The sequence below is a fragment of the Cervus elaphus genome, chromosome 9 (genome assembly GCF_910594005.1).
Source record: "Cervus elaphus chromosome 9, mCerEla1.1, whole genome shotgun sequence".
Classification (NCBI taxonomy): Eukaryota; Metazoa; Chordata; class Mammalia; order Artiodactyla; family Cervidae; genus Cervus; species Cervus elaphus.
Genome location: NC_057823.1, coordinates 32358286 through 32475659, shown reverse-complemented (window position 1 = coordinate 32475659; position 117374 = coordinate 32358286). Strand labels below are relative to the sequence as shown.

General features: G+C 37.8%; 1 protein-coding gene across 3 annotated transcripts; it reads right to left on the bottom strand.

Annotated features, from left to right (window-relative positions):
* Positions 1-27791: 27791 nt before the first annotated feature.
* Positions 27792-109557, bottom strand: CEP120 (centrosomal protein 120). 3 transcript variants are annotated; one of them, XM_043912246.1, is made up of 21 exons: positions 109402-109557; positions 109070-109148; positions 101595-101751; positions 99889-100003; positions 94841-94982; positions 73686-73834; positions 67143-67340; positions 65163-65390; positions 63981-64197; positions 62299-62476; positions 59093-59242; positions 58159-58341; positions 56297-56393; positions 56031-56183; positions 55191-55280; positions 50909-51001; positions 49507-49668; positions 45826-45948; positions 41447-41545; positions 32442-32587; positions 27792-29538 (listed from the first exon to the last, which is right to left on the bottom strand). In XM_043912246.1, the coding sequence occupies exons 2-21, from the start codon at positions 109116-109118 to the stop codon at positions 29304-29306; spliced, it is 2964 nt and encodes a 987-aa protein (XP_043768181.1). In that variant the 5' UTR covers positions 109119-109148; positions 109402-109557; the 3' UTR covers positions 27792-29303. The 3 variants fall into 3 exon arrangements, with proteins under 3 accessions (XP_043768181.1, XP_043768182.1, XP_043768183.1); XM_043912247.1 differs by having other exon boundaries at positions 109070-109151; positions 109402-109530; XM_043912248.1 differs by lacking the exons at positions 94841-94982; positions 99889-100003; positions 101595-101751; positions 109070-109148; positions 109402-109557 and adding an exon at positions 77835-78175.
* Positions 109558-117374: the final 7817 nt, after the last annotated feature.

Genomic DNA, 117374 nt, shown 5'->3' with positions numbered 1-117374 from the left:
GAAGAATAATTATTAGCTTTTTTGTGTGTTTTTGGTAGAATTCCACTGTGAACCTTTCTGGTCCCAGACTTCCTTTCCTGAGAGTTTTTTAATTACAAACTCATTCTCACTACTGCTGGTTGGTCTGTTCAGATTGTCTGTTTCTTCCTGATTCAATCTTTGAAGACTGTATGTTCCCAGAAGCTTATCCATTTCTTCTGTGTTACCCAATTTGTTGTCATATAACTATTTATAGTAGTCTCTTAAATTTTTTTGTATCTCTGTGATGGCACTTATAACTTTTCCTCTTCCATTTCTTATTTTGTGCATTTGGGTCTCCCTTTTTTTTCTTGATGATCCTAGCTAAAGGTTTACAAATTTTTTTGTTTAAAAAAGACAATCTCTTGATTTGTCTCATATTTTCTTTTTTGTTTCTTTTGAGGGGGGTCTCTGTTTTATTTATTTCCTCTCTGATCTTTATTATTTCCTTCCTTATGGTGAATTTTGGCTTTGTTTGTTCTTCCTTTTCTAATTATTTTAGAGAGTGGGTTAGGTTGTTTAATTGGTAATTTTCTTGTTTCTTGAGATAAGCATGTAACACTATATTTTGCTCTTTGAACAGCTTTTGCTGCATCCCATAGATTTTGGAAAGTTGTGTTATTTTAATTTTTCTTGAGGTATCTTCTGATCTCATTAATTTCTTTATGGACCCACTTTTTTTTAGTATATTGTTTGGTCTGTGCCTATTTGTGTTTTTCCCATTTTTCCTCTTTTCTTCTTTATCCAGCCACCTCTGTGGTCAAAAGAAGTGCTTGATATAATTTATATCCTCTTAAATTTATTGAGACATATTTTGTGATCTAGCATGTGATCTGTCCTGGAGAATGTTCCATGTGTTCTTGAGAACATGTATTATGCTGTTTGGGGCTGTAATATTCTATAGACATATATTAAATCTAACTGGCCCTATTGTGTCATTTAGGTCCTCTGTTGCCTTAGTGATTATCTATTTGAATGATCTATTCATTGATGTCAGTGGCATGTTAATGTCCCCTACTATTGTATTATTGTCAATTTCTCCCTTTTGTCTGTTAATATTTATTTTATATTTTTAGGTGCATATATATTAACAAGTGTTACATCTTCCTCTTGTGTTGATCCTTTTATCATTATATAATATCCTTCTTTGTCTTTTTTTATTGACTTTGTTTTAAAGTCTATTTTGTCTGGTATGAATTTGCCACCCTAGCTTTCTTATCATTTCTGTTTTCATGAAATATTTCTTTGCTCTTATTTTCATTCTGCATGTGTCTTTAGCTCAAAAGTGACTTTCTTGTAAGTAGCATATGGATATGTTTTGTGTTTTTGTTTTTTTCCCCAAATCCAGTCATCCCCCGTATGTCTTCTGATTGGAGCATTTATTAGTTTATTGCATTTAAAATGATTATTGATAGGTTTGTACTTATTGCGACTTTGTTACTTGTTTTGTGGTTTTGGTAGTCCTTTTGTTATTTTCTTCTTTCAGTTTCTTCTCTTGTGGTTTGATTATTTTCTTTAGTTGTATATTTATGTTTTCTAGTTTTTGTGTATTTTTGTATGTTTTTTATTTGTCGTGACAATGGGGTTCATATATGTTGACCTATAACTATATCTACTTGTTTTAAATTAGTAATCATGTAAGTTCAAACACGTTTTAAAAGATATACATTTTATATTTTTATGTCATATTTTATATCTTCATGTTTATCCCGTAACTGTTTGTTGCAGTTTTATTTGATTTTATAGTTTTTTTTTCTTTATACTAGCTTACTTCAGTGGTTGATCTACAGGCTTTACTATTTATTTGCCTTCACTGGTGGGATTTTTCCCTTCCTAAAAAGTTTTACTTCCTATTGTAACCTTTCTTTTTCACTTAGAGAAGACCCTTCACCATTTCTCTTAGGGTCTGTTTAGTATTGATACACTCTTAGTTTTTGCTTATCCAAGAAGTTCTTTATCTCTCCTTTAATTCTGGAGGATAATCTTGCTGGGTAGAATATCCTAGGTTCTAAGTTTTTCCCTTTCAGCACTTTAAATAGACCATGCCACTACCCTCCGGCCTTCAAATTTTCTGCAGAAAAATCAGCTGATAAACTTATGGGGGTTCCCTTGTATGTGACTCTTTGTTTTGCTATTGCTCCCTTTATTTATTTTTTTTCCCCTTTATTTATTTATTTATTTTTCCAGTGGGTTTTGTCATACATTGATATGAATCAGCCATAGATTTACACGTATTCCCCATCCCAATCCCCCCTCCCACCTCCCTCTCCACCCGATTCCTCTGGGTCTTCCCAGTGCACCAGGCCCGAGCACTTGTCTCATGCATCCCTTTAGAATTCTCTCTGTATTTTTTACCTTTGTCATTTTAACTGTGATATGTTTTGGTTTGGATCTTTTGGGATATCTTGTTTGAGACACTCCCTAGTTCCTGTATATCCTGAATATCTGTTTCCTTCTTCAGGTTTGGGAGGTTTTCAGACATAATTTCATCAAATACATTTTTGACCCCTTTTCTCTTCTCTTTCTGGGACCTCTATAATGCAAAATTTGGTATGTTTGTTGTTTTTCCATGGGTCCCTTAAACTGTCCTAGTATTTTAAGTTATTTTCTCTTTGCTGTCCTGATGAGAAAATTTCCAGTGTTCTATCTTCTTGATCACTTATGCATTCTTCTCTATCATGTAGTCTGTTTAATTCCTTCTAGCATGTTTTCATTTCAGTTATTGTATACTTTAGCTCTGATCAGTTCTTTTCATTTTCTAGTTCCTTGTTAAAGTCCTCACTATTTCATCTATTCTTTTCCCTAGTTAAGTAACCATTCTTATTACTAATGTTTTGAACTGTGTTATCTGGTAAATTATTTATCTGTTTCATTAGTTGTTTGTTTTCAGAGTATTTTTCCTTTCTTACTGAGTAGTGTATTTATTGTAATAATGTAATTTCCTCCTAAATGAAAACATTTTCATTATCAAAATGCAAAAACCTACACATATATGGAAGAGAAAAGTGACATTTGTTCTTTTTGTATTTCTTTTCACCATTAATGATTTGGTATGCTGTATCCTTCCCAACCTATTTCTGTGCACTTACCAAAATATGCAATTGTGTGCATTTATATTTATATATACTGAACATATATGCACACATATATAGTATACACATTATAGATATCATATTACACATTCTGTTCCATAAGCCAATTTCCCTTTTAATATATCATGCTTGTGTGCATGCTAACTCATTTCAGTGGTATCTGACTCTTTGCAGCCCTATGGACTGTAGCCTCCCAAGCTCCTCTGTCCTTGGGATTCTCCAGGCAAGAATACTAGAGTGGGTTTCCATGCCCTCATCCAGATGATCTTCCCAGTTCAAGGACTAAACTTGCATCTCTTACATCTCCTGCATTGGCATGTGGGTTCTTTACCACTAGTACCACTTGGGAAGCCTCTTAATATATCATAGATATATATTAATGGCCAGTTGCCCTCTCATGATGTATTACCAGTTTACATTACATAATTTTATTTTATATTGGAGTATAGCTGATTTACCATGTTGTATTTGCTTCTGCTGTGAAGTGACTTAGTTATACAGATATCAATTCTTTTTCCATATAAGTTATTACAGAGTATTGAGTAGAGTTCCCTGTGCTATACAGTTGATCTTAGTTGATTACCTATTTTATATATAGTAGTATGTATATTTTAATCCCAAACTTTTAATTTTTTAATTACTGTGTAAAAACTTTTTTGGTACTTTCATTTTATTATTTTAAATTTATTTTCTAATTGGAGGAAAATTGCTTTACAATGTTGTGTTGGTTTCTGCACAACAGCAATGTGAATCAGCCTTAATTATACATATATCCCCTTCCTCTTGAGCCTTCCTCATCCACCCCTGTAGGTCATCACAGAGCCCCAAGCTAAGTTCCCTGTGTTTTATAGCAACTTCCCACCAGCTTTCTATTTTAAGCATGGTAGTGTATATATGTGTTGATGCTACTTTCTCCATTCATCTCATTTCTCCTTCCCCTGGGTGTGCACAAGTCCATTCTCTACATCTGCATCTCCATTCCTTCTCTGTAAATAGGTTCATCAATACCATTTTTCTAGATTCCATACATATATGCATTAATATATGATATTTGTTTTCCTTTTCTGACTTACTTCACTCTATATAACAGGGTCTGTGCTCATCCACCTCACTAGAAGTGACTCAAATTTGTTTCTTTTTATGGCTGAGTAATATTCCATTGTGTATATGTACCATATATTCTTTATCCATTCATCTGTCAATAGACTTATACGTTGCTTCCATATCTTGGCTGTTGTAAATAGTGCTGCAATGAATATTGGGTTACATATGTGTTTTAGAATTGTGGTTTTCCCACTAATACACGTATACCCAAACTCCTTTTATTCCCCCCACACAGTACCCCTTTGGTAGTCAGAAGTTTATTTCTAAGTTTGTGAGTTTGTTTTTGTTTTCTAAATAAGTTCATTTGTGTAATTTTTTAGAGTCTACTTATAAGTGATACAATTTGTTTGTCTCTCTCTGAATCACTTCACTTAGTATGAGAATCTCTAGGTTCATCCAGGGTTGCTGCAAGTGGCATTATTTTGTTCTTTTTTATGGCTGAGTAGTATCCCACTGTATGTATAGACCACATCTTCTTTCTTCATTCTTGTGTTGGTGGATTTTAGGTTGCTTTAGTGTCATTGCTATTGTAAATAGTGCAGCAGTGAACACTGGGTTGCATGTATCTTTTTGAAGTATATTTTTTTTCTGGATATATGCCCAAGACTGGGATTGCTCTAGCTCTATTTTTAGTTTTTAAAGAAATCTCCATACTGTTCTCCATAGTGGCTGCACCAATTTACATTCCCATCAACACTGTAGGTGGGTTCCCTTTTGTCCATAACATCTCAATAATTTATTATTTGTAGATGTTGGCCATACTGACCAGTGTGAGGTGATACCTCATTGTAGTTCTGGTTTGCATTTCTCTAATAATTAGCAATATTGAGCACCTTTTCATGTGCTTTTTGGCCATCTGTATGTTGTCTTTGGAGAAGTGTCCATATAGATCTTCTGACCCCCTTTTTTTTATTGGTTTGTTTGTTCCTTTATATAGAACTGCATGAACTAGTTGTATATTTTAGACATTAATCCCTTTTAGATCACATAATTTGCAAATATTTTCTCTCATTCTGTAAATTGTCTTTTTGTTTATGGTTTTGTTTGCTGTGCAAAAGCTTTAAAGTTTAGTTGGGTCTCATTTGTTTATTTTTGTTTTTATTTTCGTTTCTCTAGGAGGTAGATCCAAAAAGATACTGCTGAGATTTAAATAAGTGTGTTTTTTCTATGATTTCCTCCAACAGTTTTATAGTATCTGGTCTTATATTTATGTCTTTAATCCATTTTGAGTTTATTTTTGTGTATCATATTAGAGACTGTTCTAATTTCTTTTTTCACATGTAGTTGTGCAGTTTGCCCAGCACAACTTACTGAAGACACTATCTCTTCTCCATTGTATATTCTTGCTGCTTTTGTCATAGATTAATTGACCTTAGGTGCATAGGTTTATTTCTGGACTTTCTGTCCTGTTTCATTGGTCTGTAAGTCTGTCGTTGTGCCAATATCATACTGTTTTGATTACTGAAGCTTTTTAATATAGTTTGAGATCAGGGAGCCTGATTCCTTCAGTTCCATTTTTCTTACAAAAGAGTACTTTGACTATTCAGGTCTTTTGTGTTTCCATACAAATTTTAAGTTTTTTAATTCTAGATCTGCAAAAAAATTAAAAAGGCATTGGTAATTTGATAGGGATTGAACTGAATCTATAGATTGCCTTGGGCAATATGGTCATTTTGACAATTTTGATTCTTCCATTCCAAGAACATTTTACATCTTTCCATCTGTGTTATCTCCAGTTTCTTTCATCAGCATCTTACAGTTTTTGAAATACAAGTCTTTTGCCTTCCTAGGTAGGTTTATTCCCAGGTGTTTTATTCTTTTTGATGTGATTCTAAATGAGATTGTTTCTTTAATTTCTCCTTCTGATTTTTTGTTATTAATGTATAGAAATGCAACAGATTTCTGTATTAATTTTGTGTCCTGCAACTTTACCAAACTCATTGATGAGCTCTAATAGTTTTCTGGTAGAATCTTTAAGATTTTCTACGTATAGGACCATTTCATCTGCAAACAGTGACAGTTTTACTTCTTCCTTTTGAATTTGGATCCTTTTATTTCCTTTTCTTCTCTGCCATGGCTAGGACTTCCAGAACTATGTTGAATAAGAGGAGTGAGAATGGACATACCTGTCTTGTTCCAGATCTTAGAGGAAATGCTTTCAGCTTTTCAATATTGAGTGTGATGTTAGCAGTGGGTTTGTCATATATGGCCTTTATTGTATTGAGACATGTTCTGTCTATGCCCACTTTCTGGAGAGCTTTTATCATAAATAAGTGTTAAATTTTATCAAAACCTTTTTCTGCATCTACTGACATTATCATATAGATATTTTATTTTTAAAAAATTAAAGTGTAGTTGATTTACGTTGGTGCATTAGTTTCTGCTCTACAGTAAAGTGACTCAGTTATACAAATAAGCACATTCTTTTTCATATTCTTTTCCATTATGGTTTATCACAGGGGATTAGCTATCATTATCCATACTAGACAGTAGAACCTTGTTTATCCATTCTATATATGCCAGTTTGCATCTGCAAATCCCAAACTTCCAGTGCATCCAGTCTATTCTCTATATCCATGACTCTGTTTCTGTTTGACAGGTTCATTGTCATATTTTAGACTCCACATATAAGTGATATCACATAGTATTTATCTTTCCCTTATGACTTACTTCAGTTAGTATGATAATCTCTAGTTACATCCATGTTGCTGCAAATGGCATTATTTCATTCTTATTTATGGCAAAGTAGTATTCCATTGTATATATGTACCACATCTTTATCCATTCAGCTGTCGATGAACGTTTAGATTGCATCCATGTCTTGATTACTGTAAACAGTGCTGCTATGAATGTTGATGTGCATATACTTTCAAAGTGTGGTTTTCTTCAGATATATGCCCAGGAGTGGGATTGCTGGATCATATGGTAGCTCTCTTTTTACTTTTCTGAAGAACCTCTATACTTTCTCTATGGTGGCTGTACCAATTTATTGTAACAACAGTGTAGAAGAGTTCTCTTTTTTTCATACCCTCTCCAGCATTTGTTGTTTGTAATGATGGCCATTCTGACTGTAGTGAGATGGTAACTCGTTGTAGTTTTGGTTTGCATTTCTCTAGTAATGAGTGATGTTGAGCATCTTTTCATGTGCCTGTTGGCCATCTGCATGTCTTCTTTGGAGAAACGTCTATTTGGTCTTTTGTCCATTTTTTGATTTGGTTGTTTGCTTCTTGGTTTTTGAGCCATATGAGCTGTTTGTAGATTTTGGAAATTGAGCCCTTGTTTGTCACATCTTCCACAAATATTTTCTCCTGTTTTGTAGGTTGTCTTTTCTTTTTGTTTATTGTTTCCTTTGCTATGCAAAAGCCTCTAAGTTTGACTAGGTCCTTTTTTTTTTTTTTTAATTTCTATTGCCTTGTGAGACTGACCTAAGGAAACATTGCCACAATTTATACCAGAGAATGTTTGCCTGTGTTCTTTTCTAGGAATTATATGGTGTCATGTCTTGCATTTAAGTCTTCAAGCATTTTGAGTTTATTTCTGTGTATGGTGAGAGGATTTAACTTCATTGATTTGTGTGTGGCTTTTTAACTTTCCCAACACTACACTTGCTGAAGGGACTCTCTTTTTTCCCTTGTATATTCTTGCCTTCTTTGTCAAAGATTAATCGATCATAGGTGTGTTTATTTCTGGGCTCTCTATTCTGTTCCATTGATCCATACATCCACGTGCCAATATCTTGCTGTTTTGTATTTACAGTAGGTTTTTAGTATTGTCTGAAGTCTGGAAGGGTTTACCTCCTGCTTTGTTCTTTTTCTTCAGGGTTTCTTTGGCAATTCTGGGTCTTTTATGGTTCTATATGAATTTTAGGATACTTTGTTTTAGTTCCATGAAAAATATCATAGGTAATTTGATAGGGATCATGTTAAATCTGTAAATTGCTTTAGGTAGCATGGTCATTTTAATAGTATTAATTATTCCAATCCAAAAGCATGGGATAGCTTTCCTTTTTTTTTTTTGAATTGTCTTCATTTTCCTTTATTAATGTTTTATAGTTCTCAGTGGCAAAGTCTTTTACCTCCTTGGTGAGATTCATTCCTAACTATTTTATTTTTGGGGTTGTGATTTTAAAAGTTATCATATTTTTACATTCCATTTCTGTTATTTCTTTGTTGATGTAAAGAAATGCAACTGACTTCTATATGTTAATCTTGTATCCTGCTACCTTGCTGAATTTATCAGTTATAGTAGTTTTTGTGTGGAGTATTTAGATTTTTCTATATATAGTATCATCTCATCTGCTTATGACAATTTTACCTCTTTCCTTCCAATTTGGATACATTTTATTTCCTTTTTTCATGTGATTGCTGTGGCTAGGACTTCCAATACTATGTTGAAAAGAAGTGGTAAGAGTGGGCATTCTTGTCCTGTTCTGGATTTAGTGGGAAAGCTTTCAGTTTTAACCATTGAGTATTATATTGACTGTGTATTTGTCATAAATAGCTTTTACTATTTTGTATATCTTCCTTCAGTACCCACTTTGGTAAGAGTTTTTATCACGAATGGATTTTGAATTTTTTCAAATGCTTTTCTGTATCTATTGAGATGATTATGTGTTTTTTGTCTTTTCTTTTTTAGATGTGGTGAACCACATTGGTTTACATATATTGAACCATCCTTTTGAACTAGGATGAATCCCACTTGGTTGCGGTATATGATCTTTTTGTGTTGTTGGATTGGTTTGGTGATATTTTGTTGAGAATTTTTGCACCTATATTCAAATATATTGGCCTGTAATTTTCTTTTTTTAGTGGTGTCTTTGTCTGGTTTTAGTATCAAAGTGAGGGTAGCTTCATAGAATGTCTTTGGGAGTGCTCCCTCCTCTTCAGTTTTTTGAAGGAGTATGAGAAAAGTTAGTATAAATTCTTTGCAAGTTCGGTAGAATTCACCTATGAAGCCATCTGGTCCTGTACTTTTGTATGTAGGGAGTTCTTAAATTACAGCTTCTATATCACTTCTAGTGATTAGTCATTTCAAATTATCTAATTTCTTCTTGATTCAGTTTTGTTGGGCTGTTTCTAGAATATTGTCCATTTCTCCTCAGTAGTCAAATTTGGGGGGTAAAATTGCTCATTGTATTCCCTTATGGTTTTTTGTATTTCTGCAGTATCAATTGTTATGTTTCCCTTTTCATTTCTTATTTTTGTTTATTTGGTTTCTCTCTCTTTTCTTCTCTGGGAGCCTGGCCAGAGGTTTGTCAATCTTGCTTATACTTTGAAAGAGCCAGCTCTTGGTTTTATTGATTTTTTTCTATTTTTTAAATCTCTATTTCCTGTCTGATCTTTATTATTTCCTTTTTCCTTCTGACTTAAATTTTGTTAGTTTATTTGAGATTTTTCTTGTTTTTTTGAGGAATACCTGTATTGCTATGAATTTTCTCTAAGAATTGCTTTTGCTGTATCCCATAGATTTTGTACAGTTATATTTTCATTGTCATCTATTTTTTAATTTCCTCTTTGATTTTATCATAGACCCATTGATTTCTTTGTAGCATGTCTTTTTTTTGTCTCCATGTAATTATTTTTCCTCATTTCTTTTTCTGTGGTTAATTTCTAGTTTCATGTCATTATGGTCAGAGAAAATGCTTGAGATGATTTCTATATTTTAAATTTGTTTACATTGTATTGTGCCCTCATATGTTGTTGGGGGCCTAGAGACCAAGGTGAATGTGTATTCTGGGTTGTTTTTTTGGGTTTTTTTTGGATATATCTTTAAAAATCTCAATTAAATCTAACTGTTCTATTGTATCATTCAGTGTCTCTGTTGGCTTATTGATTTCTCTGTCTGGAAGATCTGTCCATTGATGTGAGTGGGATGTTGAAGTCTTTTACTGTATTGCTATCAGTTTCTCCCTTTATATCTGTTAAAAAAAAAATGTGAAACATTTGATGAATTTCCATGCCATCCTTGTGCTACCAAAGTGGTCATATGGTTTTTACTCTTCAATTTGTTAGTTGTTTTTTTTTTTAAGTATTTATTTATTTGACTGTGTTGGGTCTTCATTGTGGCACATGGGCTTAGTTGCCCCACAACATGTGAGATCCCAGTTTTCCAATCAGGGATTGAACCTACATCCCCTACATTGCAAGGAGAATTCTTAATTACTGGATGACCAGGGAAGTCCTGATTTGCTAGTATTTTGTTGAGGATTTTTGTATCTATGTTTATCATGATGTTGGACTGTCTTTTGTGTGTGTGTGTGTGTGTAGTATCTTTGTCTGGTTTTTGGTTATCAGGGTTGTAGTGGCCATGAAGAATGAGTTAAAGAGTGTTCTTTCTTCAGCAATTTTTAAAAATAGTTTCAGAAGAATGTTTTAACTCCTCACTAAATATTTTATAGAATTCACCTTGAAGACATCTGGCCCTGGATTTTTGTTTACAAGGAGTGCTTTAATCACAGTTTCAATATCAGAGCTTGTGATTGGTCTATTTATACGTTCTATTTTGTCCTGATTCAGATTTGGGAGATTGTACCTCTCAAAGAATTTGTTTCTTCTAGGTTTTTTATTGGCATATAGTTGCCTGTAGTAGTCTCTTATGATTCTCTGAATTTCTGTGGTGTCCATTATAACTTCTCCCTTTTCATTTCTAATTGTGTTGATTTGAACCCTCTCCCTTTGTTTTTTACTGATGAGTTTATCTAAAAATCTAACAATTTTGTTTATCTTTTCAAACAACCAGGCTTTAGTTTTATTGATCTTTTCTATTGTTTTCTTAATTTCTATTTCATTTATTGCTGCTCTGAATCTTATGATTTCTTTTCTTCTACTAATTTTGGGTTTTGTTTGCTTTCTTTCTCTAGTTGCTTTAGGTATAAGGTAAGGTTGTTTATTTGGTATTTTTCTTGTTTCTTGAGGTAAGATTGTATTGCCATAAACTTCCCTCTTAGAACTGCTTTTGATGCATCTCATAGTTTTTGGAGCATTGTGTTTTCATTTTCATTTTTCTCTAAGTATTTTTTTAATCTCCTGTTTGATTTCTTCCTGTGATTCTTTGGTTGTTTAGTAACATATTGTTTAGCCTCCAGTGTTTGTGGTTTTTATAGTTGTTTTTTTTTTCCTTTTTCATATAGTTGATCTTATAGCTGATTTCTAATCTCATAGCATTGTGGCCAGAAAAGATGTTTGATATGATTTCAGTTTTTTCAATGTACTGAGATTTGCCTTATGGCACAGCATGTGTTCTGTCCTGGAGAATGTTACATGTACACTTAATAATGTGTATCCTGATGCTTTTGAATATAATGCTCTATAAATATCAGTTAAGCTTATCTTATCCAATGTGTCATTTAAGGCTTGTGTTTCCTTATTGATTTTCTGTCTGGATAACCTTGTTTGTTGGCATAAATGGGGTACTAAAATCCCCCAGTTTCATTGTGTTACTGTCAGTTTCCCCTTTTATGGCTATTAACATTTGCCTTGCATATTGAAGTACTTCTGTGTTGGGTGCATATATATTTATAATTGTCCTTCTTTGTCTTTTGTAACAGTCTTTATGTTTAAGTCTATTTTGTCTAATATGAGTCTTGCTACTCCAGCTGTCTTTTGATTTCCATTTGCATAGAATACCTTTTTCCATCCCCTCACTTTCAGTCTGTGTGTCCCTAGCTCTGAATGGGTCTCTTTTTGACAGCATATACACAGATATTGTTTTTGTATCCATTAAGCCAGTTTGTGTTTTTGGTTGGAGCATTTAATCTGTTTATGTTTAAGGAAATTTCTCCTACTGCCATTTTATTAATTGTTCTGGATTTGTTTTGTAGGTCTTTTTCCTTCTTTTTCTCTTGTGTTCTATTCTTTTTTGATGACTATTTTTAGTGTTGTGTTTGGGTTGCTTTTTCTTTTTTGTGTGTATATCTATTATGGATTTGTATTTATATCTATTGGTTTATGGTTATCATGAGGTAAATTTTGATATAGTAGGCTGTACATGTACAAGATCATCTTAAGTTGCTGGTCTTCATTTCCAACGCATTTCCAATATCTTGCATATGTACTGTTACTTGTTTTGATATTATATTTATGTTTGTTGTTACTGGTGAGCTTTTCCATTCATAATTTTCTTGTTTCTAGTTGTGGCCTTTTCTTTTCTGTCTAGAGAAGTTCCTTTAGGATTTCTTACAAAACTGGTATGGTAGTGCTGAATTCTTTTAGCTTTTTCTTATCTGTAAAGCCTTTGATTTCTCTGTCAAATCTGTATGAGAGCCGTACTGACTAGAAAATTCTTGTTTGTAGGTTTTTCCTTTTCATCACTTTAAATATATCATGCCGCTTTTGGCCTGAAGGGTTTCTGATGAAAAATCTGCTGATAACCTTATGGGAATTCCTTTGTATACTGTTTGTTGCTTTAATCTTGTTGCTTATAATATTTTCTCTTTGTCTTTAATTTTTGTCAGTTTGATTACTGTGTGTCTTGGTGCATTCCTCCTTGGATTTATCCTGCCTAGGATTCACTGCATTTCCTGGACTTGGGTGACTATTTCCTTTCCCATATTAGGGAAGTTTTCAGCTATTATCTCTTCAAATATTTTCTCACGTCTTTTCTCTCTCTCTGCTCTTCTGGGAACCCTATAATACAAATGTTGATGTGTTTGATATTGCCCCAGAGGTCTCTGAGACTCTTCATTTCTTTTCATTCTTTTTTTTCTTTATTCTGTTCTGTGGCATTGATTTCCACCATTCTTTTTTCCCACTCATCTATTCTACTGCTTCATTTATTCTCCTATTCCTTTGGGTGTATTTTTCATTTTCATTATTCTATTGTTCAACTGATTATTTTTTATATCATCTAGCTGTTTGTTAAGAATTTCTTGTATCTTCTCAGTCTGTGGCTCCATTCTTTTTCTGAGATCTTGGATCATCTTCACTATCATTACTCTGAATACCTAAAAAGGTCTCTGAATTCCGTTTTAAATAGATTGCTTGTCTCCATTTCACTTGTTATTCTGAGGTTTTATCTCATTCCTTCATCTGGAACATATTCCTCTGCTGTCTCATTTTGTGTAAGATGCTGTGTTTGTGGTCCCACAGGCTGCAGGATTTTAGTTCCTCCTGTTTTGGGTGTCTGTCCCCAGCTTGTTGTGGCTGCTTCTTTGTCTTTAGAAGTAGAATATCTCTCTTTGTAGGTTCCAGTCTTTTTTTTTTTTTTTTTTTGATGGTTGTGAAGCAAGTAGTTGTGATTTTGATGTTTCCTTGAAAGGAGGTGAACTCAGGTCCTTCTAGTCTGCCTTATTGTCCTCAGACCCTACAAAGCTTTTGTTTTTCTTTGCTCTGTCTAGTTTCACTTGTTCACAGGGTGCTTGGACAGAGTTGAGAGGCCTCTTACCTGCTGATTCAAGCACAATTCCTGGTGAGAAACAGATGTGTCACCTCGTGATATATGCAGAGGTTTTTTCCTTGTTCTTGCATTCGAAACAAATTCCTTTGTCTTCTCATTTTCCATGTTTCTTTATCTCTCTGAAGTTGGGTAAAGCCCAGCTGGTTGGGTAAAACCCATCCTGGTCTTGAAGGGTGTCTTTGCGTGGCTGTGTCCACCCACAGTCTGTGTGTGTATCTAGTGACTTTTGGTGGGAGACCATGAGTCATGTCTTCTCATGGGGTATGCTGGCAGCTGTCACTGAAGTGGGGAGCAGAGATGGCAGAGCTAGAGCCAGAGCCACATGTCAGCTGGGGTTTCTTCCATGTTCAGTGCTTGACACCACCCCAGTGGGGGTGGGTTCACTTCCCAAGATGCTAGAGAAGATGGCTTGAGGTTCAGATCCAAGCTGGTTCTGTTCTAAGGGTGTGCTCTGTATTGCCCCCAGCATTGATAGCTTCGCTCTAGACAGAAGCAGAGTTGGAGCAGGAGAGGCCAGATCAGGCACCCAGTTCAGGCCAGGACATGTAATGTGGTGGTCCCATATATCCAGTCAGAGTTTTGAACCGCTTCTGATCTGCTGCCCCCAAGAGTGCCAGCAAGGGCTGCCCTTGCCCCATTCAGATGTAGTACCAAGTATAAGCCAGCTCTGGCCCCCGTAACAGCACATTTCCCCTGGCAGCAGCAGCCTTCATTCTAGTGGGGTGCTCCCCCACAGAGCAAGAGGGGCCAAAGTGGGCCCTCATTATGGGTCAGGGTACATCGTTGGGTGGTCATGGGAAACTGGCCAAGTCCTGGGCAGTCTCAATCTGCTTACTCAGCCTCGTTTGGGGGAACAAGGAAACATGTATGTGAACTTCAAAAGTGGATTCCAAGTTTCTCATAGTGCCCCCCAGCCCCGCCAGTCCTATTGGTCCTCAAGCCAGCAACAGGACTCATCCTCCTGGTATGGGACCCAAAGTCTGGCATATCCAATATGTGGTTTGAACCACTTACTCCCTAGGAAGTATCTCCAGGCCTGTGTAATATCCCCCTTCTGTGTTCCCTCCCAGGGGTGCAGGTCCTGACATGATCACTTCTCTTTTATTCCTACCTGACACTCTTTGTGGATCTTTCTTTATATCCCTTATAATTTTTCTGCCAGTCTCCAGTTTGTTTTCAGTGAGAATTTCTCCACATGTAGATGTATTTTTGATGTGTTCACTGAGGGAGACAAGCTTAGCATCCTCCTACTTCATCATCTTGATCTCTCCAGCCATTATTTCTTTAAGCTTTCTGTCCCTTTCTCTCTTCACTTTTGGTACTCTCATAGTACAATTATTATTTTTCATAATGCGATCCCATAATTCACATAGGCTTTCTTTGCTTTTCATTCTTTCTTCTCCTCTGACTGGATAATACCAAATGACCTGTTCTCAAGTTCACAAATTCTTTCTTCTGCATGGTTAATTCTGTTGATGTACTTGCATTTTTTTTCCCATTCCATTCATTATAATCTTTAGCTCCAGCATGTTTGGTTCTATTTTACGATTTATCTCTCTGTTGATCTTCTTGCTTAGCTTATGTATTTTCATAATTTTATTGTCTATATGTAGTCTCTTATAGCTCATTGATCTTCCTTAAACCAATTATTTTGAATTTTCTATCAACTCATAGTTTTTATTTCTTTGGAGTTGATTACTGGAAAATTATTGTTTCTTTGGTCATGTCACTTTACGTTGATTTTTCACCTTTTCTTGTAGTCTTTTGTTGATGTCTCTGCATTTGATGGATCAGCCACCTCTTTCAGACTTTATGGACAGATTTTAGTGGGAAGAGGTTACCAGCAGGTGGTGTAAGCACAGTGGCTGTGTGGGATGTGGTCGTCCTTGGCTCCAGTTAGGCCCTGACAGTGCTTCTCCTTGCAGGTCCACCAGCCAAGGTCACTGTTCCCAAAGATTGCTGGGGTCTTCATTGGCCCAGGATTGTGGTTGTCTGAAGCAGTGGTGGGGTCTGATGGGGTCTTTGGCGGTAAAGGCTTCTGGGGAACTCTGATCTTTTCTCTTCTGCTGGGCATGTCATGGGAGAGGGTATCCCTTATGGATCCATGTCCAGCTCATGAGTGCCCTCGTGTTTAAGTTGACACTGGTGTCTGATACATAGGTACCATGGAACAGCTGAAAGTCGGGCTCTGGAGTGTGAATGGTCACAGAGCAACAGTGGATCCAGGGTTTGGGGCACTGGCTGCCACAGTGGTGGCTGCTCTGCTCTCTGAGATGTGCATACAAGGCCAGCAGCCGTGGTAGCTGGGATCTGGAAAGTAGGTGCATCTGTTGAGACAGGAACTGTGCTGATCTCTCAAGGAGTCATTTTTGTTCTTTATTCTCCAGTTTGGTTGCACTGTCTTGCTATAGGCTCTTATTGGAATTTTGAGTCCTACCAAGGCTGTTTTCATTCATGAATAACTACATACTTGTTATATGTTCTTGAGGCTGGGTATCTGCTACTCTATTATCTTCTTGTTTTCTGCTTTATTTCACTGGGTGTACCATACAGTGGTATTTGAACCTTCCATGCTGTATTGAACAGAGATAGTGAGAGGAGATGCTTTTTTGTCCTTGATCTTTTGGGAAAGCACTCACTCTTTTATCATTACGTGTGTTAGCCCTGGGCTTCCCAGGCGGCTTAGCAGTAAAGAATCCACCTGCAATTCAGGAGCCACAGGAGATGCAGGTTCAACGCCTGGGTCAGGAAGATCCCCTGGAGGAGGGCACGGTAACCCACTCCAGTATTCTTGCCTGGAGAATCCTGTGGACAGAGGACCTTGGCGGGCTACAGTCCATAGGATCCAAAGACTTGGACATGACTGAAGCAACTTTGCATGCATGCATGCATGTTAGCTCTAGGGTTTTATAGATGCCCTTTATCAGGTTGAAGAAGTTCCCTTATATGCTTGGTTTTCGAGTAGTGTTCATTAGGAATGGATGCTGGATTTTGACAAATGCTTTTTCTCATTTGACCACTACTCTCACTTGCACCCCAAAATGTCTATTGCCACATTCTATGGAAATACTTTGGACCCTAAGGATTTTAAGGCCACCTTAGATTCCAGCTGTGATTGCCTACATATTCACTCCCTTTGCAAGCTAATTTTTGGGAGCACAGGCTTATAAACATATTGCTTTATTTTTTCATTCTCCCCCTATACCTACCTCTGAAATTTTAACGTGACTAGTAGCTACTTTGATGTAAATTTTTTCTCTGGTTCAAACAAATTTGATGCTCCTTTTAATATCAAATTTAATGTTCAGATACTCATGTGAACTTTCAGGAAAAGTCTTGTGAGATAAAATAATTAACATGCTTGAGGAGAGCTTTTTTTAATAAAGCTGAGATTGGAAACTTCTATTCACTCTATGGTAACAGATTCTATCATAGAAATGATAGAACAATGAGTGTGGATAAAGGATGTTGTTGTTGTTGTTTAGTAGCTAAGTTGTGTCTACTCCTTGGGACCGCATGGACTATAGCCCACCAGACTCCTTTGTCCCTGGGAAATCCCAGGGAAGAATACTGGAGTGGATTGCCATTTCCTTCAGCAGAGATCTTCCCAACCCAGGGAATGACTTGCATCTTCTGCATTGGCAGGCAGATTCTTTACTGCTGAGCCACCAGAGAAGTGCAGATAAATGATGATGAGAAGGAAAATGCAGAAATGCTATCTTGGTCATTCTTTGCTGGTGATTCCATAAGGGGATTGGAGGCCCACTATCACCGATAGTTTTTACTGATCACCATGAAGAGTATAATATATGTCTTGTAACATGATAGGAAGAACAGTGTTGTTGTTCAGTTAAGTCATGTCCATTAAATCAGTGATGCTATCTAGCCATCTCATTCTTTGCCACCCCCTTCTCCTTTGCCTTCAATCTTTCCCAGCATCAGGATTGTTTCCAATGAGTTGGCTCTTGGCATTAAGTGACCCAAGTATTGGAGCTTCAGCATCAGTCTTTCCAATGAATATTCAGGGTTGATCTTGCTGTCCAAGAGACTCTCAGGAGTCTTCTCCAGCACCACAATTCAAAAGCATCAGTTCTTCAGAGCGCAGCCATTTTTATGGTCCAGCTCTCTCATCTGTACATGACTATTGGAAAAACCAGCTTTGACTACGCAGACCTTTGTTGGCAAAGTAATGTCTCTGCTTTTTAACACGCTGTCTAGGTTTGTCATAGCTTTTCTTCCAAGGAGCAGGTGTCTTTTAATTTCAGGGCTGCAGTCACCATCTGCAGTGATTTTGGAGCCCAAGAAAATAAAAACGTGTTACTGCTTCCACTTTTTCACCATCTATTTTCCATGAAGTGATGGGACCAGATGCCATGGTCTTCATTTTTTAAATGTTGAGTTTTAAGCCAACTTTTTCAATCTCCTCTTTGACCCTTATCAAGAGGCTCTTTAGTTCTTCTTCACTTTCTGCCATTAGAAAGGTATCCTCTGCGTATCTGAGGTTGTTGATATTTCTTCTGGCAATCTTGATTCCAGCTTGTGATTCATCCAGCCTGGTATTTCACATGATGTACTCTGCATATAAGTTAAATAAGCAGAGGGCAATATACAGCCTTGTCACACTCCTTCCCCAATTCTGAACCAATCAGTTGCTCTATGTAAGGTTCTAACTGTTCCTTCTTGACACACATACAGGTTTCTCAGGAGACAGATAAGGTGGGCTGGTACTCCCATCTCTTTAAGAGTTTTCCCCAGTTTGTTGTGCTCCACACAAAGGCTTTAGCATAATCAATGAAGCAGAAGTAGATGTTTGTCTGGAACTCCCCTGCTTCTCCATGATCCAAAGAATGTTGGCAATTTGATCTCTGGTTTCCTCTGACTTTTCTAAACCCAGAATGTACATCTGGAAGTTCTTGGTTCACATACTGCTGGAGTCTAGCTTGAAGGATTTTGAGCATAACCTTATTAGCATGTAAAATGAACACAATTGTGTGGTAGTTTGCACATTCCTTGGCATTGCCCTTCTTTGGAATTGGAATGAAAACTGATCTTTTCCAGTCCTGTGGCCACTGCTGACTTTTCCAAATTTGCTGACATTTTGAGTGCAGTACTTTAAATTTTTTTTAATATTTATTTTTAATTGATTGATTGTTTTACAATATTGGCTTGATTTCTGTCATGTATCAATTGAATTAACCATGGGTATACAAGTGCCCCCTCCCGCTTGAGACTCCATCCCACCACCTGCCCATTCCCAATCCTCTAGGTTATTACAGAGCCCCAGTTTGAGTTCCCTGAGTCATAGAGCAAATTCCCACAGGCTATCTATTTATATATGTTGGCGTATATGCATCCATGGTACTCTCTCCATTCATCTCACCTTCTCCCTCTTTTCCCCGACCCTTGTCCATAAGTCTGTTCTCTATGTTTGAGTCTCCACTGCTGCTCTGAAAACAGGTTCATCAGTACCATCCTTCTAGATTCCATATATATGTGTTAATATGCAATATTTGTTTTTCTCTTTCTGACTTACTTCACTCTGTATAATAAGCACTAGGTTTATCCACCTCATTAAAACGGACTCAAAATGTTCCTTTTTATGGCTGAGTAGTTTCCGTTGTATATATATACCACAGCTTCTTTATCCATTCATCTGACCTCTAGGTTCCTTCCATGTCCTAGCTGTTGTAAATAGTGCTGCAGTGAACATTGGGGTACATGTGTCTTATTCAATTTTGGTTTCCTCAGAGTATACGCCTAGAAGTGGTATTGCTGGGTCATCAACCTAGACAGCATATTAAAAAGCAGAGACATTACCTTGCCAACAAAGGTCTGTCTAGTCAAGGCTATGATTTTTCCAGTAGTCATGTATGGATGTGAGAGTTGGACTATAAAGAAAGCTGAGCGGTAAAGAATTGATGCTTTTGAACTGTGGTGTTGCAGAAGACTCTTGAGAGTCCCTTGGAGTGCAAGGAGATCCAACCAGTCCATCCTAAAGGAGATCAGTGCTGAATCTTCATTGGAAGGACTGATGCTGAAGCTGAAACTCCAATACTTTGGCCACCTCATGTGAAGAGTTGACTCATTGGAAAAGACCCTGATGCTGGTGAGGGTGAGAGATTGAAGGTGAGAGGAGAAAGGGAAGATAGAGGATGAAATGGTTGGATGGCATCACTGACTCAATGGACATGAGTCTGAGTAAACTCTGGGAGTTGGTGATGGACAGGTGTGCTGCAGTCCATGGGGTCACAAAGAGTTGGCCATGACTGAGCAACTGAACTGAACAGAACTGATGGTGGTTTTATTCCTAGTTTTTTAAAGTATCTCCATACTGTCTTCCATAGTGGCTGTATCAATTTACATTCCCACCAGCAGTGTAGGAGGGTTCCCTTTTCTGCATACCCTCTCCAGAATTTGTTGTTTGTGGATATTTTGATTATGGCCATTCTGTCTGGCATCTCACTGTAGTTTTGATTTTCAATTCTCTAATAATGAGTGATGTTGAGCATCTCTTCATGTGTTTATTAGCCATCTACATGTCTTCTTTGGAGAAATGTCTGTTTAGGTTTTTGCCCACTTTTTGATTGGGTTGTTCTTCTGGTATTGAGTTGTGTGATCACTGAGTGCAGCATTTTAACAGCATCATCTTTTAGGATTTTAAATAGCTCAGCTGGAATTCCATCACCTCCACTAGCATTATTTATAGAAATGCTAAGGCCCACTCAACCTCGCACTCCAGGATGTGTTGCCTATCCTTGCATGAAATGTTCCCTTTATCCCTAATTTTCTTAAAGAGATCTCTAGTCTTACCCATTCTATTGTTTTCCTGTTTCTTAGCACTGTTCATTGAAGAAGGCCTTCTTATCTCTCCTTCCTGTTCTCTGGAACTCTGCATTCAATTTCCCTTTCTCCCTTGCCTTTTGCTTCTTTCCTCAGCTATTTGTAAGGCCTCCTCAGACAACCACTTTGACGACTTGCATTTCTCTCTCTTGGAGATGGTTTTGGTCACTATTTCTTGTACAATGTTATGAATCACTGTTCATAGTTCTTTGGGTACTCTGTCTACCAGATTTAATCTCTTGAATTTATTTGTCACCTCCACTAAATAATTGTAACGGATTTGATTTAGGTCATACCTGAATGGCCTAGTGGTTTTCCCTACTCTATTTAAGCCTAAATTTTGCAATAAGCTCAAAATCTGAGCCACAGTCAGTTCCAGGTCTTGTTTTCACTGACTGTATAGAGCTTCTCCATCTTTGACTGCAAAGAACATAATCTGATTTTGGTATTGACTATGTGGAGATGTCCATGTATATTGACCATGTGGTGATGTCCATCCAACATCTCTTGCATTGGATATGGTGTTTGCTATGACCAGTGTGTTCTCTTGATAAATCTGTTAGCCTTCACCCTGCTTCATTGTGTACTCCAAGGCCAAACTTGCCTGTTACTCCAGGTATCTCTTGACTTCCTGCTTTTGCATTCTAGGCCCCTGTGATAAGGACATTTCATTGTTGTTGTTAGTTCTAGGAACTCTTGTAGGTCTTCACAGAACTGGCCAACTCCAACTTCTTTGGCGTCAGTGGTTGGCATACACTTGGATTCCTATGATGCTGAATGCCTCATTCTTGAGATTGTACCCAGGTTCTGCCCTTCAGATGCTTCGTTGACTATGAGGGCTACTCCATTTCTTCTAAGGGACTCTTGCCCATAGTAGTAGATATAATGGTCATCTGAATTAAATTCACCAATTTCCATCCATTTTAGTTCACTGATTCCTAAAATGTCAGTTCACTCTTGCCATCTCCTGCTTGACCATGGCTAATTTACCTTGATTCATGTACCTGACATTCCAGCTTCCTATGCAATATTGTTCTTTATAGCATCAGACTTTACTTTCAGCACCAGACAGATTGACAGCTAAGTGTTGTTCCTGCTTTGGCCCAGCCACTTCCTTCTTACTGGAGATGTTACTAATTGCCCTCCGTTCTTCCCCAGTGGCATACCGCACACTTTCTGATCTGGGGGCACCTATCTTCTGGTGTCACGTCACATCTTTTTGCGTTTTCATTACTGTCCATGGGGTTCTTTAGGCAAGAATACTGGAGTGGGTGCCACTTCTGTTCCCAGGGGACCATGTTTTGTCAGACCTCTTCACTATGACCCGTTCATCTTGTATGGCCTGCATGGCATGGCTCATAGCTTCATTGAGTTGTGCAAGAACAATAGGTATACTTCATATATAACCACAGGTTGACCATTGAACACGGACTTGAACTATATGGGCCCATGTATATAAATATGAACTGTAGAGCTGTGTGATCTGTGCTTAAATCTGCACATGCAGAACCACAGATAGGAGAGCCAACTGTAAAGTTACAGGTGGAGTTTCCACTGCCAGTGTTGGCACTCCTAACACATGCGTTGTTCAAGGGTCAACTGTTATGTAGAATTGTATATTACATAAAGCACTTGTATATAATATATGTATATATTATATAATTATAAATATATACAATTTTATATAAAAAATATATATAATCTTATATATATGTATATATTAAATTGTATAATTTTTTTTTTATTTCAGTGGGACAGGCAGATTATTCTCTCCTTTGGTAGACAGGCATGCCACTGGCAATTGCCAAATAAGTACACACATGGAAGGGAGCATTAAAGGCTATCTCGTATATGTTCCAAATTTTAAGTTTGGATTCATGCCAGAATATACTAGATTGACAGTTGGTTCTCATATGTATGTATACTGCTGGATTCGTAAATGCATTCAGATAGATCTGGAAGTAACACTGAGGTTCAAGTGATAAGGGGTAAAGAATAATCGAACCACTGAAACCACCTATTTTATAGACCTTGGATAGAAAAAGAAAAGGGAGACCAAAGGAAAATTGAGGTGTGAGCTCTTCTATCCACTCTTTCCTTTTCTTTCTTCCTTTTCTTTTCCAAGGAGTTTTATAAGGAATCTTTTAGAGGCAAATTTTGGGTGTCATTTGTTCCTGATAAACACACATTTATAGGGAGATAAGAAATAAGTGTGGACTGATAACAGGGAAAGAAGTGATAGGCCAAACATGGGCCGGCTATTTCATCTTTTATTGGTGAAAAAAATCTGTTGGCCTGAATCACTTCTGGACTATAAAACTTCCCTATTTGGTACCTTTATTTTCTTTGTGCAAATTTTACAAATTTTGGTTGGTTACCTAAATAAACTTCTACCAGAAACCAAGAATAGACCACTACTCTCATCTGCCAACAATGAAGCTAAGTCAGAAATTGAAAGTTCTTTCCTTGAGGCAACAACCAGGCCACTAAACCAGTCTGCTTTCCTGCGTAGCCCAGTTGGTAAAGCATCTGCCTGCAATGCGGGAGACCTGGGTTTAATTCCTGGGTCAGGAAGTTCCCCTGGAGAAGGAAATGGCAACCGACTCCAGTATTCTTGCCTGGAGAATCCCATAGACAGAGGAGCCTGGCAGGCTACAGTTCATGAGATTCCAAGAGTTGGACATGACTTAGCGCTATCTTTTTCTTTTTTCCTATCTCATCCAATCTAAATAGAATGACTCAAGATACTTGCTGAATATTAATGCCTCCAGTTCCTGATCTGACATCCCATCTTCAGGGCATCTTTGCACACAATCTGAACTGAACTCAAGTAACTCAATAATAGCCTTGCTTGAAATTCAGTATTTCTCTCCAGAAAACAGATGGAAATTTTAGTGACCAAATCTTTCTCAGTTTTTCAGACTACAGAAAGAAGTCAGTCATGAAGCCAGTTCTTTAATGCTTTTAGCCTTGCTCCATCTATTCATTAACATGAGAGTCAGCTAAAAAACTGAGCATACCTACTAGGCACAGACCCTCTCACTATCGGGTTGGCATTCACTAAAATTTACAATAATGTCAGAGTAGGATTCTTGTGGTAATATTTTATTTGTTCTGGCCAAGTTTTAATCTGCAATATTGAGGAAAATTCAGCACTTATCCAATGTGTCTGCAGGCTTTTGACTAGTTAACATGTTAATCGAGAAAAGGGTTATGCTGTCCAACTATTAGATAAGCTATTTGGAAAAGAAAAAATATTTGTCTATGAATTTGTGGATGAAATGTTTCCAAGAAGAAATTATAAATGGGCCCTATTTTAGTTCTCTCCTATTATGAATGACAGGTTTAACATTCCTAGAAACCCTAAGAATATAATGACTACATCTTTAAAAGCCTCTCGGGATTATTGTACATTAACGTATCAGAGTCAGTAAATTATTTATCTATAAATTAATCTTTCTAAACAGATTTCCACCCCTCTTCAATTTGAAAGCTAAACTTCTGAGTCTCTATTTCAGCAACTTTATATCTGAAGAGCCTACATCTGTAAAAACATTCCTAATGAAAACATGAAGACAACCCCCAGAGAAGCAAATAAAATGAGATTTAAGTATATAGCAGCCTTTCTACAGTTACATTCCTAACAATAGTGGATTCTAATTTGATGCCAAATAGAGGTTATATAACAAAATCAGTGACCACTCTAATTCTTTTGGTTTCAGTGAAAAATGTAGGTGCTTAAACAATTCTGTCTGTATTTACACATTTACACCAGAATGGAGGAGTTGCATCCCTGTCTGCCAAGTCGCACAAGCAGAGAATCCATTGGATAGGAAGAAGCATAATGACTATGCTCTAGGGCAGGTGACAAAAGAACTGCAGGCTGAACAGTCTGGGTTCCCAGGCCTCTGTCCCAGTTGCCAAAACCCAAATGTCAAAGATGGATTTTCATTTTGAAGTTATACCATGTTAAAAATTATCCACCCAGACTTTATTCAGCACTTACTCCCACACAAACCATTTTGTCAGTTAATAAGACAACCAACCAACAATCAGACTACCTCAAACAAAAAGATATTAAGCCCAATTTAAGAAACTAGTAATTCATTGTGAAAAATTACCACTCAAATTTATGTCCATGGTCTGGACTATCTGCTCAATTATATAACCAGTGTTGTCTTGATTTTGTCATTTTTCTTTCTTAAAAGGATAATAAGACCTTAATTTTATAATACATGAAGGCATCATAATTCCAAGTTTCAAGGATGCCCCAATTTTACCTTTAGAAGTTGGGATGAAAAAGTAGCCATTAATTTTCACAAATTTCAGATTTTGCTAACAAAGATACTATAAATATATAATGAAGTATCTGATGCATTCCTGGGAATGAGAAGATAAGTGTCTTTAACAATGGCTTACTGGGAGACTCATGTGCAAAAACCTCTTAGCATTTAAACACTGGGTAGGCAGGTTTGAAGCAAACATTTTTTAATTGTAGTAAATATATTAATGCATAAAATTTTAACAGTTATAAGTGTATAATTCAGTGGTATTACACAGCAATATATTCACAATGCCATGCAGTAATTTCTACAATCATCACCCTAAGCAGAAACTCTGTACCTACTCAACATGTAGCTCCCCCATTCCTGCACCCCACCCCTTAGGTAACCTCTGTTCTACCTTTTATCTGTGTAGTTGAAGCATCCTTTTAAAAAGCCAAACAATCCAACAAACAAATCCTTCAGTTTCAGCAGGGGCTGTACCTGTCATCGTTCATTTTTATGTCTATTTTGACTGGCAGACCATAAACGATTTGTTTCTTCACATGTTTCTTCATGAATGCAGCAACTCCTGAGTGCCTGCATGGGGCAGGCAAATGGCAGACAGACAGACCTAACCTCTGTCTTCATGGACCTTATATTCTAGTTAACCATACTTCTCCTTATTCACACTCTAGAAATCACATGGGAAAGTGTGCAATTTTTCTTTTGAATTTTTTTATTGGGATATACCCAATTAACAATATTATGACAGTTTCAGACAAACAGCAAAGGGACTCAGCCATACATGCACATGTATCCATTCTCCCCCAAACACCTCTCCCATCCAGGCTGACATATAACACTGAGCAGAGTTCCATGTACGATACAGGAGGCCCATTCTAAATACAGCAGTGTACACATGACCATCCCCAACTCCCTAACGACCCCTTCCCCCAGCAACCATAAGCTCACTTTCTGAGTTTGTTTTGTAAGTAAGTTCATTTGTGTCATTTCTTTTTAGATTCCACATATGTGGGGTGCCATATGGTATCTCTCCTTCTCTGACTGACTTCACTCAATAGATACTCTCTAGGTCCATCCATATTGCTCCAAATGGCATTTCATTCTTTTTAACGGAGGAGAAATATTCTATTGTACATATGTACCTATGTACTACATCTTCTTCATCCACGCCACTGTCAATGGGCCTGATGTTGCTTCCACGCCTTGGTTATTGTAAGCAGTGCTACAATGAACGTATGGGCGCATGTATCCTTTGGATCATGTTTTTTTTCTGGATATATGCCCAGGAATGGGACTGAAGGGTCATATGGTAGCTCTACCTTCAGTTTTTTAAGGAAGCTCCATGTTGTTCTCCACAGTGGCCGTGCTAATGTGGAAAGTGTGCAACTTCGATAGGATGTGAGTGGCATTTCACACGCCTTGTATCAGTGATGCATTTCCAGCACCGCAGGACTGCTCAGAGGTGGCGCAGCAGAGCGTTCTCTGCCTTTCACTGTTCCTGGTGACTGCTCCACTAAGGAACAGATAATAGCACAGCGGAGCTGTACTAACTGATTGATAAATGCTATACCCTTATTTGGGCCTTCTGCATCACTATTATTTAACAAATATATATATATATTACATTGAACAGAGCAACTCTATATATACACACAGAGTCCCTCCGCTGCTATATATACATATATATATAGCATTTTATCAGATGTTAAATAAGCAGATGCAGAAGGCCCAACTAAAGTTATTTATATATATATGTATGTATGTATAACATCACTGACTCAATGCACATGAGTTTGAGCAAACTCTGGGAGATGGTAAAGGACAGGGAAGCCTGGCGTGCTGTAGTTCATGGGGTTGCAAAGAGTCGGACATGTCTTAGTGACTGAACAACAATAAAAATGCTATATACCATAGAAATTGGGCACACGAAAAATATTTCGGGGTTCCAATTTTAGTATCAAATTTAGAATTTCATTTAAATGAAATATCCAGAATAGGCAAATCCAGAGAGACAGAAAGTAGATTAGTGGCTGCCAAGGGCTGGGGGAGGATGTAAAGGGGTAATGATTACTAATGAATACGCTGCTTCTTTGGGGGAAGATGTTAGATAGTAGTGACGACTGTGCAACCAGGTGAATATACTAAAAACCACTCAAGTGCATCAAAATGGTGAATCCTATGGTATGTGAATTCTATCAGTAAAAACGTCAGGTTAGGTATTCATTCAAGCCAGACATAAGGGTAGTGAGAAGCCAAATTTTAAAAGCCCAAACATAGCTACCAGAGGAGAGGACTCTTTTTTTATAGGCTGCAAGAACCAGGTCAGGTGGTCCATTCTGAGGTGGCTGAGGACAAGCAGTATGTACTGAGGTGATCTGAGGATTCAGGCTGGGAAGGAACTGGACAGAGCAGTACGTGGATGAGAAAGTCATCTGTCAGACTCACCTGCTGTACTCTCAAGCTATTCATGCAGTGCCTTTACACATCCTTAAATCCCACCCAAACCTCCACCGCTGCTGAAAGCAACAGGATCCCAGGCCTATATAGAAATCACTGGGTTATACCCGTAAAGGAACTCTTCCAACTTATACAGACATGGCACCACACGAACCTGGGAGATGTGATTCACTTCCCCTGCGGTATGGGCTGGCCTTAGGCATGGAAACTAGGCTTTCTTCATGAAAAGGAATCACAAACATTTTAAAGGTAAATTTTGTTTCACATGAAAGTATCTGATGAAAGGTCTGCTGTTACACATGGTACTGAGGAAACTTCTTCTTCACTCACCTACTCCTTTTCTCATTCATTTATCTGTCTACTGTGGTCACACTCAAATCCCAGGCACTGAGGACAAGCTAGTAGAGCAATCAGTATAAACACAGTAAACGTCACTGACAAATGAAATGTCTGTTGCTGAAGGACCACAAAAAGATGTTAAAATTTCAGACTCTCCCAATCAACTTTAGAACATATAAAGGTATCTGCAGTGTAAACATTTAAAAACCAAAAATACACAGTTACTTGATACAGGAAGTGACAAGCACTAGCCCAAAGATGTATATAATTATGATTTTTATTTGATAAAATACATAGCCAAAAGATTAGAGAAGGCAAACCACACATCCATTTTAGAACTGTCCCTTTTGTTTCTTTAAATCTAAGGCCCCCTCTAGTGTTTGAAAACATCACATGCAGCACACCAGGCAGTTGAAGGCACAGTCACGATATTTTACCCGAGACCTTCCCAAACGAAAATAATACTCTGTTCATGTGGCACAAAAATCAATGAGAGAAAATGTTCAGCCATAATTAATATTTCACATTCTTTCTATAATTCTCATATTCATTATTCTCTCATTCAGTAATTTCTGTATTTACTGTTGGGTTGTTTTTGGGTTAACACTTGGTAATAAGGGAAAAAAAGAAAATATAAAGCATGGAGGGACTTTAATTTCCCAAACAAGAAATACACCTCCTTGAAAATGACAGAAAATAGCCTATTCTGCTTTTGTGGAAGTTATCAGTAAATAGTATATACTTCCTAAAGTATACACTTAAATTTATTATATTTGGGAATAAGAAATTTTAAACTACATCTATTGTAAAGCTGACCTAATCTGTGAATTTGCTAATTAAACCTTTTCAGTACCTGGTAAAAGGAAGTGGAAAGTGTTGCTCTGAGGGCAAATGTTTGCTCTGAACAATCTTACATAAAGGAATCCTTAAACATTTATATTGACATGGCACTACATCGATACAATGACTTAGTCTCTTGTACTTTTGTAAAAGATTGATTAAAACTAGGGAAAATCAAAAATAGGTTTCCACTCTACTTTCTTAGCTGAAGCGTTTATGCGTCTGCTTTCATGTTTTATTACAGAGGGTTTATGTTAACAACTAGTATTACTATTACTGGACAATGAAATCTCTTTTCAACAAAAGAAAACAATGCAATCTTGAGCAGGACACTGACAGACTTATTAAGCCATTCATAGTCTTAAAAGTTTGAACATGTAATAGCTATTGAAACAAGTTTAATCTGTGTTAACTTTATTTTAAATAAATGACTAATTTGTCACTCAACAGATCACATATGACTTCTCTGCAAATGTTTCAAGTTAAAAAAAGGTAATCTAAAAAGAATTAAATAAAACTAGTTGGATTTTTAAGTGGTATCAACTTTTAAGATATCTCTTCAAATGAACAGCATTTTTAAAGTGCAACATATACTCTTTTGGCTCAACATAAAAAATTATATAACTGGAAATTAGTACAGTCATTTCTCTGAGAACAAATTTAGAGAAAAGCTGTTTTGAAAGTTAGCCATGAAATGATAAACACTGACGTTTTTTAAAAAATGAGTATATAAAATGCAATTACAAATAAACCAGGGTGGGAGAGGTAGCACACAGCAAATAAAACCAAATAAATACTATACAATAACGTACAAAATTCTGCTTATAAAAAATTGAAAATTGCATTTTAAAACAGCCATTTTCCCTTCTTTTGAGGGCTTTACAATTAAAATTTAGACCCGGAGTCTCAGGCAAAGTTTTTCAAAATGTTACTAGTTACTGGCATTGTTTTTTGCCAAAACCTCTCTGATCTGTCGGTCGAGTTCACTTATAATTCGATCCTCGTGATTATACACACCCGTCCTCATCAAAGTATCCCTTTCTTCTATTAGGCGAGTCAAATAATCATCCAAACCTTCTTCCAATGCACTGCCATGGGGGCCATCCATTTTTCCACTTGCAATCTCTCTGGAATCCGGGTACTGTTTTTGTTCTTGTTGCCTTAACCTGAGAAGTCAAGAACACAGGCCACTCACACTGTTTTGGTTTTTAGTTAGTACTGCCACTTAACAACAAAATGACTCAATGGTAAAATACATTTTCAGTAATATTTTCAGGAAGAAAACAAAAACCTACTTGGCTAGCCAGAGTTAGCACACTTATAAAAGAGTTTTAAAAACCAATACTTGCATAAAATACATGAAAACTGTAGAAATTTTGGGAGTATGCAGGAAAAAAAAAAACATCTTAAGCAGAGATAAGCAATCTAAGTAATTTTCTATATCTCTTCTCAATTAAAAAATATGCATTTTAAACAGTTATCTAAAAAGCAATTGTATATATGCAATTCTGTACAATTACCAATATATTTTCACTATTATTAATATAATGAATATTTTCCTATATCATCATTATTGATATTTAGGTTGTTATTAAGCCCTTGTTATTGTTTCTTGAACATAATTTTCTTCTAACTTTATCCCACAAATACTTACTCATACTAAAAGGTGCTAGGTTTGGGGGATACTGTGTCAAATCAAGAAGAAGTTTCTGTTATTATGGAGCTTATATAAATATTATTTGTAGAAAGTGATATTCTATAGATATGAATGCTTGAATCTAGGGTGTGTACCTTTTAAGAGTTTAAAAGGATATTAAGTTATGGATAGCTTCAAGTTACGTTTATGATGATCTTATCTAAAAGATGAAGAAAGGGGAGCAGGTGCCAGCCTGGGATCTGGGTATTTCCAATGGAATATTATCAATCACATTACCTTGAAAATGGGGAGTATACCTGGCATTACTATCACTTAGTAAGTATACTAAGTTAGTTTGGACACGGAGTAGGTTTTGATTTGATTTGGAATCTACAACTAAGATACAACTTTACACTTCTCTAAGTAACAAGCTACAAAAATATTTTAATTTGCAACTATTCCTGACTTTTGTCTTTATAAAGAAGACAAAAAACAGCTGAATCTAAGTCCCTGCTTCTAGATGGCCTTCACAGTAAGTAAGCCCATGAGAACCAGTTCTGAGATTACATATGGCATAGGGGAGAGGAAGAGCCAGGAAGAGTTCTGCCGGACCCCAGAAAGGGTGCAGGATCAGTGGTAGTGCATGGTTTTGTTAATTCAGGTTTCAAAGAGTCATATGAACAAACTCCTACGATCCCTCACAAAATAATAAGAAACTGAGGTGTACAGTCCAAGCAGGACACCAAATACCTCCATTTGTTCTAAGAAAGGAAATAAAAAATAGGGCCCTGTGCTTTGGGACTCGGGAGGAAATCAAGTGATTAACAGGACACTGGTAAAATGGAGCAATACATGGGGATGATTAACAATAAGATTTAATTTCATATGACCTACACATATGACAGGCACATGGCTATCTTCATTTAAACTACCAAAACAGTGCTGAGCAAAGAGTAGTGGCTTAATATGTATTTGCTAAACTGCTATATACAATAGGAAAAATTTGGAAGGGGCATGTTAAAATTAATTCGTAACATCTCCCAGATCTGTGACACAGTTGACACCAAATAAGTATTTGCTGAATTAAGAGACTAACAGAGTGAACTGAGCCCTGTAGCATGTACTAAAGACCTTGACCCTTTTCCAACTGATATTTATACATTAATATTCTAAATGCATTTGTGTAATTCAGCTCCAAACCCGCTGGATACAGTGACTGAGCTTCCCCAGGCTGTGTAGGGATGTATCACGGGGTCGTCTGTCAAATGCATGTCCTATGTCCTGAATTGTGCCTTCCCCACATTCACATGCTGAATGAATATGATGCAACCCCCAGTGCAATGGTGTCTGGTGATGGAGCCTTTGAAAGAGAATTAGGTTCAGATGAGATCATGAGCCAGGGGCCATCATGATGAAATTTGTGCACTTCCTGCACGAGACATGGGAGAGTTTGTGAGGACAAGTGGTCAGGCAGCTGTCGACAAGCTAGGAAGAGAGTCCTCACCAGAAACTAACTGTGTTGACGCTTTGATCTGGAATTTTTAGCCTCCAGAGCTGTGAGAAAATAAATTTCTGTTGTTTAAGCCCATCTATGGTATTTTGTTATGCTAGCCGAGCTAAGACAGTATGCTTCGCTGCAACAAAATACTAGTCTCCTGATAAACTCTAAGAGTCTTCCCCTACATTCTCCTCCAAAAAGACACTAGTTTGTTCTAACATTGCTTCCTAACGATTACTTTTCTAACACGAAATACTTAAAAGAGTAACTAAGAGTACCATGACACTACAGAGAAGCCCGGTGTTGCAGAGGAGTTACAAATACAACCTCTGGCATCAGATCTGAAGTCTGGCCCCCTGACTTACTAGCTGTGTGACCTTGGAAGGGGTACTTAAATCTCTTTAATCCTCAGTTTCCTCATCTCCAAATGGGATTAATTATCTTCCTCAAAAAGCTGCTTTGCAGAGTAAAAAAAAAAAACAAAAAACAAAAAAACAGTGGAGATAGGCATATGAGATATTTAAAATAGCTGCTGATACACAGTAAGGGCAGTAATTAACAGCTAATCTATTATTTATATAAATAATATAGCAATATTTGAAATTTGTTATACTTTATATAATTAAATTCATTATCATTAATTACCTTGAAATAGTTGCAATAAATCTGAAATAGTCACACAGGAATAAAATTTAAAGTACTAATGCTATGGAAACAAAAAAGCTAAACAGAGCTATATTCATGGCAAAAAAAAATGTGAGAGTAATGGTCTTTGGCAAAGATTTTCTATTATATAACAGCTACATTTTAGAAATGATGTCCCTATTCTTAGACTTGATGTTGTACTCTCCCTGGACCAATGAATAAATAAAAAGTTGTACTATTTGAACTTGAGTTTTTGTATGGAAAATAAAGTAATTTTTTAGTCATTATACCTGTTCAGTTCATTTCTTATATCCAACAATTCTTGTCTCTCAGTTTTTACTGTATCTTTTTCCTCAGCGGCCAGGTAACGGAGTCTCATCTGTTCCAATTCTTCCTGCTGTTTTTTGAGACGAGCCATTTGACTTTCTTGCTCTCGCTTGAAAGAAACAAGCCAGATCTCTCATGTTAGGAACACATATACTTATATGACTGTGATTTGTGATTATAACCCTCCTTGACTGTACCCGTGATATAGCCATACACAGCAGATTCTGGGGACACATATTATCTAGAAATGTGTGTTCTCTTTACAAACTTTTCCATGACTTCCCTTCCTGTTATAAGCCATAACCACTCATGTTCCAATCAGTGATTGAGGTTAGCTGGATATAAGATAACAGAAGTTAAGGGCAAGAGTCTCCTGTCAATACAGTAAGTTGCCACAAGAGCAATGGTTAAGAGAAGCATCTAAGAAACAGGTTAATTAAACAAAATTATATAAGAAATTATAATTATAAAGGAATGATAGAGTATACAAAGTAATTATATAAAATACAAATTATACAGAGTTACCAAGAAAAATTCAATAACAGCCCCTGTACTAGTAATTAATTCCACTCCTATCTCAAGAAATAATATGCCTTTCCACTCTTCAGACTCACAGAAAATCTATGCACAGAAAATTTCTTTTATATAAATGTGTAACATTCCACAGAATGGATATTCCATGATTTAGTCAACCACTCTCTCAGTAATAGACATTTTAGAATGCTGCAGTAAGACATCCTATCATCTAACATAGTGATCTCATGAACCTTTCTACATTGTTACTATGAATGGGTACTGACTTTCTGCATTTTTGATAAAAGCATTTGATTTCTTCATTTTTAAAGGTGACAGTCAACTTCCCCTTTGTTTAATAAATACATTTAGTTGTGCTACTTACAAGCTTTATATGTACATGAGATTGACTGATCAGTGAATATTATTATAACATCCTTGTCAGATTTTAGAATGAAGAGAATGGTGGTGTCATTGTTTTTAAGTGAGCATTCTTCTCTCTTCCTAGGTTCTGAAGCAGTTTGTGCAATGTAATAGGAACAGCACTGAACCTGCAGCTTGCTTTGGGTAGTATAGTCCCTTTCACAATATGTTTCTTCCAATCCAAGAACATGGTACATCTTTCCATCTGTTTGTGTCATCTTTGATTTCTTTCATTCTTTTACACTGATGAAAAGTACTTATAGTTTTCAGAGTATGGGTCTTTTGCCTTCTTAACTAGGCTTATTTCTAGGTATTTTATTCTTTCTGATGCAATGGTAAATGGGACTGTTTCCTTAATTTCTTTTTCTTATCTTTCATTGTTAGTGTATAGGAATGCAACAGATTTATGTGTATTAATTTTGTAGCCTGCAACTTGACCAAATTCATTGATGAGTTCTAGTTGTTTGACTATTTTAATTAAAAAAAGAACCTCAGTAGAGTTCCCCAGTAGAAAGATGGCTATTTATAAACTAGGAAGTGGATCCTTTCCAGACAGAGAACCTGACTGTGTGTACACTTTGATCTCAGACTTCAACCTCCAGAAACGTGAGAAACAAACTTCTGATGTTTATAAGCCACCCAGCTGTGCTGTTCTGTCACAGAGGCCCAAACAGACTAAGAGGGGGGTCTGGGGTTACCTATCCTGTGTCTCACATGTTCTGTGCTGCATTTTCTATCCTTTTTTCTCTTCCAGTTTGGATACTTTTTATTGGTTTATCTTCAGCTCACATATTCTTGGTTCTGCTATTAATTCATCTACTGAATTTACAATTCCATTGTAAAACTTTTCAGTTCCAGGATGTCTATGTGACTGAAAAGGCTCCATTTCTCTAATACATTTCTCTATCATATCGCTTATTTTCTGGCAGTTATTTCTAACTTTCTGTCTGGTGATTGTTGATTTCTGTTGATTTCTACTGAGCAAAAAACAAAAATGCATTCTACATGCAAGTCTAATAATCAGGGAAATAAACAGGTGAACCACAGAGTGAGACCACTTCACACCCACCAAACTGGAAAAAATGTATACATCTGATAACAGCCACGTGTTCGACATGGTGTGAAGCATAACAATCACACACCCCTCTTGGGAACTGCAGGTTTGTACAACCACTTCGGAAAGTAATTTGGCAACATTTAGTGAAGAAGAAATGAGCAAAGCCTACTACCCAGAAGTTCTACTTTTAGACAGAAACAGAGAGAAATGCTCACATGTAAAAAATTTTTCAGTGTTGTCTTACTATATCTTTAAGTTGTGTAAACCAGTAAAAATAAAATCAGGCTACTACATCAAAATAGTTATATCACAAAAACCATTTTGAATCACACCAGGCAGTCACAGAATGATTCCGAGTACTTCCATGTATATAAAGTTTAAAGACATACAAAAAGTAAATAGTGTTATTTACTGATATTTTTAGTATCTTTCTAATCTTATTAAAAAAATAGCAAAGGAATAATAAACACCAAAGTCAGCAAAGCAGTAAACTGTGGAGAGGATGCAGGTGAGAACAGGCGCATGCAGCACTGATAATGCTGTTTCTTAAACTAGAAGGTGGGGGTTGAGGAGCAGAAGAATCTTTGATTCCCTTTTTGGAACATGTAACGTGTTTCATTTCAAAAGTAATTATTAAGAAAATAAAGGAAAAGAAATCCAGACAAAAAACACACTGGATTGTTACATCTGGCTGAAGAGGTGATAAGGTTACTAGTGACTTTCATGTACGTTATGCTGCAGGAAATTTAGACTTTTTTTTTTCTTTTACAGTGAGCAGATATAATTGCAAACAAGGGGGGAAAAGGTCAATGATTTAATTTTAGGTTCCTTTGTAAAAGTGTAACATTATAAGACCTGAAACACTTTAATTCTAAACCATAAGAAAAGCCTTGAACGGCCCTGAGTGTTTAATCCAGCGTACAGCATTAATAATAATCACACATGCACACACACAAAAATTAGAGGTTCCAGGACGAACCCCTCTGCTGCCAGGTGCTCTGGGTTAAAGGCTCCTCAATCAAGTGAGTATAATCTTTATTTTGCCTTGGCTGCCTATAAATCCAGAGAGGAGATGTAAACATACATACACTAGACTAAACAGCGGCTAAAACGTGGCCACTACTTACTCTCCCACTCACACATACCATGTAAGTCTGTGGGAAAAAACTTACAACTAAACTAAGGAACTCAAGTCAAGTTTTCTGAAAATAACCCAGAGCTGACAAGTCAGTAGGAGGGCCTGGATGGTTTCAAGACACAGTTTTTAACCAAGACTTGGACCTCCAACTGTTTTCTTAAACAAAGATTTACATCCCATCCTTGGCTAAATTACTTATAAATTAATCAAATTAATTACTCTGAGTGGATAAGCAGGAGGCTGGACAAGATAGCGCTGATGTCAGCCAATGAAGTCTGTGTTGTTTTAACTAAATATATCAGCTCAGTTTTAAACAGATCTACTGTGCACAAATATGGTAAGGGGCCCACGTCCTACCCAAATCTTAGTTCTGTTTCCTGTCCTGCGAACAAACATACCTAGTTTTAATGCATCAGACATGATGAAAATGTTAAATTGCCCAGAACAACAAATTCATATCTCTTAATGATGATTCATTTGTTTTTAAAAAGCAGTGGCTATTATTCTTCCTCCATAACTATATTCTAATGTGTCAAGAAATGTTTTTAAGTAAATATGGCACTTAGGACACAGTAAAGTAACAATCTTAACTTAGAACTGGGGGTGGGGCGGAAACTAAATTACCCCTTAAGTGTCTGACAACTAGAACTCTTCAAAGTCAGTGTTATACATCATACCAAAGATAGCAAATCCAGAATGTACGGGCATCATTTCCTTGTCTTCTAAGTTAGAACCCATTTCAAGTTACACTTATTTATATTTTACAGCTGTTGCCTACCCAGTTACCCAAGAACAAAAAAGTTTACAACATGAAAAAACACAGGCTTTTATACTTATGAATCAGAAGAAAAGATTTTTTTTCTAAATAACTGGAAGATTATGATTTTTTAAATTCACCAATTGACTATACGAGGTCACCTTTGAGTAATGGAAATCTCTGTTTAAACATTCTTTTGGCAATAGGCACTGAGCATTAGGTCTTATTTCCAAGCTTTACCAGCTGGGTTTTGTCATTAACATTTATTAACAATCTAAGATACGGCTTTCGCCGTCTAATCCGCACTACACAAATGTTTTGTACTGCCCTCCAGAGGATTTTGCTGTGACAAATTACTGGCAGAGATTATAGCCCCGTGGCTATTCACCAGAGGCAATGTAAAATTAACATGGTACTAATCCAATTTAAACAAGAAGTTGCACAAACAATCCTCTGAACAAAAGCAGATAGAGGATTCCAATTTTATATTCAAACACAATGTGTTTTTAATAAAAAGTTTTAGGAAAAAAACTGAAGTAATTTTCACACATATAAATTGTGCCTGTTTGATGAAGTAATTAATTTTAATCTTCCAAAAACAGCTAGTGGCAGAGCAGAATTCACTATGGCAATCCCAAGGTCTATTACATTTTTAAAGTGCTGCATCTCTCAAATGTGGCCTGTAGAACATGAGCAATTCCTAGTGACCCTAAAATTAGTTTACAGTGCTGTTTCTAACGCAGAAAGTCTGCGGGATAAGGAATAGAAGTGGTCTGCAATGAAGCTTACTGCACTCAAAGAATTTGAGACTATTTTCTTTCATGAAGCAGACGTCTGGGGTTGAATCAGTAATTTAACAAAGTTTTTTCTCCTTAATTCACTTATAGAAACTTAAAAGACGCAATCTGAACTTTTGTGATGTCTTCTGTTATTAGGTACAAATAGCTAAAATTACTATGCTAATGGTTTTTAGGCAAGAGGGTAGGAAAAAACATAGGAAAAAAGGGTAAATAGAAAACAAGGAATTAAAGGAAAAACCAAGAAGATAGCAAAAGTATATGAGAATGCTTATGTTAGAAGGAGAGGGTGCTTGGATGGAAGCATTTTAAATTGAACTTTTTTTTAAGAGCCAGTTTCAGTTCATGAACTGGGGGGTTTATATTCAAAACATTATTTTTTACATTTTAAAAACTACCTCAAACAATGTGAAAACAATGTCATCCATCAATATACACATATGAACATAAGTTAAAAATCAATTTACTTACTCATTGTTCTTGCATGGGTATTTCTTAGTAAGAAACGTGACAATTATAATGAAATTATGCTCTGATAATTCCTAAGTTCTCCAGAAGAAACGCCCTAATCAGCAGGTTTCCATCTTTTCATTACTGATTTTGGTAATGCCCTATAAGTATTTACCACTGCATTAGTCTCTTATCCTTCATAAGTTGCATAAACTTCTTCAGAGATAGGCATTGTCTTCCACTTCTTTCCTACCTGCTCTTTATTGTTAAACTTAAAGTGACTTCATATCTATACTGCTATTTTTTGTTTTTACCAATTTCTAACTATTGTTTTTAAAATGATGAGCTCTAGCAGTTTTCTGTAGCACCCTTAGGATTTTCTGTGTGTCAGATCATGTCAACCGCACACGGTGACAGTTTCACTTCTTCTCCAATTTGGATCCCCTTTTCTAATACTGATATTAGAAACATTGGTTTTGAACCATATTTCTCCTTTAGCTCTGAATGACAAATTAAAACGAGAACCCCACAGTCCTCTTGTTTGTCTAATACTTATTTTCCGTTAGTTTTGCTAACTTCATTTGCATTTCTTACAACCCTGCCATATTCCTGTTGCGTGTCAGCCCTCCCAGCTGCACTTTCCTGTGGAAGAGAACTGCTCTCTCTTCCAGAACAGAGCATCCTCCACTGTTCAAGGCACACAGCAGGCTCCTGATAAGTACGTGCTAAAGAATGAACACATGAAACAACTCTAAATGTTTCTCCAGACTTAACACACTCTCACCTCTTTGCACCTGCTGACTGACACTACTGCACAATTAGCCCTTATGCAGGTTTTTCTCTCTTCTGTCAGTTTCTACAAAATATCTACCTTACAACTATCATCCAAAGTACTATTCTTACTCAAACTATCCCGAACCCCACTTCCCTACAGCTATCGCATATAGCAACATCTTATTTTCTAGACTTAAAATTTTTCAAATTTTTGTTGCTGCCATTATCTTTCAGCTAATCAGTCACAAATCTTTCTAATATTTGTTCTGTTCATCAATATTCGAAGCTATCATCTCACTAGGTCCTCACCCGCTGAAACCAAGAACACTACACCGTAGCATTATGGCTCATGTTCTTTTAACAAGTTACCCTTTACTGAGCATAGACAAAGTACCAAACGCTAATAATGCTTTCAGACCACTCAGTAATTCTCAGACAACCTCGAGGAAAGATTTTTCATTGTACAAATAAAGGGACTAATCGGAGAAATTAAATTCCCCAGGTCGCAGAGTTATTAACAGCCAAGATTCAATTCAGCTCTCTTGACACCAAGACCATGTTCTAAACTACTATGTGTGCTGCCTCTGACAGAAGTTGTTATTCTGTTATTTTTAATAGCCACTCTCATCACATTATCCCCTTGCTCCCAGTTCCATGGGGACTCTTCCCTGTGGAACTAAAGGGAACTTCAATGTCTTGGCATCATGACTTTATATTAGCTTCTTCTCTTTCAAAGTCACTTTAATTTCTCATTTCCAGAGCTGGTCTATCTAACAGTCAATGATGGCATTTTCCTTGCTTATCACAAGCCAAATCATTACTTCTTCTGCTTCAGTACTCAGGCAGAGATCCCTAATGTCTTCCACGGCTCACTCTGAAATACTTTATGTGGGTTCTATGGAATTAAGCCGTAACACTGGAAAGGGGAAAGAGCGTGAGTGTATGCTCAGTTATATGATTCTATCCTCACTCTTACCACTTAGTATCTGTGTGATCATGTGCAATTTAACTTCTCTGTTTCTTTCATCTATTAAATGGAAATAGTACCTGCTATACAGGGGGAGGGTCTTGTTGTTTACAGTTGTGTCCGACTCTCTTGTGACCCCATGGACTGCAGCCTGCCAGGCTCCTCTTATTCGTGGGATTTCCCACTGGAGTGGGTTGCCATTTCCTTCTCCCGGTGATCTTTCTGACCCAGGGATTGAACCCACATCTCCTGCATTGGCAGGCAGGATTCTTTACCACTGGGCCACCAGGGAAGGCCATATAGGATCTTGTTTAGTGGCAAATGAAAAGATATGAAGGGCTTAGCTGAGACTTATCAGCTTTCCTTCCTCCTCCTTAAATATAAGCATTCTAAGTTCTATCTACATCTTCAGTTATCATCTCGGCAAAGGATTCCTTCATCTATCCTTAAGCTTAAACATCCTCCACATATCAGTCCATATTTCTGATTACTGAATTTCTTTCTGTAAAAATTAAAATGTTCAAATCTGCATGTCCTATCTTCTTCCCATGCCTCCATCAGCTTCTTGTCTTAATAACCATAATTCCACTATTGGAAAACTCTCTTTCTGGACACTGAGGCTTGAACACTTGACATCATCTTTGACTTTCCACTCTGCATCTGATTAGGTATAGTGTCCTGTATAGCATCTACCAAAATCACATCTTTTAAAATAACCTCTTTGTCACGTTCTCACTGCTACCACTTAAGTTCTAATCCCTACTTCCTGAAATGACCTTTAAAATGGGACCTCCTCTGTTGTCCATGAAGTCTATGCTTTCTGACTTTATGCCTCTTTACTATAATCATTCTATTCATTGTATTTACAACACTTCTCCCCCTGCCCAACAACTTCTCTAAATCACAAGCAATTCTTCAGAGCTCCATCTCAAATACCTCTCATCTTCTATGACACCTTTTCTAAGTTCTATTAAATAAAAGTACTTCCTCTCTTGAGTACTCTGTACAGTTCTTTTCAGGGCTCTTACTATTAGGCAGTAAATGTCATAGTTTTCTTCCCTACTACTAAATGGCAAGCTCCCTGAGACAAAGACCTATGTTTAACTTGTATCTATAAATCTAGGGCAGTGCCTTGAACACAGGAGGCCCTGATACTATATATGATCATCCTTAGTCTTGTGAGCATTTATAAAACATATTCACTGTGTGTAATATTATTTTATGCTTACAATCTCAATTCATCTACAAGCTATGTTAAAGCAAACTGTGCTATCCTCAGGCAGTCTAGTAAATACTCTTCTATGACACTGGTATGCATTTAGAACAATACCAAGAAGATATTTAATAACATTTGATGGTTTGGGAGACACATTAAAAAAAAAACCACAAATCTAAGAGACCCTATGTACCAAATTTCATTCAGAATTTAAATGGACACATTTAACAAAAGCAAAACAGAATAAACTAACCACTAATTTCAAAATGAAAATCTTGTTCATATTTTATTTGACCTTAATAATTTGAAGAAATTATACCCAAAATTAAAATTAATTTCTCATAAAGCTAATAGCATTTGTCACCCAGTACCAGGAAGGGGGAAAAAAAAAGTAACAAAGAATTCAGGAAAGTACTATCACTTTTAAATTCTTATAAAATTATGCAGAGCTACCCCGTGATTCCTTTTCTTGATGAAGAAATTACTATGTCTTCCTAGGAGGTAACATTTAAAAGTATGTTCTTAAAGTTCTCCCTCCTAAAGGCACTCCCAATAGAAGGAAATTAATACTAGGGAGAAAAGGATGGTAGTTTATAAGTAGAAGAAATTATTCCCAGTTTTCTGTGGGCCAGAGGATAGTTGCAATTAAGGAGAAAAAAAAAAAAAGACCTATAAGTTTCAGTTTTTAATTAAGGAAAGGAAGATCTTATATATAATACATTAAAAAAAAAAAAAGGCCCTAATCTCAAATATAGACCTGGAAACTCAAATATGGACATCTGAACATAACAGATATTGCCACATATGCAAACTTGTAAAGAATCAAGGGAAAATGGCATAGAAAGCATAATCCATCATCAGCTATAAACTACATACCTGTTTAAGTCTGGCAAGTTCTTTCAAAGCTCGTCCCCACTGCTGCTTGTAATGCAGTTTAGACTTGGTTGCGGATTCCAACTTTCTTTCAAGTTCAACCTAACAGTGATTAAAATCATATCAAGTGAAACACTATACCACTGTGTACAATCACTGAAAGATAATATATACAAGGAGTCTGGCTTAAGAAAAGAGTTTATACAGTGTAACATACGACATCATCTAAAACTGTTATATAATTTACTATAAATATTATGGCACGTGAACATTTTCTTGTTTAAAATATAGTCGTATTTTTACTGCCTAACAGCCTATACTAAAAGGAACTGAATCAGTCTTAACCTCCAGACAGTTACTATAAATGTATTTAAAACATATAACAAAGATCATAGAGTAAAAAAACACATTTTTGGGGGTTGTTTTTTTACAAAAAGCAGTTGTTAGCATTCCAATTTAGCTGACACTCTCGACCCTGAAACCAGATTACTCCTTTTGGAGACCTATCATTATGTGGAATTTTGTCTTACAGTGAAGAGAGCTTGTAGAGATACTTTTATAACTCATTTTGGCAAAAATCACAGAATTCTGAGAACAGTGAACTGTTTTATCAGAAAGCAGTTTAGTAAGACTACAAAGTCAAAAATATTTTAAGAATGTTAAACCCAAGTAAGAAAAATAATGCTCCTAAAAACACTCATCTAACTTTTATTTTCTATTTTTCCTCAAACACATGAAGAGAAACACGAAAGAGATTCAATTTTTAAAATACAGTTATTTATACTTGCAGCAGGCAATCTGTTGTGCATGAACTGAAGCCAACTTGGCTAGCTTCTTGGAATGTACTCTCTCAAAGTTTCAAACCAAGTACCAAACAAATTCATGCAGCCAACAGACAGTTTTACTATTGAAGTGATAAGGTGATAATATGGCTGAATTACAGTAACATACTGTTCATCTAAACTGCTGTAGTTTTTGAATATCGATTCTAGTTTTTCCCATACACACAACTCCTAATGTTTTGCAGAAAAATAAAATCAAAGACACTATCCAAATATTCAAACTTCAGAAAACTCAGGAGGAAATAAAATGAAAGGAAAAGTAGATTGCCAAAACCCCTTCACAAAAGACCAGAACGTTCTCTGCAGTAATATATGACTTCATGGAGTCAAGGTTTTTGCTGCTTTACAAATCCCTAGAGCTTGGATTTAAATGTGTTGACATTTCACAAGTAGACTCATACGTCTTAAGCTGAATAATATTCTGAGATTATCAAATATGATCTCTTCCACTTATGCCCCCAAAGATTTATTCCTATTACTTAACTGGACATATAACAACTGTCCAGTATAATTATATAACAATTGGTAATTTAACAACTGGACATATGTCAGAGGAAAAGCAAAAATCTGTTTATAACTGTGAGATACAAGAATAGTATTCAATTATAAAAGTGATCATGTCCCTCCATCTTGGAGAAGGTATAGTGTCCTGGACAAGCCCCAGGATGAGGGTTAGGACAACTAGAAAGATCGTTTATACCCACTAAACTGACTCCATCAGAAAAAACGGGGTAGGTTACATCCGTTTTGCCATGATTATCAAAATAATTCACATTTGCATTGTTATTCACACTAATTTAAAACACATATATAATCAAAACATATAATTTCTTTATTATTAACAAACAACAAAAAAGTGATAGCTAACAAATCTGAGATGTAAACATCATTTTCCTAATTCATCCCAAACTATCAAATCAGTGATTCCTAACTTTAATGATACAAATGCCTCTGTGATTCTAATGTAATATACACACCCAATTCCCAGAAAAATGTACACAACCAAAGTTTTGACACAATTTCAGGACATTCAAAGACCTCGAGTTAAGGGCCCTTTTTGTGGGTAGTAGACATGAGACTTGAGGAAACCTTTTTTGCACTTAAATTATAAGCCAAGTTACAGACTGAAAATAAAATTCGGCTCAGCACCTAGCATCAATTCAGGGCCTAGTGAAGACCAAGCAGACTTCCACTGATTTTAATGTCCCTATTTCTATCCTTGATATATCCACAACTCCTAATTCTCTACTGTTGGCATGGCATTGTCTTTGCCTCTAATCTTCTATTCTCCAGTTCCAATCTGTCATAAGAAACTACAGATTTCTCCCTTGAAATATTTTCCAGTTTTATTCTTTTGTATTCTTACTACCATTTCCTAAGTTCAGGCTCATCTCATCTTCTCTTGTCTCCTCAGCCTTAAATATATTCTATCTACAAATCCTGCAAGCCACTATTACATCAATTTACTCTCTACTAAAGCATCTACAATAGCTACTAAATACTTGCCTATTGGCAAGTATTGAACCCAAACTCCTCTGCCTAGGTGTTAAAGCACCAAAACACAATTTCCATCCTACTTGTTCAACTTTCTTGGTGCTCAAAATGAAACACCAACCACCAGTTTTGTCCCCCTCCATCTCCTAGCCCAAGTTAATTCCTGAACCTGTCCATTTTTTTGCTTCATTGCTTGCTTAAAACTTAAGGTTCAGCTCAAATTCTACCTCTACATGGAGATGCCTTAAAACTACTATATTCTGAACATCAAATGATTTCTTCTTTCTGAGTTGCAAAGAGTTTCTATCACATTCCCTGGTATTTAATTATATACAATCATTTAAGCCTCTCTGGGTTATCTCCCCAATTAGGTTACAAACTCTTTAAAAGTGAGGTCCCTTTCAAAAGGATAACATATTTTTCCTCTTATTCTTTTCTTTTCTCTCATTTTCCCCTCTCTCTTAAGTCAGGGGTGGGCACACAAAGGAACTCACCAAATGCTCTTAAATACACCAATTTTAGCTTCTGTAGAACTTCTGTCTTGTTCTTTATGCCCTACTAAATTATAATGCTTTCCCTATCTTATTTTTTAAAAGTCCAAATTATTTTTAAGCCATATAAAGTCATTTCCTAGCTTAAAGCAAATCAAACTATTTTTTACTTCTTATAAAGGGAATCAAGAAGTGAATTTAGTAAAACTGTTCATGTTAACTTAAATCTTAATGTTAACTCATCTGTAGACCATTTCAGTGACGAATGGGAATATTTGTGTTACACTGAAGAGATGAGTAAACAGAAAAGAAAAAGCTCTCAATCAGACATAACTAGAAGTTGCAGACTAAATCAGGGACTTCTTCACTTAAGCCTTCCTTTTTGTGCTTTTATGACTTTACTACTTAAGAAATAAGATTCTGCCCTCTTCTGGCTCCAAAAGCACTTACAAACAATTTTCAAAAGAGCTGAGAAGTCTTGTTTTACTAGGTATTTAAAAACAGTAGATGAATTCATTAGGTCAGATATAAAGGCACTTCAATTACACTTTTTTTTCCCTTAACAAGTTCATGGTACTATTTATACTTGTAGTATGTTTGGTGATTTCTATTCTATTGGTAGAAATGCAGTTGGAAGAAGGAATTTTAAAAATCACTTACCATTTATTTCTGTGGTGGATATTATCTAATTTATATTCAGAAAAGATTAATAAGATAAATATTTCTGTTCCAATTTTGAGATATTTGGTCCTGAATTTCCCCAAGGTAAAAATGCAAATATTTTTGACACCTACTTAATAGAGCTTGTGAGAATTTATGAGATATTGTCTGAATGCTTCAAAGACCTCTGGTAGGCCACAGAATTCATAATACAAAAACAGAAGTGCTTTAAATACTTGGATTATTCAAAAAGGGTGGGAAATGTCCAGCTTGATTCAAATTCAAGGTCACTGGTAAAGAAATGAGGAGAAGGCTGAGAGTGTCTAGATATGTAAGAAGCAGAACTTTGCAATTAAATAGATATGAGGTAAGAAGAGGAACCAAAGATAGCATGGCATTTGACAAGCTCCAGAAACATTTAATGAATTCAGAAATGCTACAAGAAATCAGTTAATACCCTTTTTCAACTCAATTTTTTAAACCACATTCTTATTCTTCTCTCCAAATTTTCTATGTACACCCTTTTTGCCTCTTGAATAGTTATATCAAGGACTACATTTTATTTATATGGTCCAACCATCCTCTCCTTTTTTAAAGCTTCAGTTTCTCCTGGCTGTTATAGCTTTCCTGACAGGTTTGTGAATTCCTTTAGTCCAAGAGTTACTCAATTCTGCAGTTTTCAACCAATGACTCCAGTATAGGCTATAATTGTTAAAAATAAAGCGATGAAATTCAAGTGACAGCGTCATGTGCATCAAATTCTTTGATGAGATGTATTATTTGATATCAGAATACTACAGTTAAATGTTATTACACTGAATATGCAAGTATCATTTACTGATCTTATAAAATGATCATTAGGGCTAGTTAAGATGCCATAAACCAACACAGGTACCTTTTCCAAAGTGAGAAGATTTATTTCAGACTGTAGTCGAATTTCTGGTTTGCTGCTTTGCTGATCTTTGAACTGATGGAACTCTTTTTCTAAAGTCTTATACTTATTTTCGGCATCGTTAAGCTGTATTAAAAAAAGATTATAGCCGTTTTAAAACAGAGGTATGCAAAGTATAGTATTACAGAATTCAACAGTGTCATTTTATCTTTAAGGCATGTTCATATTTAGAAAATTTAGAAAATACATAAACTGTAATGAGGAAAATTAACTGCTCTAGTAATCTTAAAAATTCAGTAAGTCAACTGATTAACAATATACAAAAACTTTTTAAGAGTATGAAATTTCTTATTAAACCAGTATCTTGAGAACATTGTTGTTAAATTTTAGGTGACAGAAAAGTAATATTATAAAAATACTGGAAATAATTTTTTAAAATGTGTCATGAATGATTGAACATTATAGGTATACCTGATTATTGATGAAAGTAAGTTTAATTTTAATGCAGTATTTATTGTTCTTATAATTTGATACTCTATGAATTTCATAATTCCAATATGATTACAACCTAAAGATTTGGCTCAGTCCCTTCATATTTATAGGTAACAAAACTGAGGGTCAGAGAACTGGATTACTGAGGCAGTGCCACAGAGCCAGTAAGTGGCAGACATACGAACAGAACTCAGATATTTTCATCTCCTAGAATGATCCTCTAATGAAAGCAGGCAATACTTCCTTAAATTAAAAAAAAAAAAAAAAGACTGTCTTGACTAAACACTGTAATTTCCCTTAAAACAGTTTCAAAACTATCAAGACAAAAAGATAATAAAAGTGTTGTTTCAAAATCTGGGATTTTTTTTTTTAATCAAATGGAAGTAAGCACAGGGATTCCCTGGTGGCCCAGATGGTAAAGAATCCATCTGCAATGCAGGAGACCCGGGTTTGATCCCTGGAGAAGGAAATGGCAACCCACTCCAGTATTCTTGTCTGGGAAATCCAACGGAGAGGAGCCTGGTGGGCTACAGTCCCTGGGGTCACAGAGTCGGACACGACTGAGTGACTAACACTTTCCCTTCAATTTCAAGTACTGTTAAAGAAGCTTTTACCAATATGACTAGCCATCATTAGGTAAACCAGTTTTTTATTTCTCTAAGACATAACGAAATGTGAAATACTGAGAAAACTGGTAGCAAAAATGGAACTTAAATTACCAATAAATTCTTATTTATGCCAGTAATTATCGATAATTCTAATCAGGATTTATCTAGCATCTTAAGGTAGTGAGTGTTCCATACGTGGAAGCTTTCCATATAACTAAAGTTTACCTCTTTGAACACGCAAACTTTTAAAATTGAATAGAAACTTCTCTAAAGAATCTGTCACATTTTTGTTTAAAACAAAAGCTAATAAACTTAGTGTTTGGCATTTTTTGACAGGCACATTATCAATCTACTATTAGGCATACTGGGCTCTTTTTCCTTTGCTAAGTGGATCACAATTTACATTGGCTTTTTTCACTTCTAATAACTGCTTTTACATATTTGAATGTATATACTTCATCACTGTGCACTGATGGTGTATCTGTCTCTTCTACCCATCTTGTTAGAATTGTGTGTACGTACACGTAACCTGGTTCAGAGTAAGGGCCTGCAAAGTTCTCTAATACAGAAGAGGGGAAATGTTTACAGTCATGGGCTTAGTAATTGGGCATCCCCAAAACTTCTGCTTTCTACCACAGTTTTTCCCACAGGTTTTAGCTTATATTTTAGGAGTGCTCTGGGGAATTTTTCCAAAATACTAATTCTTTCCACAAAGATGTAAGCTAATTATACCTCAGGTAGGGTAGGGACAGGGTAGCAATGCCCATGTTTTGTTTTGTTGTTTTTTTTTCAAGAGCTCCCCTAGGGATTCTAACATATCTTAGAAGCATTTTTTCTAGATGGCTCAATCTTCCTGATAAATCGTAGAAGAGAAGCAATCCTGGAGAATCCCAGCACAATTGCCCACTTTTACAACTTTATCTTTCATAAATCTACATGAGACTGCCATAATAACAATCGAATTTATCTTTATAACCACCTAAATAATATGGTCTTACCTGACCCTGAACTGCTAGGGAAACTATTCTTCATGCCAGAATTTACTAAAGACTTCAGAGGCATTCATCATATATATCTAATCTACACTGAAATTTTTCAAGATAGATAAGCTTCATTTTTAACAGCTTGAGCCTTTTTTTTTTCCCCCAGCAAATATTTTTTAAGCCCATATTATGTACTGAAGACTGGCTGGGCTCCAGGCATACAGATAGAAACCCAAATAGTTTCATTGACCTAACAATCTGACACTGATCAAATTATCACACTAATGAAAATAAAAACAAACTGCTATAACATATCATAAAGAAATAGAATAAGAGAAGAGTACACCAAGAAAACATATAACAAAACTTGACCTAGACTTGGACAGCAGGGGTCAGGGAAGATTTCTCTGGGAAAGCAATGCCTCAGCTGCAGACAGAGATTAGTATAGTTCACTGGGCCAAGAAAAAGCAGAGTATACAAAGATTCTAAAGGGTGAAGCATGCATGGTATGCCCGAGGACCTGAAGAGGACCATACAGCAACAGCGAGAGACGAGGTGAGGTAGGTAGGCTGGGTGCAAACTATGCAAAGGTTGGTAGGGCAAGACAGTAATTCTGATCTTTATTCTATGAGCATTAAGACAACCCTAAATGGTTTTAGAAGAGAGTGTCATGATTCCCAAACTTCAAAAATATCACTTAGGCTGCAACAGAAGAACAGGTTACAGGGGTTGCTCACTGAAGTAAAGAACACTTACAGCAAGGTCAAGTATGGATAGGAGGCTCATGCTGAGTTTTAAATGCCCAAGACACCCAAGGAGAGATGTCTAAAAGGCAATGAGATAAGTGGGTCCAGGGTGCAAAGGTAAGGTCTGGGATACAAATGTGCAAGTCCCAGAGATATAGGCTGTCTCTGAAACTATAGACATGAATAAGACTGCTTAGCACAGTCTAAGTCTGGAGCTGGGAGGTAGTTCAACATTTAATGGCTAGATAAAGGAAAATAAGCTTTCAGAGAGCCTGAGGCATGGCCAGAAAGTAGAGAAAAACAAGGAGAGCGGCACTGAGAGAAGAGAATATACAAAGGCAGAAACAGCAGTGTTGATGCTGGTGATGAGTGTGATTTAGATGAGAAACGAAACATGCCCGCGGAACTCAACGGCTGAGCCACTGCTCGTTTCTCTGACAACTGCCTGGGGCAATGGGGATAGAAACCTGAGGAGAAGCGGTTGAGAGGTGAAAAATGAGGAGGAGCACAGACAATTCTCTCATGAAATTTGGTTCTTAACTGAACTTGGTCCAGTCATATATGAAAAGTATGTTTGCTAAGAGGAGATTTATCTGAAAAAAAATTCTAATTTGAGATTTAACTCAAATATAGCACAGACTCATGCAAATAATTATAAGAGATTATTCCAATATAGTCCTTAGCTTTGACTCAGGAAAAGAAGATTCAACTTACATCTGAATCTCAGTGCAATAAATACGATTAGTAGTCCAAATTACTGAGAATTTTTATAACTCTTTAGCGAACCATTTCTATTATTTCTAGAATGCAAATAAACTCTCAGTTTAAAGAGGTAACACATATTTTAACCCTACTTGCTGCTGAAGTCGGTGTTTATCCTCTTGTAGTTGCTTCATCTTCAACCTTTCCAGTTCTACTTGGTGAACACAATCTTCCTTGGCCCTCCGGATAGAATCCTGAAGTTCTTGCAGGTTCCGTTCACGTTCTGATTTCAGTTCTCTTCTTTCTCTTTGAAGCTTAAAACGGGTACATCTTTAAGAGGGTGATTCACTACTAGTTGCATTATATTGCTCAATATTATCCTTATATATATGGTCAAGTGTTCAGAATAATTTACAAACTGATTTTCATATTTTCAGGTATTAGAGAGTTAATGTTTAGGTATATTAAAATTAAAATTTTTAATCATTTACTACTAAAATACAAAGTATATCCCCAAATCCATATATGATGCATAAATTCAACTGAAAAAGCCTTAACTATTTAAGACTAAATAACTGATCTAAATAACCCATTTTATTATATAAGCAAATATGCCCAAGTTTCTTTTCTTCTTTAGAAACTTATTTTTTTACCTAATCACATAGAAGATAACAGAGCCTTACTATTAGAAACAAATACATATTATATTATATTTAGGTTTAACTATGTAAATCAATTTAGAAATCCCAGAAAATGTGTAAAGATAAGGTTAGAGTTTTTTTTTTTTCCCATTTATTTTTATTAGTTGGAGGCTAATTACTTTACAATATTGTAGTGTTTTTGCCATACATTGACATGAATCAGCCATGGATTTACATAAGGTTTGAGTTATATACCGAGAAAATTTTAAGAAATATTTGGGCAAGGAATGGGCATATAAATTTCATGTGGAAGAAATTCTAATAATTTGAAGTGACCTTTATAGTAATGCTAAAAAGTATATCAAGTAAAATTCAATAAAACCTAGCAAAAATGCTAACCAGGCACAGTATTAGGTTGGTGAAAAAGTTTATTCAAGTTTTCTGCAAGATGTTACAGGAAAACCCAAACAAACTTTTTGGCCAACCAATACTAACATGTTTATCCTTTCTTGGGATATAATCTTTAATGGGCAAGAAAAAGGGATATTCCCTTCTTACTGAAATCAAAAGTATAATTCTAGGCCCCTGATGCTTTTCTGTAGGTAGTGCAACTATCCATTCCTTCCACATCATTGCAAAGGTAACCAAAAGTCTCCACTATTGCAGAAGTCAGCCAAAGCTGACTGAATATTAACCATTTTAAACAACAGTTTTCTACCTTTTCTTCACCTTCTAACATATAAAAATATGCTTTACCCAGTTGAATAGCAGTTTCCCCCATAATGCCTAAAAGACAATTTCCATGAAATATATTTTATACAAAGACAAAACAAATGAATAGTATGAATTCATGAGTATCTATTTAATAAATGGATTCTGTGAAATAAACACATATGACAGATGAATACAGTACCTCTGATTCTGCAATGGCAAGCTGCTGCTCTCGTTTCTCCAAGTCAATTAGAGTTTTTTGAAGTTTTCCTTCGAGAATAGTATATTCAGCCACCTAAAATATAATAAAAATTACTTTTAACTTTTCCCCAAATTCAAAACACAAATTCAAAAGTGCATATATTATTTTACTGAAACAAAGGATCTGAGAATAGGAAAATCATGAATTATATTCACCAATTCAAAGCAGAAATTCATTCTACTACACTCTAAGGAAAGAAGCTGACCTAGCCTCTGCTTGGGTATCTGCAGTACTTTTCAGTCTCCGGAGGAAGCCCTTCACCCATGCGGTGCTAAGGTAGACTGCCAATAAAATTTTGTTTAGTGAAGAAAAAAAAAAAACAAAAAACTAGCTCCTTAAAAATCTACCTTGTTCAACAGCCCAGTTTTCTTTTGAAGCCTTCTTATTCATTTATTTATTTAGCTCTCTCCCTGCAACTAATATTGTTGATAGACCAGCTAATCAGTTTCAAGTCAGTCCTCCTATTGTTCAGACCTGGTCCTTTATTACAGTTCAAATAACTGAGTTCTTAGTCATGAGTTCTTAGTCATTTCTAAAGTTAGAGTTCCTGCATGGGCCCATACTTGGTATGCCAAATTCTACCCCAATGCCTAAAGTCCTGCTCTGCTCTGTCTTTAAAGATGTGAATCCATGATGGATGCTTGGTTTCCACAGGACCCTCTCTCATGGTTCAGTTCAGACTGGTCATATTTACCAGGACTTTGTGAACCAATTTTCTGTCCTCCTTACCAGGTCCCAGGCCCCAACCTAGTTTTCTCTTTACTACTGCCAGTAAAGCTCTGGTTTGATGCTCCTTAGAGCCCCCCCTTTAATCATGTTTCTCTCCCTTGGGAAGAAGAAAAAAAGTACCTTCACATATTTGACTCTAGCGATAGCCATCATATATCCTCCTAGTCTTTTTTCTTCTCCATGATAAACACAAGCTTCAACTATTGTCCACATGTTATTATTTCCACATCCTCTAGTATGTTGGACTTAATCTGGAGTCTCTATTCTAAACTAAGTCCTTTCACAAATATGGCACCCAGATGTATCTCACTCTTTCAGAAACTAAAGAACGTGCACTGCCAGAGACCAGGTCAACACTTGTCTATGAAGTTCATCTAAAACTGCATTTGCTATCTGAGGATCCTAATCACACCATTTGTTATATCAAAGAAAATCCCCAAGGTTTGTATTTATAAACCTGGAATAACTATATCCACTGTCCAAGTTAATGTTTTACTCCTATAACAGAATTTGACATCTGTCCTTGTTAAATTGTATTTTATTTAGCCCAACATACTAATCAACCAAGATCATTTATTTATTCTGTTAACTCTACCACTGACTTTTGGTTTACTTTAATCTTAATTAATTTAATCTTAATCTTAATAAATTAATAAATCTTAATTTGCCTAAGTCTTAGGCAAATCACTAATATAAATGTGTCAAATTCTGTGTGCCACTTTGCCAAAGCAAAAATAGAGACACAGACCTAGAGAACAAATATATGGATACCAAGGGGGAAGGGGGGATAGGAGGAGGTGGGAGATTGGGATTGACACATATATACTATTGATACTAAATATAAAATAGATAACTAAGCAGAACATACCATCTGGCACAGAGAACTCTATAATGCCCTGTGGTGACCGGGATGGGGAAGAAGTCCAAAAGGGCGGGGACATATGTAATGGCTGATTCACTGTGCTGCAGAGTAGAAACTAACACAACACTGTCCTCCAATAAAAACTAATTTAAAACTAAATAAAAAAAATTCTGAGTGCCACATGTAAAAATGCCTCATAGGAAGGCAGGTAAGAGTATTCAAACCACATGTGCTTCCTCTGACAACCCAAATATCTGTGTTCCCAGAATTCTGCCTCAGGATGTCTTCTCCTCTCAAACTATGTGACTTCCTGGGGTGACCTTATCTACATACCATCAGATATACAAAGAAATCCCAAGTTTGTATCGCAAAGTCAAACCTCGCTCCACAGTTATAGACCTGTAAATCCAAATACCTGCTGAACATGCCAACATTCCCCGTAAATCTCAAACTCAAAACTATGTAAAACCCGAAATCATTATCCTTTTAGTTTAAACAAATGTTAACTGTACACCTTGCAGACAACAGGCAAAACAAAGTCATGTGGAACCTATATACTCGGAGGGAAAACAAACTACAATCAAAGAAGTGAATCTTTAATGTAATAGTAGGGAAATGCTATGAGGGAAACAAACCAGAATGAGGGGATGGTTAGTGCCTGGCGGCAGGTGAAGAGGACACTATTCTGGATATAGTGATCAGAGAAGGCCTCCCTCAGACCACTCCGAGCAGAAACCAGAAGGTATCTCTAAAGAAAAGCAGCCTGTAGATCCTGAGGTGAGAAGTGGCTCAGCATGTCTGACGAAATACAGAGAGGTCAACATGGTTAGAACAGACTCTGTGAACTGAAGGCTGGCAGAAGATGAGGTCACAGAGGAAGCGAGGGGATGGGTCACATAAGGCCTTGTAGGTCTGGTAAGAACTCTTGAGTTTTATTCTAAATGTGATCAGTTGGATGGGTTTTAAGCAGAGGAGTACATAATCTGACTTCCTCTACTCTTGGCTGATATGAGTATCAAAAAACTACAGGGGCCAGGAAAAGAGGACAGGGTACCAAGTTAAGAAGTAAACGCAGTAATCTAGAAAAGAGATGATTGCTTAAACTAGCGAAGTAGAATGAGAACTTTACAACAGTGTATGTCCATATCCTCACTTCCACACCTTGTGTTATCATCAACTATTTTGCTTCTACATATGTTACAAACATCAACAATGAAAAGCCCATCAATCACATTAGAAAAATGGCTCAAAGATTAAATTGTGTCAAAAACTAATTGTGCTATATCATCTGAAGATAAACTGTGATAAATAAAGATGCATGGGCTTTCCCAGTGGCTCAAAGAATATGCCTGCCAAGACAGGAGACGTGGGTTTGATCCCTGGGCTGGGAAGATCCCCTGGAGAAGGAAACAGCAACCCCCTCCAGTACTCTTGCCTGGGAAATCCCATGGACAGAGGAGCCTGGCAGGCTACAGCCCATGGGGTCACAAAATAATCGGACATGACGGAGCAACTAAACAACAACAAAGATACATACTATAAGCCCTAGAGCCATCACTAAAAAAATACAACAAAAGAGATGTTACTAATAAAGCAACTGTAAAAAATAAAATGGAATCATTAAAAAAAAAATGCAACGAATTGCAAAAGAAAACAGGAGAAGAGCAAAAAAGGAACAAGAAATGTGTGCGACAAATTGAAAACTGAGAGCAAGACAGTAGAATTAAACCCAAGCACATCAATAACTACATTAAATGTAAATGGCTGAAAGTCAGAGAAGAGACCTGAAACAACTTTAAAGAATTTTCTAGTCCACACACTGGGCTGTGTCTTGGTCTAGTGTAGCAAACTCCCCTGCCATAGTTTGTCTTCTCCCACTTGTAGACATTTCATGAATCACTAATATAAGAGTATTTTTAGAGACTTAAATTTGGAATATCTGAGACAGGTCTAATTTTCAAGGTTGTTTTACTCAGTAACTTGAGTATGAATAGATAAACATTAAATTTTGGCTTTCTGGAATAAGATCAGATGGTCTTATGTTATCATTTTTAAAGATGTGATTTATTTCATGATTCAGTCTTTTAAAACAACTTGAAAGTTTGGCGTACTTTTCATTAACTAATAGATGATAATGTAATATTTATATACACTTAAATGTTTAATTTTCTTTTTAAATACAGAGATAGGCTGTTTCTCTAGAGTGTTCCCTTTTTTGGTTTTGGATATGGTTGCTTTATTAATTTTTATTGATATATGGTTGCTTCACAATGTTTGTGCTCTACAGCAAAGTGAATCTGCTATACATACACATAGCTCCCCTCTTTTTTGGATTTCCTTCCCATTTAGGTCACCACAGGGCACTTACAGAGTTCTCTGTGCGGTACAGTATGTTTTTTATATTCATTCACTTTTTGAACTGGTAATGTATTTGCAGGGTTCAAAATCTAAGAAGTATAAAACACTTTATAGTGAAAACTCTTCTTTCTACCCTTGACCCATTCATTCACTTTATCCAGGCCAATATATAACCACGATGCTTAGTCATTCATTCCAGAGATGTTTGTGTCTATAGAAGATACTGTCATTAATACTCTATCTTTCCTCCTTCCATTTTTACACAGTCATTACCTTTTTGTTTACTAGTGACTCTCTCTCTCGGTCTCTTTTCTTCCATTCCTCAGCAAGAGCTTGCATATGAGCCAGTTCTTTCTGCTTTAGCTGCCAAAGGAAGAAAAAAGAAAGAAAAATAAAGTTTAAAAAAAATTTCAAACAAGTAAATATTTCAAATAACAGTTGTTTTCAGTTAAATAATACTGACCACCGATATTTCTTTCAGACATTCTATTTAAACACAACAGAGGATGCCTGATGTGAGTTATACCAATCTGAGGGTATTTCAGGACAGTATAAAGCTAACAGTAAGCTGTTTTGTACCTCTCTTACTTAACAACTGGTGATTCCAGCTTCCAGGAGGGCATGCTAAATGAGATCCTGCAATTACAAGGAACCTTCAAGTCCTTAAATTCTGACTTGGAGAAAGTTTAGAAGACTCCTTCTGGATGGCTTCTACAAAGTGGTCACATTTTGAGTATTTTTTGATAGTTCACCTTTTAAAATATTTATACTTATTTATTTGGCTCTGCCAGGTCTTAGTTGCAGCACATGGGATCTTTGTAGTTGAGGCATGTGAACTCTTAAACTGTGGCATGTGGGAATCTAGCTCCCTGACCAGGGACTGAACCTGGGCCCTCTGCACTGGGAGAGGGAGGTCTTAGCCATCTGACCACCAAGGAAGTCCCCTGCATATTTTTAATTCTTAGTTTTCTTTCTTTTAAAGAGCAAGGCAATTCTTGAATTCAAAGGGACTAGATAAGGTATCCGTGGAAAAGAAAGAAAAGCCTATGTTGCAGGAGGAAAGATACACTAAACTGGACAAAAATACTTTTTAAGTAACATTTAAAAGGTAACCTGATTTTCAAAAATGTCTTCTTGCATCTCTTTCCACATTTCTAGCTCAAGTGCTGCTTTGTATTCTAAGGTTTCACGAGGCTCTGTCTGGATTTCTGAAGGACAGGGTGCTGGAGGAACAGAAGATGGCTTTTGTTGTACAGCAGATAAACCCTACGATGTGAATTAAAAAAAAAAAAAAGCATATTGAAACAAACACACACACATACATACATACATTAGGTCCATTTTAAAGAATAATTTTCATAACATTCAGTGACACATACCTGAGATGAATCAGAGACAAAAATCTCACGCATCTTCACTAGTCCGTAATCCTCTAAAGTCACTGTGTAAGAAAGATCTACTATCCTGTTATTTGACCTACAAATGAAATCAGAAATATTTAAAACGTCATGGAAACACTTCTATGTTTCCTTTTACTTCCCCAAGGCTAGAGCATTGAGTAGGTAACAAGCCTTGCTCCTGACACTTGTTGCTCAAAGTGAAGCAGCTTTTATAGACTTCAAGACCTTCTATATATGTCATTTTATTTGGTCACAAACACAGTATTAAGTACATACCTACATTCACTACAAAATTACCTGTAACAGTAGCAGGTTATTTGAAAAACTTCAAAAGTATAAAAGAGAAATTTTAAATCTCACTGCCCACAAAGAGTGCTAAAATTTCATTTACTTCTTTTTTAGATTATGTAGATATGCATGTACTCAGGCATATTAAAATTCATACAGTTTTGTCCATTTTTCCATTTATACAGGAACATTTTCTCCAGTGTAATGACAAACACTAATTCAAAAATGTAACTGTTAAAGCCTGTAAAACATACTAATGAATTTATTTGGTAAAATTTTAAACACATAACAATTCCCCTACTCAATTATATATAGATTATTCTGAACTCTTTTTTCTGCTTTTCTTGGACTGTAACATTCTCGTTCATAATTCTTTTGCTGAGTATGAGCATTGCTTCAGGATTAAATCCTGGAAGCAGGATAATGACATGTTTATTATAATGAATACCTCTCTGTATCACAGAACTGCATGGGGCATTAAATAAAAAAATGGAAATAAAGGAAAATAAAGGAAATAAAATTAAATAAAGGAAAATAAAATTTTGGCAACAAAAATACGTGGCTTTGTTTAAATCAAAACTTTAAGGATTGGATTCACACAATTAGAACTCTTAATTAATCAACTTTTACATTTCCTTCTTCTCATCTCAGATTTTAGAAGAAATGAGTAAAGTAAAATGAAGCAGAATCATCTCTGAAGTTTTCGCTTAAGTAAATCTCTTAAAACTTGTCTACACAGCAGGTCAATAAAAGTTAATATTCAAAGCAATCATCATTAGAATAACTTCCAACAAGTAATGATTGTTTTCCTCATATTCTACTTGACCTAACAGAAAAGAATGTTAAGTTTTAAAAGAATTTTCAATTATCTAGAATAACCGATTTTCTAAAAAAACTGTTCCCAGATCTCCAAGTAAATAAGAAAGTTTACTAAACCCTTCAGTCTCTGGAAGTGGCATGGAGAAGGAAGAGTGAGAGAAGAAATTCCAATAATACTTAAGACATCTCAGCTTTTCACTGGGCCTGCTTTTCTTCCACATTCTTATTGCACTTTAAACATAAAGGCAGGTGATATATAGAGAGATAATTGTTGAATGATTTCATTTAAAATATACGAACTCCAGTTTTTCACTGTGGCAGTGAATTTCAGGGCCAAAAAAAAAAATACTCATTTTTTAGAGTCAAAGATCTGTAACATTCGCCAACTATATTTAAGGCAAAAGTTTACATATTTTTCAAGTAGAAAAATTCAAAATAATGTAAAAATACATTATAAATTTGAATTACTAAATTAAAAAAAAAGCCTGATCCTGAACTTAAAATTATGAGTCTAAACAGAGGAGAGAGAAATACTCACTCAACACTCTTAAGTATTATGGTAACACAGATTCACTCTGTGAGGGTATACTAGGTATCAGAAAGCTAACGAGCAAACTGGGATATAGCCCCCGCGGGTCAAAGAAAAAAGATATGAAAAAAATGACATTAAAGGATAAGGCTATAACCAGCTAAACAGAATAAAAAGCAAAGACTCAATATAAGAAATGCATTACCCTTGTGTTGCAATAATAGGCACACTTTCACTGTAAGTTTGTCGCCAGCACTGTTCACCACTAGAACCTAAAAAGCGAGTTTTTTCTGAAGACAAGACGTTAGAAAGTTGGATTCTGGCGATTCCCAGAAGTAAATCTTTACTCATTTTATCCTTGTGCCATAATTCAACCAGCAATGGAATCCTAAGGAAAAGAGAAACATGTGTTCATACTTATCAACTGTGAACTAAGGCTTTTCTGGACTAAAAATTTTGAATTCCTTTAATGTAGTCAAGCATGTTTTTGTTACCTGGAATGTAAAGGCTCAATTCTACAAATAACAGATAGAAAATACTATTACATTTTTTTTACACCTCTTCCTATGCAATAAAGAAAACCCTTCAAACACTATTCCCACGAATGGTTACATAATGTTTATTTTTTTCTCTTTTAAAATTCTTTTTGAATTGTGATACTCTAAGAAAGTAAAAAGATATTTCAAAGATCTCATTTTTCTTCACATATCCATTTCAGATAGCTGGAACCACATCTCTATTTTATACAGATTAAAAAAAAAAAAAGAAAAAGCAAATAATGCATTACAGTCATTAAATGAATCATCAAGAATTAAACAGCCTGTATTTATCTTCGCATATTGTACAGGAAAAAGCAAGATTACTTTTCAAAGAGCCTTCATTACTCCTATATTGTTTTAATAAAGTTCTAATATCCCAACTCAGGCAAACCAGATATGAAAATCTGAAATAAGCCTTCATGAACACATACTGATAAAACCTTATAGTGGAAGCACAAGTGTCAGAGATGTTAAGTTTGTTTCCAGATTCTCAAATGCATAAGCTGCTGTGGATTTAGACATGTAAAGGAATTCCTCTTGTCAATAAGATACAAATTTTCGAGAGCTGATTTGAAAAAAATACTATCATGTACACATTACCTTAGGAAGGTATCCTGGAGTTGATGAGGCAAAGTTGCAAAATCGAATGCACAGTAAGACTGGGGAAGAAAAACCTCCATGTTTTTCCGAACTTCTACTGGAGGGTTAGTCATAATAGGAGCTGCACTTCCAAAGAAAGGATATGAGTACCTAGAATTTAAGGAAAACAAAAATCTTAAAGCAGTGTACAGATGAGATTTATAATCTGTGAAAAAGAGAGTACAATATGAATATTGTGAGCAAATAAATTTTAATAGATAAATGGTACAAATACCTTATGGTTTTACTATCACCAACTTTAAAATTATATAAATATTTTTGGTATTAACAGAAAAAAAATCACAGAGATTACAGAAAAAAAATGCATTATTTGCCCAGCACTGGCTTCCAAAGTTGCTTTACAAGTCATCTTCAAATGATGCTCTGGGGAAGAAGGAGAATACTGTAATTTGAAGGCAATATACTAATTAAGGAAGAGAGTCACTTTGATAAATTCCCAGTAAGACAAAGATTTAGAAGTGAAAATGACTCCCTTAAACAAAGACAGTGCTGGTACCCTTGAGGTGTATAAATGTAGCAAATTAACCTGCTATACACATTAAATTCACCCAATGTTATACTTCAAAAATATTATTATGAAGAAATAATAAAACTAAAATGTGGGGGAAAAAGAATTCCTGAGGGCACAGTTCTTATCATTTCCATCTTTGCACTCCAAGGAACAGCTTTTGTGACACAGTGTACTGTCAAGAAACGCTTGCTAAGTTCAATTTTTAAACTTATTTTCCTTTATATAATAATGTCCTGATTTTTTTATGGGCTAAAAAAACCCTTAGTCAGCTCCTAAAGGATGCAGTCATAGTGTTTTGTCTGTGAACTGAGAATATACTACAAAAGTATCAAAGATTGACATAACATTATTTCTTTCAACATAAGTCACACCAGATTAAACAGAAGAATGCCTGGCCTATTGCTGAACTTATTTTGTATTTGAAGTCAAATATAAAGATACTGTAATGCTCACTTAAATTTCATCTGATACTTTGTTGTTTATTGACAAAACTAGGATTTAAGCTTTACTAGTGAAAACTACTTTTTCTATTAATACAAGAAGAATCTTGTGCATAGATTCAACTCCTAAACAATTACATAAACTGAATTTCGGTCATCTCACAGAGTTCATCCCCTAGAAATTTAACAGATGTAGTGATTTTAAAAAAAGGAAATGCATTAAACTTTTTTTCTAATATAAGTGTTATCTCACAAATTCCCTTAGGTAATAGGACACAACAATTTCATACCAATGCAGAGCATAAAAATAAAATAACATAAAATCTATCAAACATAAAATGCCCAACCTTTTTTTTTAAAGCCTTAAAATGAATCAAAGAGAAGCAGTAGTCCTTATGATCAAATAATTTCTACAGAGTATTAAGTGGATTCTAACTATTTCCTTGGGGCAGAATATTCTTTCCACTTTTGTCAAGTGTACTATAATACTGGCCTTCCTCATTTATTAACATATTTCTGAATCTGTCTTCTTCACTAGGTTGAGCTCTTTGTCTATATGCTCCCTGCCCTGATACTGGGCAAACTGCTGGCTTACTGTAATCACTTGATGATTAAACAAATGGGCCTGTGGCAATCAGGAAACACAAAAACTAATATGTGTCTTCTAAGTGGGCTTGTTCAAGACTTTCCCTCAAAACATCTATTCTATTTATTTTATTTTCTGGCTGTACCACAAGCATGTGGGATCTCAGCACCCTGACCAGGGATTGAACCCATGCCCCTACAGTGGAAGTGTGTAGTCTTAACCACTGGACCACCAGGGAAATCCTTCATCCAATTTTAGATCATCCCTGTGCTTCTGGCCAACATCATCTCTAAAACCAGTTTCTCCACTAGGAGCAAAAGAGAAAAAGCAATAGTTCTATATTATATAAACCCTGTGAGAAAAGCTATGTCTATAAGAGGAAACCCTTTCTGGGCTTTCAAGTTTTAAATAAAAACAGTCTTTCAGCCATGCTTCTCAGCCTGTAAGATGAAGTAAAAGGCAGAACTTAAGCTGTGAGGATAGATTTCCATTCTACGACTTCACTGTCACATTCAGTGTTGGGTCTCTTTGATTCTGTCCTTTATTCACACCAAATCTCAGAGGACTTTGGAAACAATTTGATAAACAATCAAAAGAACTGTAAAAGTAGATACAATAGGAGTGGACTTAAGGCTTCCTGGGTGACTCAGTGGTAAAGAATCCACCTGCCAATGATGGAGACCCGGGTTTGATCTCTGGATAGGAAAGAGCTCCTGAAGAAATGGCAACCCACTCGAATATTCTTGCCTGGAGAATCCCATGGACAGAGGAGCCTGGCGAGATATAGTCCACAGGATCACAAAGAGTCGGACAGAAATGAGCATACACACACACAAGGAGTTCACTTGGACATCTGAAAGGCAGATGTGCCTCAAACAACAGCAGGAAGCAACAAAAAGTTGATGAAGTTCTTGGGAATGGTAATCCAAGATGACAGAAAAATTTTCTAATTTTTTGCATGTTAGTCACATAAAGACCAAAAATGTTATTACAAATGCTATTGCTTGCTCCAAAGTAATTTATAAGAACCTAAAGACTCCAAACTAAAACACACAATCATATTACATTTAATCTATTTATCAGCTGAAAAGTTTATGAAAATGTAATATTAAAAACAAGCCACTGCATAAAGTCACTTAACAGACTAAATTTCAATTCTCTAAACAGTGTGGACACATTCCACTTCCAGTTCATTAGGTATGGTTTTTAGATTCATACATACAAAAGGTAGATATCAGGAATATAACCTTCCATTATAATGCAATTTTATAGAAAAATCAGATACTATACATCCAAGTATTTTGAACTGTGGCAACTTTTCCAGAAACAAGACATTTTAAGTTCAAGAGTCAGTGTATTTTGAAACAGAACAAGTATTGTAAAATATCTATGATTACTGTATCAGAATAGGCAAGATTAACTACCCTTCATACCATCAATGCCACCCTCCAATATCTTCAAAGTCATAGGACACAACCGCTTTAATCCTTCTGGTCCACTGATTTAACAAATGTAATAATTTCTTTGGTGACATTGTCTGCAACACCCCAAATACAGAAAAGGCATTTCTTCTCAGAAAATAACACTCTGAAACAAAATCAAATCATACCTTAGTATACAGTTGATTGGAAAGCCAACCTCCAAATCATGGATACTTCTCAAGTCTATTGAAAAGCAAAAATGATGTGATGTTGCAGGAACAGCAATCTTCTGTCCTGAGGCTGTTTCTGAAGCAACAGATGTTGTCACTGGCTGGGCCAGTATTGCAGGTACAGAAGAACTGATAGCTAAGGTGAACATAAAAATTAAAAAAAAAAAAAATTTCATTTGCAAACAATTTCTCTTAAGTTACTCAGATAATTTAAAGATATAATCTCAAAGACTCAACTACATAACTCAACTAAATAAACATATGAACTGAAGCATAAACTTCCAAGTGATTTGTCCAAAATTACGTAGGCTTTAATTCCCATCATAGAACTGTGGGGAAAAAAAGACCTTATTCTCATTCTCAAGATGTTTAATTCCCATCATAGAACTGTGGGAGGGAAAAAAAAACCTTACTCTCACTCTCAAGACGTAGTGCAGAACTTAAAAAGCATATAGTACTGAGGCAGCAATGTCTGACAGCAGCCTGGCACTAACTTATTTCTAAGAAGCAGGTGAATATAACTTAGTATTGCAAAGACTGTGTTTGAGACTTACTGCACATATACATCAGTATTTTACAGTAATTATGTAAATAATTACATCCGTTTGTTTTTTTTTTTAAAGTAGCTTGGTTATTTTAGACACATATGACATAGTCTAACAAAATAAAACTTGACAAAGACAAGTATCAATGATAATACTTATATGTGGAATCTACAAAGAGTGGTACACATGGTCTTATTTACATAACAGAAAATACAGTCACGGATGTAAAAAACACACTTATGGTCACCAGGGGGTAAAGCGGGGGGAGAGATAAATTGGGATATGGGACTAACATATACACACTACTATATATAAAACAGGTGGCTAGTAAGGACCTACTGTCTAGCACAGGGAACTCAATGCTCTGTAATGGCCTTGGGAAGAGAATCTCAAGGCGAGTAGATGTATGTACAGCTGATTCACTGGGCTGTACCCCTGAAACTAACACAACACCGTAAATCAACTACACTGCAATAAAAATTTTTAAAACTGAAAAGACAGAGATATCTATTCCAATCCTATTATATATCACAGATGTTTAGTGAATGGCTCAAGTCCTATAGCTACTTATGGAAACACCTATAACTTGCACCCAAACTTCTAATTCCTAATCCACCACTGCTCTTACAATTTATACTACTAAATTTAACTACAGATTCTTATGTAACAGGTAGAAAAATTGTATAAGACAGATAAATACGTATTCTCAAACTGTCTCAACTTTAGGATCAAAAATGATTATTTTAAGTTTACTGTAAGAGGCAGTATCTCTTTTCTCTAAAATTCCAATGAATTTGAGATTGCTAAAAATCTACTTCAAAGAACTATATTCTTTAATTTCCTTTGAATAAGATACTATTTCTAGTATGAAAGTCAATGAAAAATTTTCTGTTAGCAAATTCTATTATGAAGTTATATAAGTTGCAATTACTTTAAACTGATTTTTTTTTTTTAAAAAAAAACATCACCACACATGACTGGCTCTTTAAAAAAAAAATTTACAGTTTTTACTTAACACCCATATAAACCCTCACAGTCATTTATCAGATGGCCGGAAAATCTAAACCTAAAAGATCTGTGAAAAGAACATCTTACCCTTTGGATTGAGTTTTGTGTCCTTATCGTACAATAAGCTTTCCACTTCACTTTCTGTCGCGTCGTCTTTGGTTGGAGGTGACTGGTTGTGAGGTGGAGCAGGGGACCCGCTGGGTGACGGCGGCCCAGTATGTGCCTTCTCCTTTATGGGGGTTAAAACTCTCTTCTTTGAATGGTGTGGCTCATGTTCATTCTGGGTCTTTAATTCAATTAAAGACTAAAAACAATTTTTAAATAAAGTATAATTTGCAAAGAACTTTCCTTCATAATTAAGCAAAAAACGTGATTTTTTTTTTTTTTTTTTTTAAAAAAGCTTCCTTTCCCAGTTTGGATATTCCTAGTCTATTTTTCTTCATAATTTGCATATTTTCTTATAGCATCTAGGACCAGAAAAAGGGAGATGAACAGGAAGGAAATATGATATCCAGAGCTCAGTATCAAAATGCATCCTAATGCCTAAGAAGGGATGTTCAATAAAGGAAGTCAGGCATAGGTGTCCCCAAGAATGGTTATTCCTACCAAAGCAATACAAAGGAGGTCCACATTACTAGAAAACAAACAAAAACCAAAAACCCAGAAGTCTAGTATGATTTTCTTCCTTTGGTTCACTATCCTCCAAAAATACATGCATATGTGTCCTTTTAAATTCTTACTTTAGTTCAGAGTCTACATAAAAATCAGTTCTTTAAAAGAACAGGATGCTAAAGTTGACTCAAGGGTTATATATAATCAAAAAACATCTACATTCAAATAAATGTTTCTATTGCCTGGAGACAGTATGAGGACTGTGAAGCACTAAGGAACCGAGAACCTTAGCTAAGGCTGAGTCAACTAAAAAGGATCTATTAATGCAGATCCCCAGAAACCAGGTCTAAAAACAGTGTCTTCCACCAGAGTCCTGTAGTCACTGACGGTGAGCTGGAGTGTGGGAGATGGTTTCCACTACGTGAGAAAATTGGACTCAAAGACTCTGGGCAGAGTCACTTATGAACCATGGCAGAAGTCACAGCACTTTTCAGAAGGGTCTTTTTAGAGAAGGGGTTATCGTATAATGAAGACCACGAATTAAGAGTGATAAATACTCTCTTATGTGAGATGATGCATCTGAAATTCGACTTTTGTAACTAATCATGACCAACGTATCAGAGAAGCTGGAGGAGGGGAAGGCGGGTTGCTACTTGCCTGGGCGTCCACACCTTCTCTCTGCAGAGCCACAGACACTCCCACCGTGGGGGCCAGCTCCACAGGAATAGGCGCAAGCTTTTGTTTGGCTCGGTTTGGAGGGTCAAGGGTAAAAGCACCCTCAACTGTGACTGGGCGATGGTTAATTTCTGTACTACCCTTTTTCAGTAGTCCGGTTAAGGGTATTTCTGTACTTCCAAGTGACTGATCTCCACAGCAGAGATGGATCTAATATGAAAGGGAAAGTCAAAACCAGAATTTACACTTTCTCCTTTATCCTGAACACACAAACTTAACAACAAAGTTATAAAATGCTTCAGAGAAGGAAAGCAGAATGCAGGTTATCTTACTGACTGCTAGTGACTAAGATTCTCATACCTGATTGCTAAAACGTTGATAAAGTACAAAGTTACCCAGAACTCAATAATAAAGTTATTAATTCTTTTCACTTTTCCTTTCAGTATTGTTTACTCCTATGTGTTACTTTTTAAAAAATTTATTTTTTAATTGAAGGATAATTGCTTTACAGAATTTTGTTGTTTTCAGTCAAACCTCAACATGAATCATCATCCATAGACATTACATGTTACTTCTTGTTCTCTTTTCTGTCTCCTTGGTGAGCTATGGTTACTTTAATATTTCACTATACTATCTTATTGTACATACGCAAACTGTATCATGAATACATGAATTTAAACAGAGAAATACATCCACCATTCTTTTCTCTTTTCATTATAACATTAATTTAAGCACAGTTCTTAAAAACTAAGTGAGTGGATCCAGCCCTATTTGAACTAAAGAACTTCAAATAATTCTGTTTTATTCACCCATAAAACACTATGAATCTTTCTTTTTTCTTGCTTTTCAAACTCTATATATAAAACAGTGCTTAACAGTAAAAGATAAAAGAGAATATCACTGAGATGGAATGTACTGTGAATCACTGCTAGCTAATCAAAACTTGGACATTACCACCTTTGGAAACTACCAAAAAAGAAAAAAAAAAAAAAAAAAACGGCTGTTCCAGGTATGTGTTACATAACTATTCTTTTCCCTTACTACACTGAAGCCTCAGCAGACCTACTATTCACATGAACAATATGCAATCATTACATAAAAATATTTTTAATTCTAATGTCAGTCTTAATGTTATTAAGTGTGATATTTTTAATGGGCTGGAAAGAAAGGATTTTTATGACTTACAAGTCCATAAGAATCAAATTGATATGTAAGTCAATAGTTTGGTGGGGAATATGTTAGATATAAGATCAAACTACTTTTTTCCTTCATCATTTTATATAATCGTCAACATTCTAAATACCTTGGATTTAGCAACCACCTCTAAAATTTAGTTCCACTAAAATTTCTTTATGCTTTTTGTACTATCCACCCAAAGTATAAGCAAAGTCTATTGAATCACTTTAGTATAAAAAAAGGACTACCCCACCCTACACTTCGCCACCCATTTCAGTCTGAGTAAAGCTAATCATAATGAACAGAGAAGTAATTTCAGATTAGAGAAACTTTTCTAAAAAATAAAGTCCTATTTAAAATTGGTTTACAAAATTACTTAATTCAAGGGCAGGTTTTAAAAAGTTGTTATATATCTCTTTGCTTTAATAGCAAAAAGGTTTATAAATTCTGAACTCTAGAGTGTGATCTGTATGGTAACAGCCAATCTGCGGTAGCAGTAATGAAACCTACGTGATGCTCACAGGTTTGAGTTCCAGGTACAATTTGTTACTGAATATGATAAATGATTGATAACTGACCTACCTCTTTTCAAAATAACTAAAATGTTACATCTCCTAACATTCTGAAATAACTATCATCTTATGACTTACAAGTCAGGATAATTCCTAAAAAAATAAGATGTGGTAGAAAGATGGTATGTACTTCAGAAACAAGAGAGTTCAGGCACCTCTTTAATGCTTACAAAAAAATAAGCTCTAATTGGAAACAGTTTTCTGCTGTACTTACCTGTAGTTTAGAATGAAGAGTCAGGTAAACACGAAGAATTTCTACACTGCTCCGGATACGAACAGATGCTCTCTCTGGCTCAAAGTTTGGGTTGATCAAATCATTGAAGGGTTCATTTGTAACATCATTTCCCAGTAAAGAATAATAAAAGAAAAACTCAGGCTGTCTTTCTGGAAGTTTCATGGTACATGGAATTAACTAAACATTTAAGGGGGGGGAAAGAAAGATTATTACTTTATAAACCACTAAACATGCTTATAGATGTCTGATAAACTCCAAAAACATTTGCTAAGATGATTTTTAATTCAGGCCTTCAATTAGTAACTCAAAATTTCTAAATCTCTGCCAAATTGCTACTAAATTACTAGTTTTAATTTTTAAAGGTTTACTTAGACAAGCAAAATGAAACTAAAATATTTTTATACATTTATGTTGTATAACATAACACTTATGTTGTTTTAGAGTTCACATTTCATTTAACTAGTCCATGAAAAGTCCATAAATATTATTTTAGAAGAAAGTAGTGAAATATCTGATACTGAACTTTTCCTTATAAATTCTCAGTCCAGGGCTTTTGATGAAAGAAAAAAACAATTGTTTTTTAGTTATTCCTACAAAACTTGGAGACCTGTAAATTAACAGCTACAAAAGGCTATCTTCCACCCACTATAAAGAGCTATTGCAGGGGGGAAATGGAGCCCTTCACCAATGAAATGTTTACTGAGGGTGGAACAAGATGGTGGAGTAGAAGGATGTGAGCTCACCTCTTCTCAAAAAACCACCAAATTCACAACTGCTAAACAACCACTGGGGGGAAAAAGGAAGAAAAACCACTGGAACATACCAAAAAAGATATCCTACATCCAAAGACAAAGAAGGAGCCACAACAAGTGGGTAGGAGAGGGACAACCACGATAAAATCAAATTCCATATCCCTGGGTGGGCAACACACAAACTGGAAAATAATTACATCACAAAAGTTCTCCCACAGGAGTGAAAGTTCTGAGCCCCACATGAGGCTCCCCAATGTGGAGGGCTGGTCTTGGGAGAAGCCCCAGAGCACCTGGCTTTGAAGGCCAGCAAAGTCTGCTCACAGGAAACCCTCAGACCAGGGAAAAGAGAAACTCCGCGCTTGGAGGATGCACACAAGGTCTCGGGCACACCAGGAACACGGGAAAAAGCAGTGACCTCGTGAGATCCTGGGCCAGACCTGACTGCTGATGCTGCAGGGTGTCCTGTGAAGGTGTGAGAGGTGGGGTGGATGTGGCTCACTGCAGGGATAAAGACGCCAGCGGTGGTATTTCTGGGGAGTACCCATCGGCGTGAGCCCGCCTGGTGGCCACCATTTTTTACCAAGACCTGGCCCCGCCCAACAGCCTGTAGGCTCCGGTGCTGGGATGCAACAAGTCAAGCAATGAACAGGGCGAGACACAGCCCTACCAATTAGCAGATAAGCCGCATAAAGGCTTTCTGAGCCCACAGCTGCCCACTAAACACAGCCTTTAATATGGCCCTGGCCACCAAAGGATGACTCCCAGCTCCACCAGCCAACAGGCAGGGACCAGTCCTTCCTACCAGGAGGCCTGCACAAGCCCCTTGGGCTGGCCTCATCCACCACAGGCAGAAAGAAGCAGCAAAAAAGAACTACAATCCTACAGCCTGTGGAAGAGAAACTGAAATCACAGGAAGATAAAATGATATACCAGAAGAACCTGTCCCAGACAAAGGAACAAGATAAGACCCCAGAACAGTAACTAAGTGACGTGAAGATAGGCAATCTATGTGAAAAAGAATTCAGAGTAATGATACTAAAGATGATCCAAGATCTTGGAAAAAGAATGGAGGTATAGATTGAAAATCTGGAAGATACTAAGGGAACATTTCATTTAAAGATGGGCACAATAAAGGACAGAAACAGCAAGGACCTAACGGAAGTAAAAGAGATTAAGAAGAGGTGGCAAGAATTAACAAAAGACAAACATGGTCTTAATGGCCCATATAACCATGATGGTGTGCTCACTCACCTACAGCCAGACATCCTGGGGTGTGAAGTCAAGTGGACCTTAGGAAGCATTACTACAAACCAAGCAAGTGGAGGTGATGGAAATCCAGTTGAGCTATTTAAAATCCTAAAGGATGATGCTGTGGAAGTGCTGTACTCAACATGCCAGCCAATTTGGGAACTCAGCAGTGGCCACAGGACTGGAAAAGGTCAGTTTTCATTCCAATCCCAAAGAAGGGCAATGCCAAGGAATGTTCAAACTACCGTACAACTGCATTCATTTCACATGAAGCAAGGTAGTGCTCAAAATTCTTCAAGCTAGGCTTCAACAGTACGTGACCCGAGAACCACCAGATGTACAAGCTGGATTTAGAAAAGGTAAAAGAACCAGAGATCAAATTGCCAATATCTGTTGGATCATAGAGAAAGCAAGGGAATTCCAGAAGAACATCTACTTCTGCTACTTCTGGGTCGTGAAGATCTTTTTTGTATAGCTCTGTGTATTCTTGCCACCTCTTCTTAATATCTTCTGCTTCTGTTAGGTCCATACTATTTCTGTCCTTTATTGTGGCCATCTGTGCATGAAAAGTTCCCCTGGTATCTCTAATTTTCTTGAAGAGATCTCTAGTCTTTCCCATTCTATTGTTTTCCTCTATTTCTTTGCCCTGATCACTGAGGAAGGCTTTCTTATCTCTCCTTGCTATTCTTTGGAACTCTGCATTCAAATGGGTGTATCTTTCCTTTTCTTCTTTGCCTTTCACTTTTCTTTTCATGGCTATTTTTAAGTCCTCCTCAGACAACCATTTTGCCTTTTTGCATTTCTTTTTCTTGGAGATGGTCTTGATCACTGCCTCTTGTACAATGTCACGAACCTCTGTATTATTATATATGTTATTACTTTAATCCTATACTTTAAAATGTATTTGTTTAATTGATTAGATTTTAATCATTAATCAAATCTAAAATCATAATCAAAAACTACTAATACTGTAGTTATTAAGAACAAATTCTGGAGTACTCTCCAGTCCTCAACCTTGGTTCCACCAATGGCTTGCCTTGAGACTAGACAAGTACTTAATCATTCTGCAACTCCACTTCTCCTATGGTTATCTGAAGGATTAAAAGAAATAATACATGTTCACTTCTACAATTCTACCTAGCACACAGTCAACTGTTACATGAATTAGAAAATATCTGAGGAAAAAAATATTCTGCCCTTATGGGTGATTATTTCTGAGTTTACTTAAAAGAGACTTTCACTTTCTTTTCCCTTCTTCCGTAATCAGGCAGCAACAAAAATTTTAAGAAATAAAGATAGCTCTTTTATATTTCATAGTAAACTTACTTCTAAGTAATTCCCATTAAGGGAAGAGATGCTTTTAAAAATCCTTTATCACCCCTGGATTTAGAAACAGTTTTGTTTTGTTTACCCTTAATTTCACTATTTAAAAAGGAGTCTTTGTAAGATTATTATCTTCCAGTATTTTTATTATAATCTCACTCCTCCATTCTACTACTTTACAGTATCAGTATTCTAAGTCCCTTATCTGCATCTGAAAAATATGTTTCTTTACTACTAAATGTTCTCTCACATGGCCTTTGACTAGCTTGAGAAGAAGAAAGCTGAAATGCTATTTTTAAAAATCCTTGGGCTAGTCCAAAAAAAAAAAAAGCAAACAAGTAATACAAACTAGTAATACTTAGTTTTAATTTGTATTAATTTGTATTAATACTTAATACAAACAAGTAATACTTAATACAAACTAAGCAATATCAGGATATGAATAAATTACTGGGCTTATTTTTTTGTGTGTTTTAAAAAATTATTGTAAAATACCTGTAACAGAAAAGTTAACATTTTAACCATTAAATACTGTGCATTTCAGTAACATTAGGTGCATTCACAATACTGTGCAACCATCACCACAGCTTGTCCCAGAACTTTTCCGTCACCCCAAGCAGAAACACCAGAATCTTTAAGCAGCCACTCCCATTCCACACCCCTGCAACTGTTCCCACCCCCGGAATTCACAAATCTGCTTTTTGTCTCTCTGAGTTTGCCCTGTTCTGGATACTTTTTAATAAATGGAATCATACAGTATGTGGCCTTTCATATATGGCTTATTTGCTCAGCATGCTTGCAACATTCATCCTTGTTGTAGCATGGATCAGTACCTCATTTGTTTTACAGTTGAATAATATTCCACTAATATTCCACTGTGTGTGTGTGTATAATTAATCCATTCATCCATGGATGGTCACTGTGTTATTTCTGTGATATTCTGGGATTGTGAATAATGCTGCTATGAATTTTACGTGTAAGTTTTTATTTGAATACCATGTTTTCAATTCTTTTGATATATACCCAGTAGTGAAATTGTTGAGTTCTATGGTAATTTTCTGTTTAATCTTAGGAGTTACATATTTGGCTTAATTTTTATCAGAGATTTCAATAGCTTGCCAGACAAGCTTGTTTTATATTTTTAACTAAGCTGAGTGATTTCTCCTAATCAGTTCCTTTGTATTACCAAGAACTGAATTAGTTTTAGTGGTGGATTCAAATAGGTCGATTAGCTTTCACTATGTATGTGTGTATAGCTTCACACATACAAACTACATATTAGGCACATTAGTTTTATTTCATTCCTCACACACACCCACAAAGCTGGTAGTACCAATACCACACAACCAAGAAAATTCAAGCCTGAGAAAGGTTAAGTAAGTTCCCTAAATTAAAGAAGTTAGTAAGTATGAGAATGAGACTCCAGCTCAAATTGATCTTACTCCAAAACTCCTTCAGAGGGAGCAAAATACGGCAACAACAGAATGTGGAAAGTGACCCTGTGGCTGGAAATTCCTAAGTATATTTACTAGTTACAGAACTTTCTCAAGAGTTGGTTTCCTTATCTCAAAAGTAAACCTAATAACCTCCGAAAGTTGTGGTACATTTAAACCCAACATTAGCAAAGTATTTCACAAAACATAACAAAAGTAAGTGATTGATAAATATTAACAATTATGCCTTCCCAGGGAAGCTGAAAAAATGTTTTTAAAAATAAAGGAGCGATTTTAAATACTTTGCAGGTATTTAATAACATAATAAAAATACAATAGGATCATTATCTAATGTGTGTTCTGATGTGATTAATGAACAGACAATAGGTAGCTGGCTTTCCCCCCAACCAGTGAGGCATATTAAGCAGGGCAATCAACAAGCAGTTTTATGAAGAGAAGAAAAAAATAAGGAAACTGATGGAGAAAGACAAAAGCACATACAAAGTGTTAAGGAGAAAATGACAGGACCAAATTGGGAGAGAAAGAGTATTACTCTTTCTCAAAGAAATGATCAAAAAAAATGCATATATAAAAGTACTTTGTGCAGTGGGCATGCATTCAGTGTGACAAAGCTAAATATTATTTCCTAAGAAAAATCTTTACCTGATAAACCTTACAAAGATTTAGTGTGGTCACTAACTCATATTTCACTTATGCATGTGGATTATCTGGAAAATGTATACCTCTAAGAAAGTGAATAGTATGATAAAAATGTAAAGTCGTAAGTTATAGTCTCTTTTTTTTAAAAACATTAATTTATTTCACACACTATAGATCAACATAATGTCAAAAAAACTGCACTTGATCCTGAAAAGGGCAGGAAATAACAGCTACTGTTGTGCTGAGCCATTGATGGGAAGAGATAATCAGCCATAGGCCTTAAGCATCTCCACACATTCTGGGATTAGATATTACCTTGTTTACAAACTAACAAATAAGCCTGAATGCTGCCAGAATTCATCCTGGTTGGTACATTCTTACTGTGTACCACGACTGTGAGGCCCTCACTACTGTGCAACTCATAACCTTGTAACATGTCTTCCCAGACAAAGACTAGTACTGCTTGTGCTAAAAGTGGTACACTGCCTAAATTCTGTATTCCTAAACTGTGACATACCCAGTGAGTGTGGAGAAACCACCTAGGCCCCTCTATGTCACCGCCACGGTACTTGGGGTAGAAGAAACTGAAAGAAATACACTGATAGTCATATTGTTTGCTGGGCTGAGAGTAATACACTCCTTTATCCCTGATCTAAGAATCTACTATCTTCTGGCAGCATTTGGGATAATTTATTAGTCTGTAAATAGGGTAAAATCAAATCCCAGACCTGATAGGCTATTAAGGTATGACTGAGACAATGTTCCCAACATTATACATTTCTCCAAAAAGTAAATAATTTAATACTTGGGGGTGGGGGTGAGGGAGGGGAATCATTTCATACCAGTCCTAACAATGTCACACAATACAGTGTAAAACAATGTTTACTCACGGTCTTTCTTCTAAATTCTAAGAGATCTAATTTATTCTCTTACTACCAAGATCATCCCTATTTATTTTTTTCCTGAAACAAAAATGTTTTCTGACGTGAAAGAAAACATTATTCTAAATTATTTTTTAAGTCTACTTTTTCAAGTCTTTTCAATACCTAAAAGACAGATTTTAAAAATAAAATGTTTTCAGATTCTTCGTGAATCACCAATCTCACCTGCTCCAACTGGGTGGCGAATGCTATGGTCACTGACATGATGAAGAAGTCGGTACAGGACCCTGCTGGTCCGATCTGATGGTAGCCTCCCTCCTCATTCAGCACTGCCACGATGTCCTTTGGGTCAAGTCCAGACAGGCTGGCAGGTACTGTATGGAAAAAAACACAATTAACTACATTGTAGTTTGCCATAAACTAGTATAAGAGTTTGAAAGCTGCTTATACTTTTTCATTTACTTGGCCATTTTCACAGATACAGTCAATACCTCAATAAGGTTTCCTTTGACTTCAGTTTAATAAACCACATAGAAAAGGCATCACAGGTTGCCTGAAGGAAATGAATCTAAACTGTGAACTGAAAAATAAGCAAAACCTGGCTGAAAAGAGCAAAGTGACGAGATAGAGGGAAAGGTATTCTAGGGAAAAGGAACAATACATACAAAACCTCAGAGGCAAGACAAAGGATCTGGTTAGAGAACTGAAACAGGTGTGGCATGCTGGACCATAGTGCAAAGACTCAGGTACAGAAAGAGGAGAGAGGCCATATCATAAAGTCTTCCTGAAGACCATGCTGAAACATCTGGACAGTGTTCTAAGAATAACAGGAAACAGTAAACAATTTTGAGAACAGATATAAACAAACAGGCTTTGTTATGAAGAGATGGCAGAGGGACAGGGGTTTTTGCAGCTGATTAAGTTGAAAAAAGAAACTACATAAAACTAAAGTAACAGATAATATTCAGTGTTAGGGAGGCTGCCAGCAAGTCAGCACTGTCCATGTTGGTAGGCACAGACTAGTTCAACCTTTTGAAGGGTAGTATGTCAGGGCTTACCAAAACTTTATACATGCATACAGTATACCACAGCAAACCCTGACTTCTTCAGGAGTTAATCCTGAAGAATTATGCTTATGGCAGCACTGGCTAAAAGTAGCTTAATGGTTAAGAGCACAAACACCACAGTCACACAGACCAAGGTTCCAACCCGAGTTCTGCTATTCAGTGGGTTATATGGGGAACTTATACCATCTCCTTTAGTCTCCAGTTTTTCTTCTGAAAATCTTTTACACTGCTGTTGAGAAGATCAAATTAGATAAGTAAAATAAAGCACTTAGCACAGTACCTGACAAGTACTTTAATAAAGTACTTAAATAAAAGTCAAAATACTAACTATGATGGGTCTCATTACTCATTCTCAGAAAGGGAGAACGCTAGGATAAATCTTGTGAAGGATTAAAAGGACTGAACATTTCAATGTGAGTATTATGTTGTTAGGTATAAATATGGACAAATAAATATACAAAAGGATGTATGTGCATGTACATGTGTTTGAGTATATATATCCATGTGTAAACATACACGGGAACGGCAACAGCCCAACAGCAACTGGCACACCTAGCAGCTGAATCCTGACTTCTAAACATCATTCTTTTCTAAAGAGAAGCACAGCTCCTTATGGAAATAGCTGAATCCAGGACTGAGATAGGGAAAGTATAAGATGAACTTAGACTATCTTCTTATGGCCAAAAAAAAAGGAAAAAAAAAAACCAAAAACTCAAAGAATTGCTGATGTACTAAAAAATAGATAATTAAAAGAGTTCTTAATGCTCAAATCTGTGACAAATAATGATGGTTAAAGATTATAATCCACTAAACTAAGAGAAAACTGTAAGTCTGTATTTAGATAATATAAACAAATAAATTGAAGGTATAAGGAAGAATAAATATTTTTCTAAATTTCTAATTCTTCCCCACAAAGTATTTATTAATTACAAAGGAAAACACAGACACACACCACCTTAATCAAATAATCAAGTGAACATCATCAGTAATGAGACTAAATCAAAATAGTGCACCAACCAACATAATGCAATGAGAAGAGAGCATCTTGATACTCCTGCCAAAGATGCCTAACCAAAATCTAGTGTCAGACAAGCCCAAAATGTACAGGGGACACATCTTCACCAAAAGACCGAAACTGATCTTCTGAATATAATGCTCTCCTCCCCCTTACCACTCACTGCATTAGTAGTATATCAGGTTCATCTTTCAATAAAAAATTTTAAGGCATACTAAAAGACAAAAAAAAAAAAAAAATTCATAACCTAAACTTTCATCTTAAGAAAACAGGAGCAAGTAAAATTAAAAGTAAGCAGAAGAGAAATAATAAAAACTAGAACCAAAATCAATGAAATTGAAACCAAGAAATCAATGGGAAAAAAATTAACAAAATCAAAAGCCGGCTCTTTGAAAAAGATCAGTAAGAATGTAGCCAGCCTGGGGGGAGTGGGGGGAAGACACAAATTACTATCATCAAAAATGAAAGAGGGGATATCACTATAGATTTCATGTACATTAGAAGTTTAATGAAAGAATACTATAAACAACTCTATGTCTACAAATTGGATAACCTCGATGAAACAGAAAATTCTTTTTAAAAATAGGCCTATATGATGAAACTGAGTCAGTAACTTCAGAAAACAGAAAGTACTGGATCCAGATGGGTTCACTGGTGAATTCTACCTAACATTCACCATAATTTCTGGAAGAAATTATACCAATCCTCTACAATTTTTTTTCACAAGTCAGAAGCAGAGAGAATATTTCCTAACTCATTATTTGGGGCTGCTGCTGCTAAGTCACTTCAGTCGTGTCCAACTCTGTGCGACCCTATAGATGGCAGCCTACCAGGCTCCCCCATCCCAGGGATTCTCCAGGCAAGAACACTGGAGTGGGTTGCCATTTCCTTCTCCAATGCATGAACGTGAAAAATGAAAGTGAAGTCGCTCACTAGCACTGTCCTAATATGAAATCTAGGCAAAGACATTACAAGAAAACAACAGACCTACATCTCTCATGATCATAGATGTAAAACTCCTCAACCAAGTGTTAGACAATCAAATTGAATACATAAAAAGAACTATATACCACAACAAAATGAGATTTATTCAAGGTACACAAAGCTGGTTCAACATTCAAAAACCCATGAATATAACCCACTATGTCAACAGACTAAAGATGAAAACTCACGTGATCTTATCAATACATGCAGAAAAAGCATCTGACAAAATCCAACACTTACTCATGATAAAACATTGTCTGTAAGCTAGAAATAGGGAGTAACCTCCTTACCTTGATAAAGAGCATCTATAAAAATCTACAGCTAACATCATACTTATTGGTGAGAGGCTTTCCCACTAAGATCAAGAGCAAGGCAAGGATGTCTCCTTTCACTCTGCTTTTCAATAGTACACTGGAAATCCTAGCTGTTGCTGTAAAACAAGAAAGGAAACAAAGTCTTGCAGATTGGGAAGAAAGAAACTAAACTTTCTCTGTTTGCAGGTAAGTGTAGAATGTCCATCTATGGAAAACCAAAACCAAAAACAGAAGGAAAAAACCCTAATCCTGGAACTAAGAATAAACAATTATAGTGCAGCAGACAAGGTTAACATGCAAAAACCAACTGCTTTCCTACAGATCAAGAATAAAGTAGAATTTGAAATTTAAAACACCATTTACAGAGAGTTAACCAGCATGGAGACAAGATGGTGGAGTAATATTGTACATAAGCTCACTTCTCAAAAAAAATCAAAATTGCAACTAAATGATGAACAATCATCAACCAAAAAACAAGCAAAACAAACAAAAACACAACAACACTGGAGCCTACCAAGAAAGATATCCCACATCCAAAGACAAAGAAAAAGCCACAAAAGGGCAGGAGAGGCACAAATGCAATAAAATCAAAATGCCAGTCCCACTAGATGGGCAACTCACAAACTGGAAAATAATTATATTCCTGAGGTTCTCCCACAGGAGTGAAAGTTCTGAGCCCCAAGTCAGGCTCCCCAGCCCGGAGGTCTGGTATTAGAAAGAGCCCTCAGAACAAACTGGCTTTCAACTCAGCAAGCAGGGTTTGATTACAGGAAATTCACAGTACTGGAGGGAACAAAAACTCCACTCTCGGAGAATGCACACAAGGTCTCCTGTACACCACGACCAGGGTAAAAAACAAACAAACAGTGATCTCATAAAAGCCTGGGCCAGACCTATCTGCTGGAATCAGAGTGTCTCTGGCAGAAGCAGGGCTTGGGTACGGCTCACTGCAAGGACAGAAACACTGGTGGCAGTAATTCTGGGGAGTACTCACTGGCATGAGCTCTCTTGGAGGGTGCTATTTTCTCCCCAGGATCTGGGCCCCAACCAATCAGTGCTGGGATACCTGAAGTCAAACCAGCAGAGCAGGAACACAGCCCCACCAATCAGCACACAGGCTGCCTAAAGTCTTTCTGAGCCCACATCTGCCCACTAAACACACCCCTTGACACGGCCCTGCCCCCGAGATGGTAAAGGTCCACCCATAAGTGGGCAGAACCAGTCTCTCTCACAAGGAAGTCTGTACAAGCCTCTTAGGCCTCATCCACCAGGGGTCAGAAAGCAGAAGCAAGAAGACTAATCGATGATGACTACTTCACTTTCACTTTCACTACCCTGCAGTCTGTGGAATGAAAACCACATTCACAGAAAGTAGACAAAATGAGACATCAGAGGAGTAGCTCCCAGATCAAGTAAAAATATAAAACCCCAGAAGAACAACAAAGTGGAGATACACAATCTACACAAAAAAGAATTCAGAGTAATGATAGTAAAGATGATCCAAGACCTTAAAAACAGAATGAAGGCAGAGAATGAGAAGATACAAGAAATGTTTAATAAAGAGCCAGAAGACCTAAAGAACAAACAGAGATCAACCTTACAAGAACTGAAAAGAAAAATATACTACAGGAATCAAAGGCAAGTTAAATGAGGCAAGAGAACAGGTAACTGAGCTGGAAGACATATGGTGGATATGCTGCTGCAGAGCAGAATAAAGGGGAAAAAAGGAAAACAAATGAGAACAGTCAGAGACTCATGGTACATTAAAGGCAACGTTCACATTTATTTCCCTGATAGCTCAGCTGGTAAAGAATCCGCCTGCAATGCAGGAGACTCTGGTTCAATTCCTGGGTCGGGAAGATCTGGTGGAGAAGGGATAGGTTACCCACTGCAGTATTCTTGGGCTTCCTTCCCTTTTGGCTCAGCTGGTAAAGAATCTGCCTGCAATGTGGGAGACCTGTGTTCAATCCCTGGGTTGGGAAGATCCTCTGGAGAAAAGAAAGGCTACCCACAGCAGTATTCTGGCCTGGAGAATCCCATGGACTGTAGAGTCCATGGGGTCGCAAAGAGATGGACACGACTGAGCGACTTTCATTCACATTATAGGTTTCTCAGAGGAGAAGAGAGAGAAAGGGCCCAAGAAAATATGTGAAGAGATTATATGTGAAAACTTCCCTAACATGAAAAAGAAAACACTCACTCAAGGCCAGGAAGTTCAGAGAGTCCCAGGCAGGATAAACCCAAGGAGGAATACAAGCAAATATCACTGATGAACACACACAAAAAACAAAATGCTAGCGAACTGAATCCAACAATATATTAAAAGAATCACCCAGCTCAATCAATTGGAATTTATTGCAGGGATGCAAGGATTCTTCAGTACTGGAGATCAATCAGCACGATTCATCACATCAACAAACTGAAGAGTAAAAACCATATGCTCAGGGCCTTCCCTGGTAGTGCAGTGGATAATAAGCCCCCTGCCAATGCAGGAGACACGGGTTCGATCCCTCATCTGGGAAGATTCCACATGCCATGGAGCAACGAAGCCCATGCAACTACTGAGACTGCACTCTAGACCCCTTAACTGCAACTACTGAAGCCTGTGGCCCTAGAGCCTGGACTCTGCAACAAGGGAAGCCACCACAATAAGAAGCCTGAGCACCGCCTCAGAGAGCAGCCCCTGCTCACCACAACTAGAGAAAGCCCATGCAGCAATGAAGACACAGCACAGCCCAAAATAAGAATAAATAAATATTAAAAAATCATATGCTTATATTAGGGGATACAAAAAAAACCTTTTTACAAAATTCAATACGCATTAATGATTGAAAACTCTCCAGAAAGTGGCAAAGAGGGAACTTACCTCAACATAATAAAGGCTATATATGACAAACCCACAGCTAACATCATTCATAAAAGTGAAAAGCTGAAAGCATTCCCTCTAAGGTCAGAAAAAAGACAAGAACATCCACTATCGCCACTTCTATTCAACATAGTTTTAGAAGTCCTAGCCATGGCAGTCAAAGAAGATAAAGGAACAAAAGAAATCCAGATAGGAAAAGAAGCAAAACTATCACTGTTAGAAGATGACATGACACTATATATAGAAAATCCTAAAGATGCAACCAGAAAACTACAACAATGGATTCAGTAAAGTTGCAGGATACAAAATTAATGCACAGGAACCTCTTGTATTTTAATACATTAACAATGAAAGATCAGAAAGAGAAATTAATGAGATAATTCCACTTATCATGACATCAAAAGTAATAAAATACCTAGAATAAACCCACTTAAGGAGGCAGAAGACCTGTACTCAGAAAACCATAATATATTTACGAAAGAAATTAAAGATAACACAAAACAGATACCAAATTCTTGGATTGGAAGAATCAATATTCTCAAAATGACTATACCACTCAAGGCAATCTACAGATTCAATGCAATCCCCATCAAATTACCAAAGGCATTTTTTTGCAGATGTAGAACAAAAAATTTTTTAATTTGTATGGAGACACAAAAGACCCTGAAGAGCCAAAACAATTGTGAGAAAGAAAAACGAGCTGGAGGAATCAAGCACTCCAACTTCAGACCATACTACAAAGCTATAGCAATCAAAACAGTATGGCACTGGCAGAGAAACAGAAATGCTGATCAATGGAACAGGATAGGACACCCAGAAATAAACCCATGCACCTACAGTCAATTAATCTATGAAAAAGGAGACAAGAATATACAACGGAGAGAAGTCTCTTCAATAAGTGGTGTTGGGAAAACTGGATAGCTACCTGTAAAAGAATGAAATAAGAACATTCTCTAACACTAACACAAAAATAAATTCAAAATGGGTTAAAGACCTAAACATAAGACCAGATACTATAAAACCGTTAAGAGGAAATCACAGGAAAAACACTTGTTAACAGAAATTTCAGAAATATCTTTTCCAATCTGTCTCTTAGAGTAACGGAAATAAAAACACAAATAAACCAATGGACTAAAAAGAGCTACCATATGATCCAGCAATCCTATTCCTGGTCAAATGTCCAGAAAAAAGCATAATTTGAAAAGACACATGCATCCCAAAGTTCACTGCAGCACTATTTACAATAGCCAGCACATGGAAGCAACCTAAATGTCCATTGACAAAGGAATGGTTTTTAAAAAATGTGGTGCATATATACAACGGACTATTGCTCAGTCATTAAAAAGATCCAAATAATGCCATTTGTGACAACATGGATGGACCCAAAGATTGTAATACTAAGTGAAGAAAGTCAGAGAAAGACAAATATGATATTGCTCATATGTGGAATTTTAAAACATGGTACAAATGCATCCATTTACAGAACAAAATGGTGTCACAGATGTAGAAAACAAATTTATAGTTATCAAGGGGGAAGCGGGGAAGGATAAACTAGGAGATTGTGATTGATATATATACACTATGATATATAACTAAATAACTAATAAGGTCCTACTACATAGCACAGAGCACTCTACTCAATATTGTGTAATGACCTATATGGGAATAGCACCTAAAAAAAAAACGATCTACATATGTGTATAACTGATTCATTCTGCCATACAGCAGAAATTAACACCTTATATTGACCATACTCCAATAAACAGTAACTTAAAAAAATAAACAAAAAAGGGACCTAATTCAACACAGAAGCTTTTGCACAGCAAAAGAAACCATGAACAAAACATAAAGACAACCCACAAAATGGCAGAAAATATTTGCAAACGATGTGACCGAAATGGGATTAGTCTCCAAAATTTACAAACAGCTTATGCAGCTCAATATCAAGAAAATGAACAACCCCATCAAAACAATGGTCAGCAAGGGCTTTCCTGGTGGTCTAGTGGTTAAGAATCCACCTGCCAACACAGGGGACACAGGTTCTATCCCTGGCCCAGGAAAATCCCACAGGCCATGGGACAAATAAGTCCATGTAACACAACTTCCAAGTCCACACCCCACAAATACCGAAGTCCACAAGCCTAGAGCCTGTGCTCCGGAACAAGAGAAGCAACTGCAATGAGAAGCTCATGCACGGCAATGAAGAGTAGTCCCTGCTTGCCACAACTAGAGAAAGCCCACACACAGCAAAGAAGACCCAGTGTAGCCAAAACTGAATAAATAAATCCTTTTTAAAAAATGGGCCTATATAGGCATTATATAGAGGACCTATATAGACATTTCTCCAAAGACATACAGATGGCCAAGAGACACACGAAAAGGTGCCTGGCATCGCAAATTGTTAAAGAAATGCAAGTCAAAACTACAATGCAGTATCACCTCACAGCAGTCAGAACGGCCATCATGAAAAAGTCTATAAAGAAAAGAACAAGATGGTGGAGGAGCAGGTGGACATGGAGTACATCTCTCTCCACGGATGCATCAGGAGTACACCTTCAGACACAGAAGTGCATGCAGAATACCAGCTGAGAGTGGACAGGAGTACCTGACCAGTGGAAAAGAATATATAAACTATGCAAAACTCGGTAGGAGGAAGGAACTAGGAGGAAAAACAGGAGTGTCAGTAGGACTGGACCTGCCCTCGGCAGGTGGGGGAACTAAAGCAGAAGTCCAATCCCCATATCGGGGAAATTGTCTGAGTCAGAGGAGGAACATTTAAGGCTGACACTGAAACAGCTGATTGTAGCAGGCTAAATGGAATGAGAATCAGACAGTCCTCACTGCAGCCATACATACCCTGGACAGGGACGCAAGTCCCCTGAAAAGCACAGTGGCTGGGAGCTGGAGTTTAGGGATTGTGGAGCAATCCCAGGGCGAGGACTGCTGTTGACTGTGGAGAGACAGATCAAGGGGATGTCAGGGAGGAGACTGTGGTGGGAAATGCCTGTAGAGGAAAGCTGCCATAGAAGCATAAAAGCCACAGAAGCAAGGCAATAAGGAAATGGCAACCCACTCCAGTACTCTTGCCTGAAAAATTCCATGGACTGAGGAGCCTGGTAGGCTACAGTCCATGGGGTCGCAAAGAGTCCATGGGGACACAACTGAGCAACTTCACTTCACAGCTGAGTCATGAGTAATGGGTGGAGCCATCACCACAGCCTTTCTCTCCCCACACAGCAGCATTGGCAGCTGAACAACAGCGAGGCTGGCCCATCAAACGCCTGATGCACTGAGCTACAGAGTATGACCCCAGCCAGGGGGGGAGCCCTCTAAGTGCCTGAACGGGCGGAGCTGCGGAGAAAGACCGGCCAAAGAGGCCTTCTGATCGCCAGCTACAGGAGGCTTGAAAAAAGACTCTGACAGGGCCATAACTCCACAGCAGAGGCAGTCTGTGTCCCTGCACACTTGACGCCACCAGGATCCCCACAGGCCAAGCAGCTGCACCACCTTCACGCTCAACTCTCACTGGGGCAGAGCCGGCACAGGCAAAAGAAGTCTTGCATCTACGTGCGCAGGGTCGCTTTGGTAACGTCCCACTCTTTGAGACCTCGTAGACCATGGCCTGCCAGGCTTCTCTGTCAGGGAGGCAGGTTCTCCAGGCAACAGTACTAAAGCATATGGGCCAATGCTGGTTGCCATACCCTTCTGGAGCACTATATTTCCTGCTGCCCTTGCCATCAACCCCCCTGAGAACCTGGTGCTGCCAGAACCCCTGCAACCCAAGCAGCTGCACCACCTCCACACCCGGCCCTCAGAGGGGCAAACCCAAGGCCTCCAGGGCAGCCTCAGGAGCAAACCCCAGTGGACGACCCACATGCAGAGGTGGAAATAAAACCACAATTGAAACCCAGGGGCGGTGTGGCTAAGGAAGAAGACCCAAACCCTCCCACCAGCTGCACAAGCTGCAGATTAAATCCACACGATCATCTAGGCAGACTCTGTGTCTATGGAATATATAAAGGTCATTGAGAGCTCCCGCAAAAGAAAACGCACTAGTTCTGATAGCTGGGGACATGGAGGCAACAACACAGAAGAGTAGAACCAGATTAGAATCTGAGCTGCCCCCACAGCAGGTCCAGAGACCAGCACAGTGTTAGAGGGCATCCCAGGGAGGTGAGGTGGACTGGGACTCCCAGCGAGAGAAAGGACTCTGGCAACAGTGACTCAAGAAACACATTTATTATTATGTTTTGACTTGTTCTGTGGGATTTTTTCTATTCCCCCACCCCCACCCCATTGCAGTTGTCGATTTTATTGACACTATGAAATCTAATTAAGCTTTTGAGCTTTTTTTTTCCCCCTCTCAGTCACATTTTTTATGGTTGTTATAAACCTCTGCCTCTACATTGGGCTTGTGCAGTTCTATGGAGTTTTCCTTTTTTCTTCCTGCCTCCATTTTTTTTTTCTTCTTCTATTCTTTTTTATAATTTTAGTTTAAAATTTTTTTAAACCTATTATATTTTTTCTACATTTATTCCTTTGTTTGCCTTCCCTACCGTTCTTTTCCCCTTGCATTTAAACTTTAATGTATATAAATCTTCTTCATCTACCTCTATTTAACTTTGCGTATCTATTCTTTCCTTCCCTTCCTCTCGACATATTTGTTAGTTTTGTTTTCACTGCTTTATTACCCACTTGGCACCTAGCTTTAGTTTTGTTTTCTAGTTTGTGCTTTAGTTAGTTTTGTTTTTAACTGGTAAATAGATTTCTGATTTCCTTTGTTCACCTGGTCAATCTACTATATTTTTGTTGGACTGTTTTGACTTTGCTCATGGGTGTTTATGTATATGTATACATTCCAATATTTTAATTATTATTTGCCTGATTTTGTAACTGTCATTTGTCTGGGGTTCATCTTTGGTTTCTCATTTTTGGATATTTGTTTTAATCTCACTTAATACCATAACAAACAACTTGTGGAATCTTCGTTCCTGACCAGAGAGATCAAGCCCTGGGCCTTTGGAGCGGGAACACTGACTCCAAGACCCCAGACTACCAGATAACTAACCTTAGAGAGTACCAAATAATGAGAACAAAAGCAAAGGAAACCACTTGAATACAAGACCTGACCCAGCATCACCCAACCACCAGTAGCACCCTGTGCAGGACGCCTCATCTAAACAACAAAAAAACCAAAAACACAAACCCAGTCATCGGCAGACAGGAGACCACCTCACTCAGCCTTGCCCATCAGAGGAAAAACAAACAAACAAAAATCACACCCTACCCAAAGCTTACGAAAACCACTGGACCAACCTAGAAAGGGTAGAAGCCAAAAGGAAGAAAGATTCAACCGTGAAGCCTGGGGAAAGGAGACCTCAAACCCTATAAATTTAAAAAAAAAAAATGAAAAGGCAGAGAAATACTACACAAATAAAGAAACATACTAGAAACAAGGAAATTCAAATAAATTTAGAGGCAACAGGCAAACTACCTGAAAAAGAATTCAGAATAATGATAGTAAAGATGATTAAAAACCTTGAAAACAATATGGAGAAAATGCAAGAATCAATTAACAAAGACCTAGAAGAATTAAAGAATAAACATGCAGAGAGAAACAACACAATTACTGAAATTAAAAATACCCTAGAAGGAATCAATAGCAGAATCTCTGAAGCAGAAGAACGAATCAGTGAGCTGGAAGATAAAATGGTGGAAATAACTTCTGAAGAGCAGAATAAAGTAAAAAGAATGAAAAGAGCTGAGGACAGTCTCAGAGACCTCTGGGACAATATCAAACGCACCAATATTCGAATTATAGGGGTCCCAGAAGAAGAAGAGAAAAAGAAAGGGATTATAGTTGGAAGAGATTATAGTTGAAGAGATTATAGTTGGAAACTTCCCAAATATGGAAAAAGAAATGGTCAATCAAGTCCAAGAGGCACAGAGTCCTACACAGGATAAACCCAAGGAGAAACACACCAAGACGCATACTAATCAACCTAACAAAGTCTAAGCACAAAGAAAGAATATTAAAAGCAGCAAGGGAGAAGCAACGAGTAACATACAAGGGAAACCCCTTACATTTAACAGCTGATCTTTCAGCAGAAACTGCAGGCCAGAAGGGAATGGCAGGATATATTTAAAGTACTGAAAGGGAAAAATCTACAACCAAGATTACTGTACCCAGCAAGGATCTCATTCAAAATTGATGGAAAAATAAAAAGCTTTTCAGACAAGCAAAAGTTAAAGAGAATTCAGTACCACCAAGCCAGCTTCACCACAAATGTTAACAGGACTTATACAGTCAAGAAATGCAAGAAAAGAAAAAAATCTACAAAGTAAACCCCAAACAATTAAGAAAATGGCAATAGGAACATATATATCAATAATTACTTTAAATGTAAATGGATTAAATGCTCCAACCAAAAGACACAGACTGGCTGAATGGATACAAAAATAAGACACATATATATGCTATCTTCAAGAAACCCACTTCAGACCTAAAGACACATATAGACTGAAAGTGAGAGGATGGAAAAATATATTCCAAGCAAATAGGAAACAAAAGAAAGCTGGCATAGCAATCCTCATATCAGACAAAATAGATCTTAAAGAATATTACAAGAGATAAGGAAGGACACTACATAATAATTGAGGTATCAATCCAAGAAGACGACTTAACAATTGTACATATGTATGCACCCAGCATAGGAGCACCTCAATACATAAGAAAAACACTAACAGACATAAAAGGAGAAATTGACAGTAACACAATAATACTAGGAGACTTTAACACCCCACTCACACCAATGGACACATCATCAAAACAGAAAATTAATAAGGATACATTAGATGATATGGATCTCACTGATTGTATCTTCAGGACATTCCTTCTTCTCAAGTGCATATGGAACATTCTCCAGGAAAGATCACATCTTGGGTCACAAATCAAACCTCAGTAAATTTAAGAAAACTGAAATCATATCAAGCATCTTCCGACCACAACACTATGAATCCGGGTATCAATTACAGGAAAAAAACTGTAAGAAACGTAAACACATGGAGATTAAACAACATATTTCTAAATAACCAACAGGTCACTGAAGAAATCAAAAAGGAAATTTAAAAATTTCTAGAAACAAATGACAATGAAAACATGACAACTCAAAACCCATGGAATGCAGCAAAAGCAGTTCTAAGAGGGAAGTTTACAGCAATACAATCCTACCTCAAGAAACAAGAATAACATCAAATAGACAACCTAACTTTACACCTAAAACAACTGGAAAAAGAAGAACAAAAAAACCCCAAAATTAGTAGAAGGAAAGAATTCATAAAGATCCGAGCAGAAATAAATGAAAAAGAAATAAAAGAAACAATAATAAAGATTAATAAAACTAAAAGCTGGTTCTTTGAGAAGATAAACAAAATTGAGACACCTTTAGCCAGACACATCAAGAGCAAAAGAGAGAAGAATCAAATCAACAAAATTAGAAATGAAAAAGAATAGGTTACAACAGACAATGAAGAAATACAAAGGATTGTAAGAGAAGATTATGAACAACTAACTATATGGCAATAAAATGAATAACCTGGAAGAAATGGACAGATTCTTAGAAAAGATCAATCTTCCAAGACTGAACCAACATGAAATAGGGATTATGAGCAACTCAATTACAGGCACTGAAACTAAAGCTGTGATCAAAAATCTCCCCAAAAACAAAAGCCCAGGACCAGATATTTTCACAGGAGAATTCTAACAAACATTTAGAGAAGAGCTAATGCCTATCCTTCTAAAACTCTTTCAAAATACTGCAGAGGAAAGAACACTTCCATACTCATTCTATGAGGCCACCATCACCCTGATACCAAAACCAGACAAAGACAACACAAAAAAAGAAAACCACAGGCCAGTATCATTGATGAACATAGATGCAAAAATCCTCAGCAAAATTTTAGTAAACAGAATGCAGCAACACATCAAATTGCTCACACACCATGATCAAGTTGGGTTTATTCCAGGCATGCAAGGATTCTTCAATATACACAAATCAATCCATGTAATACACCATATTAACAAATTGAAAGATAAAAACCATATGATCCTCTCAATAGATGCATAAAAAGCCTTTCACAAAATTCAGCACCCATTTATGATGAAAACGCTTCAAAAACTGGGCATAGAAGGAACCTACCTCAACATATTAAAGGCTGTATATGATAAAGTGAAAGTGAAAGTGAAGTATCTCAGTCGTGTCCGACTCTTTGCAACCCCGTGGACTGTAGCCTACCAGGCTCCTTCCTCCATGGGATTCACCAGGCAAGAATACTGGAGTGGGTTGCCATTTCCTTCTCCAGGGTTCTTCCTGACCCATGGATTGAACCTGGGTCTCCTGCATTGCAGGTAGACGCTTTAACCTCTGAGCCACCAGGGAAGCCCTAACAGCAAACACTATTCTCAATGGTGAAAAACTGAAAGCATCCCCCCTAACATCAGGAACAAGACAAGGGTGTTCACTTTCACCACTATTATTCAACATAATTCAGGAAGTCCTAGCTACAGCAATCAGAGAAGAAAAAGAAATAAAAGGAATCCAGATCAGAAAAGAAGTAAAGCTCTCACTGTTTGCAGATGATATGATACTATACATAGAAAACCCTAAAGATAGTATCAGAAAATTACTAGAGCTAATCAGAGAATTTATCAAAGATGTAGGATACAAAATCAGGACACAGAAATCACTTGCATTTCTATATACTAACAATGAAAAATCAGAAAGAAATTAAGGAATCAATTCTATTTACCACTGCAACAAAAAGAGTTAAATATCTAGGAATAAAGTTACCTAGGGAGACAAAAGAACTGTACACAGAAAATTGTAAGACATTAATAAAAGAAATCAAAGACAACATAAACAAATTCCATGTTCCTGGGTAGGAAGAATCAATATTGTGGAAATGACTATACTACCAAATGCAATCTACAGATTCAATGCATTCCCAGCAAATTACCAATGGCATTTTTTAACAGAACTAGAACAAAAAATTTCACAATTCATATGGAAACACAAAAGACTCCAAATGGCCAAAGCAGTCTTGAGAAAGAAGAATGGAACTGAAGGAATCAACCTTCCTGACTTCAGATTATACTACAAAGCTACAGTCATCAAGACTGTATGGTACTAGCACAAAAACAAATATAAACCAATGAAACAAGATGGAAAGCCCAGAAATAAACCCATGCACCTATGGGGACCTTATTTTTGACAAACAAGATATACAATGGGGCAAAGATAGCCTGTTCAATAAATGGTGCTGGGAAAACTAGACAGCTACATGTAAAAGAATGAAATTAGAACACTTCCTAACACCATACACAAAGTTAAACTCAAAATGGATTAAAGACCTAAATGTAAGACCAGAAACTATAAAACTCTTAGAGGAAAACACAGGCAGATCACTTGAGGACATAAATCAAAGCAAGATCCTCTATGACCCACCTCCTAGTGTAATGGAAATAAAAACAAAAGTAAACAAGTGGGACCTGATTAAACTTAAAAGCTTTCACACAGCAAAGAAAACTATAAGCAAGATGAAAAGACAACCCTTAGAATGGGAGATAAAAATAGCAAATGAAACAACTGACAAAGAATTAATTTCCAAAATATACAAGCAGCTTACACAACTCCATGCCAGGAAAACAAACAACCCAATCAAAAAGTGGGAAAAAGACTTAAACAGACATTTCTCCAAAGAAGATATACAGATGGCTAACAAACACATGAAAAGATGCTCAGCATCACTCATTATTAGAGAAACGCAAATCAAAACCACAATGAGATATCACCTCACACTGGTCAGAATGCCACAATGAGATATCACCTCACACTGGTCAAAATGGCCACCATCAACAGGTCTACAAACAATAATGCTGGAGAGGGTGTGGAGGAAAGGGGATGCTCTTGCACTGTTGGTGGGAATGTAAATTGATACAGCCACTATGGAAGATGGTATGAAGATTCCTTAAAACACTAGGAATAAAACCACCATATGACCCAGCAATCCCACTCCTAGGCATATATCTTGAAGAAACCAAAACTGAAAAGGACACATGTATCCCATTGTTCATTGCAGCACTATTTACCATAGCTAGAACATAGAAGCAATGTAGATGTCCACGGACAGATGAATGGATAAAGAAGTTATGATACATATACACAATGGAATATTACACAGCCATAAAAAGGAATGCATTTGAGTCAGTTCTGATGAGATGGATGAACCTAGAACCTATTATTCAGAGTGAAGTGAGTCAAAAAATAGAAAGATAAATATTGTATTCTAGTGCATATATAACACTTAGAACCGGACATGGAAAAACAGACTGGTTCCAAATAGGGAAAGGAGTACCTCAAGGCTGTATACTGTCACCCTGCTTATTTAACTTATATGCAGAGTACATCATGAGAAACACTGGGCTGGATGAAGTACAACCTGGAATCAAGACTGCCAGGAGAAATATCAATAACCTCAGATACGCAGATGACACCACCCTCAAGGCAGAAAGCGAAGAAGAACTAAACAGCCTCTCAATGAAAGTAAAAGAGGAACGTGAAAAAGTTGGCTTAAAACTCAACATTCAGAAAACTAAGATCACGGCATCTGGTCCCATCACTGCATGGCAAGTAGATGGGGAAACAGTGGAAACAGTGACAGACTTTATTTTTTTGGGCTACAAAATCACCACATATGGGGACTGCAGCCATGAAATTAATAGATGCCTGCTGCTTGGAAGAAAAGTTATGAGCAACCTAGACAGCATATTAAAAAACAGAGACATTACTTTGCCAACAAAGGTCCATCTAGTCACAGCTATGGTTTTTCCAGTAGTCATGTATGGATGTGAGAATTGGACTATAAAGAAAGATGAGTGCTGAAGAACTGATGCTTTTAAACGGTGGTGTTGCAGAAGACTCTTCAGCATCCCTTGGACTGCAAGGAGATCCAACCAGTCCATCCTAAAGGAAATCAGTCCTGAATATTCATTGGAAGGACTGATGCTGAAGTTGAAACTCCAATACTTTGGCCACCTGATGTGAAGAACTGACTTATTGGAAAAGACCCTGATGCTGGGAAAGATTGAAGGCGGAAGAAGAAGGGGACGACAGAGGATGAGATGGTAGGATGGCATCACCAACTCAATGGACATGAGTTTGAGTAAGCTCTGGGAATTGGTGATAGACAAGGAAGCCTGGCATGCTGCAGTCCATGGGGTCACAGAGACACAACTGAGTGACTGAACTGAACTTAACGCATATATACGGAATCTAGAAGAATGGTACTGAAGGACTTATTTTCAGGGAAGCAGTGGAGAAACAGACATAGAGAATAGATTTGTGCACTGGGGGAGAGGGGAGGAGAGGGTGAGATGTATGGAAAGAGTAACAGGGAAACTTACATTACCATCTGTAAATAGACAGCCAATGGGAATTTGCTGTCTGGCTCAGGAAACTCAAACAAGGGCTCTGTAACAGCCTAGAGGGGTGGGATGGGAGGGAGATGGGAGAGAGGTTCAAAAGGGAGGGGATATATATATATCCATTGCTGATTCATGTTGAGGTTTGACAGAGAACAACAAAATTCTGTAAAGAAATTATCCTTCAATAAAAAAATAAATTTTTAAAAAAGTCTATAAGCAATAAACGCTGGAGAGGGTGTAGAGAAAAGGGAACCCTTCTACAGTGTTTTCATAGGAATGTTAAATAATACAGCCACTACGGAGAACAGCATGGAGACTCCTTAAAAGACTAAGATAGAGCTACCACTTGATGCGGCAATCCCACTCCTGGGCACACGTGTGTACCTATGTGCGTGCTAAGGTGCTACAGTCATGTCCATCTCTCTGCAACCCCATGGACTGCAGCCCGCCAGCCTCCTCTGTCCATGGGATCCTCCAGGCAAGAATACTGCAGTGGGTTGCCATGCCCTACTCCAGGGGACCCTTCCAACCCAGAGATCAAACCCCTGTCTCTTGTGTCTCTTAAAGAGGCAGGCGGGTTCTTTACCACTAGGGCCACCTGGGAAGCCACTCCTGGGCATATGTCCAGAGAAAACCATAATTTGAAAATATCCATGCACCCCCTGTTCACTGCAGCACTATTTACAATAGCCAAGACATGGAAGCAACCCAATGTCCACTGACAGACGAATGGATAAAGAAAGATAGAGTATGTACACGCAATGGTATATTACTCAGCCATTAAAAAGAAATGAGATAATGCTATTTGTAGAGATCTACATAGAGATTACCATACCATAAGTGAAGTCAGACAAAGAAAGACTAATATATAATACCCCTTATTGAAGAAACTGAAAAAATGATACAATTGAACTTATTTACAAACAAAAACGCTCACACACATAGAAAAATAGACTCATGCTTACCAGGGGAAAGGTGGGAGGGAGAGGTGAACTGGGAATTTGGGATAAGGTAGAGTTATTTAAAATCCCAAATTTTAAATAAACACACTATATTTAAAACAGATGATCAACAAGGAACTACTGTATAGCACAGGGAACTCTACTCAATATTCTGTAATAACCTAAATGGGAAAATAATTTGAAAAAGAACAGATATATGCATATGTATAACTGAACCACTTTGCTCTAACACCTGAAAGTTACACAAACTTTTAAATCAACTATCTACTCCAACATCAAATAAAATGTTTCAATGTACCATCAAAATAAGATACCATTTACATCAGCACCCGAAACACTTATATACTTAGAAATAAGCCTAACAAAACATGCAGAAGATCTATACAAGGTGAACTATAAAGCTGTGATAAATAACATCAAAGGACTAAATAAATTAAGCCAAATTCTATGCTTATGAGTAGAGCAGTTCAATATTGTCAAGATGTCAGTCCTTCCAACTTGATCTACACAATCAGTGCAATCCCAATCAAAACTCCAACAAGCTATTTTGTGGGCATAAGGACAAAATGATTCCAAAGTTTCAACGGAGAAGCAAAGGACCCAGAATAGGCACCTCAATATTGAAGAACAAAGTTGCTAGACTGATACTACTCAACCTACACACTTACTACAAAGCTACAGTAATTAAGACAGTGTGGTAGTCGTGAAACACACAAAGATCAATGAAACAGAGAACCCAGAAACAGACGGACATAAACACTGTCAACTGATGTTTGACCAAGTAGCAAAGACAATACAATGGAGCAGACCGTCTTTCAACAAGTGGTGCTAGAACAACGGGACAGCCACATGTAAAAATATGAACACAAACTTATTTTAAGGTCTGTATGACTTTAAAAAAGTTAACTCGAAATGGTTCATAGATCTAAGTGTAAAGTACAAACCTTTACTAAATCCTAAAAGACCAAAGTACAAACCCTACTAAATCCTAGGAAAAACCTGGGTCACCGTAGTTATGGAATGATTTTTTAGATACAACACTGTAGGCACAATCCGTGAAAGAATTGATGAGCAGGATTTCGTTAAAATTTTAAAACTTCTGCTCTACTAAAGACAATGTCAAACAAATAAGAAGACAAGCCACAGAATGGAAAAAATATTTGCAAAAGACATTTGATAAAGACCTATTATCCAAAATATACAAAGAACACTTACAATGCAAAAAAAAAAAAAAAAATTAAAAACTGGGCAAACAACCTAAGCAGACACCTCACTTAAGAAGATATACAGAGGGCAAATAAGCACAGGAAAAGATGTTAACATCATTTATCACTAGAGAATTGCAAATAAAAACAATGAGATACCACTATGTACCTATTAAAATGAACAAAATCCAAAACACAGACAACACTAAATGCTGTTACAGATGTGGAGCAACAGAAACTCCCATTCACTGCTGGTGGAAATGGAAAATGGCACACCCACTTTAGAAGACAAGTTTGTTGGTTTCTTACAAAATTAAACTTTCTTACCATACACTCTTACCATTTGGCAGTTTCTTATATTAATAAAACTTGGCATGCTTTTACTATACGATCCAATAATCACGCTCTCTGGTATTTGCCCAAATGAACTGAAAACTCAGGTCCATTCAAAAGCCTGCACAAGGATGTCTATAATAGCTCTATTCCTAAGAGCCCCAACTTGGAAGCAACTAAGATATCCTTCAATAGCTTGAGTGGATAAATAAATACTGGTACATCCAAACAATGGCGTATTATTCAGCTCTAAAAAGAAATGACCTATCAAGCCACAAAATGACACGGAAGAAACCTAAATGCATATTACTGAGTGACAGAAGCCAATCTGAAAAAGCCACATGCTACATGATCCCAACAACACAACATTCTAGAAAAAGCAAAACTATGGAGACAGTAAAAAGATCGGTAGTGGCCGAGGGTTAGAGGGGGAGGAGAGATGAACAAACAGAACACAGGAGATCTCTAGGGCAGTGAAACTATTCTGCAGGATCTTCCAACCATCGATGGGTGTCATTACACATTTGTCAAAACCTACACGATGTACAATACCAAGGACAAACCCTAATATAAATTATGGACATTGAGTGATAATGATGTGTCAGTGTGGGTTCATCAACTATCTAAATGTACCACTCTGGTGGGAGATGCTGACAGTGGTGAGGAGGACTGTGGGGAGGTGGGTAGTATTTGGGAACACTCAGTACTTCCCACTTGATTTTGCTGTGAACCTAAAAAAGCTCTTAAAAAACAAAAGTTTATTAAATGAAAAATAAAGAAAAAAGTGAAGGTTTTCTTAAACTACAGCTGAGTTAACAGAGACCAATAAAGACATTTTTGGTTTCCCTGCACTCATCCAAGGAAGAAAATTTTCCTAAGAAGAAATTTTTATAAACAATACAAAATTCTGCTTTATTCTGCTATATATCAAACAATGAAAACACAATCTTTCCTTATTGCTAATTTTTGAAGACAACAGCAGAGAGAAACAAGTGTTCATGCGTAACAACGTCGCATTTGTCTGATGCTCTGGAGTAAAATCAGTTCACACCCTTGCATTTATCTCCCTATAATACCTCCACCCCTCCCTTCCTGAAATTCTAGTCCACAGGTATACATCGCAGAGAATAACCTTAGAGATGATACACAAACCTTTTCCATCACGAGGAGGGGCTCCCTTTGCTTTAAAACTGTCCACTGGTGCCTTTGTGTCTGTTTCCAAAGCAATGCTTATCTGTATCTCAGACTTGAACTTGGTGTATTTATTACTCAGCAACTGGTACCATTTTGGTGCCTAGAGAGTAACAAAAAAAAGCAAAGCTCCTTAATAGTTAACAGGAAATAAACAGTAGTGGGAAATGTTCTATAAGGTTGTAAATACATTTCCTGTAGTTTCTCAGAACTTCCTCCTCTTTTAAAGTATTTTTCATCCACATTTTCCTCAAAAGAAATGAATCCTGCTTAGGAAACTAACTGAGTTTCCTGTTGAAAAAAACAAGCAGGCAAAAGTTTAGATTGCCTTGCTTGTTTTTATTCCTATGCTTCAACAGGTATGTGTATTTCTTTCTACCTTCATTCTTATATCGTCTGTCTCACTTCATCCCTTCTAACAACAAAGACTATCAGTTTTCCAATTTCTAACTGCTAATTTTTCACTTTTTCTGTTACACCTTTTCTGCCTGCCACATTTCTGCTTTGTTCTGTTTATATCAAATCAGGAAAATAAAAGCTTAGTGTTAATAAAAACACAAAATACTAAAGTAAGGTCTAATGGCAGCGTTCTCGGTTATGAGCCATGTATTTGACTGATACTGAAATATAAAAGCTTTCTCACAGAATGAGGAATCCTAAAATACCTGCATAGCCACCCTCTCTCCTCAAACCCAAGAGTAACTGCAAGAATTCTAATACCCAAATCAGCCTGCAGAATCTCACGGCCCATGATCACATGGACCATTAGTGCAGGGGCACCATTTCAATACCTATAAACAGCATTCTTACTCTGAACACTGTAATAGAAAGGCGAAGGAACTGGTGATCAAAACCAAAAACTGCAGCTTTATATTCAAACTATGTTTATAGGTAAAACAGGATGAAATAAACCATAGGTATTTTTTCAAATCCATAACCAAGTTTTTTTTAAGGCAAAAACTCATAGTTCGTTGCTGTATTTATGACAGATATTTTCTAACTTTAAGCATTAGCCTAAAAAAAAAAGACTTTTAGTTGCTCGCAGAATTTACGATATATTTTATTTTTCTGGTATTAACTCAGAAAAACAAATTTGGTTTCTTCTGTTTGTGTTTATTTACAGAGAATCAATTTACCCTGAAATTAAAATATTCTACTATCCAACTTCAAATATTTCTGCTGGCAAACAGAAAACATTAAGCAAGACAATATTTAGTTTTCCCAAAACTAACATACTTTTGAAATATTCCTTCTTAACTCTGTTCACCAATATGAAGACTAACTGCCCTAAAGGACTAACCAGGTAAAAGCAATGCCAAGAGCATTTAGAGATAAGAGCTTGGCTTGGACATCCTCCTTCTCAGAGGCATTACCTTCTCTTTAACCAAAGAAACTACACAAGTATTCCGGGTCTAAGCCTAGAAGGAAAACCTTTCTCAAGACTTGGGGGGAAGAGAGGTGACCCAAAGATGGATGAGAAACAAGTCCTCTTTTAAAGCATTTCAGTTTCTTTTGAATAGCCCCAAATTTGGGCCAGACTGAGTGGCTTATTTGCAATTACACACATACTCTTGGAGATATTGCAGGGTGGGTCCCAGACGAACACAATAAACTAACTAACTATTGCAACAAAGTTCTTGGGTCTCCCAGTGCACACAGAAGTTCTGTTTACACTATACTGTAGTTTAACTGTGCAGTAGCATTATGCCTAAAAAAAAGTACATACCTTATTTAAAAAATACTTTATTGCTAAAAAATGCTAACCATCAGCTAAGCCTTCAGTGAGTCATAATCTCCTTACAATAGTAACATCAGAGATCACTGATCACAGATCACTATAATAAACATAATGATGAAAATGTTTGAAATATTCCAGTTACCAAAATGTGAGCAAATGCTGCTGGAAAGCAGCTCCAACAGATCTCCTTGACAACCAGTTGTCACAATTGTTTTTTTTTTTTTTTTAAAAAGCATATCTGTGAAGTACAATAAACTGAAGTGCAATAAAAATGAAGTGCAATAAAAATGAGGCCTTTATCTTTCTACCAGGAGCAGAAATGTCAGTAACAGATAAATGAGGATTCTGTGAAGAAAAATTTAAGATCCAAATCCATCAAGGACTTTAAAATAAAAGAGAATATTTTTTTACTTTATTTTCTGAAGAAAGTAGGGCCAAAAAATATCATTAAGAAAAACTGAAACTAAGAACTTCTAAAGTCAGTAACATACAAAAAAAGTTGTAAGATATTTTAAAAGACCTAAGAAGCATTTTCAATAACAAAAGCATAATCAAGACCCTGAGCTGTTTCACCACCTTGCCAAGGGGATACTATTTACATAACAAGTGTGTTACAAGAAGTTCCCTTACTCTTAAATAATACAAAAGGCATGCAAGGAGCAGGAAGCCAGGACACCAAATAGAAGACTGCTATGAAAGCCGGCAAAATTCAGGTTTAAACTGAAGGAAGTAGGGAAAACCACTAGGCCATTCAGGTATGACCCAGTTCAAATCCCTTCTGATCATACAGTGGGGGCGATGAATAGATTCAAGGGATTAGATCTGACAGAGTGCCTGAAGGACTACGGACCGAGGTTCGTAACATTGTACAGGAGCTAGTGACCAAAATTATCCCAAAGAAAAAGAAATGCAAGAAGGCAAAGTGGTTGTCTGAGGAGGCTTTACACATAGCTGAGGAAAGAAGAGAAGCAAAAAGCAAGAAAGGGAAAGATATACGCAACTGAATGCAGAGTTCCCAGAGAATAGCAAGGAGAGATAAGAAGGGCTTCTTAAATGAACCATGCAAGAAATAGAGGAAAACAACAGAATGGGAAAGACTAGGATCTCTTTAAGAAAATTAGAGATACTAAGGGAACATTTCATGCAAGGATGGGCATGATAAATGACAAGACAGTAAGGACCTAACAGAAGCAGAAGAGATTTAAAAGAAGTGACAAGAATACACAGAAGAAAAATACAAAAATTCTTAGTGACCCAGATAACCACAATGGTGTGGTCACTCACCTAGAGCCTGACATGCTAGAGTCTAAAGTCAAGTGGGCCTTAGGAAGCAGCACCACAAACAAGGCTAGTGGAGGTGATGGAATTCTAGCTGAGCTATTTCAAATCCTAAAAGATGATGCTGTTAAAGTGCTGCACTCAATATGTCAGCAAATTTGGAAAACTCAGCAGTGGCCACAGGACCAAGAAAGGTCAGTTTTCATTACAACCCCAAAGAAAGGCAGTGCCAAAGAATGTACAAACTAGGGTATAATTGCATTCATTTCACATGTTAGTTAGGTTATGTTCAAAATCCTTCAAGCAAGGCTTCTGCAGTATGTGAACCAAGAACTTCCAGACGTACAAGCTGGGTTTAGAAAAGGCAGAGGAACCAGAGATTAAATTGCCAACATCTGCTGGAACATAGAAAAAGCAAGGGAATTTCAGAAAAAATCTACCTCTGCTTCATTAACCAGGCTAAAGTCTTTGACTGTGTGGATCATAACAAACTGTGGAAAATTCTTAAAGAGATGGAAATACCAGACCACCTTACCTGTCTCCTGATAAACCTGTATGCGGGTTCAGAAGCAACAGTCAGAATCTTACAGGGAACAACTGACTGGTTCAAAACTGGAAAAGGGAGTACAATAAGGCTGTAAATTGTCACCCTGTTTATTTAACTTATATGCAGAGTACATTATGTGAAATGCCAGACTGGATGAATCACAAGCTGGAATCAAGACTGACATGAGAAATATCAACAACCTCAGACATGCAGATGATACCACTCTAATGGCAGAAAGAGAAGAACTAAAGAGCCTCTTGATGAGGGTGAAAGGGAAGAGTGAAAAAGCTGGCTTAACTCTCAACATTCAAAAAGCAAAAATCATGGTATTCATGGCAAACAGAAGGGGAAAAAATGGAAGCAGTGACAGACTTTATTTTCTTGGGCTACAAAATCACTGAGGAAGGTGACTGCAGCTGTGAAATTAAAAGATGCTTGCTCCTTGGAAGGAAAGGAATGACAAACCTTGACAGTGTATTAAAAAGTAGAGACATCACTTTGACAATAAAGGTCCATATACCCAAAGCTATGAGGTTGTTGATATTTCTCATGTCAGATTCATCCAGTCTGGCATTTCACATAACGTACTCTGCATATAAGTTAAATAAACAGAGAGTCCTATTGCAGTTGGACTCTTGCAGTTGGACTGCAGAGAGATCAAACCAGTCAATCCTAAAGGAAATAAACCCTGAATATTCACTGGAAGGACTGAGCAGAAACTGAAGCTCCAATACTGTGGCCACGTGATGTGAAGAGATGACTCACTGGAAAAGACCCTGATGCTGGGAACAATTGAAGGCAAAAAGAGAAGAGAGCAGCAGAGGATGAAATGGTTAGAGAGCATCACCGACTCAGTGGACATGAATCTGAGCAAACTCTGGGAGATAGTGAAGGACAGGGAAGCCTGGTGTGCTGCAGTCCATGGGCTCGCAAAGAGTTGGACACGACTTAGTGCCTGAACAACATGACAGCCTGGGTAAGTGGCTTCAGTTTGAGATGGCAGCATGAAATGTGGGAAATTAGATGAATCAGGAGGGAAAACCAACTGGAAAAGGTTGGCTCTGGAGGCCAGGAAAGGGGAGTGTCAAGGAAGACGTCTGGAAGGAGAGCAGTGACCATCACTGAAGCAAGGAACTCTAAAAGAGGAGCACTTTGAAGCTTCAGCAAGAGCTGAACATGTTAAACGTAAAGGTAATAGCAACTTGAACACAGATTTGAACTCAGAAGTTTCTTTGAGAGATAGATCTAGGTCAAGGAAGGATCAAAAGGTCAGGATTTTCTATGCCAAATTCACTTTAAGAACTAAGAACTACCATACCATATACCATGGTACGAGCCATGATCTATTAGGTCTAATAGTCCATGTCCTTTCCATCAATCTCTTATCTACTGAAAATAACCAACTGTTTTGACAGAGTCAGTAACAAAACATCAAAAGGTCAGTACCTGCTTTGTTTCTTGAGCAGTTCTTAAGTCGAGAACAACGTAACCAATAGTTTCTCTGGCTGAAGTTAAAGGATCCAAGGCAAAACACTGCAGTTTGATAGGAGTACGCTGTAGCCTGTAACGTAACAATTCATGTGATAAATAAAATCACTTTTGCTTAATACTGAACTTTCTATTAGCTTTGAAAAAGCTACTTATACTACTATTCAAGACAACTATTATTTTGTTGGATAACCTGTATCTTTTCTGTACTTTCTAAAAAACTCAACTGGCATGAACTATTAATTATGTCTACTTATTTATATACCAACTAATACACACAACATGTCAAAAAAAAACAACTTTAAGTCTCTCTCATCCAAGAAGCCAACATCTAGGTCAATGTTTCTCAAGCTTCTGTGATACACAGAATGCTTTCAAAGTCAAAAATTACCATTAATCCTCAAGACTGATTTTAAATTGTTTTTCTTAGACTTACACACATAAAGTTTCGAATACACATATATATGCTTGTTTTTTTTACACAGATTTTTTTATGTAGACAAAAGAAATCTTTATTGAATCTGTTACAACATTGCTTCTGTTTAATGTTTTAGTTTCATGGCCCTGAGGCATGTGGCATCTTAGCTCCCAGACCAGGGATGGAACCTGCACCATTACACTGGAAGGCAGTCTTAACTGTACAGCCAGGGAGTCCCTATTTATATGCTTGTAGCTCTTCTTGTTGCTAAAAAAATAAAAAATGAAATAAGCTTAAGAATTAAATGTCATAACATTGTAAATTATTAAAATTAAGTTAAAAACAATTCAGTGTAATACATGATAAGGTCACGTAAGCAGGAGCTTGACTTGTGCAGCATGGCTTCTTTTGAGTCTGGCACCCCTACACATGCAGTAAGCTGACCGGGGTTCGCCATCACTGCCATCATCTAACGGAATGACTGAGAACCCCGCACTGGGCACGAAAGTCATCATGTATGTATTTATCCATGTTACTGTCTCAGTCCACAAAACAGAGAGGTGCCACTTTATACTAACACAATCGTATACACAAACATCAACGCAGGCACTAATATTTCAATATGAAGACATTGTCTGAGCAGATATTCCACAAGTCACTGAGATGAAATGCAAAATTCTCGTATCCTCTAGGAATTTAATACCATTTCAAAGAAATTCATGGACTAAGCCAGGGGATCTTCCCAATCAAACCCAGGTTTCCTGCACTGCAGGCGGACTCTTTACCACCTGAGCTACCAGGGAAGCCCACCCAGACATTTGTGTGTATATGTGTATATACACGCAGTAGCTCAGCTGGCAAAGAACCCACCTGCAATGCAGGAGACCCCAGTTCAATTCCTGGATCAGGAAGTTCCCTTGGAGAAGGGGTAGGCTACCCACTCCAGTATTCTTGGGCTTCCCTCATGGCTCAGATGGTACAGAATCCACCTGCAATGCAGGAGACCCCGGTTTGATCCCTGGGTTGGGAAGATCCCCTGGAGGGCATGGCAACCCACTCCAGTATTCTTGCCTGGAGAATCCCCATGGCAGAGGAGCCTGGTGGGCTACAGTCCATAAGGTCACAAAGAGCTGGACACGACTGAGCGACCAAGCGCAGCACAGCACCTTCGAGCGTGCACACATGTCTGTGCACACACACCTCACAAACTGAAACAAGAGCTGAACAGACTGGAAATAACAGTCACCTGTGCTGATGAAGTGCTTTCCTGTCAATTTCCCAGGCTAACTCAGTAGCAAATTCCGGCTGGTCTGTATGGTCCACAGGATCAGTAGCCAACTGCTCTCCATCAAACTTCGCTTCTACTATAAGCATATGTTTTGGACGTTTGGGGAAATGGCGACCTAGGGAAAAAAAGACTGTACAGGTTAACTGGAAGTGTACAAAAATCAAATATGGTCACCTGGCACCCAAGTTTTAAAAACTGACATGTTAACAGTGGTTAACTTACCACGTATTCCATAAACTAACTCACTAGCACATATTCCGGAGAAGGCAATGGCACCCCACTCCAGTACTCTTGCCTGAAAAATCCCATGGACGGAGGAACCTGGTGGGCTGCGGTCCATGGGGTCACTGAGAGTCGGACACAACTGAAGCGACTTAGCAGCAGCAGAAGCACATACTCACATATATACTCAAATTCATGATTCATAAACACATTAGTCAAACTGAAAGCCGTGATTAATAAATTAGTGCTTCTCTAACATTAATGTGCAATGAATCACCCAAGGTCCTGTTAAAATGTAGATTCTGGTTCAACTGGTCTGGGATGGGCCCAGGATTCTGCATTTCTAACAAGATCCCAGGAGATGTCAATGGTGTTGTTCTTGGTTCACACTTTGAGCAGCAATGATCTCAATGACATTCAGAATTAAAGTGTTAAAAATGTGATTATACCCACTTTAGATGTTACTAAAATCACTGTGGACAGTGACTGCAGCCACAAAATTAAAAGATGCTTGTTCCTTGGAAGAAAACCAATGACAAACTTAGACAGCATATTAAAAAGCAGAAACATCACTTTGCCAACAAAAGTCCATATAGTCAAACCTATAGTTTTTCCAGTAGTGAAGTATGGATGTGAGAGTTGGAGAAAAGTCTGAGCCCCAAAGAACTGATGCTTTCCAACTGAGGTGCTGGAGAAGACTCTTGAGAGTCCTTTGGACAGCAAGGAGATCAAAGCAGTCAATCCTAGAGGAAATCAACCCTAAATATTCATTAGAAGGATTGATGCTGAAGCTCCAGTACCTTCGCCATCTGAAATGAAGAGGTGACTCCCTGATGCTGGGAAAGACTGAGGGCAGGAGAAGTAGGGGGCAACAGAGGACAAGATTGTTGGATGGCATCATTGACTCAATGGTAATAAGTTTGAGCAAATTCTGGGAGATAGTGAAGGACACGGAAGCTTGTCATGCTGCACTCCATGGGGTCACAAAGAGTCAGACAGGACAGAGCAACTGAACAACAACAAATACCAGTATATAATATAGAACAGGTTGTCTAGAGAGTTAAAAAATAATCAAATTAGCAAAATCAAATTTACCTGCATCTTAATTTTCCTGTTAACACAGTAACAGGATCAATCTGATCAGATGGACCACAGCCTTGTCTAACTCAATGAAACCAAGAACCATGCTGTGTAGGGCCACCCAAGACGAACAGGTCACGGTGGAGAGTTCTGACAAAATGTGGTCCACTGGAGAAGGGAATGGCAAAACACTTCAGTATTCTTGCCTTGAGAACCCCATGAACGGTAGGAAAAGGCAAAATGATAGGACTCTGAAAGATGAACTACCCAGGTCAGTAGGTGCCCAACATGTTACTGGAGATCAGTGGAGAAATAACTCCAGAATGAAGGAATGGAGCCAAAGCAAAAACACTACCCAGCTGTGGATGTGACTGGTGATAGAAGTAAAGTCCAACGCTGTAAAGAGCAATAGTCCATGAATCACGGCAAATTGGAGGTGGTCAAACAGGAGATGGCAAGAGTGAACATCCACATTTTAGGAATCAGAGAATTAAAATGGACTGGAACGGGTGAATTTAACTCAGACGACAAATACATCTACTACTCTGGGCAAGAATCCCTCAGAAGAAATGGAGTAACCATCATCGTCAACAAGAGTCCAAAGTGCAGTACTTGGATGCAATCTCAAAAATGACAGAATGATCTCTGTTCGTTTCCAAAGCAAACCATTCAGTATCACAGTAATCCAAGTCTATGCCCCAACCAGTAATGCTAAACAAGCTGAAGTTGAATGGTTCTTTGAAGACCTACAAGACCTTCTAGAACTAACACCCAAAAAAGATGTCTTTTTCATTATAGGGGACTGGAATGCAAACGTAGGAAGTCAAGAAATACCTGGAGTAACAGGCAAATTTGGCCTTGAAGTACAAAATGAAGCAGGGCAAAGGCTAACAGAGTTTTGCCAAGAGAACACACTGGTCATAGCAAACACCCTCTTCCAACAACACAAGAGAAGACTCTACACATGGACATTAACAGATGGTCAATACCAAGATCAGATTGATTATATGCTCTGCAGCCAAAGATGGAGAAGTTCCATACAGTCAGCAAAAACAAGACTGTGGCACAGACCATGGACTCCTGATTGCCAAGTTCAGACTTAAATTGAAGAAAGTAGGGAAAACCACTAGACCATTCAGTTATGACCTAAATCAAATCCCTTATGATTATACAGTGGAAGTGACAAATAGATTCAAGGGATTAGATCTGATAGAGTTCCTGAAGAACTATGGATGGAGGTTCATTACATTATAGAGGAGGCAGGGATCAAAACCATCCCCAAGGAAAAGAAATGCAAAACAGCAAAATGGTTGTCTGAGGAGGCCTTACAAATAGCTGTGAAAAGAGAAGCGAAAAGCAAAGGAGAAAAGGAAAGATATACCCATATCAATGCAGAGTTCCAAAGAATAGCAAGGAGAGATAAGAAACCCTTCCTCAGCGAGCAATGCAAAGAAATAGAGGAAAACAATAGAATGGGAACCATCTAGAGATCTCTTCAAGAAAATTAGAGATGGTATGGACCTAACAGAAGCAGAAGCTATTGAGAAAAGGCGGCAAGAATACACAGAACTATACAAAAAAGATCTTCATGACCCAGATAATCACAATGGTGTGATCACTCACCTAGAGTCAGACATCCTGGAATGCGAAGTCAAGTGGGCCTTAGGAAGCATCACTACAAACAAAGCTAGTGGAGGTGATAGAATTCCAGTTGAGTTATTTCAAATCCTAAAAGATGAAGTTGTGAAAGTACTGCACTCAATATGCCAGCAAATTTGAAAAACTCAGCAGTGGCCACAGGACTGGAGAAGGTCACCTTTCATTCCAATCCCAAAGAAAGGCAACACCAAAGAATGCTCAAACTACTGCACAATTGCACTCATCTCACACGCTAGCCAAGTAATGCTCAAAATTCTCCAAGCCAGGCTTCAACAGTACGTGAACCATGAACTTCTAGATGTTCAAGCTGGATTTAGAAAAGGCAGAGGAACCAGAGATCAAATTGCCAACATCCGCTGGGTCATCGAAAAGCAAGAGAGTTCCAGAAAAACATCTACTTCTGCTTTATTGACTATGCCAAAGCCTTTGATTGTGTGGACCACAAAAAAACAGTAGAAAATTCTTCAAGGGATGGAAATACCAGACCACCTGACCTGCCTCTTGAGAAACCTGTATGCAGGTCAGGAAGCAAGTTAGAACTGGACATGGAACAACAGACTGGTTCCAAATAGGAAAAGGAGTACATTAAGGCTGTATATTGTCAGCCTGCTTATTTAACTTATATGCACAGTACATCATGAGAAATGCTGGGCTGGATGAAGCACAAGGTGGAATCAAGATTGTCGGGAGAAATATCAATAACCTCAGATATGCAGATGCTGCTGCTGCTAAGTAGCTTCAGTTGTGTCCGATTCTGTGCAACCCCATGGACTGCAGCCTACCAGGCTCCTCCATCCATGGGATTTTCCAGGCAAGAGTACTGGAGTGGGTTGCCATTTCCTTCTCCAGATATGCAGATGATACCACCCTTACGGCAGAAAGCAAAGAAGAACTAAAGTGCCTCGATGAAAGTTGAAAGAGGAAAGTGAAAAAGTTGGCTTAAAACTCAACATTCAGAAAACTAAGATCATGGCATCTGGTCCCATCACTTCATGGCAAATAGATGGGGAAACAGTGGAAACAGTGACAGACTTTATTTTTTGGGCTCCAAAATCACTGCAGACGGTGACAACAGTCATAAATTAAAAGATGCTTACTCCTTGGAAGAAAAGTTATAAAGCAGAGACATTCCTTTGCCAACAAAGGTCCATCTAGTCAAATCTGTGGTTTTTCCAGTAGCCATGTATGGATGTGAGAGTTGGACTATAAAGAAAGCTGAGCACTGAAGAATTGACGCTTTTGAACTGTGGTGTTGGAGGAGACTCTTGAGAGTCTCTGCAAGGAGATCCAAACAGTCCATCCTAAAGGAAATCAGTCCTGAATATTCATTGGAAGGACTGATGCAGAAGTTGAAACTCCAATACTTTGGCCACCTGATGCGAAGAACTGACTCATTTGAAAAGACCCTGATGCTAGGAAAGACTGAAGGCAGAAGGAGAAGGGGACGACAGAGGATGAGATGGTTGGATGGCATCCTGGACTCAATAGACATGAGCTTGAGTCAACTCTGGGAGTTGGCAATGGACAGGCAGGCCTGGCGTGCTGCAGTCCATGGGGTCACAAAGAGTCGGACACAACTGAGCAACTGAACTAACACAACACAGTAAAGGATACTTTACAAATTAGCCAAAGGAAAATAAACACGTTCATTCATTCATGTTATTTTCAATGAGAACGTTATACACTATTAAGAAATAGTAAAATATTCTCTCTGCATTGCTGTTCATTTGTACTGACAGACTTCATTCCTTCAGTTTGCTGAAGACATATTCAGAGTTCAGTTTATGCCAGAAAATGGGATGCAAAAGGAAGAAAGCAGAGTATGTGTTCTTGAAGAGTTGAAGGTCCAGTGGAAACAGACTTAACACAGTGAAAACAAAACACTAAAAAAGAAATAAGCACTAAGCATTTTACAGCCAATATGTCTGCAGGTCTGCTGAGGGGGTTTCAGTGAGCAGAGTTTAACCACTGTTAAATAAGTGCATCCCTCCTGCTACTCACCCTGGTTCAAGCTGCTTAAAAGGAATTAAGCTGGTCACAAAGACCTTGATTGCAAACCTGTGAGTGTCAACCTAAAGTTCTCATTTCAAACTCCCTATGAAGAGCCTTGCCACGCTGGGCATGGCTCTCCCCATTAGAACTCAGGGGCCTCTCACGGGACATCACTGTTGGCTGCTCTAACCAATCACTAAGTTTCACAAATGAATTTCACATGTGTCCAAAAACACCCCTATATTTAAAGGCTATCCTAACCACAACTTCCAATTAGCTTGAAAACTGAGGATAAGTACGGGAACAACAGGTGCCTGCCTCATCCCAAAGACAAAGAAGACCTTGAAATCAGAAACCCTTGTCATTCTCATCCCTGGAATCTAGTACTTAGGCCAAAGTTTGCTCATGGTAGAGGCCCAGTGATCTTCTTTTGAGTAAAGAGCACTTCTAGAAGCATAGCCAAGAAATTGCAAGCAGTTCAAATAGCTGAAGGACCAGGAACATATGAATACACACAGCAGGAGAGAGAAGGCTGAAAAGGTAGGTCACAAGTCTACCCTAAAGGGCCATGTATGCCACTCTAAGCAGGACCTTATCCCTCAGCACATCAAAGGACTTTAAGAAACTTAGCTTGGCATTTCAGAAGTTACCCCTGCCAGTAAGGTGGACAGTGTTTTCTGAAAAGATTTATCAAACAGACTACTGAGAAGATTACTACAGTAGATTAGGGGGATAATGACAGCCCGACAGCAAGGCACCCACAATGGAAACTCGCTCATTTAAAAGCTTACATTTTTAAAAAAGTTATATAAAGCACCTACTATTATTTTTAAAATAAAATCAACACTTGGTGACCATCTGGATGTTGGGGATGGAGAGGGAACCCAGGAAGACGATGACTCCCAGGGTCTTGGCTTGAAGCAACAGCGTGGTTACAATGAATGGAAACACAAACACAAAAGGAGGAATGGCTTGGAGGACTGCATATGTTTATAGCAACACCTAACTGACCTTCCCAATTCCAGGTTCTCTGGAAACCACCATACTCAATCTCACAGTGGTCTGAGTTATCTAATCGCCTGGAATGACTCTTCTATCCTTGATTACCTACCAACCAAGGCACTTCAGCCATCAACCTCATCCACCTCCAAACCTGTGTTTACAGCCTGAATCATTTATTTTTATTTACATTACATCCCAACATACTATGGCCTGCACATTAATTTGACCTCCCTAAGGAGACAGAACCCTACAACCTTGAAGGGAAAGAAAGTGCCTTACATTTCTGTTACCTCATAGCATGGTCCACAGTCCCAAAAGTTTTTGTTCACCAAATTAGAAGAGGATTTTAGTCCTATGTCTTTAAACAGTCAGTAACCTAACAGTTAAAATCTTCCCCAACACTATGGATTCCGGCCCATCCTCTCCTCCAAAATTAAAAGACTAGTTTTATCTTTTCTTCCCTCTCACCTCCCAAAGAGTGTCAGGCCTCCATGAGACACCTCCCCTGAAGGGCAGGGGTCCCCAGCCATTCCTCTCACCGTTCAAGGTGACTCCTTCTTGTCCTATTATTCAAAACCTAACCTCAATTTACCCATCAACTCCTATATCCTCCACTTTCCTGTTCTCCAACCACACTGAATTCAAGCAATCAAAGAAGATGCCTGGCTTGACTATCCCTTAAACACCACTGGCGCTTCCCTTTGCCTGGAATGTCCTTCCTTCCTTTTTTCTCCCCCGACAAACTTTTAATCATTCTTTAGGACCAAAATAAATGTCATCTCCTTTGGGAAAATGTTCCCAGCTTCCCCAGACAGAGGAAGAAGAATGTTCCTTCTTCCACACCTTGATAAGAATTATTCTCCAGGCTACACCGGTAGCTTTTGGAACCAGGTCTGTTGTGTTTTCATTCCCAGCACAGTGCCTGACACTCAGCTAGTCTCCAAACAAACCCAACTTCCGGGCATGTGCAATAGACCCTCTTGACAACTGAAGTCCTCTAAGCACCCAGTAGAGACCTGTAAACGGAAGGGCCCCCGCAAAGACATCTGAAGATGCAAAAACACATAAACGCTTCTGAAAAAAGAAATATGTATTTGAGTCAAAGCAAAGTTCTCAACACTGATACCAGGAGGACGCTGAGCAGAACCTGCTTTCCAGGTACTATTTCAGCTCATATTGTAAGCAGCATCGATATGCTGCTTCTGATGGAAACCTTCTCCAACATTCTCTGGGTCTACGGCTAATCACACTAAATATCACCTACCCTTAATACCTCCCATACTCCCACTCCCTTGGGGGTCTTTTAAATCAACTGCCCAACAGATCTTACAGCATACAACTTCAAACAAGTCTCTGAGGACTGCACCGGCGAAGATGACAGGGTTCTTCAGGTTAACAAAGCCTTGGTCCCAGTCCCACATTACTCCGTTAACATTTAGAGCGCAGCAACTGCAAACGCCAAGTTCCCGGTCGCTCACCTTCTAGGATGGACACGACGATGAGCAGCTGGTCGGACTTGGAGACCATGGTCGTGGTCGGCGGCTGGTAGGCGGGGGTCTGCTGGGAGGAAGAAGGGCCCGGGTGAGTGGCGGGCAGCCTGCGACCCCAGGCAGAACCCCAGGCGAGGCTTCTGCCGCCCGCCCACAGCCCCGGACACCCGGATCCCGCTCGGCGGTCGGCCTGCAGCGCGCCCGGCTCCCCGGCCCGGGGCCGCCAGTCCAACTGCAACCCGGTCCCGACTCAGGCAAAAGCCGGTCGGCCACCCGGCCCGGCCTGTCCTCAGGGAGACGCGAGCCCGCCGCCAGAGGACCTTTTGCCGCCTGCGTAAAAGCTTTTCAAACACCCCGGTTGCTGCCGCCGCGGCCGCCGCACTTCCCCGCTTCCGCCTAGCAACCAGGCCCGCAGGCCCAGCGCCCCGGGGAGGCTGGAGGACAAAGGGTGATAGAGATCAGGGCAGTCGAGGATAGAACGCCCTTCAGCCCGCCTCACCTCTTACCCTTTTTACGCTACGTTCCAGAGCCCTGAAGAAAAGACTGGCCGTTGCCTCACAGCGCCCCCTGCTAGCCGGACTGGGGAAAGCGGGCGATTTGGTGGAGACCAACCGCGCAGGCGCACTACTGCAGTAAACCCTTCCCGAACTTCCCCAGTAAGGAAAGTGAATGTAATGTATTCTCTGGTTTTCGTCCTAGACAAAACCTGGGAAATACATCAATATAAATTTAGAAAACAAAAAAGCTAGCTCTGTTCAGGCCACCAGTGTCAATACTGCTTAGAAGTTAAATCCTGGAAAAATAATGATTTAAGTCTGAACTCTAAAATCAACTAAAATTGTCCTGACGGCAGCCCAGGTTTCACGCTTTGTAAACTAAAGTAGCGTCATTACGGTAACTGCTGTAACTGCTGGCAGTGACGTAAGCTCGCTGAGAATTTCCTGTACAGTAAAAACTACCCTAAAACAAAAACATTGTCACGTGGGCAGGAAAATTAAAGGTATAGGTTCTTCTACTCCCTAGCGACAAAGTAATTAGCGAAATCAAGACCAGAAATCAAAAAGCATCTAAAAGCTTCATTTTAGAGGACATTTCCTCCTTTACAGGCCTTCTCCCCCACACACGTCAGGCTTTATTTTAGGAAAGATTAGAAGTCTTTTGGAAAGCACCTAGTTTGAAACTGGTTCTTGGGCGGGATCGGTGGGAGGAGGAGGAAGAGAGAACAATTTCTACTCCTTCACTCCACCGCACCACCCCATCTCCGCTTTGTGCCCCAAAGAAAAGGAGGATGTGGAGACCGGACTAGACTACTTCTAAAACATTTTCAGGCCCCTTTAGAGGCCTCCCTGAAATAAGGCATTATGCAAAATAAAACCAAAGTAATGATCTACTTTCTGTTCAATACATTCTTCTGCGGAAAATGTCAGACTCAAAAGTGAACCGATCATACAAGAACCCCCAGGTACCCAGAATGCAGCTTGGGAAATTATCAGCTGAAGACCAGTCCTCTTCATCCGTTGCAGAGGAACAGGTATTTGAAGGAAATGCCTGATAACTCAGTTGGTCAAGAATTCACCTGCAATGAAGGAGACCCAGTTCAGTTCCTGGGTCGTGAAGATCCGCTGGAGAAGGAATAGGCTACCCACTTTAGTGTTCTTGGGCTTACCCTGTGGCCCAGCTGGTAAAGAATCTACCCGCAATGTGAGAGACTGGGGTTTGATCCCTGGATTGAGAAGACCCCTGGAGAAGGGAAAGGCTACCCACTCCAGTATTCTGGCCTGGAGAATCCCATGGACTATACAGTCCACAGGGTCGCAAAGAGTCAGAGGGGACTTTCACTTTCACTTTCCTAATGTCATATCAATTCACCTCTTTCAATAAGTACCTCTAAAAAATAAAGTTTTTTTTTTTAATCTTAAATATTAGATTTCATTAGAAGGACTGATGCTGAAGCTCCGATACTTTGGCCACCTGTTGCGAAGAGACGACTCATTGGAAAAGACCCTGATGCTGGGAAAGACTGAGGGGCAGGAGGAGGGGACTACAGATGACAAAATGGTTGGATGCCATCACTGACTCAATGGACATGAGTTTGAGCAAGCTCTGGGAGATGGTGAAGGACAGAGAAGCCTGGTATACTGCAGTCCATGGGGTTGCAAAGAGTCAGACATGACTGAGCAACTCAACAACAACAAAATATTAGATACTTAATCACAATTGTATTGTCACACCTTAAATTTAACAATAATTCATTAATAAAATTAAATATACACTGTTCAAATTCCCTGGTTGTCTAATAATTTTTTTCAGCTGGTCTGTTCAAATTAGGACCCAAAACACAATGTATTTGATTCATCTGTCTCTTGCCTTTTTTAATCTATAGGTACTCACTTCCACTTCTTTTTTTCTTCCTTGAAACTCTTTGTTGAAGAAACTGGTCACATAATTTTACAGATTTTACCACAATCTAAATTTTTTGATACAATACCAGTGTTGTTATTTAACATATCCTCTGTTGAGCAGTCTAACCCAATATGTCCACACCGACAATACTCAAAGAATATTAGCAAAACAGATCAACAACAACAAATACAAGGTTATCAGAGTGTAAAACACTACTTAGCATTAAACTCTCGGAAAAGGGAAGTCAAAGCACAGAAACAGGGTCTCCAATGGAAAGGATACCCGGGAGATAAGAGTTTGGGTACCTACCTCTGCCATTTGCATTGGTGACCTTAAACACATCATTTTTACTGCTTTTAGCCTCGGTTTCAGCTGTACAATGGTAGCACAAATGATTCCTTAGTTCAAGACTTAAATGTAGTAAATGCCATTTAGTTATTACCTTTTTATATGAACAATCTCAGACCTTACCTGATAGCTGTAAAAGAACCAGGAACTGCCATCAATAAACCTCATTGTTTTGCTTTAGTATTTCTAGAGGGCCGAAAACCTAGACTGTAAACCATTACTGAATGCCAAAGAATAATCTCAGGTCAGAAAAAAATCTGGCAAATCATTGAAATTAAGAAACATTTTCACATAGTAAAATTTTCACATAATTCTCTTTCTCTAAATTTTTATCCCAAACGACACTGCTGCTGCTGCTAAGTCACTTCAGTCGTGTCCGACTCTGTGCGACCCCATAGACAGCAGCCCACCAGGCTCCACCGTCGCTGGGATTCTCCAGGCAAGAACACTGGAGTGGGTTGCCATTTCCTTCTCCAGTGCATGAAAGGGAAAAGTGAAAGTGAAGTCGCTCAGTCGTGTCCGACTCCTAGTGACCCCATGGACTGCAGCCCACCAGGCTCCTCCATCCATAGGATTTTCCAGGCAAGAGTACTGGAGTGGGGTGCCATTGCCTTCTCCGCCAAACGACACTATTACTTCTAAAATCACCTCATCATAGCTACTGAAAAGTCATCAACTTAGTTGGCATGGTTTTTTGTTTGTTTGTTTGCTTTTTATAACTACAAAACTAATAACATAAAATGTCCCATTTATCCCACCTAGAAATGGAATTATAATTCTATCAGCACTAGAGCCTCCTCCTTATCTGTTATTCTACAATCTCATTTCCTCTCATATGTGATATTTAGCAGTAATAACTTCAGTTCTTGCATAAATCATATTTCAACTTAAATTCGTGAGAAAAAAAATTTGTTATAAGTTTATAAAGTGTCAATTACTGTTTCAAAATACATCAGTAAATGCTAATAAAATGTAAAATTTGTGTCCATTACATAATGTGAGATCCATTACACTCTAAACATGAAAATTCAGACTAACCAGTGTGATTAAATGCTTGATTCTGAAATCATGTTTGTCAACCTAAAAGTTTATGTTAGGTAGCTTTCTATTTCTAGGGATTTCCCAGAACCAAACAAAGCATTTTGACTCATTTCAAACCTTTCAATTTCTGTAACTATTTTACATTTTGACAAACAACTTTCCTAGTAGTATATCTCTATATATTTTTAAAAATCTTTTCAACACTTTTGTGGCCACCACAGGGGGCATCATGAGTTGTATTCCCCTTCACCAGCCCCTGCTCTTCTGGTCCCCTCCCCACATGCCTACTTAGTAAAATTTAAAGCAAGCTCCAAGGACTAATAAAATTAACATATCTATTGATAACTGCTTTTAGTAAAAGCATGGTGCCACTCTGATCTTCAAGTGGTGCTTAGAAATAGCCTCCTTCTAGAAGAGGAAGCGGGAGTAGACTTAGTAACGAGTCCTCAGTGTCAAGATGACTTCCAATCTAGGGTCTGACCTCATTAAACTTGGCAACTAATTTCCGTGCCTTTAATCCCTTAAAGAAGGACCACTAATGTCTATAGCAGGGGAGACAATATAGCCCCACAGTAAAGAGACATACATGGCTTCATTTCAAGTTTCTCAACCTAGCAGCTTTGTGGCTTAGCCAAATCACTTTGCCCTGAAACTCAGTTTTCCCATCAGTAAACCAGGGTTAAGTAGTCCTCAGCTCACATGATTTTTGTGAGGATTAAATGGCATTGCCTCTTTTAAGGCCCTGGGATGTAATAAAATCTCTGAATATGATAGCCATTTTTATTATGAATGTGGAGGGATAATTTATTCTGCTATTATTTTGTGGGTTGTTCCCCTTCTGGTTTTTTAAAGATAACCAGATCCTCTATATGCCCTCACTTATGCCTATATTTATGTTCTAGCTCTTCTGCTTGGCTTTTGTGAAAGATCACAGCAGAAAATTTCAAAGTCAGATACTCCCCAGGTCAGGCAACTGCCATTAACTAGTGCAATGGGCTGGGCTTGGCCTGAGCAGAAGGGAGAACCCTTCTCTCCCTGCACTGGTTATTGTCATGCAATAAAAGCCAGATTTTCCAAATTTCCATAAGCAGCTAACATTTATGTGAATTCATTCAATTTTTAAATGCTAGGCACAGTGGTAAAGAATCTGCCTGCTGATGCAAGAGATGCGAGTTCGATCCCTGGGTTGGGAAGATTCACTGGAGGAAGAAATGGCAACCCACTCCAGTATTCTTGCCTGGAAAATTCCATGGACAGAAGAGCCTGGTGGGATACAGTCCATGGGGTCTTAAAAGAGTCGGACACAACTGAGCAACTCAGCACACACAACACCCACCCTCCCACTCCCACACTTACCCCCTCTCCCTGTCCTAAATGAATTAAAGTGGTTATCATAGCTGCCCCTGAAGGGCAGAGGAAAGAAAGCAGTAAGGAAAGGAGGAGAGATTGCCTTCAACTGGGAAGAAGATGAACGGGAGTGTGGTAGGGACCCACATTCCATTTCATGACAGAACCTTCAGGAGGGAACAGAAATGGGGAGGTAACTGAGAACTTAGCCCTCAATTTATCGCACTTGCCACAGGTTCTCATGCCTCTAATTTGACACAGAATCAGCAAACTCACTAGAATTCAAGGAACCGTGGAGGCTGGGCTGATAGACAGCTGAACAGAGACAACAAGGGCAAAAACTTCCAAGGCCCGTCTTTGCTCGGTGTTAGAACCCTAGAACCTTTGCACAACACTCTGTGAGTGGATGAGGGGAGTTACAATGATAACTGAGACTGAATTTCTGCCTGTTGGAAGGAACTTCGAACTGAAGTTAAGAGTCTACAGAAAAGCAATATTTCTGGCGTGTGTACGTGCTTGCTAAGTTGCTCCCGTCATGTCCAATTCTGTGACCCCATGAACCATAGCCCGCCAGGTTCCTTTGTCCATGGGATTCTCCAAGCAAGAATACTTGAGTGGGTTACCATGCCCTCGTCCAGGGGATCTTTCCAACCCCAGGGATGGAACCCTTATCTCTTGCATCTCCTGCATTGGCAGGTGGGTTCTTAACCACTAGCCCCACCTGGGAATATTTCTGGCACTCTCTTCTATGTGGAGTAAGTTTCCTGGGGTTACTTTAGGCTGGGATGAGCTTTGAGCCACTGAGTCACGGTATGTCATCACAGTGGTTCTCTGCGGAGCAAAGTATAAAGGGTGGGAAACGTCCCCCTACTCCAGAGAGACCAGAAGAGTTGGAGACACTTCTGGAGCTCTGGGGAAGGGCTGCAGGCCAACAAAAATGCCCCTGTCTTGCTTTGGAAAGACTACGCTATCTGTAGAGTGCCCACGTCCTGGGGCAGCAGACTTTAAAGGGTCCCTTTTAACACTGGAGCATAGAACAGATGGTAGACACAGGGACGAAAGACCTGCCACGGGAACACTGTGACATCAAGAAACAGTATGTGACATTTTGGGACTTTGCTTCACCTATTATGTAACGTCTGATGTGTGTTGATATTTTTTCCTTCTAAAAAGCTCCCGTTTGAACCACTGAAGCCAATACTGGAGGAGGAGCTTGTGCCCGCCTACTCAGCTGTCTGGTGGCAAAATTCCCCAGGCTTCTGGGTGATTGGCCCATAGAAGTCTGACTCCACTAAATAGTAACACAGAGTCTTCTGTGCTACAAGAAATTCCTGGCGCAAGAGTCCTATTTTTTTTTTTTTTTTTGCTGTTATTACAAATATACCTGAAGAGGATGAAACTATTCTCTACCTCACTATGTTATAGTGAACCAACAACAAATTACATACCAATAATTATAGCCCCCACCCTTGAATTAAGAGAAAGTTTCTAAACCTGGATTCAAAGAAAACAGAAGCCTCCTTCTCACATGTATCCTTAAGCCATAACGCAAGCAGCTTCGCTAGCCAGCAGCTAGCAAACTTTGTCATACCACAAATGGTACAACAAAACTGTTATCCCATGTGATTCCGCATAAATCACAGTACTGTCCCTCCTGAATTTTTGCCTGTGTTCCTGCTGCCAATGTAATACTTTGTATGTGCATAAATGAGTACTTTTCCCAAGCAGTTAACGAGCATAACAAGGTAACAGGATGTTGCGTGGGGATTTCACTTGTTGCCGTGGAGTTGACACCCATGAACCAAAGGATGGCAAAGAGGTGTCATGCGTCCCTCTTTCTGAAGAGCACCTTGGACAACTCAGGTCCACACCCCGCTCTCAGGTTTTGTAAGAGGTGACTACAACAGCTTTGCTACCCAGTACCACCAGTCCAGCTCCCAGCCAACACTATATTCATACGGTGGGCTGAGGAGGAGTGAGTGATAAGCCTGACATCCATCCCATTGTAGAGAGTGAAAATACCCACACACACCCCTGCCCGCCTCATCCCAAGACAAGTAAAAGGTGGTGAATCCAAAGGAACTTCTCAGAGACATGGACAGACTTGCCAGTCAAAGCTCATTGTGGATACTTGCGTTGGAAGGAGAGAGAGAGACTGTGTGTGTGTATATGAGAGAGAGAGAGAGAGAGAAAGGAAAGAGAGACAGATTCAGATTTTGTTGCAGCAGCAATGTAGAGGGAGATTCCCATGGTTGAGATGAATATGGTGGTAGGTTACTTTGATGGAGCTATTTGGTGTCCATGAAAAGAGGCCATAAAGTGAAGAGACTGCAGCCACCGAGGCTGTGGGGTCTAGAATCTGAGGTGGGAACGGATCTGGTTTCAGAAGCGTTTGAGCAGGAGGAGTCATAAGTGACCAAGTCAGGCTGATCTCCCAGAAGAAAATATAGTGCATTGGAAAGCCCCCCACACCACTCCCACCAACATCGCCTCTGGAAAACTCACATACGTGTCCCAGGAAAGACTCAGCATTTAGCTGGGAGCTACTCAGCAGGCCTCAGAGATAGATGGATCTTGAACTGAGAAAGAACGACAGGCAAGGGAGGACTGACGTCTGATACTTGCAGTCTTTCTCCATCTTTGATCCCAATTCTTTGGAGGAGAAGGGGTCCCAAAGGAAAGAGAGGTGAGGGAGTAAGACAACTGATCCCATTCCTTTCCCAGTCTAAATTACTTAAATGCAAGCTTCACTGGAATGGGGAGGTTGGGAGCCAATGAGATTTCAAACATATGTGTAAAGTGAAATTATAAACTGCAATAAGTTGAACTAAACTGATATTTTAATAACTGAATGATCAGAAAGCTGTAGGGTCTGACTAAGCTGTCTTGAAGGGATGGGAGAAGGAAACTCAATGTTGCATAGTTGAAAGCAATAATTGGAGAAAAGTGGAATGATTTCATATTTCTACACTGACCTACGTACTGATTGTTGAAGAAACCAGTTATTTAATACTAATAATAGTACTATTATGTTGACTCTTCTGATCTTTCCAACAACACTCTGGAGAGTAAAGCCGAAGTTTTTACCACTTTTTAACAGCTGAGAAAATCTGAGGTTGGATAACTTGAACAATTTGATAACAGTCAGATGTTA

What these genes read in the sequence shown, in the direction of transcription:
- CEP120 (XM_043912246.1), bottom strand. Translation starts at nt 109,118, where the DNA reads ATGGTCTCCAAGTCCGACCAGCTGCTCATCGTCGTGTCCATCCTAGAA. An exon ending in CTCTTCATTCTAAACTACAG is followed by an intron (nt 65,391 to 67,142) that starts GTAAGTACAGCA and finishes CTTTCATATTAG; the next exon opens with ATCCATCTCTGCTGTGGAGA. An exon ending in CCTATTATTGCAACACAAGG is followed by an intron (nt 56,394 to 58,158) that starts GTAATGCATTTC and finishes TTTCATTTGTAG; the next exon opens with GTCAAATAACAGGATAGTAG.